Here is a 144,179-nt window from a genome sequence, read left to right on the forward strand (position 1 = left end):
TAGGAATAAGATTTTCACTTTAAAATGCTTGCTGTCCAGTTATTACAGTATTAAAATGATAGTAAAATTAGAGCTATTTCAAGCTCAACTCAGTCCCAAAAGCATAACCATACCATCCATACACCAGTTGGAAAGTAGAGCTCGAGTGGAAGCACACAAGAGGAAGCAAGAGCAAAGCACGAGCTATGGTAGATGGAGCAAGAGAGCAAGAGAGAGAGACACCATATGTGGAAACTCCAACAGTCACAATGTGTGATTGGCCTTCCCTTATTCAAATGTCACTGAAAGAATAAAGAATGAAGTGATAATGATAGACACCCGCTACCTGTAGTATATAGGCATGCGAGTATTGTCAATGTAATGAATACATGGGTGGTTAGGCAAATGTGCCTTTACCCCCAATATAACATTGCATGCATTTGGCCTCATAAGCAACTTTGACTTTAGAGAAGTTCAGAAGCCTAAGCACTAGGTTGCTTTTGGATTGTAATGTAGCTACTAACTTTGATAGCTTTAGTAGTTGGTATTCTTTTTGTGCTAATAGCGCCCTAGTTTATTTTTGTGCCAATGGCACCCCAAAGTGGAGTGTAACTAAAAATTTTAATGTGTCTAGTTATCCTAGCACCTCGTTGGAGTTGCAATTAATCATGCCTACCTCTTCTTCATAGTGTAGCTTCTATACAATGAGAATCTACTTAGGGGAGATCTTTATACTATTGTATGTGATCAATTCGTACACTCCCCTACATGAGATCATTCAATATTTTAATGAGGCATTACACATGATAGCAACCAATACAAATTTTCCCACTCATGAAAAACATAACAAGCTTCTTTTGGGTTGATACCTTGGATTAGTTGGCATGATAATGAGTGTTGAGAGACTATAGCACATCTACAAAGTGAGGTAGCACTAGGATATACTAGTCACAAAGAGGTAAGGGTACTCTTTACATGCCTAATATGGTGGAAGAAGAGTCTTTGTTTTCTTAGTGGAGACAAAGATTTGTACTAGCTATTCTTGGGCCGAGATTCTAGAGAGAGATGGAGACTTTTTAGAGAGCATTGCCTAGCCACACCCATCACATCCCTTGACACATGGAGATAGTATCATGCAATCAATCTATACACATTACTAGATCAACCTTCTCTCCTAGATCCACCAATATATTACCCATCATTAGCTACTTTCTTTAGAGAGGGTTGTGAAGAAAAATGCTAGGGTTTGTATTGAGGAAACACAGAGTGTATGACCATGACAGAAGCACAAAGAGACAAACACAAACACAAAAAGCAAAGCTCAAACCTTAAATGCAAATTTCAAAAATCAAACATAAAAACTCAAACACAAACACAAGAGGAGAGAGAAGAACACAACTTTGAAGTGAATGAATATTGTAAATGAATATAGCAGTGTCGGAGAGTGATGTCCACTAAAGATGAATCCCAAGTCTATGACCACCCGTCGGAGTGTGGAGTGAGAAATTTGCAAAACACTGATGCCAGGAGACTGAGGAGACTAAGGTGATAGTTCTAGAAGAGAGAGATGATGCCAAGCGGCTCTAGAAGGGTGCAAACACAAGCTGAATGATGTCGTCTAATGGAGAGGGAAGCAACCACACTGTCGCCAAGAAAAGGGAGCCCAAACACAAGCAGTTGGAGGGTGTGGAGACTGATGCTTGACTAATGTAGGTCAAACATAGGCACTAGGAGATGGTGGAGATGTTGGTGATGGCAGATGGATGCCAAGCACAGCCTAGAAGATGGCGCTAGGTAGTGGGCAACAACTTGGAGGAAGGCGCCAAGGTAGCAAGGGATGATGGAGAGGTGGCAACAGTTGTGAAGGCTAAACAACTAGGTGGAGGTAGATTGATAGCTGAAAATTGCACACAAGGATGAGAAACCTGGAAAAAGGAATAATGCTAAATGGGGGCAGCTTGTCTATTTATAGATATTGAAGGGTGCCCCAAAGAATTAGGGTTTTGGGGGGACCACTAAAAATTTCTCGAACTGCTCCCCTTTTTAGGGTTTTTCATTAAGTAAGTGTGTTTTGGGGGGGTTGTTTAAGAATGCTAATCAGTTGAAAAGTGTGTTTTAGCTTAACAAGGGCTGGTGGAAGGAGTCTTTATTTTCTTGGTGGAGACAGAGATTTGTACTAGCTATTATTGGGCCAAGATTCTAGAGAGATATGGAGACTTTTTAGAGAGCATTGTCCAGCCACACCCATCACATCCCTTGACACATGGAGATAGTATCATGCAATCAATCTATACATAGTACCATATCAACCTTCTCTCCTAGATCCACCAGTATCTTACCCACATTTAGCTACTTTCTTTAGAGAAGGCATGGTGAAGAGGGCATTGATAGGTTACCCATGGTGAAGAGGCCATTGACAGGTTACATAGTTAGCTACTTTAATAGGTTACATAGAGGATCATGATGGATTGGTAGTTGAGCACTTGATACATGCTAGAGATATGGTGGCAAAAATCTTGGCATATATTTTTAATGGAGTCATGTATAAAGGGTTTCTCGAGAGTGGAAGCATTAATATAATTCTACCCATCCTTAAGTCATGTGATCCTATCTCACCCATTAAGGACCGCACCATCATTGTTGGCCATACATTGGCCAAATTATATGCCACCATCCTCGAGCAAGAATTGAGTCACTGGTCAAAGAGAGTGGGCCTTGGGGCACACGGGCATGCTCGATTCAAGAGAAGTTTTTCAATGCTAGATCATACATTCACACTTAGAGTCATTATTGAGGAGGGTAGAGTGCCTGGGAGATGGATGTACTATTGCTTTGTGGATTTCTTCAAAGCTTTTGGCATTGTGCCCACGGCTAGAATGATGCACATATTATATAGTATGGGAGTACCTAGAGAGCTCATTTGGGGCATTCTAGTATCATATGAACAAGTGATTGGCAAAGCACAAACACTTGAGGTCTCCCATCTCTTGTTCACTGCACCATTGGAGTGAAGCAAGGAAAACCTCTCTCACCAACACTCTTTAGACTATGCATTGATGAGATCTCCATCAACATTTCCAAAGGTGGAGATAGAGAAACCCCAATGGCTGACATTTGTATCTCTCTACTATAACCAGATGATTATGCATTGATTATTAATCCCCCACAAGGGCTATAGAGACATCTCAATGCACTATACCCTTATGCACAAGACAATGGACTCTTAGCTAATCTAGGTAAGACCAAGATTATGATGTTTAATATCATATCATAGTGGGTCAAGAGATCAGCACCAAGATTTAAATTTGGACATGAGTTTGAGTATGTTGATTCTTATATATCTTTTGTAAGAGAAAGGCGACATCAACACGAGGGTATACAACATTGGGAGGGATATCATAGTGGGTCAAGAGATAAGCACCAAGCTTTAAATATGGACAAGAGTTTGAGTATGTTGATTCTTATTGATGCATGGAGTTATGGATTTGGGAGGCCCAACCTTGACCATCACAACAAATCAAGCCGTATATATGATGGATGGTCTTTCGAGAGGCCATTAGTATCCATGATTTCGAGGATGATCAAATGTAAGGCATTGATATCAAATGACATCGGTTAAGAGTTGAGCCAGAGCCCTTTTAATTGTGGTAAGGCTCTCACCAGATCCATTTCCTTCACACAACTTTTGGGAGCTCCCCCACCACAAATATGCACAATTAGCCCTCAGTAATCATGACAAGTGATTGCAAAGAGTGATACATCATGTTGGTATGCCTAGATGACATCATTGTTTGAGTTACATGGTCTTAGAATGGATAGGCTACCCCCCTTCAAGTACTCCATTAATACACTATCTCTCACTTTGAGTCACTTGGAGACTAGTAGGATCACTCGACACAATCTTATTTAGCTAGGAGGGCATAATATATGATAAGGGATGAACATGGCTTTCTATTGAGACCATTTTTTTCAAACCATTAAGGATGGCCTTATTATACACTCGAGATACATGGATACTCACCTATTTTGGGGATTAGATATGTTATTGGTTCGATATGTACATCCTTACATTAGCTAGAGATAGAGAGTGATAGATGTACAACCATAGGAGAGCCACAATTGGAGGAGCATCACATATGTTGATGCCCTATGTACTATGAAATTCGAAGTTACTGTCATAATCAATTTAGGGATGGATTTGGGCCATTGTTGAATGTTGAGAAATAGACAAATGATGTATGCTCCAGGAAGAGATGTCATGAATCCCATATGCACAGTAAGAAGAGTGAAACAACCCAACTACTATAAAGCATTGTACTTGCAAGATGAGTAAGGCAGTATGATTATACTTTTGTCCTTTTAGTTGAGATTTTGAGTCATTGTCCAACCACACAAGACTGTGTTTATAGGTCCAAATCTCAACCTAATTCACTTGTGTGACATTCTATCTTCAACTCTATGTCTTCATGAGTTCACTTTATCTCTTCAAGCCACCATAGCCAAGCTCTAGATGTGTTCTTTTAACATGGTATCATAGCTCAGCTGAGTATGGCCGAGCTCAATCTATCTCTCCTCATTGTTCTCTCAATCCTTCTCAGCTTCAGTCCAACTCAATGCTAGCTTGTGACCTCATTTTTCATCCCTATCTTCACTTGACAGTTTATGTCAGCCATAGCCAACAGTATCTACCTACCTTGGAGCCTCTGGATCTCACAAACCAGGCAATATCTACGGAAGCTTCTGTCTAGATATATCCTCTACACCTCAGGGTGCCTCTCTGTATTACATCACAACTCAACATTAGCCCCTCTACAAGACGGCATTGTGGAAATTCACACTTGTCCAAAATTGCGTCTTCTCTGATTGTACTTCTATTGTTGTGCGCACAGGCCGCGATTTCCCCTGTGAGCATAGGGCAATCAAAGGTGGGGTAATAAGCTTACTCCCCATCAAAGGATTCGCCAATCAGTTGCCTCTACAGGCTGCTAACTATGATAAAAAAATCAGTTAGGTTTGTCAAAAACCCTAAAGACTCCATAGCCAAAACCTCAAAAGCTTAAAATTTATCACTAGTTCCCTTTTCACCGAAGCTATCAACAATGGTCTTAATCACTGAGCTACAAGCACTAAATTCTCCAGCAAGTATAAACCTTCAAGAAGAAGATCTAGAGCAATTCACTTGAATTCAAGTAGACCACTTGAAATCAGGCAACATCAAGCCTAAAATCAAGCTAGTATCTCTTGATACTAACCTAGTGCTTCTTGACACCTGTGTTTCTCGACACATCCAAAAACAACTCAATTACTAGTTTTACTTCAGTCTTGTGATGACAAACACGAAGATTTTTAATGTGGAATGCCCAACTGATTAAATCTCTTGTAAGCTTCAATCTCATTGTAAAAGGATAGACACTGCCCGAGTACGCTCGTGGTAAGACCTCCTTCAAAATGTCTTAACTTGAGCAAATAGCAAAGTTCAATGGAGAAGGCTTTCATGCCTGGAAGGAGAAGACAATGTATCACCTTATGCGAAAGGACTTGTGGGACCTGTTTGAGGATGATGCAGACAGCAAGAAATCGGTTGATGAATACGGGTTCATTGAAGAAGACCAGCTCAAGACAAAGGAGTGGAAAAAGATGAACAACAAAGCTCTAGGCATCATTGCCTGAGGACTGAGTGATGATGTGCTACATCATATCTCTAGCATTAGAGATGGTAGAACTGCTTGGGAGGAACTTGACAGGATATTTGGTACCCAAGCAAAGAATTCAAAGATAAAATTACTAATGTATTTTATAAGCTAGATATAAAAGTCAGTGCTTCCATGACCATATACATTAACAAGTTCAAGAGCCTAAAAGCCCAGCTTGCAACTCTTAAGAAGAATATTAATGAAGATGAAGCAATAGCTGTACTGCTTGCAAGTGTAAATAAGGATCCATATAAGAATCTTATCTCCACCCTAAGTAATGTTCCAAGTCTCTCACTTAAACATATTGAGCACTCTCTTCTTGATGAAGAGAATAAACAGAAGAACAAGAATGCAAAAGATGGTGTCCCATCATCTAGGGAGAATCTCTTATACACCAAAGGAGCTGTTGGACCCAAAGGAAGAGGTCGAGGACATGTTGTAAGAGATTATTGTGGTAAGATTGGCCATGTAGCCATTGAATGTTTCCACCATAGAAGATCACAACAGATACAGAATGGTAACCACTAGAATCAATTCATGAATGAAAGAGAAGAAGAAGAAGAAGATGCTTTTGCCATCAACAACAAATCTGACAGATTGTTTTGAAGAAATTATCTTTCCTATAGTGGATTTTTTGTTTTCCTTAGTGGATTTACCTTGTAAAACAAAACCCTTACCGAAGATGTAAAGTTTCAAGCTTTAACTTGACCAAGGTGCCTATGAGCTAGTCTCTCAGGCCATGTTATCATGTAGGAGGAGCAAAAGCCGGCAAGTATAGGAACTCATTATTTGAGAGGGAGGTGTTGAGAAATAGACAAATGATGTATGCTCTAGGAAGAGATGTCATGAATCCCATATGCACAGTAAGTGGAGTGGAACAATCCAACTACTACATTGTACTTGCAAGATGAGTAAGGCAATATGATGATACTTTTGTCCTTTCAGTTGAGAGTCTGCAACCACACAAGACTGTGTTTATGAGTCCAAGTCTCAATCTTGGAACCTAATTCACTTGTGTGACATTCTATCTTCAACTCCATGTCTTCATGAGTTCACTTTATCTCAAGCCACCATAGCCATGCTTTAGATCTGTTCTTTTGACATTGAAGTCATGGACTACACTAAATTGAGATGCCTTTGTTCTTTTCTCTTGGAGATACAAGGACTTTGAGAGACTAGAGCACTAGTTTGTTGAGGGCCTACCCAGAAACATAGCCTTAAACCAAACTCAATCTTCCTACACTTGAGAGGAGTATCAAGGATCCCCCTACACAACTCTAGCTTACATTTACTTGAGGGACACTAATTAATTGAGTTGTTCAGCTTGGCTGATCAAGGCATCCTAGAGCTCAACAATCATACCGACTAAATATGCACAAGAGGATACAATAGATCATTGCTTGAGTGAGGGGCAAACCACCCAAGTTCTTCTATACATGAGAGAAAATTAAATAGACGAAGGTTTTTTTGAGACGATATTAGTCCTCTCACTACCAACATATGGATTGCAACATATATTAGTCCTTTCACTACCAACATGGGAGGAATATCTCAATCAATGAGCTCATAACTATTGAGAAATAACAAATGATGTATACTCCAGGAAGAGATGTCCTGAATCCCATATGCACTATGAGGAGAGTGGAGAAATTGAAAGATATAAAAGCATGTACTTGGTTCATCTTTCAATGCAATATATTATGATGCTTTGTACTTTCACTTAGTATCTTGTCTGTGTCAATTCATTACACAAGATTTCCTTTATGAGTCCAAGTTAATCTATCTTCGAATCTAATTCACTTGTGTAACATCTGGTCTCTTGGTCTATGGCAACATGAACATAGTCTTCATTTTCCAACCTCCATAGCTGCCATGATCTAGATCTGTGATCTTCAACATGGTATTAGAGCCCAGTCGGGCATGGCTCAGCTCATCTCCATCTCCTCTCAGCTCAGGTCGAGTGTTGGATCTCATCTCCAACTTCATTTACATTTCTACCTTCAATAAAGCTTTCATGGTAGCCATAGCCAATAGTACCATGTCAGCTTGAAGCTTCTATATCTATCTCCATAGGCCGAATTTCTCTAGACTTCTTTCTGGGGAAGTGTTTCTCTGCTTCTAGAACTCCTCTCTTGCACCTCAATCAGCGACATTGGGCAGCTATAGCCTCAGCATTGCATGTTTTCAAAGTTGCTGCCATATCTATATCTATGGATAGTAGCACCTACCTTACTTGGAGGATCTGGATCTCCACATACAGGCTATATCTTCCCAATCTCTCTTCTAAAGAAACATCCCTCAACTCCTTGTGCTCTTTCCTAGTACATTAAAGTGTGACATTGTTACCCATGGAGCCTGGCATTACGAAAAATTAGTGTTGCTGCCCAGAATTGCACCGTTTTCAAATTGTACAAGAGATCCGTCTCCTACACAGCGTGATCTACTTTACAAGCATAGTGCAATCGAAGCTTACTATATGGGCCATCTCTCCATCAAATCTTTTGTCATTTGACTATGTGTACGTGTTGCTACAGACAAAAAACCAATCACGCTGAAAACCCTAATCATAGTCCACCATAGCCAAAAAATGACTAAGCTTCATTTCTTGCCTTATTTGCTTATCCTTGCTAGTTGGGAGACTCAAGGGACCCCTTGCAACTCTCATCTACTCAATGCCACTGATTAATCAACGAGGAGGACAAGCCCTTGAGGATTTTTTGAAGATTTGAAGGAATCAAGTCAACAACATCTAGCTCAACAAGGAGACTCAACATCAATAGTATCTCTTGATACTCTATCAGTGTCTCTTGGCACTTGTGTACTTAGCTCATTCATGAACAAGCCATTCACTGATTTTACCTCAGCCTATTCTCAGCACGTGTAATGATTTAAAGCACTATTGATCAAATCCATTTGTAAGTCTCAATTTCTGTATAAAAGGATAGACACTGCCCGAGTGTTCTCGTGGGAAGACCTCCTTCTAAGATGACTGAACTGGAGCAAATAGTAAAGTTTAATGGTGAAGGCTTTCACGCATGGAAAGAAAAAACCATGTATCATCTCATGAGAAAAGACCTCTGGATCTTTTTGAAGAAGATGATGCTAAAGATGCTAAAGAGGAAGATTCTACAAAAGACAAGCCTAACACAAAGGCATGGAAGAATATGAACAACAAAGCTCTAGGTATTATTTCTTGGGGTCTATCAGATGATGTACAACATCTCTGGCATCAGGGATGCAAAGAAGGCATGGGAAGAACTTGACAAAATCTTTGGTACAAAAGCAAAGAACTCAAAGGTAAAATTACTTATGTAGTTTTATAAGTTGGATGTAAAAGATAGTTCATTTATAATTGTACACATCAATAAGTTCAAGAGCCTTAAAACTCAGCTTACTAGTAACTCTTAAAAAGAACATTGATGAGGATGAGACAATAGCAGTGCTACTTGCTAGTATTAATCATGAACCGTATGAGAACCTTGTTTCAACACTAAGTAATGTTTCCAGTCTCTCACCTCAAAGACATTGAGTACTTACTGCTTAATGGAGAAAGTAAATTTAAAAGCAAAGATGTAAAAGAGACCAGCTCAAGGAAAAATCTCTTATATACCAAAGGAGCTACTGGACCCAAGGGAAGAGGTTGAGGATTCAACATTGACAATAAAAATCGAATGATATGTCATTATTGTGGTAAGACTGGCCATATTGGCAGTGAATGTTTCCACAAGAAAAGAGCACAACAGATGCAGAATGACCACCACCAAAACCAATTCATGAATGAAGAAGAATAAGAAGAAGATGCTTCTGCTACCATCAACTCTGACAGATTGATCTAAGGTACTTGTTCCCATTGTGGATTTTCTTTGTAAAAACCCTTGCCAATGATGTAAAGTCTCAAGCTTTAACTTGGCTAGGCTGCCTATGAGCTAGTCTCGCGGGCCGTGTTATCTGTGTGTGGGGGGAGGGGGGAGGGGGGGGGGGGGAGGGGGAAGCCAACAAGTGTAGGGACTCATCATTTGAGGGGGGATGTTGAGAAATAACAAGTGATGTACGCTCCAGGTGGAGATGTCTTAAATCCCATATGCACAGTGAGAAGAGTGGAGAAGTGAAAAGCTATAAAAGCATGTACTTGGTTCATCTTTCAATGCAATATATTATGATGCTTTGTACTTTCACTTAGTATCTTGTCTGTGTCAATTCATTACACAAGATTGTATTTATGATTCCAAGTTAATCTATCTTGAAACCTAATTCACTTGTGTAGCAGCCGGTCTCTCTTGGTCTATGACAACATGAACATAGCCTCATTTTCCAACCTCCATAGCTGCCATGCTCTAGATTTGTGATCTTCAACAATAACATAAAATCAAAGAATGTTCGTTTGAAAGACATACTTGGTGGAATTAGGGGAAAACTTGGCAATAGAGGTGGCTACAACCAATGAGAAGAGTGAAGATGAAGTCAAGGAAACAATGACCAATATATAAGAGCAAAAGGGAAAAAAAAGGAGAGAATAATATATGACAAACAATATTTTATCAATAGTTAATGAAGCTACATTGTTAAAGAAGATTGTATTCCATACATGCTTAGAAAGCCTCCTTGAGAGATGGCATGAAGAAACACGAGAAACTAGCTAATGAGGAGCACTAAAGATGTACAAAGACACACACGCCAAAGACTAAACTAAGGCCAATATTGGAAAAATGGCTTCAAATGAAATCATTATGCAAGGAAAGCATCAAGTAGCTTTGGCATTTGGAAGCACGGAAGATAACATCAAAGAATTAAAGCAATTAAAATGTTTCAAGGGAAATATGGATCATAGATGAATTTACACTAGCACAGCCAAGTGAATTTGCAAAGATGAGCATAAGTAGAAAGAAGGCAAGTGGATAGTTTATCAAGGTAGCAAAGTCATCATAGAGAAGTTAAGAAGACGTGAGCACTAAAATACTTTTGGATCGTGATGTATTTAGCAACTTTAATAGTTTTAGTAGTTGATTTTCTTTTTGTGGTGGTGGGTTTCTTTTAGTTCAATGGCACCCTTACACGGATTGTAACTAAAACCATATGTGTATCTCTTTGTTCTATTTGCCTTTGAGACATCTAAAAGGACATTAACACAACTTGCTTCTTCTCTTTTTTTTTCGTACTTACAAATTATATTATATCAAATGACTAAAAGAGTATAAAATTTGTGGCAAATAAGCATCAACAATTATTGTATATTAAGGAATTGAGTCCTTCATGGAAAGAAAATCAATGTGTTGAATAACATCGAGCTATCAAGATAGGAGACCTTTTATCCTAGCAAGATGTCTTTGAACAATGAAGTATACCAAAAAACAAAAGCATTCTGAGTGACCCAATTGTGCCAATAACCCCAAATTGGAGAAAAGAAAACAAAATCTTCATATGTGGTTGTGCTAGAGCGAGATATTTGGGCCTAACAAAGTACTAGTCAAAAGATCACAGTGATGTGCCAACCATAACCCTCCAAATACAAGAAAAAAAATTCAAATTTTCAATGCCAAAGCACATAAAAGAAATCAATGGTGAGAGAATTCCACAATAATGAGACTAAAAAAGTAATTGCCATTGGAGATCTGGCATCTAGAGAGGCTGAGACAAGGGGAAGCCCACCAACCATCACATACCAAAGAAATGCCCTAAATTTATACAAAGTCTTGTTCAACGAATCCTTCAAGACTATCATTTTCTATCAAACTTGGGATTTATGTGAGCCCCAAACAATGTTTACCTTACACTTGGTTAACTGAAGCCTTTTCAAGATCAAGCCGTTCTGCAAGATCCCAATCTTGCCATGGACAATTAAAATTAAGGGCGAGGAAAGGCTCCCTAGGCTACAATACCATTAAAAGTTGCTCCCACAAATCTTGATATCCTCGAGGGAACTAAAGAATTCTTACTTGTGCAAAAATACATAAACCCACTGTGACTCACCGAAGTGGTGTCAAGAATAGAAGATAAGCCTAGGCATGCCATACAATTAAATTTAGGAGTCCTCTTCTCTCCCATTGCACAAGAGTAGCTTTGACACAACCAACAAATTCATCTGAAAAGAATTAGTCACCGAGCAATCCTCTATAGGATGCCAGTACACCTTTTGAACAACCAACTTTCATGAGCATACCACAACTGAGTCACTTAAAAAGAGAAAGATGAGAAAGAAGCATCAACATTAAAAACATGCCACCAGGATCCTTGAATGCTCGTATTACCATGTACCACACCCTAGTCTTTTAGAAAAGAACAAGCAATAAAAACATAGGGGTGTAGTTCAATGCACAACATGAAAGAGAGATCGACGAAGGACAATTGTGTGAATTTCTCCATTCAAAATACCCCCGTCACCCATACCTTTATGGGTGTAAAGATGACTCCAAGAGATTCCAACATGCAAAGAGTCAATTTCCCCTAACATGAAACGAATATGTCTAGTAAGATCCTTCAAGATAGAGGCAATCCAAGGAAAAAGTGATAGAAGATAAGTAAGCATCGGTAGTAGGATGGACTATACCACTTTAAGGCGCACATGGAAAGGTTGGGCCTTTGGTTTCTAGTACATAAACTTGGCTTTAAATTTGTGGGAAATTCATTGTAGCAATTGCTTTGGTTGAATATCAATGTCCAAGGAGCATCCTAGATGCCTCGCAACATTGCCACGGGGAATTACCATACCTTGCCATTGTAAGGACTACAAATTTGATTGAATACAACTAATGATAGAGGATTTGGAAGCATTAATATAAAGACTTGAAGCATCTCCAAGAAGATCCCAAGCATCCAATGCCTTGTGGAGATTATCTTGTTTTGCTTTGAGAATCATGAAAGTATCATTTACTAATGATTTTGTTGGCCAAAAAGAAGAGAGATACCAGCCAGTTGTCCCATGTCTACCAAATGAGAACATTGAGAGGACCAAATGGGTTGCCGAGACAAAGAACAAGAAGCTCAAAGGGCAGCTTTGTCTAACTAAGCATGTAAGAGAATGGCTCGACAAACCCATCATTCAACATCACTCACGAAGAGGCATATGTACTAATTGTGTATATCAAATGAGACATGCGGGAACCAAATCCCATTATGTGCATATGTTCTACTAGAAAGGACCAATCCAAGCAATATAAAGCCTTTTCAAGATGCGAGTGAACCAACACAACTTCCTGCTTAGAGTGCTAAGCAGAATCAATACCCATCTGAATATTCAACACATTATGTAAGATATTCTTGCCATTAATAATCCATATTGATTAGGATGCACAATGCCAAGAAGATGCTTATGGAGACAATTAGCCATCACTTTCAAGAAGACCAAGATGGTCTAGAAAGTAACTTTTGTACATACGCACAATGGACTACGAATCCATAATCATGTAACTCTCTGCATATTGAAGTCTAACCATATTCTCTTAAGCAAGAGAGGCATGCAATCTTTTATAAGATTGACACAAAGCATCCGTCAAATTTTTGCATTTCTAAAGCAGGACCTTTGTGGATTGTGAAGATGCTGGGAATTAGGAAGTATTTGCATTTGGGTTGAATCTTGTCTTGTGGCAAGGTGGCTATACCTTGGATATTATGCTTAGGTTAAGTATAACCCAGGTGGTTAAAGCATACAGTTAGCATTTAGAGAAGACACCCACTGTCCCTTGCTAACAAAGCAATAAGCACTGGTGCAATTGAATACAGAGAAAATTTGAGCTCTCCCCGAATACCATATCCCGCAGTCCCAACATGCAGGCACACTATACATGTAACAAGTTTGATGCAAATTTGAAGGTCACTAACCAACTTTCCAGGAGCCAAAAAGAATTATGAGGGCAGACAAGCAGGAACCAACCAAGCCTCTCCCTGGAGAAAAGTAAGGTATAATCTCTCATGTTGGAAGGGCCACAAAGAGGGGGATGACATTGTCACCAATTTGTGCCTGTTCAGCAAAGATATCCTGTAGGCTTACCGATAAGCCTGTTCACCAAAGATCTCCATAGGACATTCAGAAGGTAGTAGCTCCATAGAACATCCAACACCATGTCGAACAGCACTAAACTTATCATCAGCTTTTTAAAGCATATCCGCCCAAGTCGGACCATCCTCCATTGGCTCTCTTTCTTTAAAAGAAAAACAGGGGCTGCACTTTCAGTCCAGTTTAGCTAGTTCGTGCTATGGCTCCTCAACCCTCCAAAAATGGCGTTAGCTTAGGCATCTTTAATGACAATCAATACAATACAGAGAACTGTGTTTCCCCTATGTATTTACCAGCAACAAGTGGCCTGCACAATCAACAGACTTATGAAAATAGCTGAAAGATCGATTGTACCTTAAGACAAAAGACCGCCAACTGAGGAAAAGGTCTTACCACAACTATTGACGCTGCTGGTACTAATGACCAAACTTGATTCAGCATTCCCTGCTTCATAGATCAACTTCTCCAGTCAATTCATCAGCAGACACAAATCTGACAATCTGCAGCATACCGACTGAGGAGAGAAGATCCCTCTCTTCAGCTCAGATTTCTAATGTAGTATGGCTTTTTACTTCAAATTGCCTGCATTGGCGGATCAGCTGGATTAACCAGTATTTTACTTCCTAGCCGATTCTCTGAATATTCAGCCTTGTGGTTTCTTGCCAGGTAGCATGTTTGTTCCTAACAATCTCTTTGTAGCCTCGGCCCTGAAACCACAAGAATGTATTTAATGAGGAGAACATCATTATTTGACGTCCACAGAAAATTAAATTCATTCTTCACCTTTTCCTTTTCATTCAAAAACGTCCAGTACCATACATCCACTCATATAAAATGTCCTATGAATAATCAAGAAGAACAGTTAAGTAAGACTTCACATTGCATTGGTTCAGATTAGGCAAGCACTTTACCTGCAAGTTAGTTGAATGCACTCTCTATCCAAAATTCCCAACACAAATTTTGTATTGTCTTTAATGTACAGCTCTCGTGAAATCACAGGAAGCTGTCTTAAACCTCTGCCAGCCATCAGTTTTTGGGCAGCCCTCAAATTCATGTCTGGAAATGCTGTGACAAGGGGGAAGCTGCTATTCTCAGTCGCCCAGGACTTGCAAATTGCAGAAATGCTTAAAGTTGCTGTCTGTCAAGATTTTCAAGAAGTAAAACCTAGCTCAGAAACTTGTTCATAAATTCCAGCCAGTATCATGCAGAAAGAACTCCCTTAATCATGATTGATTGTAAAATGCAGCAGACATTACTTTTTCTCAATATAACAGGTCTGATAGAGTTTAATGAAATGATCCATAAACATACGCAGTAACAAATCCAACAACAAAATGAGCTTTCCCTTTCAAAATTTGGACATCCCCCTGCATGTATTGGGTTCTTATTTGAGGATCATAACCTATTAAGGCAATGAGCAGGATGCTCTTAAGGTATAGAGAGGAGTCTAACAAAGAACATCATCCAATGGTAAGCAATGCCTTAAGTAGGTGAATCTCCAAAGCACCTCAAGGTTCCAGATCCCTAAGAGATGACTCAAATACAACTGGCTGAGCAGTGAGGTTGCAGAATTTAGCCGCTGGACAGCTTCTTGAAGAATTTTGTCATGAAGAACTAGCACAAAAAGGCTAGATCAGGCTCATCTAGTGAAGAATGAAGCTTGGACAGCCTCTGTTAGTGGGGACATTTGTGTCATGCACAATCATCTCTTGCCTATGAGCCTCAGTTTGAGTTAGATAAAGACATTAGAAGCATTGACATTTGTTAGGTTAGGATTCACAACACACGCTGTTAGATATGCTCAATGCCCCACCCTCATAAGGTGCCACCAATGATCCATGGTGCTCAAAGTTGTAAGGCCCCCATTATGACGAGAAGCCAAATGTGAGCCCGGACATTGGTTGAGTCCTGACATATATATCAGATGAGGTCTATGTGACTGGATGGTAAAAAGGTGACCATTGTGGGTCTAATCTTTGGGTTGGACTGAGTAGTTAAGCTGGTAGCAACTCGAGGCACATTGCATCGAGTTGCGGGGTAAGGGAGTTAAAAGGGGTCCCTATTTTGGAATCTAAGGGCTGCCGAAGCGGCCCTTGGCTAGGGGGTCCTAGGGGGGCTAGCGGCCCCCTAGCGGGGGTCCGGGGGCAGCGCCCCCGGCCTGACGGTAAAGGGAATATTCCCTAGCCGACTAGTGGAGGCTCATATGGTAGGTCGGTCATGCCGACCTAACTGCCTTCACAGGCTATAAAAGCTAAACCCCTTCACAGTCATCGATCATCTATCTTTCACCCAGTCAGAGTTGTTCTAGCTAGCCTTAAGCTCTTCACCTACCTTCTGTCTAGATCGCCATCTAAGCTTCACTGTGGAAGCGCACGGGTGGATAGAGCCATCTCTGTATCAATTATTTGGAGCTAAAGAAATTTTCTAATTCTCCTCTTATATGTTGTATACTCTCTATCTCTATCTCTTTCTCAGATTCTGTTCGTTGCGCCATGTAATTTTTACATGGTATCAGAGCAAGAGGCAAAGAAGATCATCGCGAGCCGTGTCCATTGCTTCCTTGAAGCATGACGTTTCACCACAATCTATCAACATGACATAATTAGCAGCATAATTCGCACCAAGAACAAACCTTTCTTCCTATTTGGTATTTCTCGTTGACCTATGGACCTAGTGATTAGTGTTTGCTAGCTATTCAGCCTGCAAATCTGCAATAATAGCTTGTTGTTCAAAAGGTTCAGTATGTTATCATGCCTATTCCATATATTCTCACGGCACATTTTCTTGCTGAAACTATGGTATACTATGGGAAACTTCTTGCTGATCAATTTCAACATCATTCTCTACATTTATAGGGTCATTTACATGAGGTATTTGTTGTTGTACAGTAGGCACTCTTTGCTGTCCTAAAGGTATTGCTTCTCGGAACATAACTCTTCTCACTTCCTCTGTCTTTCAAGGCTATTTATGCATGTAATCTTTCCAGAAGATTACATCATTGCTGCATATAATCTTCCTTTTTCACGGATCCCATAACTTATACCCCATTTCTCCCTCGTCACCATATCTCCTAGGAAAATGCATTTATAGGACTTTGGCTCCAATTTACTAAGTTGTTCTTTGCATATGCGCACAAATGCCTCGCAACCAAACACTCTCAAGTGTGTATACAAATGTGGCTTGCCCAACCACACTTCTTGAGGGACTCTTCCTCCCAAAGACCTGTTTGGTGACCGTTGATCAAGTATACAGCTGTCATAACCTCTTCCCAAAATCCATGATGTAACGCAGCATGAGACAGCATGGTACAAAATTTATCTTGAATAGTCCTATTCATACAGCGACACATTTTTGGGGCAGATTATAAGGAGCAATGAGCTCCTTTTTATCCCTTTGCTGTCATAAAAGGCCTAAAAGGCTAGACTAGCTGCCCTTGCCCTTTTGTCTTGCCATAAAAGCTTGTTCAGAGGCTACAATATCCACCCCACTATCCTTTCTTGTTTGCTCTTCTTCTAGGAGCAAACTAACCAACTGGAGAAAGGTAAGTGGCTATAGAGAAATTCTCATGGTGAGATTCAAGGCCGTGTGAAAGGCCAAATAAGAGGGTAGCGAGGAATTCAAGTAGTAGAGATCATCTATGCATCAAAATAATACTCATCTACATTCATTATGTTAGGAATAAAGACCCTCATGCCTTTTAATGTGCTTGGGTGTGAACACACCCTTAGCACTTGTACTTATACATATATATCTATCTAAAAATCTAAAGAGGTATGCTCGTCATTGTACCCACAAATTGTGCACTCTCTCTACTCTGCTCTCTCTCACCTGCACATTCCCTGATTGATCGGCTTTCACCTGCACGTTCCCTGATCGATGGACTTTCAGTTTTCGTGTCTCTGCTGTCCCTTTTGCAGTGCCGATAGCATAGGCCATTTCCCTTCGACGGCACGGCTGTGCTGCGCGCCATGAGCCTCTACGGCTTGGGCAGAAATCAGTGAACATTCCGTCCCAAGAAAAGTACTCCATCAGGTAGCAAGGGTGATATGCGTACAGTGTCTCAATATTATCTTTTTTTGCACTTGAAGCGCAATCAACATTAGCACATCCAAGAAAGATCGCAAACTACGGAACGCATGGCCCAGGCTGTATTGTGTTTGTGATGCCAATCCCCTGCTTCAAAATGTTCTTTCAAATACCAGAATTGTTCCAGCACCTGCGACTCTCTCTTCTGCTCTAACCATAGAGGGAAGTACCTATGTCTGTAAAGCCTGCCAAAAACGCGATTGTGCGAGATCTCTGCTAGTTTTAGGCTTGAATCATTGCAGAAACAGAAGCTGAGAACCAGGAAACATGACTACAATTGGAGATACTAATGAGTGCCTTTCTCAAACTGGACAATTTGTCACACGCAGCAAAGCCAACTCAACAACTACACGTTCACCTCCCTCTACTGGCATGTTGGAACAGCCATGCGTTGGAAAAATCTCACAAGATGGGATATGGAATTTTTTGGTGACACTTTAAGTATCACTCAATGCACAGAATCAAGAAATCACACGCTTGGCTATGGAGTATCAAGCGTTGAAAAGCAAGAATACACAGTTGAAACAGATTGTGGAGGAACATGCCAAGAGAATCACAGACTTGGAAACAAGTATGGCGACACGCACATGCATGGAAACACCAAAAACATGGGCCGGAGTAGTAGCACATACTCCCCCAAATGGAGACATGCCTGTACTTTATGCAAAGGGCGGTGATGCAGGGGTAGATGGTGTGGATGTACGTGAACGTAAAGAAAAAGAAAAGCGGGCCCAAACTTGGTTATTTGGGGATTGCCCGAAGCAGATGATGAGACTGCACTGTCTCTTACTACAGAAGTCACGGAGTTTTTTGGTAAGCATTTTGCCATGGCAGATGTACCTGTCTTTGGTGCTCAAAGTATGGGCAAGAAGAAAGACGATGGGAAGGCAAGAGCCATTGTATGCACTCTACTGGATGCATGTAAGAGAACTATAGTTTTAGATAGTAGTTGAGTATACCTCAAGGGAACAGATTTTTATGTAAATGAGGATCACACCCCCATGTAACAGGAGGAACGTTGAAAGCAATATAATAAGGGAAAGAAATCTAGTGATAACACTTCAAAGGACGCATAGAGATGCACGACCCATGGGAACTGGGCGCTTGTGAAGGTGTTGTTTTGGAATTGCAAAGGGTTTCCACGGCATAAAGGTGAAAGCATTAATGCTATGGTTGGTGATGCTGACATTGTGTTTCTTACCGAGACATGGGAGCGGGAGACGTGTAGAATTTCGCATATCCTAGGGTACATAATTCATAGCGCATATCAGCCACATGTAGGAAAAAGAGGGTAAGGAGGAGTTGCATCCATATACAAATGTCACTTGGAAGGAATGATTGATGTATGTAAAGTAGACCAACATAAGCGGTACATATGGATTATGCTCAAGCACACTACACCAATGTACATTGCAGGATGTTACATCCCATATAAGAGCATGACATGAAGTGGATTCGCAAGAACCTTTTGAAGATTTGAGTATGGATGCATGCACATATATGCAACAAGGACATGTGATGGTCTTAGGTGACTTAAATGCGCATATTGGACGTATGCAATTTCACCCCATAGCACGTGATGAGCTAGACAAGGAAGAGGTAGATGTAGATGCATGTTGGTGTAGACAGTCTAAGGATACAGACATTAACGATCATGGACGCGCTTTGATGGATATGGTTAATGGTTTGCACATGCCGATATTGAATAGTATGAATTGTTTCCCCGATACTGAAGGATACACGTGCTACTCAACTAGTGGAGGTTCCAGTGTAGTAGACTATGCAATGGTACACATGAATGATTTATGCATGATCAGAGAGTTCTGGTTAGGTGAAAAACATCCACAATTGGATCATATAGCTTTGGGCTTGACACTTGATATTTGCCACCATGTAGAACATGTAGGGGACACAGTAGGTACTGGTGCATTCCGTATTGATGTAGACAAGAAACAAGCATATACTGGTCATGTGGATAGTCTTATGAGCAATGTTACTAAAAGCACATAGGCTTATCTGAGAGATGAAATGTTAAATACGGCTATAGAGGTTTTTGGAAAACCAAAGAGCAGTCACAAAAATGTCAAAGGATTGCCATGCAAGAAATGGTTTGATAATGAATGTAAGACTGCACATAGAAAGCTCAAATCCCTCCCTAAGGGACAAAAACGAAGTGAGGCGGAAAAACGATATAATGCTCTCATGCGTAAAAAGCGACGACAATATGTAGTGGCCAAGGAAAGTGAAGATGCTAGGGAGTTTGAGAAATGTCCAAGGCAAGCATGGAGAAAATTGCAAACCAAACGGTCAAAGGTTATGGGGGATTTTACAAATGTTAACATGCTATCGTATGTTACAGAACTTTACATGCATAAAGGGGTGCAACCCATCAAATGTGATGTACATACACAGCCATTTAGTGCTTTGTTCACTTTAGAAACATTGGAGGTAGCCCTCAACAAGATGGCTAATGGAAAAGCATGTGATACTTTGCAGTTGAATGCGGAGATGTTGAAATGGACAATAAAGGAGACGAGACTGTTTGTGTTGCATATGATACATCATGCTTTTGCATATGGTTTTCCCCAAGAATGGCAGGAGAATTGGATACAACCGTTGTATAAGGGAGGAGATCGCAATTGACTCACAAACTACCGCACGATTATGGTCAGTTCAGCCATGGCAAAGCTATTTAGCACTATCCTGGAAATGCAATTGAGTAAATGGGCAGAAAGTAATAACAAACAAGCTTATGGACAAGCATGTTTTCACCCTAGTCATAACACCATAGACCATTTGGTTACTTTACGTGTGCTTACGGATGAGAATCAGCTTGAGGGAGCAACCTTGTATTGCTCTTGTGTGGATTTTAAGAAGGCTTTTGACACCGTACCAAGGGTTGGGTTATGGCAACGAATGCAAGAATTAAGGGTCCCAAGTGATCTATGCATGGGAATTTACAAGATATATCAACGAGTGGTGTGCCGCCTCAGAGGTCGCAGCGGGTTGTCACAAGTATTTGAGAGTAATATGGGAGTCAAACAAGGTTGCCCAATCTCCCCTACGTTATTTGGTTTATGCATTGATAAGCTAGAGGAAATACTTCTCACGGCTATGAATGAAGAGGAAGCCAAAAGCCCGCATATTGGTATGTTTGTCATCTTGCTTCTGCTTTATGCAGATGATGTGGTCTTCTTTACATATACTGGGAACGTATGCAGCAGTTCATGGGGATTCTTGAACGGTTCTGTCAAGATAGTGGTTTGATGATGAATGTATCAAAAACAAAGCTAATGGCTATGCGCACCAAGCAATCAAAGACCCCACCAAAAGTACATTATGCGGGACAATCTATAGAGGTAGTATCTACTTTCAAATACTTGGGGATTGAGATACCTGCAGACCACACATGGCATACATGTGTGGAGCGGCGGTTAGCGGCAAGAAAAAGTAAATATTATCACTTTGAAAACGACTGCAGCCGTACAAATACTAAATGCTGGAAAATAAGCTGTATGATTTTTGATGCATATGTTCTACAGACGGTATTATATGGAGTGGAAGTGTGGGGGGGAGCATCTCCTTATCTGCATGGAACGGCATTGAGAAGCTGCAAAAAGCTTTTATTCGTATACATTTGGGCATCAAAAGCACCACACCATATGTACTTATGCTTTTGGAAACTAGCCATCGGCCAATTGAAGTATATGCTATGATCCGAGTACTGAGATATGCCACCCGAGTACATCAAATGGATGACAGTAGGCTCCCCAAACAGGCATAGGATGCTAGCACACGCCTACAGAAAACGTGGAAAAGTAAAGTGCTTTCAACAGGATGGGTGTTGGATATGTGAAAATGGTTTAAAGGGTGGGGAGTGGATAGATATCTAGATATGGCATCCGAAGATATATACATGGACATATTTCAATCAAACCTCTTACGAGCATATCAAGCAAAACATCAAAGCAAGGGAGCAAATGGCAAACTTGCTTATTACAGTATGCATATCTATCCTTCATGTTGGGAATCCTATATGCAAGCAAAGGCACACACGCAACCATACATAGCCAACCCGCTCTCAGTGGTATTTAGACGGAGTATTGCACAACTTCGAACTCGATCACACACTTTATTGATCGAGACAGGTGCATGGAGTGGATAGGCAAGAGAGATGAGGTTATGCAAGCTGTGTGGACTACAAACTGTAGAATCAGAGAAGCACATGATTATAAAATGCCCAACATATACACACATACGGGCTGACTTTGATATCCCTTTACAAGGGCCACTTCACCAATTTTTGACTACTCCTATATTGAAGTTAGGGGCTCTCATCACCCGCATGTTACGCTTTCGGGAGAACCACGCTCCACAGATTGTTCTTTTACCGTAGCTACCTTTCCTACCATGGGGAAGGAGAATCATCGTATATCTGGAAAGGTCCCATGGGTCATAATTGGCCTTCCGTGGACCATAATAAACTACTCTACTCTACTTTACTATCACTCTCTCTGTCTCTCTGTGCGTAACGAACACCGACTATCTCGATCTTCGTATCTCCCAGTCACTACAAACTGGTATCAAAGCGGGCAAGAGACAGCTCAGGTGTTGCAGGAGTCCCAGGTGGACTCGACGAGCAGCAATCGACAATCAACAGGCGAGTAGGAGTTGTCATAGGCAAGCAGGTCGTGAGGTCGTTTTCTGACCTAGCAAGCAGGTGGGAGGCAGTCGGTTGCAACAGCTGACGAATGATGGGCGACCAATGGACGGGACGATTACAGCGCTAACGACAAACGTGGCACAGGCAGCAACAGGCGCGACGGACCAGCTGACGAGACGGTGGGCGCTGACGAACGACCAAGCGGTGACCACAAAATGTCCACACACGACGGGATAGCAAGTGACCAAGCAGCGACATGCACAGCGGGTCAACGGACCCGTCGTTTAACTTTTTTTTTCTCTTCAAAATCCTTTTTTTTAAATTCCCCTACTGAGGATTCACGCGTGGAAGCACACCTTCAAATTTTCATGCAATCTAAGCCCAAAAATTTGGGGCTTCTCCAGACTGAGTGCTGTTCATGCAAAATTGAGGCCTCCGTGTCAAAAATCGCAGACATTGTGTGCATTTCAATTGGGGATTTCGCCAAAATTATTGAAATTTTGCTCATCTGAGTGAAATTTCTCAACATTGGACCCATAAAATTTGGGGCTTTTACTATATTGGTGAAATTTTGTTCAACTGAGTCAGATTGGCTGACGTTGATGCACATTTGGACCCGAGAAATTTGGGGGTTTTGCTGAAATTGCTCTATTTTGGATAAATTGGCCTATTTTATGTATGTCAAAGACAGTTCAGATATATGGTTAATGCTTTCAGCACAAAATTTTGGGGCTTTTGACCATGCGTGTCAAATTTTATGCCCGTGGGTACATGTACAACAGATATTGCAGCTAAAATTTGGGATTTCTCATGTAATGTGATGTATATGCCCTTGGAACAGCTGTAATCAGTTGTGGAATGCTGTAGCACATGGTTTGGTGCTTCTGAAAATTTAATTACAGATCTGAAATCTCTGCTTCTACGTGGTCATTTATTGCTGGTTGGTACTTTTTATACCTTGGTCATCTGTGTGACAGTTTAGGCCTGCATTTGCTGATTTTTTTGTCACATCTGGGCTGAAAATCATGGTTGGCAGCAGTGACAGCAGTAATCTCATGCACATAAAGAAGCTTGAAGGAGCACATAACTTTGAAGTTTGGCAAAAACTGTGCTACAATATCCTGTTGCAAAAGAAGCAGGCAAAGCCAATTAAAACCAAAGGGGCAAAGCCCGCAGACATGGAACAAGAAGATTGGGATGAGTTAAATGAGCTTGCACGCTCAACCATTGAGCTATCGATTTTTTATCCCTTGTTGTTTAACCTTGAAGGTTTGGATTCTCCATATGCTATATGAACTCGATTGAAAGAACTGTATGCACAGAAGAGTGCTCCAAGCAAAGTGTATTGGCTGAAAAAGCTTATGGATTTGCGTATGAAAGAGGGTACAGCAATGTCTACTCACTTGAGTGAGTTTAACTCTATTTTCAGCCAGTTGGTTACCATGAAGTTCTTGATTGATGAAGAATTTAAGCTACGTTCTTGCTTTGCACTCTTCCAGAGAGTTGAGATACATTCAGGATTGCTATGAGCGATTCCAATCCGATTCTTTTGTATGCTGATGTAGAGAGTGCTCTACTCATGGAAGAAATGGATCGGCAAAACAATGCATCCAGTAAGTCCTCTAGTGCTTTTCATACTAGGGGCAGATCACAGCAAAAAGGCAAATCTGATAGCAAGGGATGCTATAAATCATGTGGCAAAGATATTGAATGCCATCATTGTGGTAAGAAGGGTCACTTTAAATGTGATTGCTACAAATGGAAGAAAGAGAAAGGAAAGGGCAAGAAGACAGATGATAGCAAGGAAGAGAAGAAAGAGGGTCAACCCAAGAAGAGCAGTGTCAAAATTGAAGAGGTGAATGTAGTCACTCATGACAGTGATGACAGTGGGAATGACATACTTTTGGTCTCTCATGACAGTGATGACAATGGGAATGATATACTTTTGGTCTCTTCACACTTTGGTACACATACTTTACTTGCAAATACAGATGAGGACATGCATACCTGGATTCTCAATTCAGGTGCTTCCTTTCCTATCACCCCTCATCGAGAGTGGTTCTCTGCCTATACAGGGGGTCGACATGGTGTTATCCATCTTGGGGACAACTATGCATGTGACATTGCAGGTATTGGCAGTGTGCAGTTGCAGTTTCAGCATGGCTCTGTCTTCACACTTCAGCATGTACGGCATGTACCTCAACTCAAGAAGAGCTTGATTAGCACAAGGCAGCTAGATGATGATGGTTTTCATACCACCTTTGGTGATGAAAAATGGAAGATCTGTAAGAGATCTAGAGTGATTGCCAGAGGTTGTAAAAGTGATACTTTGTATCCTCTCCATGTATCTAGTATGAGTGATCATGTTGTTGCCGTGACCGAGCAGCCAAGTGTTTCTTTGTAGCATGGGTGGTTGGGACACATGAGTCAAACAAGAATGAAAGTGCTTTCTCATTTGGGTTACTTGCCTTGTCTTTGTTATGCTGATTTTGAGCATTGTGATCATTGTATTTATGGTAAACATACACAGACGTCTCACAAAAAGTCTCTTTCATTAAAATCTTCTCCTCTAGAGTTAATACATTCACGTGTATGTCAAATGCCAGGATTATCTTTAGGGGAAAATAAATATTTTGTCAAGATGCTACACGGAAAGTATGGGTTTATCCTATTCGTAGCAAGGATGAAGTGCTTGACAAGCTTAAAAAATTCTTGGCATTGGTTGAAAATCAAACTGATAAGACACTCAAGTGTCTTCACTCTGATAATGGATGGAAATATGTGTCCAAGGCCTTTCGGGCATTTTGTGACAGCAAAGGGATAAAGAAGGAGCTCACTGCCCCTCATAATCCATCCCAAAATGGAGTTGCAGAGCGTATGAATCGGACCATACAGGATAATGTCCATACGATACTGTCTCATGCTGCATTACCCCATGGTTTTTGGACAGAGGCTGTTATGACAGCCGTACACTTGATTAATCGGTCACCAAATAGGTCTTTGGGGGAGAGGGAAGTTTCCCAAGAAGTGTGGTCGGACAAGCCACCTTCATATGCTCACCTGAAAGTGTTTGGCTACGAGGCTTTTGTGCACATTCGTAAAGAAAAATGCAGCAAACTTGAGCCAAAGTCCTGTAAATGCATTTTCCTAGGATATGGTGACGAGGGTGAAATGGGGTATAGATTATGGGATCCCGAGAAAAGGAAAGTAGTACGCAGCAATGATGTTATCTTCCAGGAAGATCGCATGCACAAACAGCCCGAAAGAACAGAGGAAGTCCATAGGGTTGTATTCCGGGAAGAAATACCTTTTGGACAGCAAAATGTACCCGCTATACAGTAGCAAATACCTGCTGTAAATGAACTTGTAAATGCTGAAAATAATGCTCGAAATGATCAACCGGCTATTGCCCATGATAATGAGCCACTACATGTGCAGAAACAGCCAAGACAGCAAGCTGTTAATGTTGATTTGCAGGCTGAAATGCCAAGACAGCATGTTGAAAATGGAAATTTGCAGGAACAGCCAACAAACAATGATCATTGGGTTAGGAGATCATCTAGGGTTACTAGACAGCCTGATGGATTTGTTCCTGGTACAAACAATGTGGCTAATTATGTCATGTTGAAAGACTATGGTGAACCATCTTGCTTCAAGGAAGCAATGGACAGACAGGACAACAAGAAATTGTATAAAGCCATGTTGTCAGAAATGGAATCTCTTGAGAAAAATGGCACTTGGGACTTGGTGCAATTGCCTAAAGGGCAGAAAACCCTTTCATACAAATGGGTTTACAAAATGAAGGTTACTTCTGGTTCCTCACCAAAGTACCAAGCAAGATTGGTTGCAAAGGGATACAAACAGGAACATGGAATTGACTTTGATGAGATCTTCTCTCCTGTAGTCAAGATGACTACCTTGAGAACCATTTTAGGCTTGGTTGCAATTGAAGATATGGAGCTCATACAGATGGATGTAAAGACTACATTCTTACATGGTGATCTGCATGAAGACATATATATGCAGCAGCTTGAAAGGTTTGTGGAAAAAGGGAAAGAGAAGATGGTATGTAAACTCAAAAGGAGTTTATATGGGCTGAAACAAGCACCAAGAGAATGGTATCATAAGTTTGATACATTCATGCAGTCTCAAGGTTTCAATAGAAGTTAAGTGGATCACTGCTTGTACACTAAGAAAGCAGCAGATGGCAATCTGATTATCTTGGTTCTGTATGTTGATGATATGCTGATTCCTGGCAGGGATACTCATGCCTTGGACTCATTGAAGCAAAGTCTTCATGGCAGCTTTGACATGAAGGATCTTGGTGATGTAAATCACATTCTTGGCATGCGAATACTCAGAGATAGGTCAAAAGGATTGCTCTATCTATCTCAGCAGAATTCTATCTCCAAAGTTTTGCAACGTTTCAATATGGAGAAGGGGAAAACAATTGGGGTTCCATTGCCTCCATATATAAAACTCAGTGCAGAGGACAGCCCTACATCTAATGATGAGAAGGCTAAAATGGCCAAGATACCATATGCTTTAGCTATTGGCAATTTGATGTATGCTATGGTTGCTACACGTCCTGACATTGCCTTTGCAGTGAGAGTGGTTAGCACATACATGGCAAATCCTAGTAAAAAGCATTGGAAAGCAGTAAAATGTATTATGAGATACCTCAAAGGCAAAAAGGAGTTGTGCCTTTGCTTTGGAAAGCAAAAGGCATCTATCGTTGGCTTTACGGAAGCAGACTATGCTGGTCATGCCGATTGCAAAAAGTCCACTTCTGGGTATGTGTTTACTTTCACAGGAGGAGTGGTCTCTTGGATCTCTAGGCTACAAAAGTGTGCTGCATTGTCTACTACAGAGGCAGAGTATGTGGCTGCCACTGAGGTATGCAAGGAGGCTTTATGGCTTTCACGTCTAGTGGGAGAGCTTGGCATCGCAAAGTTACCTATTCTCTATTGTGATGGTCAAAGTACTATCATGTTAGCACGGAATCCTATCTTTCATCCAAAGACGAAGCACATATAGGTAAAGTATCACTTCATTAAAGATGTACTTGACAGCAAGAGCATTGAGCTTGTCAAAGTGCATACAGATGATAATCCTGCAGACCTTCTCACAAAGGGTCTTCCAACAGAGCGGTTTGCTCATTGCCAGTAGATGATGGGAGTTGGATAGATATATGGATTTTAGCTTTGTACATACCTAGACTTAGTTGATTCTTTTCTCCTCTTAAGGCACATTGCCTTTAGGTGGGAGATTGTTGGGAATAAAGGCCCTCGTGCCTTTTAATGTGCTCGGGTGTGAACACACTCTTAGCACTTGTACTTACACATATATATCTATCTAAAAACCTAAAGAGGTACACTCATCATTGTACCCACAAATCATGCATACTCTCTACTCTGCTCTCTCTCTCTCTCTGTCTCTACACACGTAACGAACACCGACTGTCTTGATCTTCATGCCTCCCAGTCACTACACATTAACTGCTCACATAAGTCCTAAATTTTATTAAGATGATCCTCCATGGCATGGCCTTCATACATCTTCACATTCTCAAGCTCCTTTTTCAAGAAAAAGATGCATGTCTCATCTTTTCTAGCAAACATTTGCTCAAGGGTAAGCGATGCTTCTCGTGAAGAAGCAGTAGACCATATACGCGGGATTATGGACCACTGAACTGCCAATGCAATCTGTGACAATGCTTGAGTATCCCGTGTGCCCCAAGCCTTTTGTGCAGTTGATGTTTGGGAAAGTGGTTGAGCTGGAGGACGTGGCCTTTAACCACGTCCTCCTTGGGGAAGTGTTGCAGGAGCCACAACTCCAGGACAGACTTCTTCACCACTAACATATTCCCAAATTTTTTTTGCAATCAGCGTATTTTTCATCATGAAGAACCAAAGAGAATAGTTATTACCGTCCAATCTATCCTCTTTGGATACATAGGTGAATACATCACTCTATCCTTAATTGGCTATGATAAATATCACTGTTTCAAAAAAACACAAGAGCAAGAACCAAAGCTGAAACAACCTGGAAATCTGAAAATTTCCAGAAATTACAGCATACACCAAGCTGTAATTTGCAAAATTGTGTCACACTTGATCACAACTATCGAATGTACACGCTGTCCATTGCACAAACAATGCTCAACAGCACAACAAATGCAAAAGCCCCCAAATTTTGCTGTCCAAAATGCACAATTTCAGTCTATTTCAGACTGAATCTGCGATACATGTGGCAATGTCTGCTAAACACCCACAAGCCCCAAATTTTCTGACATGCTTCCCAAGAAATTTCTGCAATGTGTGTGCCCGAAAGCATGTCCAAGAGCAAAGATGTACTCCTCAAGCAAAAGTTCCTTTCTGTGATTCAGATTTTTGAATTATAAAATAAATAAATGGCTCTTTTTTACCTCCAATGTTGGTGGCCTGGTGGGGCGGGAGGATGCTAACGTCCTGGAGGAGTGGGAGGATGCTAGTGGGCCTGGCAGACAGGGGTGGTGGCACTAACCAGGAGGCAAGCGGGCTTGCAGGAGCAGGCGGTGGTGCAGGAGCAGGAGGCAAGCAGCGCTGGGCACAGGAGTAGGTGGTGCTGCAAGAATAGGGGGTAGGCAGCACTGGGCGCAGGACAGGAGGCCACAGTAGCAGTGCTGGAAGTGCTGGCTAGTTGCTGGCAGCGCAGGCGCTGCTAGCCATTGCTGTAGGAGGTTGTTGCTCATGGTGCAGGCCGCTGAGCTAGAACCGGGGGCAATAGCACTGGCAGACCTGGAGAATCTGTAGGGTGGCAACTACAGTCAGGGCAGGAGCTACAATTGGACATGTGTGGAGCTGACAGGCTTGGGGCTGATAGAGCCTGAGCTCTGATACCAAATGTGTGATCATAGATGGAAACTCTCAGCTGAGAGTACACAGTAGACAGTAGAGAGAGTGAGAGTGAGAGTGAAGACACAGCACGACACTCAATACAATTCCCAAGTGCAAGTGAAAGTACAAAGTACAACCCTTAGACCTTAGGGTTGTTAAGGTGCATTCACGCCCGAAAGGTGTAAAGCATAGTAAGTGACCGAACTGTGTACCATAAACACGCAAAACAGAAAATAACGCAATTGGGGGAAAAAACCTCTCGTAAGGAGAGTAAAAAGTGCCCTAGTGGTCTACTGTGGATCATTGACACTCCTCTGTGAGCATAGGCGCTAGTCAATCCCAATGAACCTTCCTGGAGTAAAAAGTGCCCCAATAGCCTACTGCAGATCGTTGACACTCTTATGAGCATAGGTGTGAGTCAAACCCAACAAAGCTTTCCACAAAGTTTTGGGCTTACTCCCCTTTGTGGATTGATCTTGTCCACCAAGCTTGGCATTTCCATATACTTGAGTGTCAACTCTTATTCACTACATTACTCTAGGGGGGATTTGTTACCATATTTTGATAGTGATGTGTGAACACACTTAGAACCACCATGGTACTTTTTTCCCTCTTTAAGAGATATTTTTCCCCTCTCCTTGTATATATGCCTATTCACTTTAGGACATACGAAGTCTTGTAAAACCTCTCTATTGATAGCTCTCAACACACTTTGAGTTGTGCTCTCTCAAGCTTCTTCTCTAAGCTATGTATGTGCATTCTTGCAACCCTAAATCCAACGCACATATGGTCTCTCCTATCTCGAGGTTTGATATTCGATTGCCAAAGGCTTCATGCATCCAAAGTAAATTTGAACAATTCCCGTAGCCACATGTATTGGTGGTCTTCCACCTTTTGCGCTTTTGGGGTTATTGGCATGATTAGACTATCTACATTGCTTCCATTTTTAATTTCTATTCAGAAGTGCACAGCCTTAGTAGTTGTTTGAGATGTCTCCATCACTAGCAGTTGCACACCATCAAGAATGCAAGTCTTTTTACCAACAATGGTGTGGCTCCCTAGCATCTGCCATCTCTTCAATCACTCTATCTGATCTTTAGTAGTTGTGTTGCTTTTGTGAATTCTGTACTTTATAATTAATACAATTACCCCTTACTGGAAAAAAAAAAGAGAGGGGGACTCCATATATAGGCACATGGAACAAAGCCCTAACCCTAGAGCGAATGGCACTAGTCAAGTCCCCAAACACAAGACCCACTGGAGAAATAGTCCCCAAGCCCTCTACACACTTTGAGAGTTTGCACTTCCACACTCAGCATGAGCTACAGCCTTGATAAAAGAGCAAAGCTCAGGGTGGGCCACGTGCTGTGCACTCTAAATAGCTTAAGAAGTCCTTTTCTAGAAACAGGTGAGTGGCCCCCCCAGGCATCTCTCTATATTCTAACACTGATCTAACAGTGCAATAAAATGAACAAGCCAAAAATAATATAAATCCACCATCCAACCTGGCATCTAAATACAGTTGATTTATGTGTTTCTTGAAAACACCCGGTCAGAGTTCAGCAGTGTTTACCTAGTTGAAAGACAAGAGAATGCTGCAATAGCACTAAGGAAAAGAGAAGAGTAACAAAGAGAGAACAAACCTTCGATGTCACAGGTTGATTCAGAGTTTCAACACCTTCTTGTATGTCTGAGAATGTAACAATCCCCTCCAAGATGTTAACGTCCTTGACAAGCAAGACACACCACTCCTTTCTTGCAAGCATCAGGTCTAACACTTCATGCACTGTTGTGTGGAGCGCTACTCCAGTAAAGCAAGTTCTCATGGCAGTGGCCACTGTTATTTCAAACAACAACTTCTCCTCATCATAGTTTCTATTTACCACACAGAGAGAGTTGTCAAGCATACATACATCATCATCAGAGGAACTGATTCCAATAGGTGTAGATGAAGGCCTACATAAAGTTTCCGCCTGCAATAGATGAGGCTCACGAATAAACTCGCTTCTTGTTTGACTTTGTGTTTCAAATGAATCCAATGATGCTTCACCTTGAGCATATTCTGTGTCCGCTTGAACTTCTTCAATTTGCTGCTTCCGCCTTCCAGATGCTGATGCAACCCATGATGACAAGCCCACAGCTGCCATTAAAGGAATAATTATACGGTAATCACGGGTCAGCTCAAAGAGAAGTAAAACTGACGTTAATGGGACCTGGCAAACACCAGCAAGCATTGCAGCCATGCCAACCTACACAGTAACACATGTGTTACACTTGGCATTTGATCTGAGGGCATCTGAATTAGAGGAGAGAATGCATGTAAATAGCCACTTTTTAACCATCCAGCACATATTACTTACCAAAGCATATGCCTGAGGTGCTGCTACCTTAAGAGCATCAAGATGATAAATTGGATCTGCGTGATTCACTGCATAAGCTGAAATTTGTCCATAAGCTGCTCCTAAAGCTGCTCCTATAAACAATGAGGGAGCATAAACCCCTCCTACAAGACCAGATCCACGACATATAGAGGTGGCCACTATCTTTGCCCCAACTAATTGAAGCAAGATAGTGGAAGGGAGTTGTTTGTGGAATGGCCGTGATGCTAATAAGATATCTACATTTTCAAAACCCCAATACAGGACTTCAGGGTATGCCAGAGCAATCAAACCCACGCAAAGCCCTCCAAGAGGAGGTAAAAATGCCCTTGGGACACCTGTTGTTTTCTCTATGTTGTTAAACACTGACATTGAAAAGCTGGAACATTTTGTCAAACCAACTGAGACCAGGCCACAAAGGATCCCCAAGACTAGATACAAAGGGAGCTCTGCAATAAGCCATCAGATAATATTTAGATTTCATTGTTAGCCAATTTGAAGCTGCAGTATGCGAGGCACATAACCATTTAAAATCAATTAACTGCATCACAAAGAATGGAAATGGATGAGACAAGCTACTGTGGCCACAGAAACTGTAACTTTGCCAATCAGTTAGTCAGACAGATTCATCCCTGTAAGTTGTTGGGTAGTGTTATTTTCCTAATCAGATCCATCCAGATTGCTGTTAGCATGCTTTGGTAGTGGCCTCAAGTAAGCAGGTCTTGAATACCCTTTACTAAATTTGATGCTAGGTGGACTCTCAACCTCTGGACCTCTGATTGAACATGAGCTAAGAGAGTTACTAGTAAGAACAGTGTATTCATGGATATTAGTAGTTAGAGGTGAAGATTAATACATGTGGTTAGGCACTCATATTAAAGACATTCTGCCATGGCCTCTTATTCATGACAATACCCTAGTTCCTAAAGGAACAAAGAGTTCACAAGAAAGTCCAAAGTTCTTGCACTTCAGACAAGGTCGGTACTGATGGGTCAACCAGCCATCTGTGATAAAAGAAACATCCTCGGCAGCAACATCTATTATCATGGTGAACAAAGTGAAAATGTAAACAAAAGTGAAAATACAACAGTCACAAATGGAATAAAAAGGCAATGGATCTGTTTAATCTAGTGAACAAGAAACATTTATGCCTGCCTACCGTTAAGATAGGGACAGCGAGGATCGAGACACGCACTGCTTTCACACAGCAGAGAGACAGAGAGAGAGGGTGCTGAGTAGAGAGGAGAGTGAGCACAACTTGTGGGTACAATGACGAGTTTACCTCTTTAGGTTTATATATATATATATATATATATATATATATATGAAAGTACAAATGTGCTAAGGGTGTGTTCACACCCGTGCACATATAAAAGGCACGATGGCCCTTTATTCCCAACAACCTCCCACCTAAAGGCAATGTGCCTTAAGAGGAGAAAAGAATCAACTAAGTCTAGATATGTACAAAGCTAAAATCCATATACCTATCCAACTCCCATCATTTATCCGCAATGAGCAAACCGCTCCGCTGGAAAGCCCTTCGTGAGAAGGTCTGCAAGATTATCATTTGTATGCACTTTGAAAAGCTCAATGCTCTTGCTGTCAAGTACATCTCTAATGAAGTGATACTTCACCTGTATGTGCTTCGTCTTTGCATGAAAGACGGGATTCCGTGCTAGCATGATAGCACTCTGGCTATCACAATGGAGAACAGGTAACTCTGTAATGCCAAGCTCTCCCACCAGACGTGAAAGCCATAAAGCCTCCTTGCATGCCTCAGTGGCAGCCACATACTCTGCCTGTGTAATAAACAATGCAACACACGTACGTAGCCTGGAGATCCAAGAGACTACTCCTCCTGTGAAGGTAAACACATACCCAAAAGTGGACTTTCTCCAATCCGCATGACCAACATAGTCTGCATCCGTAAAGCCAACGACAGATGCCTTCTGCTTTCCAAAGCAGATGGACAAATCCTTTATGCCTTTGAGGTATCTCATAATACCTTTCACTACTTCCCAATGCTTTTTACCAGTGTTTGCCATGTATCTGCTAACCAATCCCACTGCAAAGGCAATGTCAGGACGTGTAGCAACCATAGCATACATCAAACTGCCAACAGCTAAAGCCAATGGTGTCTTGGCCATTTCAGCCTTCTCATCATCAGATGTAGGGCTGTCCTCTACACTGAGTTTCACAAATGGAGGCAATGGAACCCCAATTGTTTTTCCCCCCTCCATATTGAAACGCTGCAAAACCTTGGAGATATACTCCTGCTGAGATAGATAAAGTAATCCTTTTGACCTATCTCTGAGTATTCGCATGCCAAGAATGTGATTTGCATCACCAAGATCCTTTATATCAAAGTTGCCATGAAGACTTTGCTTCAGTGAGTCCAAGGCATGAGTATCCCTGCCAGCAATCAGCATGTCATCAACATACAAAACCAAGATAATCGGGCTGCCATCTGCTGCCTTCTTAGTGTACAAACAGTGATCCACTTGACTTCTATGAAAACCTTGAGACTGCATAAATGTATCAAACTTATGATACCATTCTCTTGGTGCTTGTTTCAGCCCATACAAACTCCTTTTGAGTTTACATACCATCTTCTCTTCCCCTTTCGCCACAAACCCTTCAAGCTACTGCATATATATGTCTTCATGCAGATCACCATGTAAAAATGCAGTCTTTACATCCATCTATATGAGCTCCATATCTTCAACTGCAACCAAGCCCAAAATGATTCTCAATGTAGTCATCTTGACTACAGGAGAGAAGATCTCATTGAAGTCAACTCCATGTTCCTGCTTGTACCCCTTCGCAACCAATCTTGCTTTGTACTTTCGCGAGGAACCAAAAGTGACCTTCATCTTGTAAACCCATTTACATAGAAGGGTTTTCTGCCCTTTAGGCAACTGCACCAAGTTCCAAGAGCCATTTTTCTAAAGAGATTCCATCTCTGACAACATGGCTTTGTACCATTTCTTGTTGTCATGTCTGTCCATTGCTTCCTTGAAGCAAGACGGTTCACCAGTGTCTGTCAACATGATACAATCAACTACATTGTTTTCACCAGGAACAAAGCTATCAGGCTGTCTAGTAGCCCTAGACGATCTCCTAACCCAACGATCATTGTTTGCTGGCTGTCCCTACAAATTTTCATTTTCATCTTGCTGTCCTGGCATTTCAGCCTGCAAATCAACATTAACAGCTTGTTGTCCTGGCTGTTCCTGCACATCCAGTGACTCATCATTATGGGCAATGACTGGCTGATCATTTCTAGCATTATTTTCTGCATTTGCAGGTTCATTTATAGCAGGTATTTGCTGATGTACAGCGGGCACATTTTGCTGTCCAAAAGGTATTTGTTCCCAGAATACAATCCTATGGACCTCCTTAGTCTTTTCAGGCTGTTTATGCATGCGATCTTCCCGGAAGATAACATCATTGCTGCGTACTACTTTCCTTTTCTCGGGATCCCATAATCTATACCCCATTTCACCCTCATCACCATATCCTAGAAAAATGCATTTACAGGACTTTGGCTCAAGTTTGCTACATTTTTCTTTACGAATGTGCACAAATGCTTCGCAGCCAAACACTTTCAAGTGTGCATACGAAGGTGGCTTGCTCGACCACGCTTCTTGAGGAAACCCCGCCCCCCCCCCCCCCCCCCAAAAGACCTGTTTGGTGACCGATTAATCAAGTGTACGGCTGTCATAACAGCATCTGCCCAAAAACCATGGGGTAATGCAGCATGAGACAGCATCATACGGACCTTATCCTGTATGGTCCGATTCATACACTCTACAACTCCATTTTGGGATGGATTATAAGGTGCAGTGAGCTCCCTCTTTATCCCTTTGCTATCACAAAATGCCTGAAAGGCCTTGGACACATTCCCCACCATTGTCAGAGCGAAGACACTTAAGTATCTTATTAGTCTAATTTTTAACCAATACCAATAATTTTTTTAACTTGTCAAGTACTTCGTCCTTGCTACGAATAGGGTAAACCTATACTTTCCGTGCAGCATCATCAACAAAGGTGACAAAATATTTCTTCCCCTTAAAGATAACCCTGGCATTTGACATATATCAGAATGTACTAACTCTAGAGGAGAAGATTTCAGCGAAAGAGACTTCTTATGAGACGTCTGTGTATGTTTACCATAAACACAATGATCACAATGCTCAAAATTAACATAAGCAAGTAACCCAAATGAGAAAGCACTTTCATTCTAGTTTGACTCGTGCGTCCCAACCGGCCATGCCACAAAGAGACACTTGGCTGCTCGGTCACGGCAACAATACAATCACTCACACTAGATACATGAAGGATGTGAAGAAAACTGCTAGGGTTTGCACTGAGGACACACAGAGTGTACGACCACGACAAAAACACAAAGAGACAAACACAAACACAAAGGGCAAAACTCAAATCCTAAATGCAAAACTCAAAACTCAAACACAAACAGAAGAAGGAAGAGAGAAAACATAACTCTCAAGTGAATGAATGCTATAAATGAATGTAAGAGTGTACAGTGTGCTCAAGGGCAGAGCAATATCAGAGTGTGACGTCCACCAGAGACGGATCCCAAGTCTGTGAGACCACCAGTCGGAGTGTAGAAGTGCTGAATAGTGAATGGCAGGAGGCTGGTCACCAAAACGCAACAGCCTGGAGGCTGGAAACTGGTAAACGCAGTAGTATACCGCCGATCAGAGGCTGGAAACTGTGCACAGTCTGTTGTGACAGCACGCTGAAACAGTGTCCAATGTGATTGGCGATGACTGGATGATCAGATTGCAGCAAATGATGATGTCACCAACAGCTAACGTCAGCATGGATGAAGGCACCAATAGCAGGAGCAAACACGGATGGAGTGGCAGCAGTCTCGAGGGCTGGACAACCACGTGGGAGAAGGCTGCTGGCTGAAATCTACACGTGGAGTGAGAAACCTACACAGACGGAATGAAGGTTGAGGGTTAGAGAAAAGATAGTTCACACTTCCACCTATATGGCCGGATTGGGCGCCTATGACCAAAACTCATGCATATCAGGGTTAGACTTGCACACAGAAAGGATTGATGCCTTGAAGTGTAGGCTAGATCCGCCAGAACAGACAGTTACAATCAACAAGATGGCATGATCATGAAATGCTTGTACAATGTGCATGTATGGGCTGAAAGCTTGAAATGCACATTTCTTTGCATAGGAAAGTCTCATGAAGATTCTGATATCATTTTTGCGATGTACACGGAAAAAGCTTTCATATGACACCCATATTGGGGGGGTCCCTAAATTTTAAGAGCCTCGAATTAGCCTAAAAATGCTAATCCTAAAAAATAGGGATGTCATTCTAAAAATAGTAAATTCTTTACTCTGACTGTACTTACTAAATTTGGTTGTTTCTATTCTTGATAGTATTCAGCCCAAAAAGGAAGGCCATAGAGAAGAGACAAGTGTCAAGACACTTGTCACACAAGTTTCCAAGTGTCCCACCACTTGTCACATCTCATGACATGTGGCTGGACACTTGTCTTGTGCTACTCCACTTTCCCCTTTTGTACTAGCTCTTCCCTCTCCTATAAATAAGAGCTCGTTTTTCTTCATTCAGCATCATTTTATTTTGCTGTAAACTCATGTACAGCACCCACAGATAGCCAGAAACTGGCCCCATTTATCCCCATCATCATCCCCCACTTCTCCATTATCAAATTCCTCCATATTCCCTCTTCTATCACTGCTGTTTTACAGGACAACAAGCCTGTAAATTCATTACAGCACCTCCTTCTCAAGCTCTTTCTTCCATTTTAGCAACAAGAAGCAAGCCCTATCCATGTACTGTTGTTCAACGATGGAGAAAGGCTCATTTCCCCTCTTTCTTCTCTCACACTGTAAAGAAATCAGTTCTTATCATTGCATAATAGATAATGCATGTGTGTTTGTACATCTTTGCATGATCTTGTGAGAGTGAGAATTACTTCTCCTCACTCTCAGGTTGATTGCAACTGAGCTCTTCCCTAAGGGACTTGGGTTGAGCACAAATACATTTCTTCGGGGGGGGTGCCCATCTTCAACCCTCAATCTTGTCTCCATTACTTTTACATTTTCATGGCTGTAATTTTGTGAGTAATTTTCATCTTCAACTTTAAGTGTTCATTCTCTTTTATAATAGATCTCGAAAACAAGCGAATATCATAATTGTTAAGCATACTACGTTGTTCGGGGCGTTTACAGACAAAGGATGCACGTTGGCTGCCCAATGGCCTACCAAGACTACAAAGGCGATGGTTATCTTACCAAGGAAATCCAAGTAGTCACCCCAGAGAGGACAGGGCATCGGACAAAGGGTGCACGTCAACTGCCCAGTGGCCTACCAAGCCCTACAAAGGCGAATGGAACCACATGGAACTTTTTTTTTTTTGAATAAGTGAGGTAAATTTTATGGGATGTGGCCGAAAGACAAGAGTAGGGAGGGTACACCCAACACATCACAAAACAGAACAAGCTAACCCATCCACTCAAGATGTTGATGACGAGGAAAAATAGGTGATGAGGTATCCATGCGATGAAGGAGGATGGTGGTGTGGTGGCATCTGCCGCCGGTGGAAACAGCTTAGGATCCGCTCAAGTGGTGCTCTGCACAATGAGATGCAAAGTATGCTACATACTGAAGAATGCTTATGCAGCAGGTGCCACTTGGACAATGTCCCTCGTAGGAAAATTGTTCACTTGCCCAAGCGCCCTAGTACAAAGATGATGAAATCATGTAATGCAAAGGGTAAGGTACAACGGGGGGAGAAGCCAATGTCGAAGACAAAGTACTGAAGCTTATAGAATACCTAGAAGGTTAGGAACCCCCTCTCAACCTAGATATAGATGCCGAAGAAGGAAAAGGACCCTGATGTCGGTCTTCGTATGGTGCCGAGAACCATTAAGGAATGAAAGAAGAGAAAGTGGATGAAGCACCCCACTAGAAGAGCAACGTAGAAGTCACCGCCATGATAGTATCGAGAGAGATGCTACACGATCCATCTCAAGAGGGAAAACCGCCATGCTAGAAGAAAAGCAAACACTCCTAGGATGATGAAACCATGAAAGGAACGGTGCACATCCCCATGTCTCTAGCCCAAGTAGGACCAAAGCAATCTGCAAGTTAGCCCTACACGGAAAGACAAAACCCTGCAAGAGAGAGGAGAATCTGCAAACACAGAGGTTAGTAGTAAGATGCTCCAAAGCAAAACATAACAGAAAGAAAAACTAACTCAAAATAAATGCAATGAAGTGGATGTGTGTGAGTAAATGCAGCGGAAGTCAAAAGAATGGAAAAGCTAAGGACAATGAATCCTATGGACCCGACTCTAAGAGTGCGAAAAATGAATGCTAGACTGACCTAGGGTATCTGAAAGGACCTAGAGACATGCTAGTCTAAGAAGGTGGCCACCATCATGTACATCCAGTAGCAGGGCTCTGCCAAGGAAATGCCTGACAAGGTGGGGAGGAATGTGAGATAGATGCGCGAAGTGCAACGGGATTGAAACCTACAGACCAATCAACCAGTCCCTCAAGGGTAGTAAAAGAGATGGGCTGCTGAGGTTGTACTCAAGCCACATGTCTAGCAGCAACGGCGGGTGCTGAAGGAGCATATGAAGCAGGAGCTGAAAGCGTAGCCCCACTGGACTGTGCAATCGCAGCGATTTGCAGAGGCTTTTTAGGTGGAACACCTTGGGCCTTGGACCGACACTCCTCATCCACATGGCCTGCTCTCTGGCAATGTGTGCAAAACCGGTTTTCTTAGGGAGTTGTTGCCAGATAGATCTAGATTCTTTGGTTCCATCTGAGGAAGAGGAGCCACCCTTTGATTGACTTGCCTTCGCATCTTGCAAGTTCTTGCCATTGGTGGTTTTTTCTCCTTAGCGTAATGCAAGAACTGACACTCATACTCAAAGAAGGTTGGCAATCGAGGTTGGGAGATAATGTGTTGAATGAAATTGAAGTATTTTTCGGGCAACTTATTCAAGAAGAATGAAACCTGATCGTCATCTGACTTTGGAGAGCCAGTAGTGGCGAACTCAACAAGTAACCACCTATATTCAACCAGCTTGACTTTTAGATCATCCCCTTCCTTAATAGAGAACTCTTAAAGCTTAAAGTCGAGATTGATGCACCGAGTACAATTGCGAGCCGCATAGCGGTTGAGAAGGTGACTCCAACGCTCTGACGCGAGCAAAAAGTGCTGCAACTGAGAGTGAAACTCAAGAAGCAATCCCTGCATTATCTCAACATTGACTATGGCATTGTGGGCTCTCCATTGATGGATGTAATCAGGGTGAGCTAGTCGAGGGTCCGGCATAGGTTGCTGACCAGCGACGAGGTCCCAAAGACCCTAAGACTCAAGCACTTGTTGCATGAAATTAGACCAAGTGGTGAAATTTGACCCGTTAAAACGTGTCCTATCCGTGAAGGCATTCTTGGCCGTTGCAACAGGAGTGGTAGTGCTTGGAGATGGATAGTGTGAAAAAGTGTAGTGTGGATAGGATGGGGGAGTGGAGTACACTTGGAAATGGGCCCCAAAGTGCTCACCAGGGATGCGGGTAGTGTACAAGGTGGATCCATAGGTAGGGATGGACCGACGAGACATGGACATGGTAGCCACATGAGTAACCCAAGGAGGTGGAACGTGAACACAGGGAGCAGAAGATGGGAATCCCTGCGTAGGTGTAACCCAAGAAGAGTGTGAAGACGCACCATAAGCCCAGGATGGAAACCCTTGCGTATGAGTGGTCATGTGAGATGTGAAGCTGGGGATAGTGAGGGGGATGCCCATCACAGTCAACCCAAGAGTTATGGGTGTGCTCATTTGCTGAAAGGTGAGAGGCACTATGTTAAAGGGTGGCATTCCCCCTAACGAAGTACCATGGTACAAAGAGATAGAGAATGGAATGGAGAAGGAAAAGGTGCTAGAAGCGGAGATGGAAGATCCAACCCCTAGGGTGTGTGATGCAGATGTGTAATCCAAGGTTTTGGAAACATGATGAGAGGTGTGATATAGAAGAGGGTGGGATGGGAGGGAAATAAGAATTGTGTGTGATATGCTCAAATGAAACAGAAGTTGTAGATGTACCTGAATTCCGTTTGCTTCGTGAGCCCCCTCTATTGAAGTTCACATACACAAAGCCATCCAGATCCTGTATCTCAAAAGAAGAAATAGGCGAGGGTTTTGATTCATGCAACACAAAAGAATTGTATAAACCTGACATTGGACCTGGCTGAGATGATGAAAATGGATCACTAGACATTTCGAATGCCATATGTCCTTCATGATCGGAGAGGTGGCCAGCCTCACCAACCGATCCGAAAGTGGTAGCAAAACTGGTAGGAGGGGCATAAACATCACCGTACTTGTTGCGATAATACTCCTCAAAGTCCTCTGTCATGTTAGTGAAATCTAGTAAGGGTCGAGTATCGTCCTCCTCACCGAGTCCATAATGCCATCTCAGGGCCTCCCATGATGGAGAAGCCTGTAAAGACATCATAGAAACTGGAGAAGAAGGTATTTGGGACATTGTGATTCGGTTACGAGTCGTATTGTGTGCCTCGCACAAAGACTAGCTCTCCACAATATCTGCAAGATACTCTTTCCAAGAGCACCGACTTTGATACCATGTGAAGAAAACTACTAGGGTTTGCACTGAGGACACACAGAGTGTACAACCACGACAGAAACACAAAGAGACAGACACAAACACAGAGGGCAAAACTCAAACCCTAAACGCAAAACTCAAAACTCAAACCCAGAAACTCAAACACAAACAGAAGAAGGGAGAGAGAGAACACAACTCTGAAGTGAATGAATGCTATAAATGAATGTAAGAGTGTACAGTGTGCTCAAGGGCAGAGCAATGTTGGAGTGTGACGTCCATCGGAGACAGATCCCAAGTCTATGACCACCAGTCGGAGTGTAGGAGTGTTGAATAGTGAATGGCAGCAGGCTGGTCACCAAAACGCAATAGTCACGAAGCTAGAAACTGGTAAATGCAGCAGTGTACTGCCAATCAGAGGCTGGAAACTCTGCATAGCCTGCTGTAAACAGCAGGCTGAAACAGTGTCTAATGTGGCTGGCGATGACTGGATGATCAGATTCCAGCAGATGATATCGCTAGCAGCTCACGTTTGCATGGATGAAGGCGCCAGCAGTAGGAGCAAACACGAATGGAGTGGCAACAGTCTTGAGGGCTGGACAGCCACGTGGGAGAAGACTGATGGCTGAAATCTGCACGTGGAGTGAGAAACCTGTACAGACGGAATGAAGGATGAATGGGGGCAGCCTATCGATTTATAGATGTGGAAGGGCGACCCAAAAATTAGGATTTCCACTGAATTCTCTCGAACCACTCCCCGTTTTAGGGTTTCCACTGAACTCTCTCGAACCACTCCCAGTTTTAGGGTTTTTACGCTAAAAGAGCATTTTTTAGTGTGTTTTGGGGCTGTTTAAGAGGGTAATCAGCAAGTAATGCATATTTTAGCTCAACAAAGAGGATACAAGGTATCACTTTTACAACATCTAACAATCACTCTAGATTCCTTACAGATCTTCCATTTCCCATCTCCAAAGGTGTTGTACCATCGTCATCTAGCTGCCTTGCGCTAATCAAGCTCTTCTTGAGCTGAGGTACATGCCGTACATGCTGAAGTGTGAATACAGAACCATGCTAAAGCTGCAACTGCACACCGCCAATACCTGCAATGTCACATACATAGTTGTCCCCAAGATGGACAACACCATGTCGACCCCTTGTATAGTCAGAAAACAACTCACGATGAGGGGTGACATGAAAGAAAGCACCTGAATCTAGAATCCAAGTTATGCATGTCATCATCCATATCTGCAAGTAAAACATGTGTACTAAAGTGTGAAGAGACAAAGAGTATGTCATTCCCACTGTCACTGTCATGAGTGACTACATTCACTTTTTCAATTTTGACACTGCTCTTCTTAGGCTAACTCTCTTTCTTCTCTTCCTTGCTATCATCTATCTTCTTGCCCTTTCCTTTCTCTTTCTTCCATTTGTAGCAGTCATGTTTAAAGTGACCCTTCTTGCCACAATGATGGCATTCAACATCCTTGTCACGTGATTTACTGCGTCCCTTGCTATCAGACTTGCCTTTCTACTATGATATGCCCTAGCCTGCAAAGCATTGGAAGACTTACTGGATGCATTGTTCTGCCGATTCATTTCTTCCATGAGTAGAGCACTCTCTACATCAGCATATAGAAGGAGCGCATTAGAATTGCTCATAGCAGTCCTAAATGTATCCTAACTCTCTCAGAGCGTGCAAAGCAAGAAAGTAGCCTTAAATTCCTCATCAATCATGAACTTCAAGGCAACTAGTTAGCTGAAAATGGAGTTAAACTCATCAAGTGAGTGGACATTGCTGCACCCTCTTTCATACGCAAATCCATAAGCTTTTTCAGCCAATAAACTTTGTTTACCGCACTCTTCTGTGCATACAGTTCTTCCGATCGAGTCCAAATAGCATAGGCAAAATCCAAACCTTCAATGTTAAACAGCAAGGCATCAGAAATCGATAGCTCGATGGTTGAGCGTGCAAGCTCATTTAACTCATCCCAGTCTTCCTGTTCCATATCTGCGGGCTTTGCCCCTTTGGTCTTAATCGGCTTTGCCTGCTTCTTCTGCAACAGGATATTATAGCACTGTTTTTGCCAAACTGCAAAGTTATGTGCTCCTTCAAGCTTCTTAATGTGCATGAGATTACTGCTGCCAACCATGATTTTCAGCCCAAATGTGACCAAAAAATTCAGCAAATGCAGGCCCAAACTGTCACACAAGTGACCAAGGTACAAACTAGTACCAACCAGTAATAAATAACCACATAGAAGCAAAAATTTCAAATCTGAAAATAAATTTTCAGACTGAAAATAAATTTTCAGAAGCACCAAACCTTGTGCTACAGCACTCCACAACTGATTACAGCTGTTCCAAGGACAAATACATCACATTGCATGAGAAGTCCCAAATTTTGGCTGCAATTTCTGTTGTACATGTACCTACGAGCACAAAATTTGACACGCACTGTCAAAAACCCCAAAATTTTTATGCTCAAAGCATCAATCATACATCTGCATTGTCTCTGACATGCGTAGAATAGACCAATTTTGTCAAAATAGAGCAATTTCAGCAAAATCCCCAAATTTTCCAAGTGCTAGATGTTAAAATTGCATGGAAGTAAATCCACATGTACATAAAATGACCAAATGGCGCACAAATTTTGCCCAAACAGCAGAAGCCCCAAATTGCACACGGTCCAATGTGCATCAATGTCGAGAAATTGGGTGAATGTCAGCCCAATTCTTGCATGTACATGAAAAGCCCCAAATATCGAAGGCAAAATGTCACAATTCCCTGCAATTTCTGAGAAAAATAACACTGTTATGTCTTGCTCGCATCAAATCTGGACAAATCCCTAAATTTCTGGGGTGGTCTGGTGTGCATAAATTTTAGTGAAATTGAAAAACTTTTACTAAAATGTGAAAAACCCTAAAATTCCCGGGCAAATGTGCACCGATTTTGCAATTTCCAAGTCAGATTGTCCAATTCTGCATTAAGATCCCCAAATCCAAGAAAAACCCCAATTTTCTAGTTCAATTTTGCACAAATATGAGATCTGTGCCTCCAATGCGTGAACTCCTGCCAAGACAAGGGATAATTGAAGAGATTAAAAGAAAAATTTTAATTTTTTTAAAAAACTGACGGGGGTTCGTTGACCCGCCGGCCTGTCGCATCAGTCACATGACACGGCCGGTTGTTTGTTGCATCGTGCACTTGCAAACCTGGTCCGCCGTCTGACTTCGCGTTGTCGTGATGCTATGCGGACACAGTGTAAAAAAGCATGGAATGCATCATCATCCGACTTCTTTATTGATCTAGAGAGTCAATGTGATCTGAGTCATTAGTACTAGTGTGAGTTGCATGGATTATCCAAAAATACTAGATTTTTGGATAATTTTAGCCTATTTTTTATATTATTTATTGTAAAAATCCGAAAAAGTTAGAAAAGCTTCTAGATTAGGATGGCATGCAAAAAGCAAGTGGTTTTTTCAGGCAGTTATGAGATTTTTCATAAAAAAGACCAGATTGGCGAAATCGCGTGCATCGTGATCGCTGTTGACAGACTGAAAACTACACTTTGAATTGGAAGAGGAAGAAGAAGTAATCTGGGAGATCCGAGAGCAAGTGTCCTAGGGTTTTACCCCCCTTACGAAACCAACGGAGCCATCAGATTTGGGTTTCGAGTAGTAGAAAAGGAACTGTAATTTTGATGCACGTTTTGTTCTACGAAGAAGCTCTAGGAGATCTAATGCCTGAAGATTGCTTTTGAGTAGTGCAAGGATTCCAGGTTCTTTCAATACATATTGATTCAATTCATTATGCTTTGTCTTTGTCGTGTTTACCTCTTGTCTATTCTCTTTCTTCTCTTCCATCTCCTATTTCTACTTCCTTCTATCTTTGATCCCCGGTGGATTCGACCTTTCGACAAAAACCCCTCCGACATTGGTGAACCCGACGTGAAAAGTCGTCAGAAGAAGGAAAGACAAGATGGGAGAACCTTCGAACACAATCTCCAGTGATGTTTTACAGCAGTTGGTGCAAAATATGAATATGCTTATGCAGATACAACAACAACAACACGTGATGTAAGCTTCTGCTCAAACAGAAAGTGTTGTGATGAATGCTTTGCAAGCAGTTGAGCGTGAGGTGAAGTTATTCAATGGCAGAAATGTATCTGCATATATACATACCTATGCTCAAAAGATGGAATTCTTTGGGGTGGCTCAACCTACATGGAGCCGGTATTTTGTACGTGTTACTATACATGAACTGAAAGCATGGATTACTAAATTATACATGCAGGATACTGACTGGGTAGCCTTCAAGAAGACACTAAGAAAAGAATTTTATATTGAAGATACCAGTTTGATTACGTGCAAGACTTTTCAAGAGTGGGTTTTACAACCCAATAAGGATTTTGTGGCTACAGAATTGTTAAGAGAATTTGAAAGTCGATTTGAGCAATTGGATCTTGCAGAACAACAAGCTCTTGCAAGTCAGAAAATTGAATTGTTTCTACATGCAGCTAATCCTGAGCTTCAAGAGAAGCTTGATGATTTGCTAGAGGATCAGACTACAGAGACAGGTCTTAAAACAGAGTGGAGACGTGTCAAGGAAGCTGTTACTGCACTTGTGAAGAAGCATAAAAGAAGAGAAAGATTGCATGTCTCTAGCTTGCCCACTGTTACGGGCAAGACAGTTGATGTATCTAGTAAGCCACCTACTTCTGTGGCTAACCCTATGGCTGTACCTGCTATTGTTTCCTCTGTTAGGGAAGATGTCTTAAATGAATTGGTCAAAGGCATGCGGGATCTTCAATTGAAGGTTGCAAAACTGGATGAAAAAGGACAAGAGGAAAGGGGATGGGCAATAGCCCCTAAGCCAAGAAAAAGATGTATGTGGTGTGATAGTTTGCAGCATGAGAGAAAGGATTTTACTGCCTATCAGGAGGCCTTGGCACAACAGCTCATCTTTTGGAAAGATGGCAAGATCCATGCATAAGAAACGGGATTGCCTCTTACTTTGAATTTTAGAAAGGAAGATATGTAAAAGTTGTTGGAAGACTTGGCAATTCGAAATGCTTATGCGGCAGTACATGTTTCTACTTTTGGTCTGCACTTGGATAGAATGCATGACCAAGCGATGGTTAGTCCAAAGACTGAAATATAGATACATGCTTTATATGCAGCTGAAAAGAGAAAGATCACTGCTAATGGATTTGCTAAATGAAAAGATTCGCATGAAGATCTTGGAGCCCTCTTTAGCCCCGTACTCAAATCGTTGGTTTATTGTGCCCAAGAAGAATGGGGCTTTGAGATTTATTCAAGACATGCAACCGGTCAATAAAGTGACCATAAGAAATGTGGGTGCAGGTCCTCTGGTTGAATGAATTTGCAGAGGCTTTTGTAGACAGAGCGATCTATTCTTTGGGTGACCAGTTTCAGCTTGCAATTGAAAGCAGGGATATCACAACCATGAAGACTCCCTTGGGGTTAGTACGGATGTGTACTCTCCCATAGGGTGCAGCAAACTCAGTGGCACACATGACAAATGCTATGAATAGGATACTGAGGGATTTTATACCACAATTGACAATGCCCTTTTTGGATGATGTTCCAATAAAAGGGTGTGCAATGGATGAAAAGAATGAAGAGATGGATGCTCATGGATGCAGACAGTTTGTTGCAGACCATATTGTGGATTGTGAGAGGATTTTGACACGTCTAGAAGAGGTGCATTTAACTCTTTCTAGACAAAAGTCTGTCTTTGGAGTTGAAGAGGAATTTCATTGGGAAAGGAAGCATAAAAAAGCAATGAAGAAATTGAAGCATCTCTTAAAATCTGCTCCTACATTGAGAAAGGTTGACTATTCACATGGAAATCCTATCATTATTACTGTTGATACAAGCCCAATTGGGATTGGATGGGCAATTAGGCAAGATGATGAGGAAGGACAAAGATATGCAATTCGCTTTGGTGCTAAAGTATTGACTGAACGACAGAGAAGATATCCACAGGTAAAAAGAGAATTATGGGGAATTGTGATAGTCCTTAAATGTGATAAGGAGTATTTTATGGGTGCTCATGTAGTCAAAGAGACCGATTGTTTGCCGGCATTGGGTATGATTACTAGTTGTGCTACCCCGGACATTGCTATGCTCCGGTGGATTACACACATCAAATCTTTGAACCCTGAATTTCAGCATATTGCAGGAAGAGATAACCCAGTGGCAGACATGTTATCCCGAGCACGCTATGAAAATGAAGATGGGATGATGGATGAGGAGGAAGAAGATGACTTTCTTGCGGCTGAAAATGATGTTGTAAGAGTGAATTTAGCAATGTAAGGTGTTGCTATAGCATTAACAGAAGCTTGGACAACAAAGAGAAGACACTTTAGATGTTTTGCATCTTGTGTAGAAGTGTTTCTTGAAGACAAATATGTAGGAGAGTGGCTGAGAATTGGTCAATACCTCAGTACATTAACAAAGAGAGATGAATGGTCAGATGAGGAGTTTAAAAAGATTAAGAGGAAAGCCTATGGGTTTTTTTTAAAAGATGGATACTTATGGAAACATGCTAAAAAGAAATAGGGTATGCCATTGCGAGTTTTGGGTGACAGAGCTTCACAAGTAAATGTTATGCAAGAATTGTGTGGGTAAAATTACAGCAGATAGGGGTGAGTTGGATGCAAAGGAAGCTCATGACTTCTTTGCACAGTTGGGGATAAAGCTTGCTTTAACTTCATCCTATAACCTTGAAGGAAATGGAAAAAGTGAAAGAGATCATCCACCTATTGTGAATGCATTTGTAAAAGCATGTGGAGAGAATGTAAAAGAGTGGCCACGATTGCTCCCTTATGCTTTGTGGGCTGACAAAACAACTCATAGTGCTGTTATAGGATATATGCTTGTAGAATTGATGTATGGTCAAAAACCTATCATGCCAATAGAAGATATGACGATCACATGGAGTGTGCTACCTTGGGAGGAGGAGTTGAATCGAGAGGAGTTATTGGCCTTATGCATTAGACAATTGGAAAGAAAGTCAGAAGACAAAGAGACAGCAATTGCAAAGTTAAGGACAGCAAGGATACAGAACAAGAAACGATTTGACAAAAGACATAGACTGAGACCAAGAACCATACAAGATGGGGATTGGATATTGGTTTATGATAGCAGTTTAGACAACCAGCATAGTGCCATGCGTAAAGTTTCCAAAAGATGGTTTGGACCCTATGTGGTAAGACAGGTGTTTGATAATGCTACTTATGCATTAAATGAGCTGGGTGGGACAGCCATAAAACTTTCGGTAGCAAGGAAAAGAATCAAATTATTCAAGAGGCGGGAATCTACTGCCTATGAGTTGCCAGAATTGGAAGAAAATGATGGCCACAATACAGGGAGTAGCCAAGAAGATATGGAAGATGAAGAAGCAAAGGATATGGTTACAAAGGATGAGAAGGACTCAGAATCCCGTAAAAAGTAGGATTTTGGGACATACCGGAGGATGTGCAGGTTCAGAGGGGGTGGATATCGTGATGCTATGCAGACACAGTGTAAAAAAGCATGGAATGCATCATCATCCGACTTCTTTATTGATCTAGAGAGTCAATGTGATCTGAGTCATTAGTACTAGTGTGAGTTGCATGGATTATCCAAAAATACTAGATTTTTGGATAATTTTAGCCTATTTTTTATATTATTTATTATAAAAATCCGAAAAAGTTAGAAAAGCTTCTAGATTAGGATGGCATGCAAAAAGCAAGTGCTTTTTGCAGCCAGTTATGAGATTTTTCATAAAAAAGGACAGATTGGCGAAATCGTGCGTGTCGTGATCATTGTTGACAAGCTGAAAACTGCAATTTGAACTGAAGAGGAAGAAGAAGTGATCTGGGAGATCCATGACCAAGCGTCCTGAAGTTTTACCCCCCTTCCGGAGCCAACGAAGCCATCAGATTTGGGTTCCGAGCAGCAGAGAAGGAGCTGTAATTTTGATGCACGTTTTGCACTCCTTGCCCACTCTGATACCAGCTTGTTAAGACAGGAAGTGCAAGGATCGAGACACGCACTGCTTTCACACAGCACAGAGACACACAGAGAGAGAGTGCAGAGTAGAGAGGAGAGTGAGCACGACTTGTGGATACAATGACAAGTATACCTCTTTAGGTTTTTAGATAGATATATATATATATATAAAGTACAAATGTGCTAAGGGTGTGTTCACACCCGTGTATATATAAAAGGCACAATAGCTCTTTATTCCCAACACCTACATAGAGAGCAATCATCCTAGAATACCCCTCTTAGGACAACATACCATTGAGCTGAATTTGGTGAGACTAAAGTAATGCAGTATGGAGCTACAATGGTGTGTAATGATATCCTTTACACCTTTCTTTTTTTTTTTTTTTTGTGCAGGGGGATGTGTGCGGTGCGGAGGAGGAGAAAGAGAAGAGAGAAAGAAAGTTTTATTACCGCCTACAAAAGGCAAAATTGGCTCTGAAAAGTCAGGGAATTTCCCATGTCCCAAAACAGCTATCATCCAATGCTATGACTATCCAAATGGAAAGTAAACATTGAACAATACATAGCTGATGAGTATAAAATGATGTCTAAGCCAGATACAATGTGGAACTACTAGGAAGCACTCTCATTTCACAATATCTCTCATGGGTCTATCTAGCATAGAGAGGCTGAAGCAGCGAAGTAGGGTTCTCCGATGATAGTGTAGTATCCCCTATATCTACAAATGATGCCTCTTACGAGGATGTGGACCAGCTAGACGTGGGCGGTGGACTCTGTATCTCTCCATGGTTGTGTCCAAGGTAGTCCCCCATGGTGGGTCCATTGATCGAACCAATGAGGGCGGTGTGTGGCTCCGTGTCTCTGCTACTAGGCTGGTAAGAGGTGTTGTTTGTGGCAGCCTAGCTCCAGCAAGAAGATCTTGAGTCATCTCTAATCTGGGAAGTCCATAACCCTAGATAGGGGCCCAAATCCCTCTCTAAACAAGCAATGGAAGCACCCGCGGATCTTGTAGTACATTGGGCATCTGCATAAGTAGTGTGCTCCTCTGTCTCTGGCTCGAGCTAGCAAGCTCGCAAATCCTATCCTCTAGGGGGAGTCTATATCGTATCTACATGTCTTGATCTTGAGCTGATGTGAGGATGTATAAAGCTGTCCAATGGCGCATCGAACACCATGAGACAAGTGTGCATCAATGTATCTCGGGTAAACAACAAAGCCATCTGAGGATTTGTGTAGAAGATGCTTCTAGTAGAAAGCCATCTTCATCCCCAAATCCTCAGTAGGTGTCACCCATGTCCTGGTTTTGTATATCTGAATAAGGTCCATCCTGATGATGAAGTTCAAGTTCTCTCGGCTCGACTCCAAGTGGGGACAATCCAAGCTGTACTATAGTGGTGGGAGGTGATCCATGTGTAATCCATATAACTGTAGCCATGCCTCTGTCCAAGCATACCAACATTCAATATCCCCTTGTAATGCTAGCTATCTAGATGACTCTAGTAGGAGCCGGAGTATCTCTGTCTTGGCAAGGTCCAGAGCCTATGTAGGAAGGTCACTGTCTGGAAGAGGGCCTTTGTGACTATGGGTGGTGCTTCCATCTCAGCTCTGATAATCTCATGCAGTAACAAGAACTTACTCTGAATCATTTGTGAAATCATTAGTACTAGAGGTCTCTCCATCTACTCCCATCCCTCATATATCATGTCTACATAAGGCCAATGTGGCCTATGAGAAAAAATCCATAGCACATCCATATCTAATGTCATCTCATCAATAAGGTGAAGATACATTAAAATAAGTAAGTGGCCTATGAAACAATGCTGAGAACAACTATATGATGGGACTATGCTAAAGTAAAACAATGTCTAGTGTTGTACTATCAGTAGAAGGAAGGCGAAAACCTAATCTAACTGAACCATTTACAAAAAATTGTGATCGAGACTAGACCGTAGTTGATCTGAAGATCTGCCACATGATCTCAGCTATGATGTGGTCCCTAATTGCTCCCCTGAAAGTGGAGTTGGTGAAGGTGCAAGCACAATGGGACAAGTTGAATGCCTGCATCCGTTCTTTCTTATTTCTTTCATGTGCTTCAACCATGATGGCCCATATTGAGCATCTTACCAATGCTCAAGAGATATGGCTCGAACTGGATCACCTCTATAGCAGGATGACTATAATGAAGAGGATCTCTTTGGAGGTGCAGACATGGACTTTGAACCCCAGCAATTTCGACAACTATAGATGTAAGTTCGGAATGTAAACAAGGCAATCACCTTCAAGGATATAGCGATTACTTTGTTATCATAGTTGCCCTCTTGATTCAATGCATTCTACTACACTTTGATTGTTTGACAATCGATGGAGACCCTTAAATGGGAGAAGCTGGTTCCTATGGTCTAAGACTAAGAGGAACAACTGAAGGGTACAAATCCCAAAAAATATGAGGCTCTTACAAGTTAGGCTTTCCAAAATAAGGGGAAGCAAAAGTAGGAGGAAGCATAGAAATAGGGAACGCCCGTTCCAAGCCTTAGGAACGGATTAACGCGTTCCGGCATGTGTCTACTAGCGAAACGCCCATGGAACATTCCTGCCCGTTCCTAGCCCCGTTCCTGCCCGTTCCGCGCCGTTCTAGCAGCCGTTCCCTGTTTGGATCGGCCGTTCCCTCGAACCCGCCTACTCCCGCCTCTGTCGCCTGCTCCGCCTGCCTCGCCTAGGCCCTACCTGCTCCCGCCTCACCTGCCCGCCTGGCCTGCGGCCCCCCGCCTCTCCTGTCCGCCTGAGTGAGTGAGTGGGTGAGACACACACACACGAGATAGATACACATACACACAGATATATACAAACATGTGTGCATGTGTGGGTGTGTGTAACATATGATTACTAATCATGTTGCTACTAATTGTATTGTTGGTCCCCCCTTGAAAAGCGTGATCCATTAGGTCACTAAATTGGCACGTCGAACATGACCTTTTCAATGCCTACCATACTACTACCCATAATCTAGTTGTCCCATATTGTACCTAGCATATCATGCCACCCTTCTCACTTCCACCATGCTACTGGATAAACCAATTTGCAATCTTCCAACTAACTTAATCTATGAGCTCTCTCTCTCTCTCTCTCTCTCTCTCTCTCTCTCTCTCTCTCATATATATATATATATATATATATATATATATATATATATATATATATATATATATATATATATATATATATATGCCGTTCCCTCCGTTCCCGTTCCCTAACTTTAGCCTTCCCCCTGTTCCTGGTAACTATGGAAGGAAGTCACGAACAAGGAGATGTCCACTTGTCACATCTATAGTAAGACATGTCACTAGAATAAAGATTGTCCCAACAAGGATAAGAAGGACACCAAGAAGGAGAAGCAAAGAACTACAAAGAACTTGGGAGTGGTTTGAGAAGGGAAAAGGAGGCTTTGGAGCTTGTTTCTATAGAATTTTTGCGGATCGATAAGGATAGAGCCTCTCAAGGGAGTCTTTACTTTATATTCATTCTAGATGATTACAACAAGATGACATGGGCATATTTCTTGGCACTAAAATTCGAAGGCGAATCTAATACAATACAATGATACAATGATAAAGGCTAATCACAGGCCATACAACAAAGAACCACCAAAGTAGAAACCATGGATACCCAAGCAATGGGTGATCAAGCCACTACCAAGGCACCTCGGCGAGATCCTGAGGTCGATGTCGATCGTACCAACTCCTAAAAATAGAGAAGGGTGATAACAGATTTGTGTGTCTGTCAACAATGTCTCTTAGTAGCATACAAGTCCAGCCTATCAAAAATGCCTCTAAACATACGTAACCCATCATGAACCTGGATGTCAATCCCAGCTCTAGGTTTGAACCTGCTAGACTTCGGCCAATGTGTCAAAGATGTCCCTCTCTGGAACGTGTGCACCTATATACCTGTATAGATGAGGCTCAACTGCCCCATCTCACCACCCTTTCATACTCCCTCTGCCAATGGAGATTTATGAGGGATGACCGCATCACCTGGACAAGAAAGCAACATAGAAAGGAGCAGTTAAGCCCTTCCCTCAATTTGAAGAAGTAGATCCTGGCTGCACCTTGAGCTTCCTCTTGGCCAAAGGATCAAAGTCACAATCTAAGGAAGAGGATGACTCATCAGAGGAGTCTATATCCCGCTTCTTCTGCTTCTCCTCCTTCTGTGAGGCTACTAACTCCTTACAGTCAATGCCTCTTCTTACCATAGTGATAACACTAGGCCTTTGACTTCTTCTAGTCACTTCTCTCTGAAGCTGTACAGGCCTCACTAGAATATCCATAACTAGATGAAAGCCTCCCCTGTAAACGCAAAGATACCTCATGCTCAAGTAGCATCAAGGACATATACGTAAACCTCACAGGTGTAGAGGATGTCTACGGCCTCAAAGCATTTGCCACTCCATCAAACACCGAGGGGAGCTGGTAGAGTACCGTTCCCACTAGATGTGCCTCTAGAAGGGTAGACTGCATGTGTTGAAGTTGGTCCTCTACATGTGTAACACGGAGTAAAAATGACTGAATGGTGTTTGTGGGCTCAAACTTCATCTGCTAAAGCTATCCATAAAGGGTCATAAAATACATGGAGAAACGTGCCTTGTACAACATTTGAAGCTTCAACCATATTTCTTATAATGTCCTATAGAAGGTAACCACCGGTAGAACTTCTTTAGAAATACACCAAAGCAATGCATAATACACACATTCATCGTTCGAATCCCATGTAAGCACAACTTTTTCACGGTTGTCCTCATCAAAATCTTTGGGGAGAGAAAAAGGACACTGAGGCCAAGGAATAGCTCCACATACGATGTACCAAATCTGCTTCTACACAAACCAAGCTTTCATCAGCACTCCACGTAAGATAGTCAGGTCCATGTAACTTATCATCTATAGAAGTACATGGAAGAGCCATTGGGAGAGGAGAAGAAGAGAAGATAGAGAAGAGAGGGAATACAGCCAAATCAACAACAAAGACTTCACAAAATTAGAGTTCACATGCAGTGTGTAACAAAAAATCTGATCGGAAATGAAGGCCAACAGTTGGTAAATAAAGAAAAACTAATCCAAAACTGCCAGAAACAGCAAAAATGGCTTGTATAAACAATCGCCTAGCCATGTTAGGGTAGAAAATGAAAAACACAGGCCGGTAGAGCCTTTAATGCAGCAAAATAACGATTGTAACCTAGAATCCAGGCGCAAGCTGAAACACAAGTTGTTGGTCTGAAAAACGTAAGCCTGATCAGCAAGGGGAAGAAAGATCTATAATCGACAGAAAAATCATAACAAGAACCTAGATCCTACAATCTGATACCATGTTAGAAGTGGTGCAGCAATGGAAGCATAGACAAGTGCTGAAATAAACTGGTGAACACAAGACAAAAGAGAAAGAAAATAGAAGAACGCTACAAAAGAAGAGAACTCAAAAATGTGCTCGAGAAATGGAATCCATACCAAACACGAGAATGGCACGTACAATAGTGAGTCTCTAGCTGTGTGGGTACCGGCACAGGCTCCTCCCTCCCATGGAAAACCACCTAAAGAATGAGGATGACTAAATGAGGAGGAGGAGCCCCTGAATAAATAGGCCTATATTATGCCAAATATGGCAGCTAGTCGGCCAATGTTGGCCATCTAGGATAAAATGCCACAAATGCCACACAAAAATCCCTAAAATAATGACTAGTGTGCCTAGCCGAACTGGCATGCATAGACTCACACATGAGCTGACAATCGTGCTAACACCCTCTCTCAGATCATAGGGGATCTAATACAATACATTGATACAATGATAAAAGCTAATCATAGGCCATACAACAAAGAACCACCAAAGTAGAACCATGGATACCCAAGCAGTGGGTGATCAAGCCACCACTAAGGTGCCTCGAAGAAAACCTAAAGTCAATGTCTATCATACTAGCTCCTAAAAATAGAGGAGAGTCATAATAGATCTCTCTATCTGTCAACAATGTGTTGCAGTGGCATACAAGACCAGCCTGTCAAAAATGCCTCTAAACATATGTGACCATGTATGCCTTTCGCCAAGACTACCAAAGTATCCCCTCATGTGAGCTCGAACAAGGAACCAATCCTACTCTCTGTGTGAAAGAAACAACCCATCATGAATCTGGATGTCAATCCCAACTCCAGGATTTGAACCTGCCATACTTCGGTCAATGTGACGTCCCTCTCTCGAACCTGCGTACCTATATACCTATATAGATGAAGCTCGGATGCCCCATCTTACCACTCTCTCACACTCCCTTTCTGCCATTAGAGAGTTGAGAGATGACTACATCACCTGGACAAGAAAGCAGCAAAGGAAGGGATAGTCAAGTCATTCCCTGGGTCTGAGGAAGAGAATCCTAGGTGCGCCTTGAACTTCCCCTTGGCTGGAAGATTAGAGTTGGAGTTCCCCTTGGCTGGAAGATTAGAGAGGATGACTCGTTGGACGAGTCCGCGTCCCACTTCTTCTACTTCTCCTTTTTCTTCTGTGAGGTTGCTAACTCCTTACAATTAGTGTCCCTTCTTACCACAGTAATAACACTAGGCCTTACGGCACTTCTTCCTGTCACCTCTCTCTGAAGCTATAAAGGCCTCATTGAAATATCCATAATGAGATGGAAGCCTCCCATGTAACACAAAGATACCTCATACTCACCAACATCAAGGGCATATGTGTAAACCTCATGGGTGTAGAGGATGTATACGCCCTCAAAGCATTTGCCACTCCATCAAACTCTAAGGGGAGCTTGTAGAGTACCGTTCCCACTAGATGTGCCTCTAAAAGGGCAAACTGCATGTGTTGAAGCTAGTCCTGTAACCTCTGTAACACGGAGCAAAAATGACCAAATGGTGTCTATGCTTCTTGCCAAGGTGTGCCATGTACCTGCTAACCACTCCCACCACAAATGCAATGTTAGGACGTGTACCAACCATAGCATACATCAAGCTGCCAATAGCAAAAGCATATGAAATCTTGGCCATTTCAGCCTTTTCATCATCAGATGTAGAGTTGTTCTCTACACTAAGTTTCACATATGGAGGCAATGGAACACCAGTCGCTTTCCTCCCCTTCGTATTGAAACTCTCCAAAATCTTGGATACATACTCTTGCTCTGATAGATAGAGAAGATCCTTTGACCTATCCCTGAGTATCCGCATCCCAAGAATATGATTTGTCTCACCAAGATCCTTCATGTTAAAACTGCTATGTAGGCTTTGTTTAAGGGTATCCAAGGCATGAACATCTGCTAAAGGTATCAATAAAGGGTCACAACACACATGGGAAAAGGTGCCTCGTACAACATCTGAAGCTTCAACCATATTTCTGGTGATGTCCTGCAGGAGGTAACCGTTGGTAAAACTTCTTTAAAAATATACCGAAGCACTGCATAATACACACGTGCATCATCCAAATCCATGTAAGCACAGCTTTCTCATGGTTGTCCTCATCAAAATCTTTGGGAAGAGGAAAAGGATGCTAAGGCCAAAGAATAGCTCCACATATGATATACCAAATCCGCTTCTGCACAAACCAAGCTTTCATCTCAGCACTCCAAGATAGTCAAGTCCATGTAACTTATCATCTATAGAAGTGCATGCAGAAGCCACTGGGAGAGGAGAAGAAGAGAAGATAGAGAAGATAGAGAAGAGAGGGAATACAGTCAAACCAACAACAAGGGTTTCACAAAATGAGAGTTCACATACAATGTAACCAAAAATCTGATTAAAAACAAAGGCCAATTGCTGCAAAATGAAGAAAAACTAGTCAAAAACTGTGAGAAACAGCAAAAACGGCTTGTACAAACAGCCGCCTAGCCACGATTAGGGGTAGAAAATGAAAAACCCAGGCTGATAGAGCATTTAATGCAGCAAACTAACAATTGCAAGCTAGAATCTAGGCATAGGCTGAAAACACAAGTTGTAGGTCTGAAAAACGCAAGCGTGATCAAAAGAGAAAAGAAAGACCTATAATCAACAGAAAAATCACAACACGAATCTAAATCCTGCAATCTGATACCATGTTAGAAGTGATGCAACAATGGAAGCATAGACAAGTGCTGAAATAAACTATTGACCGCATATTCGCATACAAGTGATTCGTGAAGGAACTTGGAAATATTTCTACCGTCAAGCTTCCTCATCTCTACAATTACTTTTTGCAAAGCCCTAGTAAGAGTCTCTTCATGTTTAATCAATTCATAAGTCCTCAATGAAATCTTTCATATCTACTGTCTTGACAACAACTTCAACTTCAACCAGTTCTCCCATCTTGTAGACTCTACAATCGGCCTTTCATGTTGGGGTCATAAAATGTTGGGGGTTGGAAGGTCTAGGTGTAAATCCACTAGGAATCAAGGAAAAGAAAACACAAATGGAAGAAAGAAATACTAGAATAAGTGTCAAAATATGACGCACCAGCGAGACAGTAGGGTTTGCGGGGAGAAACACGGAGTGAACTCGGCAAACACTGAGAAGAGAAGAGAAGAGAAGAGAGAAGAAACTCTAATGAATGGAATGATGAAGATCTAAATCATGGAGTGAATGTGATACAAGGGAACAAGGGTGCCATAGAACAAGGGAGATGATGAAGACAGCCACGAACCACAAACCGCAATGTCCTCCTGAAGGGGTGTGAGGGCAGTGGTGAGGCTAGAGAGAAGAGGTGACAGACTGAATGAATCAACCATGAAGAATAAGTGATAGAGGTAGCCTATGAATAGGCAAGAGACTGTCTAGGGTGGCGCCCGGAGGGAGGGCGCCGGCTGTCTAGGGTGGTGCCCCACTGTGGGCGCCAACCCCTTTTTGGGGCTATCCATTGTGAAACTCTAAGCGCAATACGCAAAATGCTAACTGCAAGTGAAGGGTTTCTCAACAATAAGGACTCTTGAATATATTGTAGATCACAAAAAACAGATAAACCCAACAAGCAAATATATTACTCTTCTCAACTACAATAAATCCCTTCAAGCCGATTACACTACGCCTAAGATGATACCTTAGGCAAACTCTATCTAAGACGATAGCTCTTAAGAAATTACAACAGCAAGTACAAAGGAGAACTTGGAAGTATTATAGAATACCCTCACCAAAATAGCCCGACTATGCTAACAACCCGAAACCACTTCACCTCTCTTTCTTTGGTAAACCCTATCAAATCTCTTCAATACACTCGGCCATACCAAACTCCGAAAGTAACTCAAAGGTGTACTAGTGTTGGGATATAAAGATGCCTTGTGGCATTTGATAAATATGTAAGCCAAAGAAGTAGTGTAAGATCCCTAGATCTGTCTCAAGATGTCCGGAGTAATCAACCTCCTATGAGCCACTCTTGGTAATAATCAAGTCATCCACATACAAGATGATGAGTACATAGATAATTGAGTCATGATCTAATCGATGAAAACCACTCTGTAAGAAGAACCGATCAATCCTCTAGTACCAAGCTCGAGGAACATGCTTCAAGCCATAGAGGACCTTCTATGACATATAAACATGGTCCTCCTTTCCTTGCACAAGAAAACCAGTAAGCTGTGAGACATAAATCTCCTCCTCGAGGACCTCATTTAGAAAGGCAAACTTTATGTCCATCTGGAAGACAAGGCAATGGTGATGAGCTGCAAGAGCCAAGATAGCTCGAATAGTAGACATCCAAACTGTAGACCTGAAGGTCTCTAAGTAATCCAACCCTGATCTCTAGCAAAACCCTTGGCAACAAGTCGTACCTTATGCTTGTCCAAGGATCCATCTACATGATACTTAGTCTTATAGACCCACTTTACACCAATCAGCTTTTGCTTTGTTGCGCATGGAACCAACTCCCAAGTTTGGTTACACTTGATAGAATTGAGCTCCTCCTTCATAGCACAATGCCAAATATCTTGTGCAAGAGCCTCATCTACTATAGTAGGCTCATGATCCTGAAGAGTTTAACATAAGGACATAGTTCACGTAGGGTGAACTATCCGGCTAGGCCTACAATCTAACTTATCTATGTAGGCTTGAAGGGGTAGCAAGAAAGTGGGAGACTCCGGAGTCTTACATAAGCTATCAATACCATTATGGAATGGTGATGGGCCATAGTTACCAGGAACGGGAAACGGGAACAGAGGGAATGGCATATGTATATATATGCCATTCCCTCCGTTACACACACACACACACATATATGTATGTATGTATGTATGTATGTATGTATGTACACACACACACACACACACACACACATATATATATACATATATACATATATATATATATATATATATATGTAGATAGATAGATAGATAGATAGATAGAGAGAGAGAGAGAGAAAGATATCATATCAACGAAACATAATTCGTGAAATTATAGGTAGGCGGGAGAGGCGAGAGTCGGGAGGCAGGTCTAGGCAGTACGGCGGCCAGGCAATCAAGAGAGGTGCAAGAGGCAGGAGGCGGATCAAGCAAGCAAGAGAGGCGAGAATCGACAATAATCACAAGAGGCAGGTGTCGGGCCAGCTGGCGTGAGGCAGGACAGGACAAGATCGACGGTTTTTTTTTATATATATGTATATGTATGTATGTATGTACATACATACATACATGCATACATACATACATACATACATACATACATATATATATATATATATATATATATATATATATATATATATACACATATATAGATATATAGATATATATATATGTAGATAGATAGATAGATAGAGAGAGAGAGAGAGAGAGAGAGAGAGAGATATCATATCAACCATAATTTGTGAAATTAGAAACATAATTTGTGAAATTTTAGGCAGGCAGGAGAGGCGGGAGTCGCGAGGCGGGTCTGGGCAGTACGGCAGCCAGGTAGTCGAGAGAGGCGCAAGAGGTAGGAGGCGGGTCAGGCAAGCGAGAGAGGCGAGAGTCAACAATAATCACAAGAGGCGGGTGTCGGGCCAGCTGGCGTGAGGCGGGACAGGACAAGATGGACGGGTTTTTTTTTTAATGCCCTGCTACTAGAACGACCGTTCCAAACAGGGAATTGCCCGGAACGGGACAGGGAACGGCCTCGAATGTTCCGCCAGCATTTCCTAGGCCCGGACCTCCCAGAACGCGTTAATCCATTCCTAAGTGCTAGAACGAGCGTTCCTTGTTTCTATGTGATAGGCTCATCCTGCTGCGAAGGAGTCCGAGTAACCTCTGATATCTATAGTGCACATGTCTAGGATAGGGACTCCCCCTCTGTAGGTGAAGGTAAATCCTCCTCATCCAAAGAGAAAGGCTCCTCTTCTGACAACTCAACACTCCTAGAAGAAACGTAAGGGGATGCGAAGGGAGAAGAAATACTCAAAGACAAAGGAGTAGAAGAAGAATGAGCTATCAAAAGAGAGAAAGAGAAGCAAGTGGAGAGGGAAAACAGGGGGGGGGGGGGGGGCAGGTGGGGAGTCACATACAAAAACGAGTGTAGATGGGTAACTTGGAAGGAAAGGGAAGGGGCTGATAGTGGAGGGGTATCAATCGAAGACAAAGAACCACTTGCAGAAGAACTATCAACAAGAACATTAGAGGCTGAAGCCTCACCAAAGATCACATCCCTACTCATCCCAATCTTTCGTTCCATTGAGTCATAGGACTGACAACCCTTCATGGTCGTATTGTAGTCCACAAAGATAAGCTTCTTTAACTTGGAGTCAAGTTTTCTCCCTCTTTTCTTCTTGTCTACATGGACAAATGGATCACGCCCAGACTGATTGCAAATTTCAACTGTAGTAGCCACCGCCTAGGGGTGAGGAAGACCCCTATGCTCCAACATCGATCAGGGCCACCTCCAGCATGGTTCGATTGCCACACTCCACCACATCATTCTCGGATAGTTTACCTTATCAGATACCTCTTCACCCATGCCTTGCCTGACATGGCTTCTGTTTATGGAAGTTGTATTTGCTTCCCCCTTACTATCATTGAAAACCATTCTTTCAAAATGAACAAAAATAACAAATTTTAAGAACCTTTAAATCAGGCTATGTGAAAATAGATATCCAGTCTCCGTATCTTGGTAGGTGCTTGGGCAACTAACAAGAACCCTTGGACTGGTGCCCTAGCTGCTTTAGGGTAGAACCTTTCAGGTATTGAAGAGAGAGTAGAGACTGACTTTCACTCCATCTCGGGCAACTTTTGGGCCTGAGAGAGGGTGTTGAGCCACTAAATTTAGGGTTTCATTAATCCACAATTAAGTCTCTTTAAACCAGTCCCAAAAGCACATTAATGTTAATTATTAATACTAAATGGCTTTTCCTTTTGCTATAGGTCAGGTGCACCCCAAATCCTGTATAAATAGGAGCCAATGTGAGTGCATCCCTCATCCCTCAATCAATATTCCAGCCAGCTTTCATCAGCCCTCATCTTTCATCAGCCCTCATCTCGCCCACTGCTGTCTACACCCCTCCATGGGCAGGTACACAGTTCCTGGTCCTTCTGGGGTGCTGCCTCAGCTGTTCATGCAGTCCACCAGCCAAGCAACCTGATTCAGGGAGTCTATTCTGGAATCTGCATAGACACCTGTATCATCACACCAAGCTGCATTTGCTTCTTCCTCAGCCAAGTGGCCTGTTTCTGATCACTTCTCGGCTGCATTTTCAGTGCTGTCAGCAATGGGGGATCACTCAATAGGTTGCCTTCATTAGATACCCTGTGTTTGCTGCTGATTCAGGCCGCCCAGCAAATGGTGACCATCCTTGAGCTGTTGCCTACCCTTCAGCCCTGCATTAGCTGCCTGGACTTCAGCCAGCAGGCTGCCCTACTGCCATCCATTCAGCTGCTACTGCTGCAGTCAACTTCAGCCCTTTCAGCTCAACCAAATCTGTGTTTACAGCAGTCTGGGCTGTTCCTCAGCTGCCGTCATCATTCTGACACCATCAGAGACTGCTGTTACATTTTTGGTCAATATACGACACTCTTGGAGCTATCATGCTTTCTCTGACTCCTCTTCCAGCTCAGCTCATCCCCAATATAGTTTGTTTAATCATTCATTCATCACTCTGAGTTCTCTTCTTCTTGAGTTCTACTGTTTTCACTGTGTTTATCATATGCTTTGAGTTCTCTAACTCTGTTCAAGCATTTCTTAACGATCTGTATATAAATAGCCAGATTTCAGTGTATAGACTGGAAGAATCAGTCATTGCTACTTCTGCTGGGACTTACTAGGTCATGTATACATGCTGCAGTCTAAGCAGATGTTCTACTTGTACTTGTATTGTCATAATGGTGTTTAAGTATCACCTTTGCCAAAAGAAATGAGGTATAGCATCCTAAATGTTGCACAAGAAACATCATTCTACTGGACAGCTCACATTGCTTCATATGTGTGACCTCACACTAGTGTTAGCTTGAAACTTATTATCATTATCTTAAAAGGTCTAGTTTACTAACAACCCTGAACAAAAGTCAAACAGTATATACCACAATCGAATGTCTGATACAATGGCTCCAAACAAGCCCAAATTATCAGGCTTCAACAGAATCTGACCTATTTTGAAACCTGAATGGCTGGAGTACATTACTGAATAGTTCTGAATATAATCTAGGTGCATGATGCCTTCATAAATTGGCAGAACTCAACAATAAAGCAAAGGGACCAAAATCATAAACTGGCAGAAACACTCCACAATGAAGTGAAGGGACCAAAATGATGGATCAAGAAAGATGAAAAACTTGCCAGCTGGTGAACGAAAATCATAAGCTGGAATCTTAAAAGCTGGATCAGATCCCAACCCTGCTTGTGAAACAACAGAAGCAAGCACTGAACTTAATAACACCATGGCTGTGGTAAGTGATGGTGCAGAATCTGCTGATGATGGCCGCAACACAGACTCAACCGCAAAGAAGCATCCAGATATTACAGCATTGAAACCTGCAAATGTGTGTCACTATCATACAATCCAGCAGAATTTGTCACAATTTCGGTTGTCACAAAATTTAAAAACTCCATGTTGAATACATTATGAAAATTTTCATTATTATGGACATGGCTTTCAGTAATATGGATATGAAGGGAAACCTATGAAAAATGTAAAGTCAAACTGAATTACAAGAATCATCATAAAGCACCCACATACTGTTGGAGTGCTCAAACTTGCAAATGTGCATTACTATTATATTGTATGATCTGATGTAGTATTTACCTGAAGAGATTCCTGCAGCCGACCCTGCAGCAATCAGAGACAATTTCCTCTCGCTGCTATTTTTCAACACGGTACTCAAACCATTAGCAATAGATGCTCCTACCTCAACGCTTGGTCCTTCTGGACCAAGAGAGTTGCCAGTGGCAAGGGTAACTACAGCTGCCACTGTCTTTATCACAGGTTGTAATAAGGCCTTAACCTCAGACCAAATAGTAGTCTTCATCTTTGGATATGCAAATCCTGAAGACTCTTCCAATGCATTCCCATCCACTGCCCCCAAATTATCACGAACAAGATTCAAGAAACCAACAAACAGGCCTCCAGCACATGGCACAGACAGCACTTGCACCCAATGTTTGTCCAATGGTTGAGCTCGTAGCCATGATGCACCACTGTTTGGAACCCCTTGCCAAACAATATCATGTAATTCATGGACCTAAGCAACAAATCTAGCTATGAATTAGGAGCTTGAATAAAGTTCTGAAAATAATTCGATGACAAAATCAGACTTGCAGGCTGCAGCATTTGATAAGCCACACATACATCCATGAGACTACTCTTCAAACCACAACATTTATCTCACATGCGTGAAGTGGGAGTGTTACTACACATCTCCAAATGTTTTTGTCATGCAAACATATTAATTCTGTATTTCTGCAGGGACCACTGTTTTTTAATAAGGTGAATGTTTGCTTTCAAGATGACAAGGGTAGAAGGCTGGTTTTGAGCCAACTTTATTGCACTAACTACCTATAAATCCAGTTAGTTGCATGAAAACCTTAGATTATAATGTTATTCCAATAAAGGAACATTGTTGGATAACTGCATAAAAGCATGTCAAAATATGCCAAATAATTCAACCTCTCATTGAAAATCAATCCTTGTATGAGTGAGACTTGTTCACCAAAGCAATTTCCCAGAGAGAGAGAGAGAGAGAGAGAGAAAGAGAAGAAACATATATTAATGTCTTGTGAGGCCAAAATCAACCTATGAGACAAAACCATATAGAATGCTCATCATCACTAGAAATCAAAGTGTGACGTGCTAAAAGATGAATGAAGCTAAGTGTTGACCCACGCGTGGGGTGATTGTGCAATTAATTTAATGGAAAATGAATGAGAATGGAAGAATTAATTTATGCACAACAATACTCCATCACAAATAAGAAGTAATGAATTAATGAGAGAGAGAGAGAGAGAGAGAGAGAGAGTACAACGCTCTAGGTAATCACACTGAATAATGCCACACTTGTGCAAAATGAGGCACGAAGTATCTTTAAATAATAAAATATGAAACCCTAGTAGCTTAACCGTCATAGGAAAACCTAAAATAAACCCTAACCCTAGTGTCACTTAGTGCTAGGACACTAGGGGCAACAACTGCATTTAATGACAGTTTAAATGCCTAGGGAGCCTGGATCATGGATCTACCGGCGTCAACGCATAGCCCACGAGATGACCTACACTAAGGTGACCTAGAAGACAAAATAATGCCCATGCAGGGATACAACAAGAGGATGAAGCAATACATGTCTAGTTGTATGGCTGAATAATTTACATAGATATCTAGATCCACCTAGTCACGATCGGTGGGTAGAGTAAGTTATACATCCTTGATGAAATAGTAGGGGGGTAGCATCTAGACTGATCCCTCAGCTCTATCAAGTGTTACTCCTATCACTCGCAAATCTCCTGTCACCCCTCTCTATGTAGGTGTTGTGTCTATTTTCATTGTCTCAAAGAAATCAGTAAGCTGCAATGACTGATGTCCCCCTCTCTATATAGTATCTTCCTATAGTAATGACATGTTGAGCCTCTTAATCTCAAGTAGGAACTAGCCCATGGTCTAGGGACTCCATGACTAATCTAAGGGAGGTATCTAGCTCAGACTGTGCTATAGGCTCTACATCTACATATATAGTGCTTCTCACTCTCCACCTCCTCCTCGCATAGTCTACAAATCCATTCAGCTCTAGGAATGTAGGCTGTCCTCCCAGTCTCAATCTCAGCTGATGAGAGGATACCATAAGTTAGCCAATGGCTACCCACAACTCACGTGGCATATGTAAATCTAGGTATCCAAGTCTCTCAATGAAACCATTTGTTGTAGTCCTCATAAAGTAATCCCTGTAGTATGACATCTTCAGCAAACAGGGCTGCCGGGGTGAAGTCCACATATGTTGTATGTATAGCTGGTAAAGGTCCTATCGCATCACCAAGTTCCTCTCATTGTGGGAGAGGTGTATGAAGGGGGAGTCAAGGTCATATTGAAAAGAGGGGAGGTGGTCCATATTGATCCCATATCCTATGAGCCACTACTAGACTTGTACATACCATGAACTCTCATGTCCTACCTCAGCTAGGTTCCTAGAGGCCTCGAAGGCTCTCCTGGGTAGTCTATCTGGGTGCATGTCACAGACTCTGTATGAAGCTGATGGTCTGAAGAAGGGCCTCCATCATCATGGGGGGTGTAGCAAACTCAACTCTCATGATCTCACGTGGTATGGATGGTTTGCTACAGATCATCCATGAGAGCATGATCATCTGTGATCTCTCGATTTGTGTCCATAGATATGTAGCCAGGTCAAAAGTCCAAACAAGTGCACCATACATCATGATTGATGCAACCAATGTGTCAAATAGTCATCTTCATGTAGGAGGCTCCTAGAAGTATGCCTAGTGGCATTGTCTCTCCGTCATGGCCAATGTTGAATATCCGCATATGAGTCGATCTCTAGCTGCTTATGCCATGGTGAATCTCCCAACAAATGTAGTAAATGTGACACCTAAGTAGATATATGAGTCCACAACCTCCACTTGTCCTTCACCTAGGGTGAAGTATCTCCTTCTCATTGGGGCTGATGTATGGAAGACTAGGATCTTGGTTTTCCAAAGATAAACCATCAATCCAAGCAGTGTGCACAAATCATTAAAGGCATGGAGCTATTGTTGTAGACCTCCTCTAACTCAAAGACTAGAACAATATCGACAGCATAAAGCATAGTACAAACCAATATACTTGTGATCTCCACCCCATCATCTCCTTCTCATGTGATGTGGTCTTCTATCTCATCGATGTAGATTCCAAAGAGTGTAGGGGAGAGGCGACATCCCTACTTCACTCCAATGGTGCTAGAGACCATGCCTAAAAGTCCTAGGTATTTTACTCGGCTTACCACCCTCTCGTACAATACATAGATGCCCCAAATCATGTCCGATGGGATCCCCACTGTCTGCAGCCTTTGTAGTAGTCTATCTCAATCCACAAAGCAACAATAGAGTCTTTTCTTCCTTACTTCCTCCTGCTCAATCATGCCTCTCAAGGTGAAGATGTGGTCAATTGTAGAGAATCCCATTTGAATCCAGCCTAACTTGCTGCCCTCAATCTCCCTCTCTCTCCATATGTGCTAAGCCCCCCCTCTATCACTACTCCATGTATCTTAGCCAATGTGTGGCCCACCATGGCAGTCCTATAGTTACCAACATCTAGGGGATTGCCAAACTTGTGGATGGGCAAGATGCTACGCATGGTCTGTTTTGCTAAAATATGCATTACATGCTGAGTTAGCCCCTTGAACAGCCCCAAAAATGCATTTAATGAAAACCTTAAAATGGGGAGCTATTCGAGAGAGTTAAAACGGGGAGAGATTCAAGGTCCCAACACTTTCTATAAATATGCAAGCTGCCCTCCATTCAGCCCAATCTCATTTTTACAAGTTACAGGTGATCTAGCTTCACTACCCACACCCTATCCGCGGAGAACATCTCACCCAAGGCTTCCCATCACTATCTACACCCATCTGGCACCCGTGTGCAGCCTTTTCCACGTAATCTACACTCTTCGCTGCTACAAACAGCCAGGCAGACCTCTCCTACTGCTGCTTTTTCTGTAGATTGCTGCTGCCCTGCTGTCTACGATCCTCTAGCAGCTGCATTTGCTACAGCCCTTTGCCACCCAAGCTGTGGCCATACTTTTTGCCGCTGCTACTGCCGCCTGGCTATCTTACACTCCCTGGAGACCGCGTTTTGCAAATGTCTTGCTCTTTTGCATGTCCAACTGGCATCACTATTTGCTATGTTTACTACTATCCGACATTTGGAGGCTGCATTGCTGCATTTCGGGATCCGGCAAGAGTACGACACACTCTCCAACTCATTACCTCTACCTTGGTCCTCAAGACACGAGAGTTCAAGGTACAATTTTCATTTCCTGCAAGGTATGTTTGTTGCATGAGGATTGTATTATATTTATTCATTCACTCAGGTCTTCACTATGTTCATCGTCTCTGAGATATCCTAACCCTAATTGTGTTCTATTGAGTTTATGCTTTGTCGTACACTTTCATTTGTGTTTTTGCATTAGGGTATTTCTTACAATGGTATCAGAGCTAGATCTCTTCCCTCGGTCTTTAATCTAAAAGCCCTTCAAAGAAGCAAGAACAACAGGAGGGCAAGATGGCTTTGAACATGACTTCACCACATCATGATGCTCCCAAGCCAAACAAATCAAGAAACGAAATGAAGTGGGCCTCACAACTTGCTCCTCTATCTTCCGTCATGGCCAGAGAGACTTTGGACTACCATGGAGTCCATAGACCATTTAAGTTCTCACAAGCCAAATAGGATCTCATCCTCATGTATCAAGCTCAGTAACATATTTAAGGTAAATTTAATTTTTCCCCTTTAGATTTAGTGCACCAGTCTAATGATTTTGCAAGAAGGACGGAAGCTCCACAAAGGACTAGCCATCCTTACGTGGAAATTGGCATGGAGTACAAACCCTTTTTCTCTTACCACCTACATCTCCATCTTTGCCACTTTCTTCTATGCCATACACATCTCCATCTTCATTCATTCCTATGCCAAGTACGCAAAACAACACTTCTCAATCTTTTGAATTTACTTCCTCTTTTTCGCAAGATATTGGTAATGCTCAAAATGAAGAAACTCTTCACACCAAGTATCGGTTTACAGGCCCTAAAGAAGAAAGATTTTTCCATTTGAACTCAAGAAAAGATAAGCAAAAGTAACAATATTCATTGGTGAGTGCTCCTTTAACTTTTCCTTGAGCTTGTACATCTCGTGGTCAATTTGATTTTGGTGAATTATATTTTTCATCATTTGCATTTATTGGACAAAAGGAACCAAACTCATTTCCTGCAACTACACCAATCACAAATCCATTTAATCTCCCACCCATCCCACCACTAGTTCTGCCAACCTCCATTAAGTGCACCTTTCATGACTTCACACATCACACTGAGTGGTCCTTCACCCTTAGGCACAACCTTTAGATTCTAATCTTTTCCTCAACGGGTGGTGTCTCCATGATGAAAGTTCATCCTTCCGTCCACACTTTCAAGATTTTCACAGTCTAGGAATGCCACCCAGCCATTACTGAGTGTGGATCAATTGGTACCACAATTTGCTTCCGTGGCATTATCTAGAGGACCTTCTAGTCATTTTGCTATGCCCTAGCCAACAATAGGACAGGGCTTACGTGTCCCGATGCCTCCATCTCCACCAACACTTTATGGAAACATTCATGTTCCAATGAATCTGTATTACTCGGCACCCATTGGATATTTTCAGCCTATTTCTGCCTACCTATCTCCTCCACCTCCTATCTATCCACAAAATAAAAACTCCAATCAAAATTGAAAACAAAACCAAACTCAAAATCAAAATCAAGCTAGTGAGACCCAAGGAAACTCCCTGTCATCTCTAATAACCAGATGGCAGAATGTACCGAAAAAAAATTGATACTGTCAACATTGTCATAAGGCTGGCTACTTTGGCAATGAGGCAAGAGGCACAACACCAAAAGCTAAGACTCAGACCCCCACCCCTCAGTCGAGCAACCCCTAACACGGGATACAAGGTGGTGGCAATCCTCAAGAGGGATAGTGGCAAGGCCAGACCCACGTTGTCACCAATCAGCCATCATAGCCAACAATGTTCTCGACGCCAAAGGGCTTATCTAACTGGTCTACAGATGCCCACATTGTCTTTGTAGAGATATTTGAGGATGCGAGTCTCGTCAAGTTGCCTCTTGACGAGGTGACTATAGAGGCCCACTCATCACAGCCAAGTACTTCAACTACTCCTTGGATTGTGGACACATAGAGCTGAGGCGCCTCTTAGATTGATTCATTGATCTTTGGCGGCTAACATCTATCGTTGCCATGAACAGCACACTATATTTCTTTTTTAATTGTGGATGATCATTCTCAATACATGTGGGTATACTTTCTCAAGCATAAGTTTGATGTCTTTACATATTTCTCTACTTGGGTGTTGCTAGTGCATAACCAAATTAATCATCATGTAGGATGCATGAGAAGTGAACAGTAGGCGCGAGTTCACCTCCCACGAGTTTTCCAAGTTTCTACAAGAGCATGGCATCTCACACCAACTTACCTCTACCAACTTCCCTTCACAAAAATAGAGTCGTAGAGCGTACGAACTTGACCATCTGGAACATGGCACGCTCTATGCTATTTGTAGCAGAGCTCCCTCAATGCCTTTGGGTCAAGACTTTTAACACTTTGGTGCACATCCTCAACAAATGCCCAATTGCGACTATCCCTCAAAGAACTTTGTATGAGGCATTTTTTGGCCCTTGGCCTATAGTTTCCCACTTTCGAGTCTTGGGATTCGTGCTTACACGCACATCCCAAATGATAAGATAAGAAAGCTCACTCCCCAAGCTGATCTCTTGATCTTTGTACAATACTCCTCCAAAGTAAAAGCCTATCGTTTGTTCAATCCTCAAACAAACAAGGTGATCATTAGGAGAGATGTACTGTTTGATGAGAGAGAGATTGTGTAATTTTCTATACCGGAGTTCAAGTCATTTCTTCACATAATTCCCTCGAAGATAGTGCCTTTTGAGCCACGTCTACTAACTGCTCGTAAGCCATCCACAAATTCTTCCATTCCCAAGCTCCCTTCATGAGACCCATTACCTCACTGGTACCAATAGACCATGCGGAATTCAAGGATCCTTCCATCGGGTTCCACTATATAGGGCCCTAGAAGATCTACTCGACTTGCATCTTAGGCATCATTTGCATCGTTGTTTACAGTCAATTACATAGCACATTCTAAGCTAGATAGCAGGTAGGAGGCCCTTCAACTGACAACGCCCTTAATGGCGAGAGGTCATGGAGAAGGAGCTAGAGAGTATTGACCAAAATGAGACTTGGACTTTGGTGGATCATCCAAGTCACAAGAAAGTCATCGGACGAAGTGGATTTTTAGGACTAAGGTAAAGGCTGATGGGACTTTAGACAAGTGTAAGGCTCACCTTGTGGTGCAAGGGTTTCAGCAAAAGCAAGGCATTGACTATGACAAGACCTTTACTCCTACTGCATGGTTGACTTCATTTCGTATGTCGGTTGCACTCGCTGTCAGAGTGCAGCGATGCAAAAGCGTAGGACAAAGACTGAGAGAGTGAACACAGAGAGAAGAGAGAGAGAGAGAGAAAAGGAGACAGTGTAAACACAGAAAATCTGCAGTGTAGTATGCTGTATAAGAGTGCAGAAATATACGCAGGGGCAAAGGAAATATCTGCGTATGTCTCCGACTTGATGACCTCGATCTCTGTTAGCCCGAGCACAGTCTGTCTTAGCCAACAGATCTCAAGATTAGAATCTGAAGTGAATAGATAACTGAGTGTGCCACAAACCGTGGCATCCTACCATACTCCTGACGTGTCCTCTGCGCTGAGGTGGAACTTGCTGTACTCTGCTGTCCACTGACTGTCCAGGAAATGACTGTCTAGCACCCCCTCTCAGATCCAGGACGGGTCAAAAGACTGAGGGATCTGGAATGCTGCCGAAGAAGAGCCTGGGAAGGAGCCTTTGTAAACAAATCTGCAAGATTATCCTCCGTCTTGCAGTACTCCACATCAATGGTCCCATCCAAAAGCTTCTCCGGAATGAAGTGATACTGGATCTCAATGTGCTTCGTCCTGGCATGGAATACAGGATTCCGTACCAAGGCAATGCAACTCTCATTGTCGCACCGCAGAAGAGTAGGATGAGTCTAAGGGCAGCCAAGCTCCTCCAACAATCTCCGAAGCCACACAACCTCACATGTGGTGGAAGACAAGCCCGATACTCCGCCTCAGTAGAAGAAAGGGCTACCGTGGGCTGCTTCTCGCTACTCCAAGAGATAACACCTGTACCCAAGGTAAAACAGTAGCCTGTAGTAGACCGTCACTGGTCCACATCGCCAGCCCAATCCGAGTCACTCCAACCGACAATCAGAAACATCTGTACCGGTGGGATAAGAAATCCCTAAGTCAAAGGTCCCCCTCAAATACCGAAGAATCCTTAGGGCAGCCTGCCAATGCACCTGTTTGGGTTCAGTCATGAACCGTGCCAAAAGACCCACAGTAAAACAAAGATAAACACGAGTGTTGAGAAGCCAAATCAAGGATCCAATCAACTGACGGTAGCGGGAAGCATCCATCACGAGAGAATCTGAGTGTGAAGTGGCCTTCTAGTTCGAATCCATAGGAGTAGTACCATCTCAAAAGCCACCAAGAGCTCTTGAATATACCTCTACTGAGAGATGAAAATCTCCCTCTGAGACTGATAAATCTCGTGACCCAAGAAGAAATGAAGAAGCCCCAAATCCGTCATCTCGAATGCCTGATGTAAAGTTGTCTTGGTCTCTCGGACCTTCTGTGCATGATCCCCTGTCAAAATCAAATCATCAACATACAACACAAACAACACACGACCAACCTCGAAAGTGTGCACATAAGGCTGCGGATCAGCCTGGGAGCGCTGATATCCCAACTTCAACTGAAGAAACGAATCAATCTTCTCGTTCCATGCACGCGGAGCCTGCTTGAGGCCATACAAGGCCTTCTTTAACCCGTAAACTTTCCCATCCGAGGATCCAAAGCCAACAGGCTGCTCAACATAGATCTCCTCCTGCAAGTCACCATTCAGAAAGGCCGACTTCACATCCAACTAATAAACAGGCCATCTCCTATGGCCAACCAAGGCAAGAATAGCTCGAATAGTCGCCATACGAGCAGTGGGGGCAAAAGTATCATGGAAATCAATGCCTGGGCACTGAGCAAAACCTTTAGCAACAAGGCGAGCCTTGTGCTTGTCCAAAGAACCATCGCTAAGGTACTTAGTCTTGAAGACCCACTTGACACCAATCACATTCTTGTGAGAGGGACGAGGCACAAGAGACCAAGTGTCATTCTTCTCAATAGCCTTCAACTCGGCTTCCATGGCCTTCCGCCAATGATCAGACTGCAAAGCCTCCTTCACGAAAGTGGGCTCACGATCCTGCATAACACACGTCAGCAAACAATAGTTGGAGCAAACAAGCTCCGAAGAATGTACCTGGTTCCTCCATGACCTCCACGGTCCATCCTGCGGTTCCCACTCCTCAGGGACTCCCTCGATCCCTGAATCTCGGAGTGTGTCACGGGCCCAATGAGGAGGAGGATGAATCTCTCCCCGTCGCTCTCCATCTGCTAAAAACTCAAGTACATCCACCAGCGAAGAATCTCCATCAAAGGCTTTGGCTCCAAAGAAGTTGTCTCGGAAGCCCAACTCTCCCCTGGATCTCCAAGGACGGGGTGCTCCTCACCCCCCTCTGTGACCGGAACTTCCACCAACCGCACATCTCGGCTTGTGTAGACATCCCGCTTGACGAAATCAAACACACGATAACCTTGGGACTAGGAGCTATAGCCAATAAAAACCTGTCGTCGAGAAGCCGCCTCGAACTTATCACGCTGCGTCTTCGGAATGTGCACATAAGCGTCATACCCAAAGATCCTGAAATAAGAGACATTAGGCTTAGTCCCGAAGTAAGCCTCAAAAGGTGTCATCCTATCAACAGCCAAAGTGGGAGATCGATTGAGGATGTGAACTGCGGTAGCCACTGCCTCAGCCCACAGAAACTGAGGTGTCTGTCGGTGCTCCATCATGGTGTGCGCCATCTTGATCACACTTCGGTTTTTCCGCTCCAAAATGCCATTCTCTTGGGGAGTGTTGGTGTTAGCAAACTCCTGGTGAATGCCCATTTGCACAAAAACGAGCAAACTCATTAGACATAAATTCACCTCCCTTGTCTGAACGCAAGGTCTTCAGTCACCGGCCAAAACGGTTCTCCTCAAAGAGAAGCCAATCCTTGAAGTGAGAGAAAGCCTCCGACTTCAAAGTCAAGAAATAGGCCCAAGTCATCCTGTTGTAGTCATCTACGATCAACATGAAGTACAAGCTCCCCTTCAGGGACTCGGTCCTCATCGGGCCACAAAGATCCGTAGATACAAGCTCCATGGGTGAAGTAGACCGCCTAGAAGCTTTGTTGGGAATCGCATCCCGATGCAGTTCCCCACAAATGCAGGAGACACATGGCTGATGGCTCACCACTATGTCCGGCAATCCTTGGACAAACAACCCTCGCGACGCCTTCCGAAGGTACTCGTAGTTCAGGTGGCCAAATTGAGCATGCCATAGCTCGGACTGTGTCTGAGAAGTAAGAAGAAGAGAGGTAAGAGCTGGAGAAGACTTCAACTTGTAGATGCCATCCTCCTCATATCCTGCAGAGAGAACCTTCCTCAATCCACGATCAAGGATGCGAACAGTATCACTGTCAAACTCCACCAAGAGACCAAGAGTACAAATCTTATGGACCGAAAGCAAATGATACCCCAAGCCTGGCACATGCAACACCTCGGAAGTGTGGGTACTACCACATCCATCTGGAATAAGCTGCATCTCACCCCGCACAGCAATAGACACAGAAGAGCTGTCTCCAATGAGAATCTGTCCACATGAAGGTCGCAAATGGGCAACACCATCAGAAGAAGGAGTCATGTGCCGTGAGGCACCACTGTCCACAATTCACTCTCGAGCCTGAGAAGCTGTCATCGCAACATCAGAAGTCTTCGATATAGAGTCCTCAATGACTGCTAAGTGTAGAAAAGCAGCTGATGAGGGTACAGCCACCGCTCCAGAATCCTTCGTGTCCTTCTTGGTGTCCTTCTTGTCTTTGTCGGGGCAATCCTTCTCCAATAGCCGGTCTTACCACAAATATGGCAAGTCAATTCCTTCTCCTTGTCCTTCTTGGATTTGTTGTCCTCCATCTTCTTCTTTTGGTCCTTCCCCTTCTTCTAAGAGATTTGACCAACCAATGCCTCCGATTTGGAAGCATTCTGTCCCTTCAACTGTTCCTCTTGGTCCACGACCATAGGAACCAACTCTTCCCACCGAAGAGTCGACTCCCGCCTGAAGCAATAAGAGCGGAATAAAAGGTACCGAATCGTGGCAGCAACTGGGACAGTAATGTAATCGCCATGTCTTCAGAGGAAATAGGCTTCCCCGCTTTTTAAACCTGCATCTGAAGCTGTCGAAGCTTGTTGATGTGTTCCCGAAGCGAAGAAGACTTATTCACGGACAAAGTCCGTATCTGCACCTCCAAAGAAACCCTCTTCATCAGGGTCATCCGGTTGTACATCTGGTCGAGCTCCAGCCATATCTCTCGAGCCACCGTCAAGTGCTCAATGTGAGCTATCACGGCTGTAGTGCGACAGAAACAGAAAAGATCGAATCCTGGCATTCAGTTTGTCCCAATGAGACTGGGCCTTGGTCAACTCCGCACGAGCATTGAAAGAGAATTTGGACTCATCCCTCACCGAGGGCCTATGAAACTCCTCCATCACCAATTCCGCCAAATCATAAGACTCCAAAATGGCCAACATTATCACCCGCCAAATGCGGTAATTGTCACCATCAAGCTTTTGATCCGATGGAAGAGCTGGTAGGACAGGCACCTTCCTGTCCATTATCGCCTGGAACTCCAAATCAATCTCTGTAGACATGTTAACCTGCAATACCTGCACAAACGCAAAATCAATCTCCCTTTGACTGTGTAAACACAGCCTTCTAGGGCTGGTTCCACCACTGCCCAAACCTTCTTCACCTGTTGGAGACGATGAAAAAGTGAAATCTGCAATGGAAGGCCTCAAACGCAGCCTTCCTCCCCTTCGAACAGCAATAACCTACAGCAAATTCCCCGATTAGACTCCTTTCCTGCACGCCCACACTCGCTTCAGCCTTGATCCGATGTGCAGCCCTCCCACTCGTCCTCGAATCCTAGAAATGCAACCTTGTGTCGCGCTGAAATCTCCTCTTCAGATAGGTTCAACCCTCAGTCAGTCCATCTTCATCGCTCTCATACCATGTCAGAGTGCAGCAATGCAGAAGCGTAGGACAAAGACTGAGAGAGAGTGAACACAGAGAGAAGAGAGAGAGAGAAAAGGAGAGTGTAAACGCAGAAAACCTGCAGTGTAGTATGTTGTATAAGAGTGCAGAAATATACACGGGGGTAAAGGAAATATCTACGTATGTCTCTGACTTGATGACCTCGATCTCCGTCAGCCCAAGCACAATCTATCTCGGCCAACAAATCTCAAGATCAGAATCTGAAGTGAATAGATAACTGAGTGTGCCACAAACCGGCTATAAATAGCCATAAAAATAGGAAATAACTGCACCAAGTCAGTAAACTAGCCTAAACTGGCCGACTGCGCAATCCGACTAGACAGAACTGCTGTCCGACTGCCCAGTGCTACGTGGAATCCTGCCATACTGCTGACGTGTCCTTTGCGCTGAGGTGGAACCTGTTGTACTCTGATGTCCACCGACTGTCCAAGAAATGAATGTCTAACACTCGCCGCTCACTACGGTTGGCTAATCTATTAGATGGACATCAAAAGTGCATTTCTAAACTGTTATCTGAAAGAGGAAGTCTATGTGAAGTAGCCATCCAGATTTTCTTCCAGTAACTAGAAAGATAAGGTGTTTTGCTTGCAGAAAGCTCTTTATAGGCTGGAGTAAGCACCACACTCTTGGTTCTAGAGGATGGATGAGTTCCTTGGAGCTCACGAATACCATTATATCCCTTATGACCCGAACTTATATGTCCGCATCACTTCAAAGAGGCTCAACTATATCCTACTATACGTTGATGATTTACTTATCACTAGCTCAAACTTTGCTGCCATAGCAGAAATTAAGACTCAACTTTGTGCTACTTTTAAGATGACGACCTTGGTTTGTTGTCTTAACTTTTGGGGATGTAGGTAGTTAGATCTAGGGGAAGTATTTTTGTGTTATAACAGAAGTACACTCTTTAGTTAGTGGATCAGCATTGCATGGATCAAACTTGGCTTGTGGCCATGCCTCTTGATTTCAGTGTCCATCTTTCTAAGGATACCCTAGGTCACCCACACATCTGTGGTAGTGAAACTCCTTTGGTTGATTCACACTAAGCCATGTTTAGCTTACTTCCTTAGTTTTTCATTGCACCTAGGATGTCACATTGGATTATATGTCTTTTTGTTTTCAACTATTTGTAGTAAACCTATTCTTAAAGCTTGACTTATGATTCTGGTTTATGTTTATAGGGATACACTAGTATACTCACTCTACTCAGCATGAGATCCTTACAACTAGCATTCCCATGGTGGCTACTCTTTACCTTGGGCACAGCACCCATCTCTTGGGCTACCCATAATAAGGAGACGGTGGCGGCTTCCATGGCCAAAGTTGTGTATACAGCTCTCTTTGATGGTACCGCAAAGGCTATCTACTTGAGGAGCTTACTAGCGGTGCTTTAATTCCCAAGTGGTGTATTGACTATCCTCTACTAGTACAACCATAGTGTGATTGCACTAGCTAATAGCTGTGAAGAAATGCTCTAAATGCAAAAAACACAAAACCAATCGTACAATAAAGCACAAACTGATAAACACAGAACATAGTTAGGGTTAGGGTTAGGGTAACTCAAACAGTGGTCACAATGAATAATGAAGTGAATGAATAATGAATATACAATGCTCATACAACAAACACATTATGCAGTGAATATTAAATCTCGAACTCTCATTTCTCTGGGATCAAGGCAAAGGTTATGAGCAAGAGAGTGTGTTGTACTCTAAAGAATCTCAAATCGCAACAAGGGAGTCTCCGAGTATCGAACACCTGCAAATGCAGCCACGGAAGGTTGGATCTAATAGAAGCAGCAAGGTAGAAGAGAGAAAGACTAAAAACGCATGTAACTTAAAAGAAAGAAAACTAGGCGACAATTGGAGATGGCAAACGCAATAGTCTACAAGTGGGCAACACTATAGATAATCCTATGGAGAACAGAGAAGATCAAACACAGGTAATCAACGCAAGGCAACAGCTCCAAAGACCCTTGATGACTATAAACACAACTTGGATGATGATGTTAGTAGTTAGGGATAGAAGCCTGGCAGTAAATGCAAGTCTAGTAATAATGGAGCAGCAAGTAACAACTAGATGTGGATGATAGAGATTGGAATCAGGCATCAAATGGTGGCAGATAACAATGGAAAACTCTAACCATGATGTCCTCTGAATGGCGTGTAAGCAGCAAAGATACAGCTCTTGAAACCTGCAAAAACGAGATTGAGGGAGTGTGGTGGACTTCGTGCCTATTTATAGAGAGTTTGAAGCACCCAAATTAGGGTTTTGCATGTAAAACATAGTAACTCTCTAGGATCGGGTCTCCTTTCAAATTAAGATGGTTTCTTCATTAACTAAGGGTGTTGTGTTTTTGGGCTATTTAAGTCAGACTAATGTATTTTTAGCTCAACACCCCCTCTCAAGCGCAAAATTGAGCCATGAGAAATAAAGCCTTTCATACTGATTTTTCTTGTATCCCAAGGCGTTCCACCCCAAAGCAATGAGGGCATCAAGCAAAGGATGCACATTGGCTACCCAGTGATATACCAAGACTACAAAGGCAATAGTTATCTTACCAAGGGAGCCCAAGTGATCACCCCAGAGAGGCCACGATATCGAACCAAGGGTGCCTACCGAAGGGGTCTACCAAGTCTTGCAAAGACAAAAGAAATCAACAATAGACCTTTTTTTAAAAAGGGTTCTTGCATTAGTTTATTCACAAGATTTAACATTAAGTGAGGGTTTCAAATAAGTGTTCATCTGATTGAGTCACTGTGCCCTGAAGTACAGGAAACAAGGATAGATAGCCCCACAACCGTCACAAAACAAGCAAAACAATCCCATACACAACTAGGATGAGTGCCTGGGGATTCCTATGGGACTGTGTGTGTCAATCATATGGAGAATATGTGGAGAGAAAAACATTATGACAGGTAAGGAAGCAAAACAAGCAAAGCCAACATGTAAGCATAGGAGAAAAAAACTGCCTTTGGAGACTACCATGTGCAATGCCAAGAGCATGGTGGATCGGAAGGTGACTACTCCAAGGGTGACCGAAAAGGGATAAATGTATATAGATGCATGTTTACATGAACAGAATGCCAATGCATGGGTTAATACAAAGGAAGATGCAAGTATTCATACCCATACAAAATGCAATGCAATAGTGCTACTTAGACAATGCCCTCACAAGGATTTTGTTCACTTGTCCAAGCACTCATTTACAATCATGTTATCTTAATAATGCGAATGAAGTTACAAATGTACATAATATACAATATAAAATGAACAAGTGTCTGAAAGTGAAAAATTGTAAGCATCATCACTGTCACTATCAAGAGAAGAAGCTTCCCCCTCTCAAACTGAAAGAAGAAATAAGGGAAGCATTCTCTGCCCATCAATCTAAAGAAGTAGAGAAGGGTGTATCCAAACCGATCTGTAATAGAAGGTACTAGAGAACTAGCCGGTTGATCGCCTTAGTCAAAATATCTACAAAACTATCACTGGATGATACAAACTCTAGGTAAATAGTGCCTAGCTTAACCTGCTCTCTGGTGAAGTGGAAGTAAACCGCAATGTGTCGTACCTCAGAAGTGATGATACAATTGTCCACAAGGACAACGGCACTTTGGTTATTACAATAGACAACTGTAGGGGACTCCAAACAGTGGAAGACGTGTATATTACTAAAAGGGATGTGATAGATGCCTTGTTCTCAACTCATGATGCTTTGTCACAATCATGGATTGTTGACAACAATGCTTCATTTCATGTAACTCTATCTTTGGAGTGTTTTTCTTCTTATACAGAAGGTAACCTTGGGAAAGTCAATCTAGACAACAACCATGCATGTGATATTGAAGGAATGGGTACAATACATGTAACCAGCTTTCCTCCTCGGATAGGGTGGTAATTAACCTAATTAAGCACTCTTTACAGCAATAAACAAATTCACAAAACTGAAATGCACACTTTACCATATAATCTTGGATATTGGATACCCTGTTGGCCCCAAACCTGGCACACCTTTCAGTATTTATTTAACTTAATTAAAAAAGAAGTTGATGTACAATGGGATTCTCCCAAATCATTTCAGTATTCCAACTCCCCTTACCGTCCAAAATGACCAACAAGTCTTCAATCTGATTTGCCCCTTGATTCAAGCAGTCAATTGGCGTTCATCCGCTTTGATGGAGATGGAAAATGCCCCAAATTCATTGATTGCTGGTCCCTCCACTTGAATTTGACTAAAAACAGCTTCAACCCTGTTGAATCCAAGTCTTGGAGCTTCCAATTTCTGGCACGCTTCCTGAGGCTATTGCTAAACCCTAATTTATGCTGCAGATTAGGGTCTACAGCAGAGAAATCTGAAATTTCTCAGCCTCTAGTGATCTCAATATTATAATCTTCGAAGCAAGGCTGTAGAAAGGTTGGGAGATGAGAGAGAATGCTGAGGAGAGAGAAAATTCAAACTTTCTTCTCGCGAAAAACTGAAGAAAATCAGTCATTTACTACTGTTGCCCTGTCTCAACAACTTGTAGATACAAAGAACTGAAGAAAATCAATCATTTACTACTGCTGCCTTGTCTCAATAGCCTGTAGATGCTCTCACCTATTGTTGATTGGTCTTCTCTTGCCCCTGGCTGCCTCAAAAGGTCCTCCAATGGCTGCAAATCAAACCAGCAACATCTTCTCTCTCTTTCTTGCAGACTAAATACTCTAAAAGGCCTCTCTCCAAGCTCTAAAAAACGTTTTTCAATCTTGCATGGGCAGTTTTGACAAGTGGCAACCTTCCCAAATGATTTTTTCAACATTATCTATAATTAGATATTAATTTTTACTCTTTAAATACTGAAAATTAATCTAATAATTATCTCAGTGCCTTGAAAAGCAATTTGATTTGACAATAATTAAATTGGCTAAGCAACTTCCATTCCCGAGTGTCTCTATGCTATCTTTGACCATCAGATTGGCGTTAGATACCATTAAACACCACTTCTCTAGTGTCACCAACTAACACTTATCTTTTATACCTACAAGATAGGCGACACATAGCACTATTTTATTGACTAGAGTTTGCATGGGCCATCCACGTGGCTATCTAGGCCAACAACTGGCACCACATACCACCAAGTACCTGTGTAGCATAACTTATAGTAACTTTTGCCTTTGACATCCCGTGATTTCCTTAGGTCTTGGGCTCGTAGATTTACTCTAACCCCAGTTACACCTCATATGTGCAACAGTTACGTAACCATGTAATTAAAAATTAATCCACATATTTAAGTAAGGTTTCAAAAATACATGTCCTCATGACAATATACCTAGCTCTTGAAAATGGTCAGGAATTGATCCTTCATGATGTTAGGTATATACTTGGTATTAAGAAGAGTTTGCTTATTGTTGGGTAGCTAGACAGCAAGGGTTACTTTACTACCTTTGGTGCTAGAATGTGGAGATACAGAAAGAGTCTATGCTAGTCACTAGAGGTAGTAAAAAGGAACCTCTATATTATCTCTATTGCAAGGCACTTCCTGAAAAGTTTATTACAATTGCTAAAGTGCAGTCACACATGGAGTTATGGCACAAGCGTCTTGGACACGAGCCAAAAGGGTTTGCAGGCACTTTCTTCACTTGGAAAGAGTTGATGTGAAAAACTCAAAGCTTGACTTTTGTGATGACTGTGTTTTGGGAAAACATGTATAGAGTTCATACTCTCATGAAGCCTCTAGGAAGGCATGTATCTTGGATTTAGTCCATTCTAATGTATGCACCGTGCCAATAAAAAACTCGTAGCGATTTTCGTTATTTTGTGTCTTTTATTAATGACCATTCTAGAAAGCTATGGGTTTACTTACATAAGCAGAAGAGTGAGGCATTGAATGCCTTTTAAAAGTTTTATGCATTTGTTAGTACTCAAAAGGGTTTAAAATTAAAATGCATAAGAACAGCCAACGGGAGAGAGTATGTATCTAAAGTATTCAATAAGTTTTGTGATGTCAATGGGATTAAACGCGGCTTATAGCTCCTTTTTATAATCCGTCATCTAATGGTGTGGATAAGCGAATGAATCGCACATTATGTGAGAAGATTCGGTGCATATTGTCCCAGCTAATCTCCTGTAATTGTTTTGGGAAGAGGCACTTAAAACCGCGATGTATATTTGCAACCGATCTCCACACTGTGCACTCGAAAGTGGCATCCCTGAAAAGGTTTGGTCTAGCAAACCTCCTTCATATAACCACTTAAGGGTCTTTGGCTGTGAATGCTATGTACATGTACCTGTTGGTAGCAGAACCAAACTTGACATGAAATCCCATAGAGGCATCTTCATGGGTTATAGAGATGAAGGTGAAATGAACTATAGAGTTTAGGTTCCAAGCATGAAAAAGGTGCTACGCAACCGAGATGTGGTATTTAATGAGTCAAAGCTGCTGAAAAATGCCACATCTAATGACTTGGACAAAAAGAAAGTAAATTTTCAGCATGATCAGCCATTTGAACAGCCATCAGCCCATTGAAAATTCAGCTCCATTTGATATTGATTATGACAATCAGCATATCATCATTGAGCCAAATGAAAATGGGCAACAAAGGGATACTAAAAACCAGTTTGGGCAACAAAATCAGCATGCTGAAAATGAATTACAACAGCCTGAAAATGTATTACAGCAACTTGAACATGCAGTTAAACAAACAAATAATGAGGTCATTGGCATTCCTTTGGATGTGGATCCATTGCCTGATAACAGAGATCATTGGGTAAGAAGGTCTACAAATGTCAAGAGACCTATACAAAGGTTTGATCCCTCTTTGGACTGCATTTTGCTCACAAACAAGGGTAAGCCTCTTACATATAAAGAGGCATTATCATGTGAGTTGAAAAAAAAGTGAAAGCTAGCTTTGCAAGAAGAAATGAAATCATTGTATCAGAATGATACTTGGGATTTATTTCCATTACCCAAAGATAGAAAAGCTATTCCTAAAAAATGGGTTCATAAAATCAAGTGTGTGGATAGCAAACCCAAATACAAAGCTAGGCTTGTGGCTGAGGGATATACAAAGAAAGAAAAGATTGACTTTCAGAAAGTATTTTCATCTGTTGTCAAAATGACCACTCTTCAGGTATTGTTTGCTATTGTAGCATCCATGGATCTTGAACTTAATTAGATAGATGTTAGAACTACATTTCTGAATGGTGAATTGGAAAAAGAGCTATACATGAAGTAGCTAGAAGGCTTTGTTATGCCAGGAAAGAAGTACTTGGTGTGTAAGCTTAAGAGAAGCTTGTATGGTTTGAAACAAGCTCCGAGACAATGGTATAAAAAGTTTGATGCCTTCATGCTCTCACATGGCTTTAAAAGAAGCAATCTAGATCACTACTTTTATATAAAGAAGGCTGATGATAGAAGTCTTATCATACTTGTGCTTTATGTGGATGATATGCTTATTGTTGGTAAGTATAAAAGCCAAGTTAATGCATTGAAAGGACAACTGAATTCAGCCTTCTCCATAAAGGATTTGGATGCAACTGAACACATTTTAGGCATGTATGTGACAAGAGATGGAGTGCACTAGTTGTTATTTCTCTCACAAGAAAAGTACATCAGCAAACTACCTGATTATTTTTCTATGGAAGATGCTAAGCCACTCGGTGTTCCTTTACCGCCATACCTTAAGCTTAGCAAAGCAGATTGCCCAAAAGATGATAAGGCAGCCAACTCTATGAAGGGTGTTCCTTATGCTTCAGCTTGTGATTCACTCATGTATGCTATGTTTGCCACTAGACCTGACATTGCTCATACAGTGGAAGTTGTGAGCAGGTTTATATCAAATCCTGGCAAAGCGCATTGGGAAGCAATGAAATGCATCTTACAGTACGTTAAGGGCACACAAAGAAAATGTATTTGCTATGGAAAGGGTACCTTAGATCTACAGGGGTATTGTGATGCAAACATGGCAGGTGACTTGGATACTCACAACTAGTGGGGCAGTTTCTTGTAGCCACAGCATAGCAACCAGAAACGTCAGAAATGTTTAGAAACAAAACGTTAGAAACATGTTTCATAAGTTTCTTTCAAGAGGGGGAAAGATAAGAAACGCGGGTTTTATAATATAGGGATTTTTTATAGTTTTGACTAGGGAAAGAAGTTTTAAACGTCTATGGAACTCTCTCTTTTTTCAACGAATGGGCAATTGAGCTTAAGTAATAATAGAGTCAATTGAGAATAATACATTACATATCCATGATCCGTTATTGACTTGTCACTTATATCAAAGTTAGTCTTTGAACAAGCTATACTATGGTTTAGAACTCAGACATTATGATTCATACATATCATACAAAGAAAATTAAAATTAACATATAAATAGCCTACCTATAATATGGACTGAGTCAGGTTGGAACATCATGATTCTCGTTTCTGTAAACGCTCCGAACAACGTAGTATGCTTAACAATTATGATATTCGCTTGTTTTCGAGATTTAATATAAAAGAGAATGAACACTTAAAGCTGAAAATGAAAATTACTCACAAAATTACAGCTATGAAAATGTAAAAGTAATGGAGACAAGATTGAGGGTTGAAGATGGGCAACCCCCCCCCGAAGGAATGGATTTCTGCTCAACCCAAGTCCCTTAGGGAAGAGCTCAGTTACAATCAACCTGAGAGTGAGAAGAAGTAATTCTCACTCTCACAAGATCATGCAAAGATGTACAAACACACATGCATTATCTATTATGCAATGATAAGAACTGATTTCTTTACAGTATGAGAGAAGAAAAAGAGGAAATCAACCTTTCTCCATCGTTGATCAGCAATACATGGATAGGGCTTGCTTCTTGTTGCTAAAATGGAAGAAAGAGCTCGAGAAGGAGGTGCTGTAATGAATTTACAGGCTTGCTGTCCTGTAAAACAGCAGTGATAGAAGAGGGAATATGGAGGAATTTGATAATGGAGAAGTGGGGGATGATGATGGGGATGGATGGGGGCCAGTTTCTGGCTATCTGTGGGTGCTGTACATGAGTTTACAGCAAAGAAAAATGATGTTGAATGAAGAAAAACGAGCTCTTATTTATAGGAGAGGGGAGAGCTAGTACAAAAGGGAAAAGTGGAGTAGCACAAGACAAGTGTCCACCCACATGTCATGAGATGTGACAAGTGGTGGGACACTTGGAAACTTGTGTGACAAGTGTCTTGACACTTGTCTCTTCTCTATGGCCTTCCTTTTTGGATTGAATACTGTCAAGAATAGAAACAACCAAATTTAGTAAGCACAGTCAGAGTACAGAACTTACTATTTTTAGAATGACATCCCTATTTTTTAGGACTAGCATTTTTAGGCTAATTCGAGGCTCCTAAAATTTAGGGATCTCCTAAAATTTAGGAACTCCCCCAATATGGGTATCATATGAAAGCTTTTTCCGTGTACATCGCAAAAATGGTATCCGAATCTTCATGTGACTTTCCTATGCAAAGAAATGTGCATTTCAAGCTTTCAGCCCACACATGCACATTATACAAGCATTTCATGATCATGCCATCTTGTTGATTGTAACTGTTTGTTCTGGTGGATCTAGCCTACACTTCAAGGCATCAATCCTTTCTGTGTGCGAGTCTAACCCTGATATGCGGGAGTTCTAGTCACAGGCGCCCAATCGGGCCATATAGGTGGAAGTGTAAACTATCTTTTCTCTAACCCACCGCGTGGGTCCACCATAACCTGTGACCACTCATCAGTGGCCAGCTCCAATGCACTTTTCTTTATATCTAATTAGTGCAAACGAAATAAATTTAATAAATCATTATATAGACAAATTAATGAAAAAGGATACAAATTCTGTTTCTATAGAGTTGTGACAGTTTCAAAACAAACTAACAAAATGTCAAAATTAAGAATGAATCATAATATATCATAAATAACTCATAAATGAAACTAAAGTCGTATAATATTCAACTCTCAAGACAAGAATAGATACTAGATTAACAATGCAGCGGAAGAAGAAGAGAAGTGGATGCCGAACCCGCTATTGGTCTTTGACTTCACTGGAGTGGAGGATCTTCACTGCTATGTGAGCAGATCCAGCTCTGATACCATGCCAAAAAATGACGTATCAGCGAGACAGTAGGATTAGCGGGGAGGAACACAGAGTGAACTTGGCAAACATGGAGAAGAGAAGAGAAGAGAGAAGAAATTCTGATGAATGGAATAATGAAGTTCCGAATCATGGAGTGAATGTGATACAAGGGAACAAGGGTGCGGTAGCACAAGGAAGATGATGAAGACAGCCACGAACCACGAACAGCAATGTCCTCCTGAAGGGGTGTGAGGGTAGTGGAAAGGCTGGAGAGAAGAGGTGACGGACTGAATAAATCAATCGTAAGGAATGAATGAGAGAGTGGCCTATAAATATGCATAGTCAGTCTAGGATGGCGCCCCTTTTTGGGGCTGCAAACCCTAAACGCCAAAACGTAGAAACACAGAAACACAAACTGCAGGTGAAGGGTTTCTCAACAGAGGGATGGGTGTGTACCAGTGTGGTACACACAAAGAATAAAAGAATATATTTATACTTAGGGTACGGTACACTTACATCCACAAGGGTGTGTTCACATGTTTAAAGTAATATATACACGGGAGTAGCGTAAGGGCCTTTACACCCAACAACCTCTCACTTAAAGGTCCTAAGTAAACTTTTAACCAACTCCTACTAGTCAAAGTGCAATGCTCATGTTGAGCCTTTGCAAGACTTTTATAGTGAGAACATTTGTAGGGTTATCCTGAGTTTTGGTCTTAGTTAGTGTGACTAGACCATCATCTAGAACTTGTTTGATAAAGTGATACCGCACATCAATATGTTTGCTTTGTGCATAAAACATGGCATTCTTAGGAAGGCATATAGCACTCTGGCTCATAGCAGCTAAGAAACACGTTTCTTTGAATTTGAAACTTATGAAACGTTTCTTAAAGTACGAAACGTTTATGAGAGTAAAAAACGTGGGTGTTTTTTTTTGTAGTTGGAACCCAAAACATGGTTTTTTTGACAAAAACTATTGGGTAATGCTAAACACGATGATGATGATGTGTAATGACTTGTGAGGGTCCAAGATTTTGGACGAGAGAGTGATTTTTTTGTGATTTTGTTTAGTTACAACAATCTCGTTTTTGCAGATTTCAGGTGTTTCAGCTTGCTGCCCACACCCCGTTCGTGGAGGACATCTCAGTCGAAGCTGTCCATATCTCCATCAGTTGGCACCTGATTTCCAGCCCTCTTCGCACAGTTTGGAGCCGATTCCAGCCAGGCGATTGCTGTTCCTGTGCAGACCTACTACCGTATAGCCTACCACGTCATTGCAGTCCTGCTGCCTGCGTTTTTAGTCTTTCTCTCTCTTGCAGGTTGTCCTGCCTACGTTTTTAGTATTTCTCTCTCCTCACCTGCGTTTTTCTACTGGTTGCAATCTCTTACAGCTGGCCGCATCCTCCTCCCACTGGCAACTCACTTCCAGCCCTTCCACTGCTCTCCCACCCCTTGAGGCAGACATTGCAGTTTGTGCTTCACACTGTCCTCACAGCCCTTGAGGCGGACATTGCAGTTCGTGGTTCATGGTGGCTGATCTCTTCCTTCTTCAACAAGGCACATTGGTATCCATGGCTTCTTTACCAATAGATGACCAGTCTACTGGGTGTTCCTACCACGGCACGAATGGTCATCCCACCGAAGATTGTCAGCATCGACCTTTGCTTCCCCCCCTTCGAAGTACATGCGTCTTCCACCAGGCACTCCTTGTGCCACCTCTCCTTTCTAGGTCACAGAGATTGTTCTGCATCGGCTATCAGAGTACTATGCTCAAGGCAATAAGACGCATCCGCTGCGCACTAAGTCCTTTCAAGCACATGGAGAATCGATTGGCACTACGACCTCCTGGAGATCGTCACAATGCCAACAACAATCTTCTCCCATTTATTTTCAAGTACAGCGGCTTCCACGACCTACGGCTTTACAGTCCACTCCACCAAGAGACAATGATTGTTTGTTACCGTCTCCTCGTCAGTCTGCTCCTTCGAGAGGCAATGGCTACTCGACTCCTTCCTCTTCTTTGGCTACCCAATCCGCTCCACTGAGAGACAGCGACTGTTGCCCACCTCTTGCTCATTTTGAGCCCCACCCTTCCTCACCCTCGACTACTCAGGTTTGAGAGGCTACCTCTGGGAGCTCTTCGGCACCCCAAATACCATCTTCGGCACGACCAGCGGCACTTCCTTCGTCATCAGACATTTCGGAGTCCATGATCCATGAGTTTTTGGATTCCCTATCTACTTTAGAGGGGGATTCAGAGGGGGATGTTATTTCTTTGCCCTCAAAGGGGGCATCTACTTCTTCTTCGACTTTAGGGGGGGCCCCTCCACCTCCCACCTTAGAGAGGGAATCTACTCCACATGCAGTTCTTCACCCATCCTCTACTTTCTTGGGGTGGCTATCTTCGACCAGTCATCTCTTCTACTGATACCCAGGATCTTCAGGGACCACCTAGATCGGGACCTCGGAGATTCTCAGCCGCGACTTGGTGACGAGGCCTTCGTATTCCTTCCAGCATGGATGCACGGAGCTAGTAGCTTCTCTCCCGAGGTTGTGTTTCGAGTTCTCCAGTTCACTCTATCTACTGGTCTTTACTGCAGGTTCCCTTTCCAGTGGAAATCTTGGATCTTAGGGATCCTATACATCTTCTTCCTCCTCTTCTCTTCTTGCCTTGATCACTTGGTCAGCATGGAGCCACCTCCCAAGATCGAGTACGAGCATATTCTTATGGTTCTCAGCACCACACAAAGTCCCACATTCCTCCTATGCATTGCATGTGTTCATCATCTTTGTACTAGGGTGCTTGGGCAAGTGAACAATTTTCCCACGAGGGACACTATCCAAGTGGCACCTGATACATGAGCATTCTTCAGTATGTAGCATTGCATCTCCACCTCACTCTTCTCTTGTTCCCCTTTTTGGGCCTGAGAGGGGGTGTTGAGAAACCCTTCACCCGCAGTTTGAGTTTTTGCGTTTCTGCGTTTGCGTTTAGGGTTTGCAGCCCCAAAAAGGGGCGCCAACCTAGACTGACTGTGCCTATTTATAGGCCACTCTCTCATTCGTTCCTTACGATTGATTTATTCAATCCGTCACCTCTTCTCTCTAGCCTCTCCACTACCCTCACACCCCTTCAAGAGAACATTGCCGTTCGTGGTTCGTGGCTGTCTTCATCTTCTTCCTTGTGCTACGGCACCCTTGTTCCCTTGTATCACATTCACTCCATGATTCGGAACTTCATCATTCCATTCATCAGAGTTTCTTCTCTCTTCTCTTCTCTTCTCCATGTTTGCCGAGTTCACTCTGTGTTCCTCCCCGCCAACCCTACTATCTCGCAGGTACGTCATCTTTTGACACCCTCGACTCTTCACTCTCACTCACTACACTAAATAGCTACACACACCTCGATTGACGCGCACATTTCCTAAGTGCTTCCTCTCGTAATTTTCAATAACAATCCACACATGTCAAAACAATCTCCATACAGCTAGCCTCGGGCATGCACAGTACATGATCTTTCCATGTGATCGCAAAGGCCAAATTAGGTGAGTGCATTAATAGGAGATAAGGGAACAATGAAGGAAAGAAAACCAATAGGACTAGTTTTATGATTGAAACTAAGGTTATTAAACTTTTTCACATAGATAGGTCAATTGTTGACTATTAACTCACTTTCTGGAACCTAGGCTCCTAGTCACACAATTGGGTCATCCCCCGCATACTGCACCTACATGTAAGCCTATTCTTTTAATTCATCAATATCACACATATACTTACATCGACCATGTGCATATTAATAACCTGCATGAGACTCCTAGCTAGCTTTCTTGCTTCGCCCTTGACCACATGGAAGTTGTTTTTTGCTGTACTTCTAGTCAGCTGCTTTAGCCTGTGGTTGGCATAGCCAACTCCTCATGAACACATCATGTCATAGCTCATGCACACAGGAGCAGACTAATAGGACCTGTTCTTTTTATCTCACCCACACACATTGCACTTTGATCTTGACATGAGATATTAATGCGCACAGCAATCCAGGTGTGTATAACAAATCACTTGCATTGGGCAGCTGAAAAACAAGGCAGATGTTTGACAAAGATAAGATGTAGACTTGAAAAATAAGATGATGTATCCCTTGAGTCAGGCTATCAGTAACATATTTCTTGCACTCAATGGCAACTTTGGCAGGTTCTACTAACCACATTAGACTTAAGCCAACAAAGAGAATATATAAATGTTAGTTGATACAAACCCCAAACGTGTGGTCATTAATGTCCTTGATTACCAACAGACAAGTGCTTGGATAATGTTTATGATTTCCATTTGCCGTTTTTACCTAGGAAGAGAAGGCATGTCTGCTTACCTAACCAAGAATCAGTTTGGTATTGATGCAATGATCACTTTATATTGAATTCTATACAGCAAAGCAATCAAGTCTTTTACTTGGAAAGACAATGATTTCACATTAACCGTATCCATTATGGATGCAGGTTATGGTATCACATTGATTGTAGCAATACAGACAAAAATTCTTACCCCATAATTGAAAAGCACAACTCCAACTCCAGTCAAGAGACCAACAGCGCATGACATGAGCACAATGAACCCCTCCGGAGGCATCGATTCCCCCACCGCAAGTGCTTTACTGGCATAAACTCCAATCCCGGCACGGATGGTGGATTTCCGGCCGTCAGGTGGTCCATCCCATTCTATATCCTGGTCGTCGATGGGGCCTGCAACATCCCCACTTTCGTCTGTTTGCAGACTACTCGAGTTCTCAGTTATTGCCTGTACGACATGACGCCGCCACCTAGGAGCAGTGCAGCCGACAGACAATGGGCCTTCTCTGTTGCCCTTCTTTGACAATGCGATAATGGTTTTCTTCCTTCTCTTCCTTTTGCGAATCTCGGTGGAGGTGCTGGAGCCGTGAAGGCATCGCAATTCTGCACTCAATTGCAGCGTCAATGGCAGATGCCCCATATTGACACTAGAAGATGATGAGAATGATGATGATGATGATGATGATGGTAATGAAGAAGATAGAAATGGTAGCGATGAGGCTGCCATGGAAGTGATCAGCTTCCTGACGGCAGCGGAGCGATCGCATTTATATATGAACAAAATTAAAATTACAGCAATGTACGCTCAGAGTCAAAAGTATCATTATTCTATATATTAGAAAAAATATAGACCAAGAAAAGGTATTTCTTTTTCTAATGTAGAATCAATCCTATCCTATATATTAGAATTTAGAAGACGTGCCATGGATTTTCTTTGAGAAAAGGGTCGTTGCTTTTCACACCGTCCGGACACTTTTGGTCCAATTTAACAAATAAAACAACCATGACTACTGAGTTGGTTAGGCTACAATGTAATTTATCCACGTGTTACAAGATCAATTCCCTCTAGTGCCTTTGCAAGAGAGGTCACAATTAGGGAGGTTACACACCGCTAGCTCCCCGCCCCGCCAAGCTACAAATTCCAAATATTGGGCGCACTATCTTTACATACTAGAACGCCCCACCAGTTTATCACAAAGTGGGACATGGTTTAGTGGTATAGCCAGTCAACTCTCAACTCTATGGCAGGAATTCGAATCCAATTAATTACGTTTGATCTTTTAACAATCAAAAATTTCGTCTCTTTGGGCTAGGCACACATGATGCAAGCTGGGCGAGGAGTATTGCCCGTCCAAATGTGTCCATGGTCCATAAAATCAGATGCCTATGTGACTTCACCATGTGTCAAGATGCCCCTTCAAATTTTCGGGTGGGCGGGGTTTGCCCTCGATGTGTAAGCTCCCTTAGGTGTTTGATGAACATCCCATGTGGTTTCTCCTCAACACCCCCCAAAAACTTTTCATCTCTCTCTCTCTCTCTCTCTCTCTCTCTCTCTCTCTCTCTCTCTCTCTCTCTCTCTCTCTCTCTGTGCAAGGTGGCCCTCCTCTCTCCTCAAATTGTGTTAACTCTCTCTCTCTCTCTCTCTCTCTCTCTCTCTCTCTCTCTCTCTCTCTCTCTCTCTCTCTCTCTCTCTCTCTCTCTCTCTCTCTCTCTCTCTCTCTCTCTCATGCCTATATGCACACATGTCTGTGAGAAAATGACCTAGAACCTCACTTTCCACTTCTGAATGGTATTATCCAAGGTCCAAGCAATCGTCATAATGACTACCCTTGAGATACCAAGATGCCTTCACTAATGACTATCTAGGGCACCATATAAATGAAGGTTGGACTGAAGTCTTGGTGTGAGCAAGCGACATGATGGTGTTAAACAAGCAAGCTTTGTCAAGCTCATTAAAATATCTCAATAACTAAAATATTTTCATAATAAATCTTGTAGTATTTTTTAAAGAGTTTGTACTATACTAAAGGGATGTGTTAAGGATCCTTGTGTAGCAGAATTAAAAAAGGAAGCTGGTTTTGAATTATCTAATTAGATAACTAAAACAAACTCTCCAAGGAAAGTGGGAGATCTCGGTCCTGAAAGCCAATCACCCATGGCTAGGTAGACCCAACTAATTAGGTAGCTTTCCTAATCACTAGATAGAGCTAATAGTATGTGAGCCTCCAAATTTGGTAAGATAGGTACTAGACTTAACGTTGTTTTAGGGGGCCGATGTGAGTCTATGCCTTATGGGTAGAGGGGTTGACATTTTATCCCTCCCCCCTCATTTTTCACTCTCATTGAACCAAGTGTGGTGTTAATGCTTCATATTATATAATACATCGACATTACTAATTTACTAAGGTTATTCATATCCTAATCTGTATCTCCTTTCTGCACCTTGGCTTGTGTTGTATTGTTGTATCACTATGCAAACTGATGCTAGGAGGCATATTCCACAGTGGATTCCGTGAGGTTTTGCGGTGGATTCCGTAAAATTATATTTATTTGCCAGGGCTTGTACACAAGGTCGATTCCTTGTGTGAAAAGTCAATGGGGACGCCTGTCCTTTTCGGGCGTCTCGTTAATTTAATGTGCAAGAGGGTGATTCCATAGCGGGTGATTCCGCAAAACACATATTTAAATTAATGGACGTTTATGAGTTTAGAGTGCGCACTCGTATTAAATTAAGGTTATGATAGAGTTCTAACCTATTTATTTATTTTGTAGCTGAAAACTGCTAGGTATTCCCTTTTGTAGGTTTAATTTTATTATTTTTTAACAATTGCGAATGCTTTAGTTGATGTGTAGAGTAGGCGACGGTGGTGCTGGGAAGCACTGGGTGATAGCGTGTATTCAAGTTATTTAGAAGAAATTATCATTTTTGATGGCAGCGTCTTAGGCGTTGCACCAATATTTATTTTGACGCGCTTATTTATTAAAGCGCTTGACATATATTTATTATTTTGTATGCGCATGGGCGCACGATTTAAATATTCATTATTGGTCATTGTATTTGAGCACAACCCGACTCTTGGGACGCCCAACCGCTTTATTCTTTATTTGGACAAAAGCAAATACAAAAGCTAAAGCATGCTAATTGTAAATTTGGGCTATTTTTGAGCTTGGAGATGAATAATATATTAAATACATGCTTTGAGGAGCGCTCACACAAGGCATGGGGGGAGATTATACCCAATTGGTCTTCTTGCTTCATGTCGTGCAAGTCTATTCTCTTGGATTTTGAGCAAAAAGTAGAGTTCTTTGTTCTTGGGAACCTTTCGACGCTCACTTCATACGCATACGGCATCCGATTTGTGCACCACAAACACAGTGTGAAAAACCACAGAGTGCATCATCATTTGAGTTTCTTATTGGTCTAGAGAGTCAATGCCATATTAGTCATTAGTGTTAGTGTCCATAGTATGGATGGTTCAAAAATATGAGATTTTTAGACAATGTTAGCCTATTTTTGATATTTTGGATATTATTTCTTGTAAATATCCTAAAAAGGTATATAAGACTTCTAGAATAGGATGACCTGCAAAAAGCAAGTTGGTTTTCAACCAATTTGGGAGATCTCATACAAAAAGAGGGGCTTCCAAATTCACACGCCTGCGATCACAGTTTTTTGGCAATAAACAGTACTCCAAATGGAAAGGAGAAGAAGGAACAATCTAGGAGAATTCTAATTAGGCGCCCTAGGGTTTTACCCCCCTTTTTGAAGCCAACACAACCATCCGATTTGTTGTTTGAGCAATAGAGAAGAAGCTAGTGTTTGGTGTGTGTTTTTGGTCTACTAGGGAGCTCCATGAGATCTAATGCTTGGAGATTACTTCTGAGTAATCCCACACAAGGATTTTATTTATCTTCTCAAGTTTTATCAATACATAGTGTTTTGAATCATTGGGCTTTGTCTTTGTATTATGTAAAGACTTTGGCAGACTTGGCACAAGATTTTATGATCGATTCATGATGTATAAAAATGTCTTGAAGAGAACTTGATTTCCAACATTCGTAGGATTCATTTGAATCTCCTGCCTATTCTTTTTCTTCTCTTTTATCTCCTATTCTCTACTTCCTTCTCTCTCTGATCCCCTGTGGATATGACCTTTTGACTAAAACCCCTCTAGCATTGGTGAACCTGATCTGAAAGGTCATCACAAGGAAAGGCAGGATGGGAGAACCTTCAAGCACAGTTTCTAGGTTTTTGCAGTAGTTAGTGCAGAATGTGAACATGTTTATGTAGGTACAACAACAATAGGTGATGCAAGCTTCTACCCAAACAGATACTATTGTGATGAATACTTTGCAAGCAGTAGAGCGTAAGATAAAGTTGTTTAATGGCATGAATGTATTTGCATATTTGCATACCTATGCTCAAAAGATGGAGTTCTTTGGGGTGGCTCAACTTGCATGGAGCTGGTCACTATACATGAATTGAAAGCTCGAGTTACTGAATTGTACATGCAAGATGCTGACTGGGTAGCTTTCAAGAAGACACTTTAGAAAGAATTTTACATTGAAGACACCAGTTTGATTATCTGCAAGACTTTCCAAGAGTGGGTTCTAAAACCCAATAAGGGTCTTGTGGCTACAACGTTATAAAGAGAATTTGAATGTTGGTTTGAGCAATTAGATCTTCCAGAATAACATGCTCTTATAAGTCAAAAAATTGAATTGTTTCTACAAGTAGCAGATCTTGAGCTTCAAGAGAAGCTTGATGATTTGTACTTTGAGTTTTGAAAAGGGAGGTATGCAAAAGTTGTTGGAAGGCTTGGCTATTTGAAATACTTATGCGGCTATATATGCTACTACTTTTGGTCTACACTTTGATAGAATGACTGGCCAAGTGATGGTTGATCTGAAGGCTTCAATATGGACACATGCTTTGCATGTAGCTGAAAAGAGGAAAGCTATTAATAGTGAAATCTTTCATGTAGGGCAAGACATTTGTGACATAACTGGCTAGGAATCACTAGTAGATGCATATTTAGTGTATGCATATTTAGCAAAAGTGCAAAACACGGATGTACTTGTGGAAGAGAAATGGAAGAGAGATGAAGACAATGAAGAGACATCTAAGAGAGTGACAAGAAAAAGTGTGGATCAGTCTAAAGTTGCAAATAAGCCATCTCCCAAGCATGTAATGGAAGAGATTGGGTAGAAGTAAAAACAGGATAGCAAACAAGAGGGCAAAAAGAGGGGAAAGCAACCATGATATAAGCTACAATTTGATGTTGAGACAACCATGGATCTTAAGGAGGTTCTTGAAGAACTGATTTTTAAACAATTGGGTGGAATTCTCCTTAGGAGAGGTGTTTGCCATTGCCAAGCAGAAATTTCATGATGAAATCATTGACATAATTAAGAGGAAGCGTCACTTTCTTGGAGATACTACTAGTGCATTGCTGCAATTTGAAGAGAAAATTGGTTTGTTTGGTATTCAGGCTGAATATGAGCATGATGTAAGTGATGGTTTATCAATGGAGGATGGTCTAAGATCAATGGTGGGCAACATGTGGAAAAGGGAAGAAAATGGCTGAAAATGCATTGTCTTATAACAATATGTATGGTGGAGTAAGGCAAATGCAACAATTTGGGGAAGAGACTCCATGATTATTCCTCGGAGTCATTACATAAGAAATCACCGGGCAAGGGCTACCACTGAAACAGTAGTGAAAATAGGGAGTGTGAAACTCCTTGTGTTGCTTTGTTTGACCATGGGTCCGAGATTAATGTCATTGAGCATAGATTATATGAGACGCATGGCTTGTGGACAGTCTTGATCATGGTTGGCATATGAAGGTTGCAAATAATTCTTTGGGGGAGCTTTATGTTGCATATCCTAATGTAAAAGTGACAATTGGCTATGTACAAGAAGAGCAACACTTCTTTGTGCAAGATAGTTCCTCATCTGAAGTGATTTTGGAACACCCCTATATTATAGGAGTGCATATGGAAACAAAGGTGCTTGATGATGGATTTGCTTACACAAGAGTCAAAAGCAAGGATGGGGGAAAGCCATCCAATTTCTTACCATTTATGTTAATCATCCTAGGAATTGGGATATGCTTCGAGAGTCTCCTTTGTCTCCAAATGCAAGGGATTTAAAAGAATTGGATTTTCACTGAGCACTGCTATAATGCATTGCTAGATTAGTGCTATTCAGAGGATGTACTTGCCTCTAATGGAATGAAGCATGTATTTTTACTACTAGTTATTCTTAGTTTACAGCAAATAGTTCATGTTGGTTTATGCCTAAGGAAGCTATCTACAAGGTTGAACGCATATTTATGAAACAGGATGCTAAGTAATTGAGAGCATTAGGGTTGTTAGATGAAAATAAAGGCATTTTAGGCCTATTTATGGGTTTAATCTTGCTGACACTATGGCTCTAGTATGTTCTTTGGGCATGTATGATGTTATAGGATTGTTTGCTCAGCATGAAGGATTACAATGGGCCAAAGTAGTTGTGGAGACAAAATATAAGATGGTTGACAAAAAAAGGTGAAACCAATTGCTTTGCCGCTTCCATCAGATAGTGAGAGTCTCTATGAGAGTGTTAAGGCAGTCAAATTTACGGGATCCTAAAGATATAGGTCATTAGTTTATAGTTGACATATTACAAAAAGTGAAAGTTGGTACATAAGGGTTTCTTTTTCCTGCTGAAAGAGATTGTTTTATGCAAATGTTGGCTAGGCATGGAAAGCATTTACATTTTAGCCTATTGAAATAAGTTGTGTGGATCCTAATGTTGTCTCTTCTATGGTAATATTTACTGTGCCACATGTACCATGGAACTTGAGGCCTATTCCAATGCCTAAAGCTTACTTGCCAAAGCTAATGGATTTGCTAAATGAAAAGATACACATGAAGATCTTGGAGCCTTGTACTCAAATCATTGGCTTGCTATGCCAAAAAAGAATGGGGCTTTGAGATTTATTCAAGACATGCAGCTAGTCAATAAAGTGACCATAAGAAATGTGGGTGTAAGTCCTATGGTTGATGAATTTACAAAGGCTTTTGTAGGTAGAGTGATCTATTCTTTGGGTGATCTTTACTCGGGGTATGATTAGTTTTAGCTTGCAGCTGAGAATAGGGATATCACAACCAAGAAGTCTCCCTTGGGGTTAATATGGATGTGTACTCTCCCGTAGAGTGCAATAAACTTAGTGGCACACATGATAAATGCTATGAATAGGGTACTCAAGGATTTTATACCACAATTGACAATGCCCTTCTTGGATGATGCTTTATTCAAATGTCATTGAAAGAATAAAGAATGAAGTGACAGTGACGGACACCCACCACCTGCAGTGTACAGGTGTGAAGGTATGTGGGTGACGTCAATGTAACTAATACATGGGTAGCTAGGCACATGTGCCTTTACCCTCAACAACCTCCCACTTAAAGGCGAATTTGTCCCTAGTGAGGAGAGGACAAGAAAAAAGTGACAAAGTACAAATGTACATAAGTACAATAGGATGAGAAAAGATGTCATCTCATCCAACTCCCATCAACTCCCTAAGGAAGGTAAAACACTCCATTGAGAGACTTCTAGTAAGTAGATCTACAGGATTTTGGTTAGTCGAGATCTTGATACGCATCCTAATGCCATCAACTAGGTGTAGCCATATATCATGCCACAACACCCACTACAAATGCTATGTCAAGATAAGTGTGTATCATGGCATACATCAAATTGCCCCTTGTGGATGCATAAAGGATCTTGGCCATCTCAGCCTTCTACTCATTAGATTGCAAACAATTGGCTTGAGTAACCTTCATGTGAGAAGGTAAAAGCCAACCAATAAGCTTAATATACTGCAAATGAAATTGCTCAAGGACCTTCTACTCCTTATGTGATAAGTAGAGGAGCCCCTCAAAGCAATTGCATGTAATGCACATCCCAAGAATAGTTGAGGTCTATTCCATGTCCTTCATCTCAAAGATCTTCTTGAGCTAACCTTTTAAAGGCATCCAACTCATCAGCATTCCCAACAATCAACATATCATCCACATAGAAGATCAAAATTATAAGGCTACCATCATGAGTCTTCTTCATGTATAAACATAGATCCAGATCACTATGGGAATATCCTTGTGAATGTGTAAAAGCATCAAACTTGTGGTACCATTCCCCAGGTGCCTATTTAAGGTCATAAAGGCTATTCCTCAATTTACACACTAGGTGTTCCTTGCCATGTTCTACAAAGCCCTTAGATAGCTCCATGTAAATCTCATCATGCAAGTCCCCGCAAAAAAAAGCCGTCTTAACATCCATCTGATAAAGATCCAAGTCAAGCTGAGCAACCAAAGCCAATACCAAGTGTAGGGTAGTCATCTTCACAATAAGAGAAAAGACTTCATCAAAGTTCATAGCATGTTCTTGCTTGAAGCCCTTAGCAACCAATCTAGTCTTGTATCCTAGCTTGGGGCGTCGAGGGGTACTTTTCAATGTGTACACCCACTTGCATGGCAAAGCACACTTACCACTAGGCAAAGGAACCAAATCCCACATATGAATTTTTTGCAGTGAGTTATACTTTGACTACATGGCCCTCTCCCAAGAACGACTATCACCTCTACACATGGCTTCATCATAAGTAAGAGGCTTACTAGTATATGTCACCATACCATAATCCATAGAGGGCTCAAACCATGTAGGCTATTATTGATCTCTAATAGATCGCCTCAAAGTTAATTGTGGGGCATGTACATCCTGTGGAGCATTAGGGACCTAGGCCACTGGGGCATCAACTATTGGTGCATGCTATTTAGCTGGCTATATAGTAACATGAGGCTCCTCCTGAAATATCACCTTGCGTACCTCAACGATATGCTCAGGCTACTTATGTATTTTCTCCTAATGGAAAACAACATCATGGCTGTGGATAACCTTCCAAGCTTGTGGATCCCATAGGCGATATCTCATCTCACTTACATCCCCATAACCAAGAAAGATTAATTTCTTAGACTTAGGATCCATCTTATTGTGCTTGTGCTTAGGTATATGGCAGAAAGTCTCACAACCAAAGATACGCACATGAGCATATGAGGGAGGTTTTCCAAACCATACCTCCTCTACAACCTGATAGTCAAAAGCAGTGTACGGGGACTAATTAATCAAGTGTACAGAAGTAGTAGCTACCTTAGTCTAAAAATATTGTGGTAAGCATGCATTGCTAAGCATATTGCAAACTCTATCCAGAATTGTCCTATTCATATGCTCAGCCATACCATTTTGGGGTGGGGTGTATGGGGCAGTCAACTAATGTTTAATACCCCTCTCATCACAAAACTACTCAAAGGCCTTAGTAGAGATATACTCAACCCCATTATTTGACCTTAGGCATTTTAGCCAATACCCAGAATGGTTCTCCACCAAAGCAAGACAACGTTGAAATGTAGCCAATACTTCTGATTTCTACTTAATAGGATATGCCGAAACCTTATTTGTATAGTCATCAATGAAGATAACAAAATACTTTGTGCTACCTAATGACTTGCAAGGCATGGGACCACACACATCCAAATGAACAAGAGCTAATGACTCACCTATGCATGTCATACCAAAATTTTTATATGTATTACGTGTCTACTTACCATTATTTAGTGTCTACCTGCCATATAAATAATGATCACAAGACTCAAAGCACTTATAGTCAAGGGGCAAAAGATATTGCAAACAAGTATGCATTTTCATTCCTTTCAAGGACATGTACCCAAGGAAACAATGCCATAGAGACACATGTGGAACTACATCCACTAGCAAAATATGGTCAATTAACCTAGATACAAGTAAGGGGTAGAGAGTATTAGACTTAGCACCATGTGCAATGACAAGATTCCCATGGGTTTTTTCATGAGGAATCACCAAAGGAAACTATATAACCTACATCATACAAAGTGCCAATAGAGATAAGGCTCTTCATAAGAGCCAGTACATGGCATACATTGTGAAGAGTAAACATGTGACTTGAACCAATATCAACTATTTCCAATGCCAGGTCATTATCCAAACAGATAGATCAAATCAAATTGTGGTATGAGTCAAACCACTCTCTATGACGGGTCACATGACACGAAGCCCTTGAATCTATTAGCCGATACTGAGTATACCCTGACAAAGCATCAGTCAGCTATGAATTATCAAGAAGAGAAGCCACACATATGAAATCATCATAAAATTCAGTCGGCACAACATTAATCTCTTCAATTTTAACACTCGACTTGCTAGGGACAATGTTGTGATCATCATTTTTGTCTTGTGCTTTATCCTTACCCTTTTCTTTGCGCTTGTTCTCCCACATCTTATGACAAAGCATGCTATTATAATTACTGCAAATAGTCCTAAAACCATTGCTAGATCAAGTTGAAAACAAGTTGTACTGATCAAGTAATGAATTGTCCACAAACTCAATGCAAAGAACTATCAAATGAAGATGACTGCTTGCGTAGACACTCCAGTAAATTGCAATTACATCATGGTGAAGATAAAGTACATAAATAAGAAAGCAATGAAAAAGAGGGGCAATCACTGATATAAGACAAATTGCAATTGCCATGGAATAGCTCCAACTAGCAGTGAATGAATATGCAACTAGCACTAAGAACTATCAAAGAATTAGTGTGTCAAACAGAGATATATCCATAGGCATGACCATCATGCATAGAGTGGGTGTCACAAGTAAGAGAAGAGACCAACTAGAGGCACAACAGATTGAGCAATGTGATGGAAGCTTAGTACATAGCCAATTAGGATGCATACATCACTAACAAAGTCATGATAGAGATAGGTGCAAGCCCAAAAGTAGTGTCAGACCAGCTCATTAAGCATCAACTGTGTACATAAAGCATGACAAGAGCATGTACATGTCACCAAGTCCCACAGTCTCACTGTAAGACCCTCAAGCTCAACTATGTAACCAAATGCTCAATGTAATATCCAAATGTCAAGAAGTGGCTCCCATTGGAATAAAAGTCGAATGCTAAATGAGCAAACAAATCTCAAAACATCATGTGGAATGCATCCATACATCCAAGATCCAAATAGCATATATCCAAGAGCATTCGACCCAAGTAACTTGCAAAGTGCTTACTAGAGCATCAAATAACCATACATAATAGTGAATGGCAATCAATATCAAGATTCAAAGCTCCAATCTCATCTCAAAAGGCCAGATGATCTGGCATCAAATAGACATCCCAGGAAGTATAAGTGACCTCTAGGCAATGAGTGAAGGAGTGTCCATAACTGTAATATAGAAAATTGGCATAAATTATGAGCTAATGGTTGAACCCAAGAGCTCCAACCAATGTCCAAACTCATGCCAAAGATTTTGGGGAAAATTCTAAAGTTTTCCAAGAGCTGAGAGCTAGGAGCAAGAGGATGGGACCAATAGATCAAGAATGAGGGGGCAGCGAGCAGGCACAAATCACCTGGATTTTACTGCTCCTATTGATAGAATTGAAGCTTTGGAAGCACTCTAAGGTGCTTAATGAACTGAGTAAAGACTTGTTCCAAGTACTTGTTAACCCTGCCTCCTAAGAGAGTAGTGGATCACTGCATAGATTTGGAGCCTCGCTCAAAGCCAGTTAATAAGCCACCTTATAGACTCTCAAAATGTGAACAGGAGAAAGTAGCTAAGCAAATTAAAGATTTACTAGAGATTGGATTCATTAGCTTAGTTCTTTAACATACGCTTCTCCGGTCTTGTCGGTCAAGGAAAAGGATGAAATTTTCTCAATTAGTATTGATTACAAGGACCTCAACAAGATTTCTATCAAGAATATGTATCCTATCCCTAGAGTGGATAATTTACTTAATTAGTTTAAGGGGAAAAGCACTTTACCAATATAGGTTTGAGATCAAGCTACATCAAATTTGAATGAGAGAGAGTAATGAAGTAAATACAACATTTAGGACTGATTGAGGGCTCTTTCATTTTCTTGTTATGCTAATTGGGTTAACAAACACTCTAGCCACCTTTCAGGGTCTCATGCATCAAATACTCTATCCCTTCATTTTCAAGTTTGTGTTGGTATTCTTCAATGACATTTTCATCTACATAAAGACATTTTTGGATCATTTGATACATATGAGAAAGATGTTTAGTGTTTTGAGGTAGCACATGTTGTTTGCCAAGGAGACTAAATGTTCATTCATGCAAACTAATGTGGAGTATTTGGGTCATATTATGAGTGAAGAGGGAATTAAGGTTGATCATAAGAAAGTGCAATGTGTTATGGAATGGCCAACACCCACCAATACCATTTCTCTTTGTATTTTTCTTGGTTTATCTTCTTTCTCAGATTTATTCAATATTATGTGACTATTAAAATACCCTTAATATATAGGCCGAAGAAAGAAGATTTATTTAGGGAGGCTTCAACTAATCAAATATTTAATCAGTTAAAGGGATTGCTCACTTTAGTTTCTATCTTGGTTTGCCTTAACTTCTCAAAAGAGTTCACTATCTAGTGTGATATAAGTGGACGAAACATAGGTGCAATTTTACTTCAAGAGCATGGAGTCATTGCCTTTGAAAGTTGCAAGTTGATGGAAAATGAATCTTACCATTAAGAAATGAAAATTGATGGGTACTTTGTAAAATCATGATTTTGGTATTACTCACGTTAGGGGTGAGGACAATATTGTGGCTGATTCTCTTTCAAGAATGTGGACATGAAAGATCTTATCCCTAGGTGAGCTTCATACTAGTTGGATTGAAGAGCTCCAATAGGCCTATTTTTTAGATGAATAATTCAGCATATATTCCATAAATTATAGTAAGGACTTATGGAGGAGAACTCTCAATTTCAACTCAAGAATGGACTTATTTGGTTTCATGCCATTCTTCACTTATAGTTGGCCATTTCATCGTTTTCACAACATATAACAAAATCTCTAAAAGTTTTCATTGGAAAGGCCTATGAAAGGATACTAAAGACTTTGTTTCTAGATGCGTGCCATGCCAATAGAATAAGGGCCACACTCTAAAGCTAGGAGGTTTATTATAGCCATTACCTATCCTTGAGGCAAAATGGATGCATATAACAATAAATTTTATCATTGGCTTACCTAAGCATTTATGTGGTAGTGGATAGACTTGCCAAAACAACCTATTTTATTTTCATGCAAAGACCTAGTTTATAGCACCTCAAGTAGCCAATTAGTTTATGGAGCACGCGTTTAAGTTGCATGGGTTATGCAAGTCATAGTTCATGATAGGGATGCCAACTATGGGTAGGTGATTTTCAACTTAATGGGGACAAAAGTGACTCCATGTGTACATCATATCGTCCCTAAACTGATGGCCAAATAGAGAGGGAGAATAAATGTCTTGAGACCTATTTAAGACACTGTTGTCTCATGATGTGTAGCATGTATTGGATTTATGCATTCATTTGGTTGAGTTTTCCTACACCAACTTCACTCATTTCAACATAAGAATCTCTCCCTTTGAGGCTTTGTATGGGTATAAGGTGCACCTTTCTATAGTCATGTTTAATAAGAAGATAAGCCCTCAAGGGAAAGAAGAACTGGATCAAATGTAGACCTTACTTCAATTGTGTAAGTTGAATCTTAAGAAAGATCGGGATCTTTTGAAGGTGCCTAAGTCATGGTATTGCACTCTCAAGGATGGCTCTAGCAATAAGTTGGTACACATACTTTATGGGCCATACATGATTGTAAAGCGAGTGGGTGATTTGGCTTATCACCTAGAACTCCCTTCCTACACAAATATTCACAATGTCTTTATTGGGACTCAAGTGTGGATTATGTTGTAGAGCTACTACCCATGGATAAAGAGGACATTATTTAGTACATTCCTAAGGAAACCATAAGACATTGTAAGAAGAAGCTTAGATTGTGATGAATCTTAGAGTATTTGATAAAATAGTAGGATTTAGCCCTTGAAGAAGCTTCTCCGTGGCCAACATTTAGCTAGATTTGGCCCCTTTTTGATAAAATAGTAGGATTTAGAGTATTTGATAAAATAGTAGGATTTAGCTAGATTTGGCCCCTTTTTTGATGTAGATATCCCATAGGTAGCACTCTATTTTGGAATAATTTTGTGCCTACATTAATGATAATAAAGTGAAACTTATATGAGCTGAAATTGTATGGAATGAGCTTCATTTTGATATATAACACACTTGATTTGGGGTAGGTCATCAACTCTAATAAGTAGGAATCTATCTATGACAAAACAAGGCCACTTTAGATTAGGAAGGAAGTTGAAAAATCTATTATTAGATATATTTTCACTTTTGCTAATCCAAATATTTTGAAGACATGTAAAATACCCATCCACACCACCTTCTAAGATTGTGATAGTGTGTAGTCGAAAAAAAATTGTAAAGTTTATGAAGATGGGGATGCACATGTCAATATTTCTACATACTCTACTCTTTTTTATCTCTTAAGTTCTTACAAATCATGACTCTCATGTTTTTTCTGATTTCTTATGAAGCACATTCTATTTTATCATGCTACATATCAATAACTATGGTTTGTTGTTAATATGAAATACCAATGTATTAAAATTAAGCCACATTACTAAAGCACATACATTAAAACTATAAGACATTTTGGTATATCAACAAAGTCAAACTCACTAAGCTCAACACCTTTTACAAAGAACAATAGCAACTTACAGATAGTTCAAACACACAATCAACATATAAAAGAAAATGTACAAGAGTCAATGTATTTTGATGAATAATATAAATCCTAGCAAGAAGAGGATTTGTACAATAGATGTGATTGTCCTCACTTTACTTCATAGAGAATTCTAGGCTCCAAGGGAGCTCAACAATAGGACATTGGATAGTAACTCTTATTTTTTCAAGAGCTTGATATACCTTGGACTCAACCACCTCTCATTTAATTGGCTTGTATACTTGCTTTAGACTATCTACACTTCCATTTTCACTTCTCTTGAACAAATAGAGATCTGAATGTATACTAGACTTACCTACTTACCTTCACCACATTATAGTCTGAAAAGCATGGAAGGCTTGTTGGTGGTCTCATGATCCATGCGTTGTTCCTTAAGGCATTGCCTCTCCTTCATATCCACACCTTTGTAGCTCCAATAGCAAAAGAAGAAGAAGAATGATAAAAAAGGATAGAGAAGAGCTTCTCCTAATCGGTCCCTCTCAGTCTCCCTCCCCCCTCTCTCTCTACCTTTACTCAACCCTCTTACCCTTCAAGCTATGGTAATAAGAGGAGAACAAGAGATGGAAGTATGGAATCAAGATGAGCTCCAACCTCACTTAGTCTCTCACAGCTCACTCACTCTCCCTCACTCACAAGTAATGGTTGCCACAAGATGGTATACAAGAATATAGAAGAGTAAAAAATCAAAAGTTTCATACACAAAAATGTGATCTCTATTCACATTTATACATTTTATACATTAGGGTTAGGCTTCCCACTTTTGGTTGGGTATCCTTTCCCTTTTCCACTTGACTTGTGACTTGGGCTGTCTCATTTTCACATACACTCTGGCCTTTGTAGATACAGTTTAAAAGAAAATAGTGAATGCCCTCAATCCTCACATCTATTGTAGGTCTTCCAATGTAACCTCAAAAATTATTGCAATTTGCATAAGAGTGAATTAGGCTCTCATTCAAGCTCTCATTTAATCTTTACAAAAATAAAATACTTTTTCACCCACAAGTGATGAATTGGAAAGTATTGTATGTGCATATAATGGATGAATGGTCCCTAAAATAATACATTAAGCTCTTTAAACTCTACATCCTATATCAAAATAATTCCTCACATCCTTGATTAGTTACACTAGGATTTTGGCTTCTAACCTTTCTTTAGTTACTTCTTTGTTGTAAGGCTTAAAATGTACCCCTTGCTAGCTAAGTGATAATCCCATGGAACAATTTGTTAATGTGGTGTGGTGGTCTTTAAAAGGTCCAGATCCTAGATGTGCATGGGACTTGATGGGTGGGAGGGCAATGATGTAGGATGACTACTCTACTGACAAGAATTGTAGATTGTTGAAGCTAATGGTCACCACACTCCATCTTCAAACCACCTACATAAGACAATGTGCTCTCTCTAGGACTATGTGTCAAGTGCAATTGGGAAATGTGTCTAACACCAAGTTGTTGGAGCTCCTTGTAGTATGTTCCACACTCGAGGAACCAATTACTAATAGAGTTGGTGGTGTGGTTTAATCTAGGGTGATAGGTCTATCAAGAAAGCCCAAGATGTCCTACCATTAAGGTACCCTAAATTTGTGTAGTGGGGAAAAGGATGTGGCTCAAGGGTTAGAGATGAAGTCAGCAAATAGGCACTTGGTGTCTCTAACTTGAGGACCCCTAGGTGTAGTGCTTGTGGGTTGTACCTAATCTAAGTTGGAGCTTTTTCTCTTTCTATTTCTATGTATATTTGTTTTTCTCTATCTCTTTTTTGAAAAAATAAATCAGGAATTTAAATATGGAGTGATACCAAAGTTTGTGATAAGCAATTTTGGCTCAACAAATATTGCGTTGGTGTAGATGACTTTGAAAAGAATTGTTGGATACATTGAACGGACCTACTATCAGCCATATCTTTTGTAGTACTAGGAAATATGATAGGAATAATAGTGCTTAGAGATGGAGGTGCAGCATTGTGATCATGGCATTACATCAACGAACGACAAGGGTAATCTATATGTATACATGGTTGCCTTCTGCTTCAATAACTTGATTAGAAGTCTTGAATAGTTATAGGTGGTGATGAAGTTTGAATTTTAGTAATTGTTGAATTTTTCTCTCTCTAAATAATAGTTTCCAAATCAAGGTTGTCAACAAACACCTCAAGCCATTTTCTTAGCATGTCTTTGACAATAGTACACACCAAGCATGATTCATTAGTCAACTTGAAATGGATGACTATGTATGCAAAGTAGGTGACATTTGTGACATTTTCCCTGGTTACTTTGACGAAATGTTGATCCATCTTTGTAAGCAGGTAAGTGCTCCAATCAATAGCCACTCCTTTTAACACCATCCTGGAAGCTATAAATAGCTCTTTGGACAAGTAATGGGTTGGTGTTTTGGCAGGCATAAACCTGTCTTGGAGGAACTGGTAGACCAACTTCCAAAGGGGATCAATTATCATGGAAAAACAGACTCCTGAAGTGTTGATCACTTTCTTGACATCCAGAATTTCCTTGGTCTGCTTCTGTAACAGCTTGAAAATCTCATCGTTGGAGAATAATTGTCTAGCTGTAACAAAGGGCTCTCCTTTGTAGGGAAGAGACAAAGCCTTCCCTAACCCTGGGGGTGTCAATGTAATGGAAGCGCCATGAACCAGTTCCGACTTCTTGCTATATGAGGCAAGGAACTCATCACACAAGGATGGATCATCTGGAATCAAGGGGAATGAAACATCCACGAAAGTCACAAGTCCGGCTTTTGCTATAGGCTCAAAAGCTAGTAGGGAAGAGTAATCCCTACTAACCAGCGGGACATACTGGATAGGAGGAGGAGCATGAGGCGCCATTCAAATGGAAAACACACACACCACAACACAGACATTCACAAAGAATGCCTGCAAAACAACCAAAGGGCTATAAAAAAGGAATCAATCAACAGAAGGACACACATACATAGATGTAACTAACCCATTTACCACCCCAAACAACCCACATCCTAGAAAAAATTTGGCATGACCTCTACACATATGCGACTGAAAACTTCATGTGATGCAACAAACAGACACCCAAATCCCCGTATCAGGCAAGAAAGAAAGAACTACACACCGTACCCGTAATCGTAACACATAGACAAATCATAATACCATAAAAATATACCTCAAGATCGGACCATAACCTTGACCATTAGTGTCAACTTAGAAGACTTTACGCGCCCATCCCATGAAGCGTGTTTATTAAAAAGGGGAAAAAAGTGCAGTGAGGGGGAAATTATTGTAATGAAGGGTTCATTTTAAGAAATTAGTAACAATGGGTGACATTTTATTAGGTTATAAACCTTAATAAGAAAACGACGGTTCCTTCTTAAAATTTTAATTACAAATTATTAGGGTGAAACGGTGCTTTATTGAAACCCGGACTACGATCCCCAGACTGGGTCTCTAAATGCAAATTCCTTAATTAAAAATTAAGATTGATGTGGAGCGCTTTTTTGCCAGCACGTGCTTTTCTGTGATGACGGTTGGTTCATTTTTATTAACAATTAAGGTGCCTCTTAAGCGCATGTAGCGCGTGTAAAGTGAAGGGTTGGTTGATTTTTAAATTATTAAATTGTGTGTTTAGCGCGAATGCGCGTGAAAAAGGTGGGTGAATATAGTTCATTTTAGCAATTAATTGTGGTTAAGGGGGTAATGAAAATAAATGAAGCTCACAAAATAAATACCTGGTAGGGGTGTGTATGCAATGGACTGAAGGCGCATGGAGTAGTCTCCCAAAAGTAATGAATCCAGTCAAACAAAAACAAAGACCACTGATTGAAAAAAATAAAGCACCTTAGTGGTTTTGTTGATTTTTATTTTTTATTTTTTATTTTGTTTGTTTTGTATTCTAGGTGTGTTTGTTTTGTGTATATTGTTTGGTTTGGTTAATTTGTGTTGTTATTTTTATTTTTATCTGTTGTTTTTTTTTAAATTTAAATAAATAATTAAATTAGAATATATAACACATGAATATATTATGAAGTGTAAGAATGAATTTTCAGCTATTTAGCAAGTGTCCATAATGTATGTTAATTCATCCATGATTTTTAGGATTTAAAATGATTTTTTATGAAGTATAGTATTAAATTTAGGATTTTTTAAAGCTTCAAAGAATATTTTTGCCTTTTATGGAATATTTTTTAATTGAAAAATTACTGGAAAAAGGACAGGGGGTTTATGGAAATTTTTGATATTTTTTTGAATTTATTTCTGTATTTTTACTAATTTTTAATGAATTTTACTCATTTTCATGTAGTTTTGAAGTAATTTTCAAATTTTATTTTTTTTTGTAATTTTTTTGTTTTAATTTTCACTTGACTAATATTTCAAACAATTTTAGTAATATTGGTAAATTTTCAAAAAAAATTGTAATTTTTTTATTTTTAAATGAATTTTTGAAAATTTTTATATTTTTTCTGTTTATTTTTATGTAGTTTTATATATTTGCGGGTTGGAAAATACAAGGTGGTACCCGGGCTGTGTGTGAACAGCGAAGGATGACTGCGTGTGAACGGCAGGTCTGCAATCTCCACCGCACGACTAAGTCGGAAGCGCGTCCTCGCGCGTGAACGCTCGCTAGCACACCCGTACTCAGCAAGAAAAAGAACGGAAGAGAAAGGGCAGGAACGGGGGCTAACTGAGTAAATTAAGTGAATTAGGTTAGCTTAGTCTGATAAAGTCGATTAAGTTAACCTAGTTGAATAAATCAATGAAGTGAGTGAAATTAGGTTAGTTGGTTAAGTGAGGTCAAGTCAGGTCAAGTAAGTATGGTTAGTCGAGATAGGTCAGTTTAGTCAAGTCTGGTTAGTTAAGTCAAGTCTGGTTAGTTAGGTCTGGTTAGTTAGGTTTGGGTAAGTCAGGTAAGTCGGGTCTGGTTAGTCTAGTTTAGTTAGGTCAAGTCTAACCAGGTTTGGTTAGTTAGTGCTGGTTAGTTAGGTCAAAGCTAACTAGGTTAACTAGGTTAGGGGGTTAAACTAACTAGGGTCAGTGGAGGGGGTTAACTAACTGTAGTTAGTTAGTGGGGGGTCAACTAACTGGGGTTAGTTAGGGGGGTTAACTAACTAGGGTTAGTTAGGGGGTCAACTAACTGTAGTTAGTTAGTGGGATTAACTAGGGTTAGTTAGGTGATTAACTAGGGTTAGTTAGGTCATTAACTAGGGTTAGTTAATTACTAACTAACATGAAGTTAAGGACTAACCAGAGCAGGGTGGTGGAGGGGGAGGTGGAGGAGGAGGAGGAGGGAGGAAGTGGTGGTGGGGGAGGAAGAGGAGGGGGAGGAGGGAGGAAGTGGTGGTGGGGGAGGAGGAGGAGGGGGAGGTGGAGGTGGAAAGAGGTGGTGGTGGTGGTGGAGGAGGAGGAGGAAGAGGTGGTGGTAAGGGGTGGTGGAGGCGGACGACGTGGCAACAGGGCGACAGAGGTGGACGGCAGCTGGAACGGCACTACGACGAAAGCGGTGCGGCGGCAGGGCGACAGAGTTGGACGCTGATGAGGGCGGCCGAGGCGCAGAGGGCGACGTTGCAGGCGTGTACGTGGGCCGAGGGAGAGAGAGGATTATTATTATTATTATTATTATTATGATGATTATGATTATGATGATGATGATTATTATTATTATTATTATTATTATTATTATGATTATGATTATGATGATGATGATGATGATTATTATTATTATTTGTTTTTTTTTTTGCTGTGGTTGTTTTTGTTTTTAAAGGGAAAATAGAAAAATAAAATGAAAAATGAAAAATGGAGGGGCAAAAAATACACCCCAAGCTCGTGTGCATGCGCGGGGAGGGGTAAAAAAATTTGCAGCGACGGGGTTAAATGGGTAGGGACGGTGACGCGCAAGCCACGGACGCGTCATGAGGCACGTAAAACCAAAAATAGGCGCGTTCACGCGCGATACGAGAAACTTAGCCACACGGAAAAAAGGAAGAAAAATTAATAAAATCCAAACCGTTCGTTGGATCAAAAATTTGTACAAAGTAAAAATGTGCTAGGAGACAAGGGAAAAATGATGGAAATATACAACACCGGGTCCGGGGCAAAATCAGGGTGTTCACATGGAAAAAACCGCACAAATGTGCACAAAAAGGGACTTGGAAATTAATACGGGAAAAACCGTGCGCCAGAATAGAGAACAATAAAAAGGAAAAATGTCAAGAAGAAAGGGATACATAGGACTGGTGCATCAAAACTCAGTTTGGGGGAAATTATGAGGGGTTCACATGGAAAAAACACGAAAAGTGCATCCGAAAACACTCGAAAAAATTAATAACTTAAAATTCGACAATCGAAAGAGGGGGGAGGAAAAAGAAAAAAGGGGAAAAAAGGTTGACAGGACATGGTTGTCAAATTAAAATGGAATTCCGGTGAAAATAGGGCAGGTTGACATGGAAAAAAGTGAAAAATAGGCACGAAAAAGGTCCCAAAACCCGTAAAAATTAATAACGGATGAACCGTGCATCGGAATGACACGGAATAAAAAGGAAAAGTGTTAGGGAGATTGGGTAGGACATAGTTGATACATCAGATCAGGGTTCTGAAGCAATAAAGATGCATTCACATGGAAAACTATTCAATTTACGGGAATTGCTTCAAAAATTAATAACTTGAGAACTGTAAGTCGGAACAGGGGTTGGTAAAAAGGAAAGATGGGCAGTTCAAAGGGACAAACACGACTGTAAGGTTGGATTGGGATTTTGGTGAACATAAGGTCCGTTTGTATGAAAGAAGCGCAAAACTAAGAATAAGGGCAAATGGTCAAGAAACAACCCCAGGGATAGGGTGAAATAGAACGGAGGAGTGGGGAAGAATGACACGGAATAAAAAGGAAAAGTGTCAGGGAGATGTGATAGGACATAGTTGATACATCAGATCAGGGTTCTGAAGCAATAAAGATGCGTTCACATGGAAAACTATTCAATTTACGGGAATTGCTTCAAAAATTAATAACTTGAGAACTGTAAGTCGGAACAAGGGTTGGTAAAAAGGAAAGATGGGCAGTTCAAAGGGACAAACACGACTGTAAGGTTGGATTGGGATTCTGGTGAACATAAGGTCCGTTTGTATGAAAGAAGCGCAAAACCAAGAATAAGGGCAAACAGTCAAGAAACAACCCCAGGGATAGGGTGAAATAGAATGGAGGAGTGGGGAAGGAACCCCATCAGGGTAAAATGAAGTCAGGGCATAGATGCATGATCAGAATAGGGTATATGCATGGGGGTATGCATCATCGACGCGCAGGGACGTGTCCCCATACTTAAGACCTTAGCAGGAAGGGTAATCCAAACATCAAGGACTTGGTACCTCACATCAGACCAACCATGAACATCCCCACACTTAAGACAGAGCCATCATTGAGAAACAGAAGGTGTAGGGTTAGAAAAACTTGGCCCATATTGTCGAGGAGGAATGTCGACTATCGAGGTTGCGTCTGGTGGCATCGTCGGCTGCAAGAGGTAACAAGGTATCGTCACAGCACTTGTCCAATGTCCTTTGTGGCAGGGACCACGCAGCAGCACCCAGGGAGGTAGCTGGTTGAAGGAATCATAGAAAATTTATCGATGGTGAGGGATAGTGCACCCAACTCACGAGCACTCAAATGGACTGAAAGAGCAGTCACTCGCCCCATGACTAACATCACTCGAGGAAATAATGATGAAAACCCAGAGCTCACACCTGGTTTAGAAATCGACAAAGGAATGGTGCAGAGAGAGTATGCCAAGGTGCACAATTGATGGTGCAGCAGTGTGTCCAACCCCGTCTGGTATAAGTGCAAGGAGGAAGGCCAAGGAGCCTTGTAGTGCAATGTACAGAACAGAGTGACATGTCTTGTGTTGATGGCAGAAACCCAGCCCGTGGGTGCATAAGGAAACGATAACATACCTGATTCCAATGGTCACAACGTCCCTCAATCCTCACCTCTCAATAATCGATTGAAGAAACACTAGTCACACTCAGCCCACCCTCTGTCTCATGCTCTGTTGAAAGATATAGAGGGCAGCCCATTCCTGAAACCCATTGATGTAATCCTCACAGTTACTTGTGCAGATGTTGTATGCCTTGTGCGCATTTGATGGTGCAACCGTGCATCCCGCCCTGTGCCGGCATATAGTGCAAGAAGGAAGGCTAGGGAGCCTTATAGTACAGTACACATGAACAGATCATGCTTTGTGCATTGAGAGACCCATCTCGTGCGTGCAACACTCTGTTCATACATCTCACCTCTCATTTGATTTAAAGGGAAAGACTGGTCACTCACCCCACCCTCTGTCTCACTCTCGGATAGATACAGAGGTAGCCCATGCTCACGTCCCCATCCTGTTAGGATGAAAGCTCACATCACTAAAGGGATTGGTGATGGAGATCATGTCAGCTGTTGTCGTCATCAGGATCTTGAGGAGGAGGCGTACCCAGGGAGGTAGCCAACAAGTCTCATAATTCAATGATTTGCAAGAACCATGGCCATTCCATCTAGCACCCTGAGATCTTTGGCCTCTGAGGTCTCTGTAGGGACATCAACAAGATCATCCGTTATCAGAGGAAATTCTTCATCTGCACTTTCATAACCTGCTTCATTTTCTTCCTCATCATTTTCATCCTCTTTCTCTGGAGGCTCTGTCTCTACTTCTGTAGAGGCTCTGTAAGAGAAGAACAGATCTTTTGCCTCTGCATCTGCTTCTACTTCTGTCACAGTTTCTGACTCTGCTTCTGGCTCTAGCTCTGTATCTGTTACTGTCTCTGTAACTGTCTCTGTATCCGGTCTGTCTCTGTTCTGTAGCCGCTCTGTATCTGCTCTGCCTCTGTACTGTCTCTGCTCTGTAACTGTACTGTCTCTGCTCTGTCTCTACGACTGTCATGTAACAGGGAGAATAGTACATCCATGCTTCTATTTCACTGTCAGAGGTGATTTCAGAAGTTAATTCTAGTTGAGGCAGGAGGTATTCACCCATGGGCAAGGATTTTACTTCCCTTGGCAATTGGCTTATAGTGCCCACTGTTAGGGGTTGTGCCTCTGTTTTCTTAGGAAAAATCTGCTTAACAGCCTCTTCATCTCCTGATGTACCATTTGTTACCTCGTTGGAGGAGTCAGTTATGACTTCGATGGGTGTGGATCCATTGCCTTTTTGCGATCCATACAGCTTCAACACCGCTTTGTTGGGTCCTCTGCCTATGGTTAGGGTTCCTTTGAACCAGTCCGTCCTGGCTCTTACTTCAAAAAGTCAAGGTCATCCCAATAGCAGAGGGTATGAGGTCCCATAAGAATTTGGTTTGACCACTAGATATATTAGCAAATAATCTCTTCCTGCAAGGGTTGTTTTTACGTATGGGAGGATGCCCAACGGTTTGACTCTGCTTTGGTCTGCCAATCTGATAAGCCACTGTGTAGGTTGAATTCCTTGCAACCCTAAGTCCTTCATTGTCACATCCGTCATTATGTTAACTGATGAGTCTCCATCAATCAATGCATCTGAAATAAAGCATCCTTCTATCCATATACTAATCTCTAGGGTTCCAGGATCTAGGAAGGCATTAGCCACATCTACTTCCTTTACAAGCTCCGGGGCCTTATTGGTCTTGGTCGCTGTTGAAGGAGCGATCCTTAATCCATGCCTTCTTGTCAAGATGCTTTTGAATTTCTTTCGACAGCTAGGAGACAACATCAGCAACTGTTGGAATGTTAAGTTTGGTTTAAAAGTGTCTAGGTCTTTGGCCAAGTCATAATCTTTGATAGGATTCACAGGCTTCTCCAGCCGGCTGGGGAATGGGGTTATACCCATTTTCATCTTTCCTTTTTCTTCTAATAAGTGTAGCATCGACACTTCCTCTATTTCTGGAGATGCTTCTGCATCATCTATCTCCTAGGCCTCTGGTCCTGTCTCTGGGAGACTGTCTCTGCAACTCTCTGTGGCACTACAGTGCTATGTACTACACTGTTCTGTTCTGTACTGCTCTGTCCCTCTGTTGGCAGGTTGAACTTCACTGTCTTGGTGGGAGAGTTATTTTTGTTCTGAACAATTGGTTCCTTCTTCTTGGTGCACGTAATAGCGACAAATTCCAACTCTACTAAATTGGAGGCAGGCTCTTGTGCCTTCTATTGGCTATTAGTGGCATTGGCCTTTATAGGGGCTGGACTTGGACAGTCCTTTGCAATGTGGCCTTCACCTTTGCATTGACTGCATAAGGGCTTATAATCCACAGATCGTCTAGGGTTTGGACAATTCGGGGAGATATGTCCCTTTTCTCCACACCTATAAAATTCCACCTCTGATCTTTGACCACTGCCACAGACTGTCATCCTCTATAACTTTGAGAGGGAAACCTCCTTGGACCAAAATTAGGACCAAATTCCCTAGGCTTGGGTCTAATATCCTATGTTGTCATTTTGGATTCCAGCAAATTGAATCTTGCATTTTCATCATTCTGTCTTCGTTCATGCATCTCTTTTAGAGAGCAAATATCCTCTGTATGGTTCTTCCGTAAACAGTAGGAACAGGAGGCTCCAAGAATGGTTGGTTTTCGGGTACATTCAGTGGCTAAATGTCCCGCTTGATGACACTTTCCACACCATGTATTGGAGCGCATCACATCTCTTTCAGCTCCCACATGAGTGGATATATTGGCAGTATTCACCTTCAGCATATGTAGTTGCTCTGTAATCACATCCAGAAGCTCTTTCTTGATACTTGCACAACTGAGTTGGATAAGTAGTCCTTCAGATTTTCACCTCTTGAAGTGCTTGTAGTAGGGTTTTGGGAAGCGTCTGTAATTGCTACATAAACTGCTTGGGTTGATCGAGAACTTGAGGTTGTTGATTCCATTTGGTAGGATTCCACTGTTGTTGAGTCGCCATTGAAGAAACTATTTGAGGCCACTGTTGCTATGGTTGAACCATCATTTGAGGCACTGTCGTCTGTGGTGACCACACTGGATTAGGTGCATTATACTGCGGCATTGTTTGTATTTGGGAATAGGAGTAGGGAACTGGCCTTGGGACTGCATTTGGTGGGTATACCATTCTAGGCATGGGAGGATGTAAGACTCCTATTCCTGGAGTCATTGACAGCATTGCTTCAACTTCGTCATACAATCTTGCACCTTACACTGCAGCTTGCAGATTGACTAGTCTTCTCAATTCCATGAACTTGCGAACATCTGGTTGTAAGCCCCTGAGAAACACTCCTTTCTGGATGCCTTCGTCTAGATGATGGTTAGTCCATCTCTTCAAGATGGATTCCATTCACGAAACATAAGCTTCTACTCTTTCTCTAGAGGATTGACTTAGGTTCATGAACTCCTCTCGCATCCGCTCTTCGAAACCTTCACGTCTGAATTTAGTGAGGAAGGCCAACTTCAGGTCGTCCCATGTGCCAAAAGTTCCTGCTGCTTGTCTCTCATACCACTAAAACGTCACGCCTTTGAAAGTGGCGGGGAATATTGCTAACCAATGCTGCTCAGGGGTTCTGGCATTGTTAGCCACACATGCTACCATGAACTCCGCTACATGAAGATCAGCGTCTTCATTGTACTCTCCCTTAAAAATTGGCAATGGGACTACATTTGCTGGCCTATCATCAATATTTCCAAGACGAATCTAACTAGGAAGGGGACCTTGAGTTGCCATGGGGACTTCTGTAAAAAGTGTTTTTAGGGCATCAAAGGAGGCTTCTGCTGCAAGCTCGTTCTCAGCTTTGATTTTTGCCTTCTCTCTTCTCACATACCTCTGGACTCGTTCTAACGCTTGCCTCTTTATTGCGTCATTCATCAGGGGGTTGGCTCAAACCAGTTGGTCTGTACTCAACAAGATAGTATCAGAGAGGGCTTCAGTCTCTGAGGGATTCTCTGGCCAACATCTCTTCTACTTCCTTCTTTTCAACATCTCTAAATTCGGCTTTCAAACCACTACAGAGGGGAATATATTCTGTTCTGAAAGTATCAAAACTCATTCTTCTTAGGATCGTTGTTGTGTTATTATAATAATGCCAGCTTCTGAGGGTTTCAACAGTGTATGTTGTGAAAAACACTTTGTCTACCAACTTCCAGTGGGTTGCTAATTGGACAAACAGAAGGTTGTTAGTGCACCAAGCATCCCACGTATCTTGCTGTTGAGCATTCACGAACAAATTCCAACTCTTTTCCTTCTTGTTTTTATGAGCCTCCACTAACCACGACTCCTGAAGCTTCTTCACAATCTCCCACTTGATGATGTTTGGAAACTTCTCAATGAATGCCAAATCTTCCATGGATGGTCATTCTCTCTGTTTCTGCTCTTTAGTTTGTTCCCAAACAGTTTGCCACCAAGATGCAAGTTTCTGCTACTTCAATAGGAAGAGGAAACAATCCACCACATAGAGCATGCATCATGATGGTGATATGTTTCCGCCATTGTGGAATGAACTTCTTGTGAAAGGCTTTGATTATGAGAAATTTCAACTCTTCAATGGAAGAAGGAACTTTACAAACATCCATTGAATTTTCCTCTTCTTGACAATGCCATTTCCTTCATTTTCAGCCTCTTCTGGTGCTTGTTGATGGCAAGTTTCCCCGGCTGCGCACCAAAAACATGGAGCCCCAAGAGGAACACCAAAGAAAAGAGAATTATATTGCAAGAAAATCTATGTTGTAACATTAACAAGCTTTTATTTCATTCTTTTGATGACCAAAACAAAGAAAATAACAATTCTTCACGTAGCATCATAGTAGATATCTCCCACAGATTTGATAGAATCAGCCGTAACCTTCAACATCTTTATATAATCCATCAATAGAACAAAGAAAATAGGAGAATAAACCATATTTGAATGGAAATAAATCACATAATATTCATCTTCAAAGTTCTCTCTCTCAATCTCTCATATACAGTTACACTGTTTTGATAGAATTGGCTATCTCTGGCTCTCTCTCTCTCTCTCTCTCAATAGTACATCATATCCTTACTACAATAATCTCATAATGACTCTCAATAATCCTTCTTAGGTCGTGGATGCACCTCCCAAGAGTTATGTCTGATATGAAGAGTCACCAGAGCCACTAAAGTGTCTCTTCACAGCTCACTACTGTCATTGTCACTCAGTCTTCTCTTCAGTCTTCAGCAGCTGCTTCTTCCATTTGTTTTAGCTCTTTTGAACTTAGATTCATCCTTTCCAAAGGTTAGAAAACTTTCCCAAAGTCACACATACATTCTACAGAACACTTACAAAAGGTCTACAGAACAGTTATAGTACAGTACCAGAGCAGCTACAATACAGTTATAGTATAGAGACAAAGCAGAGACAGTGGCTCTACAGAAGGTCTACAGAAGGTCATCAGAACCTCATAACTCATACTCAAATCATTCCATACTATCAAAAACTATTCAATAGGCTTCCAAAAGATCTAAATCTTCATCAATCATCAATCCATGCTTTATACAGAAGATAATCAGAACAAAACAGAAGCTATATAGAAGATATACAGAACCAATCAGAACCTCACAGAACATCATAGAGCTTCATATCTCCACTAAGAATCATCATGAAATTCCAAAACATAATCAATATCATCCAAAACACTCTCAAATACTTCCATCAACAACCATACATCACTCTAAATCCATCAAAAATCAATCATTCAGACCTCAAAAACAACAAAAATCAGTCAAAAATTTAGTCTTTTTCCACTCTCAACAAAGATGTTTGTGATTGTATATGTAGTTAAATAGTTTTAACGTTTGTTGCAAATTAGCTACCCATCTCCTTGTTAAGTTGGTTTTTCTCCTACCTAACATATTGGGTGCAACATGTTGGATACTTTCCTTTGTTGTGCAAGGATTTTAAATCCACCTATAGTCAAACTAGTGAGGTTTCAAACTGAAACGGAGCTAAAAATTGATAATGACCTAAACTCAGCTGAAGATGCTTGTGATTGTAGTGGATCTTGCATTGGAAAAGGAATGGGAGTTTATGTTGGTGAATATGGATATAGATAAGGCTTATGAGTGCATTAGGTGGGACTTTATCATTGCTACATTGGTAGCCATGGGCTTAGGTACTCTATTATGTAACATGATCTCAACACCCTTTACAAATGCTTCGGCCTTAAAAAGTGTTTATGAATTCATCTAGCATAATTTTGAACATCGAAGGTCTATGATGCTATTAGAGAGGAAATGCATGAATATTGTGTGGAGAAATGCTAATAATCATAGGTGGCATGCTATATCTTGGGACATCTTGTGTGAAAGCAAAGAAAATAACGGCATTAGTGTGGAAGCTATGAAGGAAGGCCTCTTGACTACTCTTGACATGTTGAAGAATTCACACCTTCATAATCCATGGGCGATCATCATGAGGAGAAATTGGATGGCTAATGATCATCTTGTTAAAGGTAAATAATTGCCTCTATTTTAGACACTAGAACTCAAATATTGAACATTTAAAGCACCATGAAGATGGATTCTATTAAAATACGCAGGATCTAGAGCATGGTAGATGCGGAATCTATGGAGGTTGAAAGAGGAAAAAGAAACTCATGAAGACATTGAACCTGACAAGGATAAATTGTTATTACAGAAGTGAATTAGGTTCCAAGATTGAGACTTGGACTCATAAACACAATCTTGTGTATTGGCAGTCACATGACACTTTACTGGAAAGAAAAGAGTACTATCATTGCATTAAAAAAGAGTGCAAGTACAATGCTTTATAGGAATTGAGTGGTGGTACTTTCTCTTACTGTGCATATGGGATTCTGGTCCTGAGTCCTAACTGCTCCTCACAAAGGGACTAAAATAGGTGTGATTGCAAATATCTCAACACCCCTCCTCAATCACAACCAGAAGTACAAAGCATATAGAGGCTTTAGTGAAAGCAACACCTAAAAAGTGTGGGCACACCATAAACATGGCAAAAAACACTAGAGGTTGTCGCAGAAAAGGCTAAGTGTGGGTACCACAAACATGATAGACATCTAGAGGCTGTAGCAGGGGCCTCACAAAGTGTACAGAGGCTGTAGTACAAGACTAACTGAGGAGTTTACAAGTTTATGTTTGAGGCATTAGGGCTAGTAAATGCAAAACTAAAAAAGTCTATTTGAATAGAAGGACTGATGAGGTTTGTCCTTCTCCTGGTAGTCTTCTTCTTCTTCTTCTTCCTTTGCTCCGTTTTCTTCTTCTTCTTTGACTGCAACTAGATAGGCCTTTTGGGATCTCTTTCTAGCATGGCAGAACTTCTCGGTGTGTCCGGTCCTTTTGCAGAAGTCACAGAAGAGCTGATCCTTCTTGCCTTTGTACCTGTTGCTAATATATAACGCATGTTCATCTCTAGAGGTACTTGGTTCTTCCTTAGCTTTTAGCTTCTTTTCCTCCTCTAATAGTGATACTTGGATATAAACAAGTTCGGGGTTTGGCATATTAATTAGAGTTGTTGATACATTATTATATTCAAGAGGCAAACTCTTAAGTAGAACACCAATATAGACATCTTCCATTTTAATGTTGATTCCTGCAAGTTGGGTTAGAAGTCCTTTCATGTAATTTAGGTGTGTGGCAAGTGATGTGCTGGACTTCATTTCAAGCCTGAAAAACTCAATCAGGAGACCATACTTTGATGATTTAAAGTGTGCATCGAACAAAGTGTCAAGTCTCTTCCATGTATCCTGTGAAGTCTCACAATTATCCACATGGTGGATATAGCTGTCATCTAGCTCTAGTTTGATAATGGCCTGAGCCTTATCATTGTTCTTTTGCCAAGTGATAGCAAGATCCGCATCACGAGGCTTCTTTTCTTTTCCAGTGGTAATGGCCTAGAGGCCCTTCTTCATCAGAATCAGTTTGATGCGGGTCTGCTAAGTATGAAACCCGACTCCTTTGAAGTGGGTAGTTGGAGAATCTTTGCCCATGTCAGACTTGAGGGACCAGCAGCAAATTAGCTTTAGACTTATCAAATTTAAGCAACAGAAGAGTTGATTGAGATGTGTCAAAAGACACAAGTGTTTAGATCACTAAAATGAGTGTCAATAGACACTATGTTTCTTCCTTGAGTCTTTCAAACCTGCAAAAATCCTTCAAGTTCTTTCAGATCCAGATCTTCCCCTTCTTGATTTGATGCTGGGACCTTCAGACTTGAGTGGCAGTGGGTTGTTCTAGTGGCAAAAGAGAGAAAATGATGAGATTTTTGAGCTTGGTGAAGTTTGGCTATGGAGTCACAGTTAGGGTTTCTGAGGGCAGTCTAGTTTTTTTGACATTGCAGGAGCTATAGTTGATCATTTTGAAAACTTTTTTTAATAGAAATGTAGCTCTCTTCATGCTCTACCAAAGCCCCATGATGATGCTCAAGATTGATGCCTGATTCAAGAGCGCAGGGCGAACCACAGCAGCAGGCACAATTTTCATCAATTTTCCATGATTCATCAATGCTGGTTGTAGAGTGCATCGATCCCAAAGTTTGTTGTAATAGGATGGAGTGCTTGATGTTGAGGAAGATTTTCCTAGAAGACATCATGATCAATGGTGGCCTGTAGTGAGAGATCCACAAGCTCCAAGATGCCTAGGTATTGCATGGCTATGAAGGCCACAGAATAGAACTTGAGAACATTGACAATGCTGAGTAGTGGATGGGGCAATGTCAAGTTCTAAAACAATACAAAGAAGCATCAATAGCGGGGGAACACTTCTCTAGAAGGAAGCTCGGTAAGATTTTGCCTATGGAGTGAGATACAATAGCTTCAATTTGACAGGGTGCTGCTGGCTATGGCAACCATGAAGGCAAGCTAGAAGGTGGAGATGGAAAGTGAGTTCATAGACTGAGGCTGAGCTGAGTAGAGATGGACTAGAGGTGAAGATCTAATAAAACAAGCTAAGCCATGCTTAGCTGCGCTCTGATACCATGTTAAAATATGACGGATCTAGAGCATGGCAGATGCGGAAGCTATGGAGGTTGAAAGAGGAAAAAGAAACTCATGAAGACATTGAACCTGACAAGGACCAATTGTTACACAAGTGAATTAGGTTCCAAGATTGAGACTTGGACTCATAAACACAATCTTGTGTATTTGACAGTGACATGACACTTTACTGGAAAGAAAAGAGTACTATCATTGCATGAAAAAAGAGTGCAAGTACAAAGCTTTATAGGAATTGAGTGGTGGTACTTTCTCTTACTGTGCATATGGGATTTTGGTCTTGAGCCCTCACTGTTCCTCCCAAAGGGACTAAAGTAGGTGTGATTGCAAATATCTCAACAGATTCCAAGTCTTTATGCTCATCGCAAGTTGCGAATCTTACCTGACTCGTAGACTTTGAGAGGAATACATGATCACCGAGATTTGTACGATGGGTGTTCTTGGGCCCATATATCTGAATTTGTCTTTCTCGTCCAACATGCTTTGTTGCTGTGTGTACACAAGACCCTTCTTTGTGAGTATGTTTTGCAAATCTTGCTGTAACTAGGATAGTAATGAATGAATCATTCTACATTTTCATCGGTGGCGTACTCTCCATAGACATGTGTTTTACTAGCCTAGTAGCTTGATGGGATTCCTAGTAAATGGTATTCTTTAACGAATTGGACTTATCTTTGATTGATGAACCTTTGAGACTTACTAGAATTCTAGGGCAGCTTGATGATATGTATAACAATAGCGTATAGAAAAGATTGTTTAGTTTCATAATGGACAAAGTTTTTGAGTCCTAGAGCAATTGGCTCCCCAATTATGATCGAATTCCATCACACATCACATCCTATGTCATCAACCGTCATTGGCAACATGATATTAGAAATCATTAATTTTCATAGAAGGAATCATCAACAATCATATTGATAGTCGAATCATATGAGGTGAAACACATCAGTAATGATCAAGAAGTCAAATTGTCGATCGACCATTTTCCTATCATTCTCAATTGCTTGTGTACATTTTCTAGGCCATTGTTGTGGGCAAGATGGAGATGAGCTATCACCTAGCATGCTCCTTGCGTGTTTGCACAACTCAATCATTGCACCCTTAGGTCATACACATCCTATGTATTCTTGCTTAGAGGTGACCCTAGAGCTAAAATCAAGTCGCCATGCACCTCACATGATGGTGATACACTAATTCTATCTCCTGAGAGTAGAGCATAACCTAGTCATTTTAGTCTATGAACTTTAAGGGCACCTTACTCTCACCCGCTCTTGCAACTATAGCAACACCTAGGGTAAAGCTCTCACAACTACACTTATATTAAGCTCATCAACTTCTTAGAAGTAGCAGGTTACCCCTCAAGTAGTTTGACTCAAGCTAGTCCAAGTTTCAAAATAGGAAAGGAGGCTATTGATGATGTGCCAAGTAGTATAAGAACGTGGGTAGACTTATTCTAATATGGTAGTCTAAGGAGGTAGGCAAGCTTGGTAATGAGGGTTGGGAGTTGACTTGCCTTAATTGCAATTGTGGGTTTTTGCCTAGGGTTGAGAGTCAAAATAATGTTATCTTGTTAGCCTTATCTCTATGTTGTGGTTGTCTTTAACTAATGATGACTCTTTTCCATGTCCATCTCATCCCATGACTACCTTTGGCATGAGTCTTTCTTTTTGAGGCTATGACTGAGCAGGGTTTGGACTTGAGAGTGGATGGCTCTAGAATAACTTCTTTATGGGAAGAGAATAAGATGGGTATGAGATGGTGATGTAGAGAGAAGAAGCTTTCAAATAGCAAAGATTTTCAAATAGCAATAGATGAGGGAACAGACCTCTTGGTTGATTAGATGGGTTCGAAGCCAATGTAGAGTTTGATCCCTTTCTAAATTCCCTTCTCTCTTCTTATCTATTACTTCCAAGTTGCAAAAAATCACCTACTCTCTCTCATTTCTTCTCTCTTCTCTATTTCTTACCTCAATCAACAAGCCTTCATATACAAGTGGCACTCTTCCTCTCTTCTCCCACAAGAAGTGGGTGATACATCCAATCATGGGTAGCTAGGTAGACTCTTGTGTTTAGAAGGATGAGGCTATGGTTGCCTCTGCTACAGTCACGATGTGTTAGCTTGCAACGGTAGGCTAAGTAGGGTAGACTAGGACTCATTGTTCATGTACACAAGTAGAAAAGTAAGCTAACACTAGTTAGTCAAGTGTGAATAGACTAGTTAACTAACTAAAGTCCACATCTGTAGGTAGAGGTGATCAATTTTTGGCAAGTCAAAGTATGCAAGTAGACAAGGAAACTAACTTATTTACTCTCTATTAGAGGATTTTGGGCTCAACAATAACCTTATCCATTTCTAAACTCTACTCAAGCTCTCAAGCAAATTGATCATAAAGCTTAACTGATCTCATGAAGCTACCAATGAATTGATCATGTACAACATTTCTCACAAAAGATCAGAGGTTTGATTTTTAAAGACTCTTTAAAGCTTTTTTTTGAATGATTCATGATTTACTTCAATCTATTGCAAACAACTCAATATACTTTGGGTATACTTCCAATCCCAAATCGATTCCTCACTAATTAGGTCTCCTAACTAGCCGCATGTATTTTAGATTGGGCAAGATGCACAAACAAGTGATCGGTTCCTCATCATTCCATCCCTATCAAGTATAAAATGCCTCCTATTTTTGCACACAATAAGGGTATGAGCACCTAGGTGAATCAATGCTATCCTTGATCTTGGCAATGGAACCACATTTCAAGCTCTATAGAAGCTCAACAATGGGACATCAAATAGATACTCTTATTGTTTCAAGCACTTGATACACCTATAGCTCAACTACCTCTCACCGAATTAGCTCATACTCTTGCTTCAAGCCATCTAAGCTTCCTCTCTCACTCTTCTCAAACAAACAATAATCGAGATCCAAATGCGTAGTAGATTGACCTTCTTACTTTCATCTCATTGTACTACAAAAAGCATTGAAGGCTTGTTGACGGTCTCACCGTTAATGTGTTACTCCTTAAGCTTCTGCCTCTCCTTGGTATCATACCATTGTAGCTTCAATGCCAAAAGGAGAAGGTAGAAAATAAGGATGAGAAACATGATGGAGAAGAGCTTCTCCTAATTATTCTCTCACTCTCTTCCTCACACACTACCACTCACTCAAATATCAGACCCTTCGAGCTATGTAAGGAAGAGGAAAAAAAGGGATGGAAGTAAGGAATAAAGATGAGCTTTATTTCACTTAGTCTCTCACTCAAGTCACACACACACTCTCTCTCACTCTCCCTCATTCTCAATAAATGGTTTTTCTAGAAGATAGTAGACAAGAAGATAGGAGAGTGGAAACTCCAAAGTTGCACACACAAGAACGAGCTACCTATTCACTTTTACACACTCTATATGAGATTTAGGGTTTCCACTTTAGCTTGTGCACTCTTATTCTCCAATAAATAAAAGACTCCTTTATTGTACATAATAGAAAATCTCTTGTACTCTTGAAGTAAGGGATTCTTCATAAATTTAGTACCTAAATGATAAATACTATGACATAGAAAGTAACTACATATTGATCCTTGGAATCACAGAGCATAGCCAAATATTTTGAGGATAGCATATTTTTCAACAAGAATGACTATACCTCTCCAAGAATAGGAAAACTTGGAAGTTTTTGCAAACTAAATGACTCAACACCCTTTCCTTATTTGGTTCATTCTCCACATCCTCAATTTTCTTGTACAAATAGATTATTATAGCCTTGCCGAGTTAGTTTGTCCTTCCTTCTTAACATGCCTAGAAGTAAGCAAATCCTAGGTACATTTCATGCATATTGCACATTGTTGATGGGTTGGATAATCAACAAAAGGCACACAATCTTTTAGAATTTGATGCAACCTTTTCTTGACAACCCTTGTTTGATTCCACATCTATTGCTCAAAATGGGAAGTGAAGGAAGGCTTTTGAATTCAAAACAACCTTCCTTGTAGCTACCATCTATTTGAACATCCCCCACTCCAAAAAGTAGTAAGATATATTACCTAAGAATCATCTATATAATGTGCGTTCAAAGGTTATTAGTAAATAGTCTTTCTTTACATGCTATAAGGACTTGACTTATGGATTTTTTTCAACTTGTAATTAAAAAAACCATTTAAAAAACATGTAAACTTTACTAAATATAATACCCTTTCACTTGAACTCACATGCTATCTTACATGTTCTATAAGGTGGACCCCTTGGGAGAGTATCCAACATTGTAAAGGAAAAAAATAGCTTTTTAGCTAGGACTTCATCTTCAGTGCCCATTATCATCACTTCACCAATGTTTTGATATTCTAAGGAACCATCGTTTGATATCAAATTGGTTTACAAAACAAAGGATAGATGAGACATTTTTCATTATTCTACCTACTAGCACCATTCATAATGACAATTAATCTACCAGTTTAGAAGTGATTAAAATGAAGTGTCTTTGATTACATATGATATGTGCAAACTACATGAACATATTCTTGGATCATCCCAAGCCATGCAAAGGGGGGTTTCCAAAATACCACTCACAAATAGATTAACTATGAAGAATTACTCATGAGAAGAGGCTACTTAGAACAATCACTTTGACCTCTTCTACCACCATGAAGAGTTATTACACGTGCAACTTAAGATCCTTTTTTCCTAGTTTTTTTTTGTTTTTTGACTTTAAAAAAATAAAATTACACTTGATGTGGTTTTTCTTTGTTATTGCTTTGCTATAATTAACTTGATCTGAGTTTATCCTTATGTTATGTTTCTTTTTTTAAAGTATTGCATGCAAACATCCTCATCATCCACAAGAATCCATCCACAAGGCTAATCACTTTGACACTAAAGTAGGTAGGTGGTTTTGATAAAGTGACTTGGAGAAGATGATTGATCCATAACATTGATCAATCTATAGTAGTAACCATGATTAAGGCCATAGGATTATCCCTTCTTTGACATAGCACAGTAGGAGAGCGTAATTGAAAAAGTGCTCGCTATAGATTTAAAGGACCTTCATTTTTCCAAGGGTTGCAATGTGTCACCATTTCCATAGGTGGATATCCAAAGGATTAGCCCTTCTCAAACATAAAATCTCAATCAAATGTACCACAACTAATTTTGACTTCCTTTTCATGAGATTCCACAAGAAAATGTCACTTTGATGATTCAATTCTTAAGTAAGATGCTCCTTGTGCTAAAGAATGTGGTTTCACATGTTGAAAGAATGTGAATGTTTTCATCGTCGATCATGCAACAATGGTCTTTTAGCATCATGGTGTATAACATACATATGATACCCATTTGTAATCACATAAATTCATACATGATACATAAAGAAATACAATAGATAGCTTGAGGTATTAAGCCATTGAAATTTACTACATGAATTATAATCAACAATGCATGAAATTAGCCTAAGGCACTAGTGATGATGATGATAGGGTAAGAATGTGGATGGCAATGCCAATTATGATAAGGGTGCTTGGTGATGATCTTAGAGGTGCAATGGTTGTATGTTAGAATAGTCATGATAGCCCCAAGGGAGGGGATGTAGAGGTAATAAGAGGGTAGTTGATGGACCACCATAACAATGCTAATTAGTTTGTGGAGATTTCTACGACAATTGTACCCCAAATCTTCTATTGGCCTTTGCATTGCCATAGGCTCCTCCCTCTACTATCAATGTTGTTTCTGCTATACGAGCACCTTAGCTAGATCCTCTCCCTCATCATTAGCTCCTACACCTCATACACATCTACATATGTAATATCTACCTAGTTTATTAGTTATTTGATAGAACTCTTTTTGATATTTTAGATTTTAGCAACTGTTGAAAAATTGTATGGCAATGCAAAGGACGATTGGAAACTTTGTTATTTCTCTTGAACTAGATTTTTCCATGGACTTGCACTTCACCTTCTTAAGAGATTTTTCTATGGACCTATATTCCACCTATGTAAAGGGTTTCTATGGCTCATATATGGTTGTGGAGAATTTGATGCTTCTAACAAATATTCTATTGCTACTCATGGAGTTAGGTTTTCTTAAGTCTACTGTTTTATGAAAATATTTTATTGCTACTTAATATGGAGTTAGGTTGACTTATGAAGATTTATATTTTAGACCATGTTTCTCAAGTAGTCCTATAAACCCATAATGATTCATACTTAGTGATAATGGTTGATTTTTTAAATAAAATGCGACAAGTACTATGAACTTATTAGTCTTTGTCATATATTATTGAAACAAGATTGATGTTGACTCAGATTGGTTCTACCATTCATTCTAACAAGCATAGGTGTGTGTGCACACTCAAACACACATGCATATAGATGAAATAATAGAAGCATGAAATAGTAGGTGGCAAAGGTAGGTAGTACCAAGGACATGTAGGGAGAAAAGACATGGTATTTTCATGTAGTGGGTTTTAATGTGTTCTTGGTATTTTGATGTTTACCCCATACTCCAACCTCTTTGACACCTCACCCTACCAAGTGAATTGCCTCTACTTTATATGCTAAATGAAAGCATTTCCTTGTGTTTTGTGTTCCATACACCTTTATGAATGATTCCCTACTAATTCATAAGCCTTCTACATTTAGTAATCTCAATTCCCTCTCCCAACTCTAGTATGGTGGTTGTTGTGTGTTTAATTGAACAAATGCAATGCTCACCCACACCTTTGTTATAACATTGTTAGTCACAATGCTTTCACAAAGAGGCATTTGATTTAATGACTTAGAAGATACATGTATGCTCTCATAGTACTTATGATTGCTAATGTTAGAATGCACTATGAATATATGAAATGTTGAACAAGATTCATGAAGAGGGACAAAACCAAAAACAAAATTAAATATATAAATACCATCAATAAACCATGACTAAACATGATTTTCAACAAAGACTAGGGGTATAAAAGTTATGTCACACAATTAGATGGATGTTTAGGCTAGCTTCTATGGTCAAACAAAACAAGTATCAATCTGTCATTGCAATGACTTTTTCTTCAACCAACTACTATTGCAACCCCCTTTTTCATGCCCACTCTTTGCTATCCTATTTAAGTAGCATGGTTTTGTATTTGTGTTTACTATGTTTCTTTTAAAAGTTCCCATGTACAGTGGAGCTATTAAAATATAAAGAACTACTAACGTAAACATTTTAAGCAAAATTTTGTCTTGTTTGTTTTCTTTATTTTTGCATGGTGTTATCAAGAGGATAGCATTGGCCTTGAGAGCAAAGCATCCTCAAAATTTCTTAGTTTCATTTGATATAAGTGCTCCTTAGCCAATGTACATCTCAAAAAACATAAATTGATATAATGCAACTCCCTTTTCCCTTGGATAATGTAATTAACTAAACTAGATTGCATGTGTCTTTAAAAGAAAAAAGAAATAAAAGAGAGAAAATATTCCACTATAGAAAAGTACACTCACTTATATTATGCCTAAGGGTCCTCAAGCTGGAGGTATCTAGTGGCCTTGACTAAGGAATTCCATATATAACTCCCTCGCTTACTTGGACCCCCACTTCAAATTTTCAACACATCAAGTGTAGAACAACCCATGCTTGCTTGGCAAACTTGTGTCCCTAGAACTCATTGCACAACACCACCAACCCTTCATGAATTGGGTCCTCAATTGCAAGACATACCTAGGAGGCCTCGACTTTCCTAGCATTAGATCCATCTTGCAATTACATTCCCACCACACCACCACCTTCCCTCCCTTCATTACTTTTCCTTATGCTTTCCACCCAAGTTCCTTGTATTCCCTATTCATCAAGTAGGCAATGCCAATATTTTGGCACTCTAATAGCAAGGGAGGTAAGGTTTAGCCTAATTAGTGAAGGCCAAAACTAACAAGTCAAAAGTAAAGTCAAAACTGGTCAATAGAGTTCAAAGAAAGTCCATAAGTTGTTCATGTCAAAGAAAAAGTGGTAAAGAATAGAAGAGCATGACTACTAAAATAACAACTATGCCTAAGAGGTAGAACAAAGCATAAAACACTAGATTTGAGAGCCCCAAAAATCATATCTAAGCACCAAACTTTCACAAATTATAAAGTTGGTTTTTATTTTTAAAGGTCTCATATCACATGGAGAAATTAATTGTAAAATTTAAGCATTGAGCTCACTCATGTGTAAGTCTTAAATTAATTGTGAAAACTATTTTAAATTTGAGGCTCTAAAAGATAATATATATATCCTATGACATATCATAAAGGCATACAAGTAGTGTGAAGGGTTGAAAGCCATTAGAAAGTTCATTCTTATACATGGTAAAGCTAGATCTTGGTTTTCCAAGTCAAAGCTTTTGCTATTTTAAGATTAAAAATGATTTTTTTCTTTTGTAAAAAGTATAAGGTGTAGCAAATAGAATCTAAGCAAGGAGTAGAGAATAAACAACAAATATAAGAAAAATAGAAAATGTTTTAATTTCAAATGAACTAATACAAAGATGGCTTTGTCCACTTGTGTGCTTCCACTATGAAGCTTAGATGGTGATCTAGATAGATGACATGCAAAGATCTTAAGGCTAGCTGGAAGAACTCTAGCTAGGTGAATATAGATTAATGATGGCTTGGGGGTCTTCCTTTTATAAGTTGAGACGATAGTGTTATCAGCTTGTTCACTAACCATATTATGAATGTTCCCTAGTCAGCTAGGGAACATTCCCTTTACCACTAGGCCAAGGGTATTGCCCCAGGACCCCTGTTAGGGGAGTTGCTAGCCTCCTTGAGACCCCCTAGACAAGGGCCACTTTCATGGCCTTGGACCCCCAAATCATGGTCCCTAATAACTCCCACTCCTTGCAACATGATGCATTGTGCCTTGAGTCACTACCATCGTAACTACTCTATCTAACTCAAAGGCTAGATCCACAAAGGTCACCTTTTTGCCATCTAATCACATAGACCTCATTTGACAAACAAGTCAAGACCTAACGAATATTTAGGCTCACACATGGATTCTCCTCATAATGGGAGATTTACAACTCAAAGCACCATATATTATTGGGGGCACCTTACCACCAAGATATCGAGTATATCTAACACCCCCCCTTAATGTCCACCTGTAGGTGAACTATATGTTTGGCACTAGGCCATCTTTAAAGATGAACTCAAAGAAGATCCTTTGTAAGGGATTTGGTGAAGATATATGTTCCATTCTCCTCTATTGGACAATAGACAATCTCTACTATCCCATCCTCAATTAGATCATGCACATAATGATACTGGATTTCAATGTGTTTAGTTTGTGCATGAAACACTGGATTTTTGGCAATGGTGATGCAAGTTTGATTGTCATACATATCTTAGTACTATTGGAACTTCATCATATATTCCGATGTGCCATAAGATTCTCCTTAACCATACTATTTTACATGCAACAAAACAATTTTCCTTGCACTTTGCTCTAGTAGAAGACAATGGCATTGTTAGTTGCTTCTTACTAGTCCAAGAGAATATTCATGAACCCAAAGAGAAACAATATCCAAAAAGTGATTTCTAGGCACCACTATTACCTACCTAGTCCAAGTCACGTCCCCTCACATCACCCACAAGAGAACTTCTAGAATTGTATGATACCATAGTCAATAGTTCCCTTCAAGTATCTGAGCATCCATATCCTAGCTTTCTAATGACTTTCCAATGACATTCATTTGGTAAACTAGCCATTTCTTATGAGTTTCCAATGCAAGTACTATACAAATAGTGGTAATTTTGGCAATTGGAATAAATGATTCTTGAAATTCAAATCCTTCAGCCTAATAAAATTCGTGTGCAACTAATCTAGGTGTGTACTTTTCTAAACTACCATCAGCCTTGTATTTTACCTTCCAGATCCACTTGGTGCCACTAATCTTCCTCCTTTATGGTTGATCCACTAGCTCCCAAGTGTCACTCTTCATTATGATATCATATTTAGCTTACACATCTACTTTTCATGTTGGATTGACAAGTGCTTCTTCCAAGTCTATTGGGTCCTTTACTTTTCTCGTAATCTCATCCATCAAGGCATATTGACTATGTGAGCATAAGCCTTTGTTTGCTCCTCTTTCTTTGATACCTCCTTGGCATATTAGCATTTTTCTTAATAGTAGTATGCATAGGATCACTATAACCATAGAGCTTCTTCACCCATTGTGGCAATGGCTTTTTTGATGGTATGAATAGGAGTTGGTGAAATTTCTCCTCATTATCAAAAGATGATACTTCCTCTCTTTGAGGGTAGATACAACTCTTGGGACATGTTCATAGTGGACTACTTCTTTGCTAGACAATAAAGTGGGAGAACTTATATTCTCCTCCTCCATTGTATGTTGCTGCTTCTTGAACACCACATCACTGATTGCTATCATCTTTTGTGCCTCTTCATCACATAAGTTTTAAGTATTTTTCTCATCATTATAATCCAATAAGATAAATTTGGTGCTTTTTGGTTTTGACTTGTTTCTCTTATTCTTTGGAATGTGCACATAACATTCACATCTAAAATTCCTAAAGTGTGAGATAGATGGTTTCTTATGAGTATAGGGCTCATGAGGAGTGTTTTTCTTTGAGAGCCTTGTATAACTTTGATTGAGAATGTAGATGCTTCCACCAAAAATTGGTTAGGCAATCCCTTGCCCTTAAGTATGCACCATTTCCACAATGGTGCAATTTCAATGTTCAACAATGCCATTCTACTGAGGCATATGAGGTGTCCTCAATTGGAGCTTAATTCCATTACTCTCGTAGAAGTCTTCAAACTCCTTTGAGTTGAAGTTAACACTACCATCTATTCTCAAGGCTTCTTTACACTTCACAGCTTTTCATTTTCAACAAGTTTTAGCCGTTCTTTAAACTTACCAAGACCTTGAGTCCTCTCATGAAGGAAGTACACCCACATCTTCCTACTATAGTCATCCACGATCAATATAAAGTAAGAAGATCTCCCCATGGATCGTGTAGGTAGTTTACTATATAGGTTGGTATACACAAACTCTATTACTTTATTCTTGCTTCTTATGGAAATGCCTTTCTTTCTTGCTGGCCCATCATCATACAAGCTTCATATGGTTCTTTCATTTCACTTACTATAGATAGATGAGCAACCATGGCTTGCTTATGCATCTCCTTTAATACTACAAATCCAATATGACAAAAAAATTTATGCCAAAGTTTACTTGTCCGCACACGACCATGTCAAGAATTGCATGGTGGGGGGACTTTCTTGAGTTGCTATGCCAAACATACACCATACACACAAGAGGAAGCTCACTCAAGAACACAAGAAGACAGATGGAGGCCAAAATGTTTTCTTGTTGTAGTTTCTTTTTCTTCTTTTCACACACAATATAATGTACACAAAGTATAGATGAGATACAACATAAATGAAATTGGTCTACTAAGTCAAACAATGCATAACTGACTATACTAATCAATTGATGCTATAACTATGCCAATTGTAGATAGATGTAACAAACTAAATATAATAAGTGATAAGTTAGTGACCATCTGAGGATCATAATGAATACCGATGTGCTCAGTGTAGACATGTAGACCCATCTAGTTAGGTGGTCCATCATCAATATTTGCACATGTTGAGCTTGCCATCTCAACACTCCCCCTCAAGCTCAACTGTATCTCTGCAACTCCAAGAAAGCTTCGAAACTTTTGAAGCTTCTCTACACCCAATGCCTTTGAAAATGTTAGCTATTTGATCCTATGTGCTGACATATACCAACTGACATATACCAAGTCAATCTCTCCTACAAGTAAATTCTCTCTTAAAAGTGGTAGTGCATCTCGATGTGTTTTGTCCTAACATGAAACATTGGGTTTCTAGCTAGCTATATGCTGCTCATGTTGATACAATGAATGAAAATTGGACCATCTCCCTGCACTTCCAAATCACCCAAAAATTTTGTAGCCATACCACCTCTCATGCTGCCATAGCAGCACCTCTATACTTAACCTATGTACTTGATAAAGCAAATGTAGTTTGCTTTTTGCTACTCCATGTAAATTCTGCACTACTAAGGAAAAGCATGAATCCGTTGGTAGGTCTTCTATTTGGCATGCTATCGGCCCAATCTGCATTTGTGTATCCAAACACATATACATCCTTACATACCTCATAAAAAAAATCCATAATATAAGTGGACTTCACATCTCAATATGCAAATGAGGCTTTCTAAGAATACGCATAAACTAACTAATAAGGCCAACAACATAACTCAAGTCTAGCCCTGTGATAGTCATGTCATGTAAATCAAACTCCCTACTATTCTCTTGAATATAGTAGGGTCTTTTATCTTATCCCCAACATCAGCACTTAAATTCAATTTTGCTCCAATGGTACTAAAAGAGGCTTACATGCTATCATATCATACTTGGATAACATATCCAAGCTATATTGCCTTTGGAATAGCCATGTACTATCATTACATTTGATCACCTCAATACCAAGAAAGTACCTTAGCTCACCCAAATCCTTCAACTTGAACTTCTTCTTCAAAAACTCCTTAACTTCAACAATCCCACTATCATTGTTACTTGTAATAATCAAGTCATCCACATCGATGACTATGATAACCAAGCCTGCATCTCTTTTTCTCACATAAAGTGAGTGGTCAACATCAGAAACATAAAAGCCAATGTTGACATGATACTCTCTGATGTTCTTAAACCATGCTCTCATTAGGGGAGTTTTGAGGTCTCAAAAATGCCTTTTAGGATGTGGAGAGAGAGTGCTCTAGACCAATAAGAGCAAAGCCTCCGTAACGGAACTATTTTAAAAAATTTTAAAAATCATTTTACAAAAATATATAAATATGATAATATTACGAATTTGTATTTTTATTATGTATTTTTAGTCTCTTATATTCGTGATTATGACATCTTTTGCATTAGTGGCATAGAGTCTCGGCTACTTTTATTTAATGATGTTTCTAGATTAATGATAATGACTGATGTAATCGAAATTCAAATTGGTGAAAAGCATGGCGCTCAGTTTTTTCCCTCCTTTCTTTTATTCCTCTATTGTTTTTCCCTCCGTTATGGTAGCCTAGTCCTCTCTCTCTCTGTGCATGTATCTCTCTCTTCTACCATGGATACAGAAATTCGACCTTCAACAAGGCATCCAAGCTCCCAAATCACATCCATATCAGTGTTTAACTCATTCCAAACTGATGGAAGATGGATTCCTACTATCATTAGCAAAGGTAGTTGGATCACCATGCAACAAGCAAAACGTGGAAAAAGGCAAAGACATGAGAGCTCGTTTATCTCTGCTGTTATAAATCAAGCTCACCGTCAGTGTGTCTTCATCTATGACCGACATCTATGACAGCTAGTGTGTACAGCTGTCTACATGTGACTACATTAAATAAGTCGGGTTAGTAGTTAGTTAGTGACCTGACTAGAGTTAGTCAGTCTAGTCTACATTTACACTAGGTCACTTTATCTTGTAGAGTGTGTGGAAATGAAGGAATGAGCTTGAGAGCCTGAAGGCTCATGGATATGGAGTTTCTCCCTTTCTCTCTCTCCTTTCTTTGAACATGGTATCAGAGCCTTACTTGGTGGACCTCCTGGAGCAAGAGGGAGTGAAGATGGTCTACAGTTGAAGACTTCTGCCATTTTTCTCAAACAAGCTGAATGCCATTGAAAGCTGAAGGTATGCATTTGCTCATCTTGGACCCCATGCTTTATCATAGTGGTTGAGGCCTTCTTGGGAGCCTTGGTAGGCATCTTTGAGCATCTGCAAGTGGTCATTGAGCCTCATGATGAGGAGGACCAGCTGGAAACAAGGCCAGGAATTCTGTGTGATCTGCACCTGCTGATCTGAGTGGACAACAACCTATCAATCTTCAGTGGGGCACCTGGACAAGGTTTATAGAGCATGTATGCTCATTATTGAAGGTATTTGAAGTGTGCAAGAAGTAAATGCTTGTGTGGGAGCTCTGTTATGAGTTGGAGTGACAGACACAGATCTGTAATCATTTCTGAACTGCTGTAAACATGAATGGACAGCATGCATTCAGTCATTATTGACACACAGGAGCCTTGTACTACACTTAGAAGGCATCTTTGGAGCATAAGAATGTGTCAAAGCATGTATACATTGGATCAAATGTCTTAGAGCTGAGATCTTTTGCTCAGAATACTCAGATCTGAAAATCATTGACAGGCTGAAAACTGTCATACACAGTCAATGACAAGTACTGTGCATTACTGAAGCAATACAGGTCATCTTGGGGGTTCCATCATCTATATGAATTGGCCTATACATGCTAAATGCATGGAGAATTGAAGCAAGCAATGAGCATCATTGAAAACTGAATTTTGAAGCTGAAGTAAATGCAGTTACACTGTCCTGGTTAATTACAAACAGCTCATGAGGTTTATGCCATTGGTTAATGAAGACAGGTTGTCTATGCCTACTCAGATGCTCATGTATTGAACTTGCCACTACAAAGTAAATGTATGACATGGTCAAAAGACATTTTGGAGCTGCTTGGAGCTTGGTACGCTGAATTTTGGTTGACTGCAACCTGCAACTGAATTTGTTGACACTTGTATGTGCTGGTTATGCACTGTTCTGTGCCCTTATGATCATGTCTTGACTGCCAAATGTACTAGCAGCTACCTGGGAGATTTTGGAACATGTATGACATGATTACCACTCAGTTTTGGACTTGAAATTGCTGCTGGTTACTCACAGTTTATAGTTTTTAGACTGCATGTATGTACCCTGGCAGTGAGGTTACAGAAGCTTAAGCTGAAGCAAACACATAGTTTATATATTGACAGTTATATCTACAGTTGAGACCACTTGTTTGAGGGTTGTTTTGGGGTGTCAGTGGGCTGAAATACCTTGGTTTTTTTCTGCAATTTAGTGCAGAAAACTGTCATAAACTGTTACGGACTGAACTTAGTCAGTCATACTTATTGGATTGTAGGGAGTCAGGCACTTGATAGACAGCCTATTGCATCATGGCTAATGCACATGGGACTGACAATATCACTCAGATAGTTGGAGAGAAGTTGGATAATAAGAACTTTACATTATGAAAATTCAGAATGAAAAACTTTCTGGTTGGCAGAGGTTATTGGGATTTATGTACAGGAGATGAAGTTGCTCCTAAGTTGCCTGCACACAATCCAACAAATGAAAAGAAAAGAGCCTACAGGCTATGGAATGAAAGAGCATGCAAGGTGCTGCATTGGTTTTCCTTATGTATATCTGATGCTATGGTAATTCAAATCACTAGATGTGAGACTTCGAAGGATGCTTGGGACATACTGATGAAAAATTATGGAACCATGACACATGCAAGAAAGATCCAGTTGAAACAGCAGTTCAACAACATGTCTAGGAATGGCAAGAGCATCCAGACATATACCACGGAGATTAAGACCATAGCTGATCAACTTGCTACTATTGGCTCAAGTGTATCAGAAGATGATATGATTGCTGTTGCTTTGAATGGCTTAGGCAAAGAGTACAAAGCTTTTGACACTTCCATTTCTGTCAGAGAAGAGCCCCCTAGCTGGGAAGAGCTAGTTGCCTTGTTGCTGCATGAGGAAGTCAAACTTGGTTTGAATACAGGTTCTAGTGCATCTCAGAGTAGAGACACTGTGTTGTACTCTAGCCAGCGTGGCAGAGGATCTAGAGGTCGTGGCTCATTTCGAGGTCATGGTGACACTCGTAATACTTATGGACAGCAGCAGCAATAGAGTAACTGGCATGGTGCAAATACACAAGGCCAACATGGATCTGGTGGGTTTAGAGGCAGGGGGAGATCACCCCGGGGTAGAGGTGGTGGTTCTGGTTCATGGAAGTCGTCTGATCAGTCCAACAGGGACAAGGACTACCATTATTGTGGCCGGTATGGGCATATTGTAAAGGATTGTTACAAGAAGCAGGGAGATATGAAGGCAAAGGGCAGACAGCATGGGCACTATGCATCTTCTAGTGGTGCTCATGATGAGTCAGTTGATAGACTCTTTGCTATGCAGCATGTATCTAAAAATGCATCGAGACATGATAGAGATGACAGATGGTACATTGACTCTGGAGCGTCAAACCACATGACCCCGCATGGAGAGTGGTTTGATGAGATGGTTGCAGGTACACATGGTCATGTATGTACTGGGGATGACACCCAACATGACATAAAGCATAAAGGGATTGTTCCTCTTATGATGCTGATGGCAAGAAGAAAGGCTTACATGATGTATTACATGTACCAACCATAACAAAGAATCTGTTTTCTGTGGGTCAAATGGCAGAACAGAATCTGCAAGTGAGGTTCAACAAAGATGGGTGTTTCATTGAGGAGTATGAAAATGGCTGCAAGTTAATTGCCAAGGGCAGAAGGGATGGTAGGATGTTTACATTGGATGCAACCATTCCGGGACTCAAGGCAGCCATGTTTGCTCATGATGAGAGTGCCATTCGGGATGTAGAGATTTGGCACAAGCGGATTGGACATGTCAATGTACAAAAGCTGAAATCTATGCAGCAGAAAGAAGTAGTACTTGGATTACCCAAATTCAAGTATAATGATTTTGGTCATGTATGCCCTGCATGTCAGTTTGGGAAGCAAGCACAGTTTCCTTTCATGAGACATGTAAAAAACAACACTAGGCCTTTACAGTTGGTGCACTCTGATGTCTGGGGTCCTTCACATAATGCTTCTTTTGGCGGTGCACGGTATTATGTCTCATTTATTGATGATTTCAGCAGGTACACTTGGCTTTATATCTTGAAACATAAGGATGATGTGTTTGATGCATTCAAAGACTTCAAGAAACATGCTGAAAATGAATTGGGCTGTTACATATCATGTTTGAGATCAGATGGAGGAGGTGAATATGTCTCAAACTACTTTGACAGATATCTTGCTAAACATGGGATCAGAAGACAGCTCACATGCAGTTATACACCGCAGCAAAACGGTGTTGCAGAGAGGAAAAACAGGGTTTTGATGGAGTCAGCTAGAGCTATGCTGAATGAAAAATGTCTGCCAAATGGTTATTGGGCTGAAGCAGTGGTGACTGCTGTATATGTGCTGAATCGAACCCCTACAGCAGGGATTCATGATGTCACTCCGTATGAACGGCTGTATGGTCATAAACCTGATATTTCACACTTGAAGGTATTTGGCAGCATTGCATATGTGCATATACCAGATGAGAAGAGGAAGAAATTGGATCCTAAGGCAGTGAAAAGTGTGTTTATTGGATATGCACAGGAACGGAAAGCTTATAAGTGTTATGTACCTTCTACGCATGAGACACTCATAAGCAGAGATGTGGTACTTGATGAGTTAGCATCTTGGTATGGGAATCCTGTTGCAGTGCCTACTAATGGCTCACCCAGTATGAGTCATGCTGAAAATACTCCTGCAGAGAGTACTTCCATGACTGGTCAGACAGGTGATGTATCATCTACAGTGAGTCCTTGGACAGGACGATTACGGAGTCGCACTACTGCATCCACTGACACGGATATGTCAATGAGGGGGAGAACAGATAAGGGAAAAGAAAAGGTTTTTGAAGATGTAACAGGTCCACTCAATGCAGGTTATGATTCATCTAGCAGTGACAGCTTAGATAGTGAATTGGGGATTCCGTCTGTTATGACGCTAGGTGCTAGACAGAGCCGTTATGTGCCGCCTCATGAGAGGCAAGCTCACAGTGAGCCACAGCTCAGGAGATCAGAGAGGGTCAGACGACCTGTTGACAGGTATACTTACACTGGATATTCAGCCCGTCATTATGCTTATATGACAAAAGTAACAGGTTTTAGAGAACCAAGTAAGTTTGATGAGGTAGTTTCAGATGAGAATTGGCGTGCTGCTATGGATGAGGAATATTCAGCTTTGGCTGAAAATTGTACATGGGATTTGGTACAGTTGCCTGAGGGCAAAACACTTATTGGATGCAAGTGGGTGTATAAGGTAAAATGTAAATCAGATGGATCATTGGAAAGATATAAGGCCAGGCTGGTTGCAAAAGGGTATGCGCAGCAGTATGGTCTTGATTATGAGGAGACTTTCACCCCTGTAGCAAAGATGGCTACAGTTAGAACTATGATTGCTTTGGCAGCAGCTAGAGGCTGGAAACTATGGTAGATGGATGTAAAGAATGCATTTCTCAATGGAGAATTACAGGAAGGGTTTACATGGAACAACCTGAAGGCTATGTACATCCAGAATTTCCAGCACATGTATGTCGGCTGAAAAAGGCATTATATGGGTTGAAACAGGCACCCAGAGCATGGAATGCTCGCATCAACAGTTATTTACATCAACATGGTTTCCGATTGGGAGATGCTGATCATAGTCTGTTTGCGAAGAAGACAGATAGTGGCTATGTTTTTCTAGTTGTCTATGTTGATGACTTAATCATTACAGGAGATGATGAAAATGGGATTGCAGAAATAAAGACATGTTTACAGGCTGAGTTTAAGGTCAAGGATCTTGGAGAGCTGAAATATTTTTTAGGGATTGAGGTTGTCTCTACACCTCGAGGCATATGGCTGCTACAAAAGCAGTATGCTCATGACATGTTACAGAAATATGGTATGGCTGATTGTAAGCCTATGGATATGCCTTTGGAGCAGAATGTCAAGCTGCAGATTGATGTTGGGACAGAGATTGAGAATGTTACTATGTACAAACAGATGGTAGGCAGCTTGATCTATCTCACGATCACTAGACCTGACTTGAGTTATGCTGTGGGGCTGATCAGTTAGTTCATGCAGAAGCCTCGCAAACCACACTTGGATGCAGTTAGAAGAATTCTGAGATATGTAAAGAGTACCACAGATCATGGGCTGTTTTATGCATATGGGAAACCCCTTGACTTAATGGGGTACACTGATGCTGACTGGGCTGGTTGCACATATGACAGGAGGTCAACCAGTGGCTATGCATTTGGATTGGGTAGTAGCATGATCAGCTGGCAGAGTAAGAAACAGCCTACAGTTGCATTGTCTAGTACGGAAGCAGAGTATCGTGGTGCGGCCTTAGCGGCCTGTGAAGCTAAGTGGTTACAGAAGTTGCTGAATGACTTGGGAGTACACTTGGACAGCAAAGTCAAGCTGTACTGTGACAATTTGAGCAGTGTTATGTTAGCAAGTAATCCTGTTTATCATGCAAGATCAAAACACATTGAGTTTCACTACCATTTCATCAGGGAAATGGTTTTAGCAGATCAGATTGACTTGGAGCATGTGAAGACTGAAGACCAGGTAGCAGACATCTTTACCAAATCACTTGGTAAAGATAAGTTCATTCACTTTAGACAGCTACTTAGAGTGATGTAGATGATTTGAGTTTTGTTTTTGAGCTTAAGGGGGAGTGTTAGAAATCAAGCTCACCGTCAGTGTGTCTTCATCTATGACCGATATCTATGACAGCTAGTGTGTACAGCTGTCTACATGTGACTACATTAAATAAGTTGGGTTAGTAGTCAGTCAGTGACCTGACTAGAGTTAGTCAGTCTAGTCTACATTTACACTAGGTCACTTTATCTTGTAGAGTGTGTGGAAATGAAGGAATGAGCTTGAGAGCCTGAAGGCTCATGGATATGGAGTTTCTCCCTTTCTCTCTCTCCTTTCTTTGAACATCTGCTTGGAAGGGCAAAATCCGAGATTTTAAGCTTGGAGCAAATAAGAATAGCATCAAAGAGGTACTAGTGCAACATGTGTTCATGCATAGAGAGCTGTGTTTGAAACCTGGATCTTCAAAGCTTCCAATGCATAGACCAAATTGTAAGAATTTGATTCTTAAAGTTTTTCCTTTCTTAAACATGGTTTAGGTTTTTCCATTATAATATTTGTTTGTCTTGTAGATGTCTATCCCTCTAATCTTGAGGAATGGCAACCAGTGGAATCTATTATTGATGTTATTGATGTTATACATGGTTCAATTGGAGAAGAAATGTATAGAGGCAGAAAGAAGACAGAGCTTGCAGAGAATGGAATATTCTTTTATGACCATTCTTATGTTATTCCTATGCGGCGTTGCCAATGGGGATCAATATATCTCCTTCCTTTGCCAGATTTTTCAAGCTTTGAGTGGCCTTTTCCAAGTCCAGCTACTAGTGAGGGCTATAGATGTAAGATATTTTCTGAGATCCAGAAAGCACTAAAATCTAATATCTCAAGCAGACTAAGTAAAGTTACTTTATTTATGCCTATTAATATATTTATTGATTTCTTCTCTAATATGGAGATAAGAATAACAAAAACCATGCTTTCAGTGAAGAGACTAACAGATGATCATATCATACAATTTGTTGATGAAGGATGGGATACAAGGACAGAAGGAAAAATTATATGTAAGATATATCAAGACTCTATAGCTTGTAAATATATGATTGCTACTCAAAATTTTATCCTTAGCTTTTGCTATAGTCGATGGCATTTTGTTGGTAGTAGTCTAGTTGCTTTAGACCAGAATCTTAATGATTTCAGCAAGGATCCTATAGTGGATCTTGATATTTGGTTCAACGAGGATATTATTGGAATCTTAAAGATCAGAAAATCATGTACGCTACATCAAGTGAGGATGGATTTGCAAAATGAAGACATTGAACTACCATGCTCCTTTGTATTCCAACTTGACAAGAAACGAGTAAGTTTTCACATCATATTATATCTACTTAGATGTATATCAAGATCTCACTTTCTAACTAACAAACATTTGTAATTTATTTTTTGCAGATATCGAAAAGGAGAGAAAATAATATACACTGCAAAAGGACATTCAAGAAAAGATATCTTTACTATCAATATAAAATATATGTACAAAAGATATACAAGGGCTGAAGGGCAAATTTCTATATATGAAGGCTTACAAGGCGATATGGCAAAGCTATTTCTTTTTTGGAGAACTATCATTTCTAGGAGTCCTTTTGCCTTTCTTTGATGTCTTGGGTATAGAAGGTGTTGAAGCTGTGGATTTGTCTTCCATGGTTATAGGCACCGCATCTCCTTCATGGTGCAAATCCTGACCAATCTCTATTGTTGGTTGTATACAATTGACCATTATATACTTCAAGAGCTTTGCTCTGATGTACCAAACATGCTCAGATGTATAGAAATCCTTCGAAAACTGTCACACATTTATAGAAAAAAGAGTTTTAGTTCATTATTGTTCTTACAATAGACTATATTTTTATCATCAATGGACTATTTGCAATTAATATCTATCTTAAAGTTTGGCATCTTTCATATTACCTTTACATGTTTATCATCATTAAGATAAACAAAGTTAACCATTCTTCTAGCATTTGCAATCACCCTCCAGCCACAAGAATGGCTATCATCCTGATGGGGACACTGCAACCACCAACACAAAGTAAAACTATAAAGAGGACGAATGGTAGTTCATAGAATAAACTCATGTTTCAATTATTTTAATGAATAACTTACTGCAACTTGTCTATATTGCATTGTTGCAAGCAAATCAGACGGCATAGGGGGTCTTTTCTCTAGCTCTTCAATTAATCTTTTGGCACCTCTGTATATAAAATATGTTGAAATTTAGAGTACTTACAAAAAAAATAATTGAAATATCAAGGAGCCCTTGGATAATATAGCTTACAATTTAGCATTTCCATAGCTTCCTTTCATAGAGTTGATTAAAAAGCATTGCTTATCCATAAGGTCTATTGCAATCAAGCTCCAATGAGAACTAAAAGCAATCATATCTCAACAAATTAGTAGGATAAAATCTCAAAAACTCTAATAGAATATTGAATCACTTACTTTTCATTATATGGAATTATAAGGAGCTCCAAAGTATCGAAGTCAATCAAATTGAGCCAGTGCTCAATAAAACTTGTATCAAGCTCATTCCTCATAAAGAATGAGATAGATGGATTAAGAACCTCAATTTTTTGTTGTATATCCAAAGGAAACTCATGCATTATACACTTAGAAAAGGCATAGAAATAGTGAGTATAAACAAGAAAAATCTTATTGTTAAAAAAATATAAAAAAGTATAAGTAATTATGGATGGCCAACAAGAATAATACTGTCATTTACTTCTCTTCTTTTATCCTTAAGAATCTGAACACATGCAGCATCAAAGGAGATAACCTCAGTTCTTTTGCCTAAGTCACCAGGTAAGAAACAAAACACACTGAATCCTTTTGGATTAGCTGCTTCAAGAAGGGTGGCTAGCTCATTTTCAAAGGACTCTAGTTGCTCTGTTTTCCTTTCTTCAACCCTTTGCCTCCTATACTCTCTCCATTTATCTGCATGTTCCTCTTTAGCTTTCTCCTCTTTTTCATGTTGCCTTGTATCCT

At 41.0% G+C, this 144,179-nt stretch overlaps 1 protein-coding gene across 5 annotated transcripts; it reads right to left on the reverse strand.

Moving 5' to 3' along the window:
- Nucleotides 1–12,915: 12,915 nt before the first annotated feature.
- CLC-E (chloride channel E) lies at nt 12,916–90,985 on the reverse strand. Of its 5 annotated transcripts, XM_087697820.1 has the most exons (10): nt 90,399–90,985; nt 63,535–63,970; nt 63,069–63,263; nt 31,650–32,116; nt 31,340–31,538; nt 31,250–31,262; nt 30,933–31,164; nt 14,574–14,800; nt 14,056–14,369; nt 12,917–13,969 (listed from the first exon to the last, which is right to left on the reverse strand). In XM_087697820.1, exons 1-9 carry the CDS (start codon nt 90,927–90,929, stop codon nt 14,306–14,308), a joined length of 2,364 nt encoding a protein of 787 aa, XP_087553946.1. In that variant the 5' UTR covers nt 90,930–90,985; the 3' UTR covers nt 12,917–13,969; nt 14,056–14,305. The 5 variants fall into 5 exon arrangements, with proteins under 5 accessions (XP_087553947.1, XP_087553946.1, XP_087553945.1 ...); XM_087697819.1 differs by having other exon boundaries at nt 30,933–31,126; nt 31,250–31,538; XM_087697818.1 differs by having other exon boundaries at nt 30,933–31,538.
- Between the last annotated feature and the right edge of the window lie 53,194 nt (nt 90,986–144,179).

The sequence above is a fragment of the Lygodium microphyllum genome, chromosome 17, assembly GCF_053477565.2.
Source record: "Lygodium microphyllum isolate KBCC chromosome 17, Lygodium_microphyllum_v1.1.10, whole genome shotgun sequence".
Taxonomy (NCBI): domain Eukaryota; kingdom Viridiplantae; phylum Streptophyta; class Polypodiopsida; order Schizaeales; family Lygodiaceae; genus Lygodium; species Lygodium microphyllum.

Excerpts from the sequence above, each read along its gene's own strand:
- CLC-E (XM_087697818.1), bottom strand. The coding sequence starts at position 90,929 with ATGGCAGCCTCATCGCTACCATTTCTATCTTCTTCATTACCATCATCA. Across the intron at positions 63,971-90,398 it reads TTGTGCTTTTCAATTATGGG|GTCCATGAATTACATGATAT; the intron begins GTAAGAATTTTT and ends TTTGTTGCTTAG. Across the intron at positions 32,117-63,068 it reads TGATTTTCGTTCACCAGCTG|AGCTCCCTTTGTATCTAGTC; the intron begins GCAAGTTTTTCA and ends GGCTTATTGCAG.